This window comes from Platichthys flesus, chromosome 4, assembly GCF_949316205.1.
Source record: "Platichthys flesus chromosome 4, fPlaFle2.1, whole genome shotgun sequence".
In the NCBI taxonomy this organism is placed as follows: domain Eukaryota; kingdom Metazoa; phylum Chordata; class Actinopteri; order Pleuronectiformes; family Pleuronectidae; genus Platichthys; species Platichthys flesus.
The window spans coordinates 20,061,047-20,204,316 of record NC_084948.1 but is presented as its reverse complement, the minus strand read 5'-3'; the positions used below and the strand labels follow the sequence as shown (position 1 = coordinate 20,204,316).

General features: G+C 41.5%; 7 protein-coding genes, 2 non-coding genes and 1 pseudogene across 22 annotated transcripts in view; 7 read left to right on the top strand and 3 right to left on the bottom strand.

The window, feature by feature from the left end:
- The window catches only part of picalmb (phosphatidylinositol binding clathrin assembly protein b), a 17,154-nt gene extending 11,180 nt beyond the window's left edge, over positions 1-5,974 (bottom strand). For 3 of the 11 annotated variants that reach the window (XM_062385930.1, XM_062385933.1, XM_062385932.1), the window contains exons 1-7: positions 5,252-5,973; positions 1,435-1,577; positions 1,199-1,274; positions 981-1,083; positions 522-615; positions 280-391; positions 58-164 (exon numbers count right to left, since the gene is read on the bottom strand). In XM_062385930.1, the coding sequence (XP_062241914.1) occupies positions 58-164; positions 280-391; positions 522-615; positions 981-1,083; positions 1,199-1,274; positions 1,435-1,577; positions 5,252-5,381 (765 nt within the window). In that variant the 5' untranslated portion in view covers positions 5,382-5,973. Of the gene's footprint in view, positions 1-57; positions 165-279; positions 392-521; positions 616-980; positions 1,084-1,198; positions 1,275-1,434; positions 1,578-5,251 lie in introns of all 11 variants that reach the window. The other 8 variants (XM_062385931.1, XM_062385935.1, XM_062385934.1 and 5 more) reach the window with 6 other exon arrangements.
- Positions 5,975-13,316: 7,342 nt separating this feature from the next.
- Positions 13,317-26,267, top strand: LOC133952036 (zona pellucida-like domain-containing protein 1; annotated as a pseudogene).
- A 32,524-nt stretch (positions 26,268-58,791) lies between these two features.
- Positions 58,792-97,773, top strand: LOC133952390 (CD166 antigen homolog A-like). Of its 2 annotated transcripts, XM_062386806.1 has the most exons (16): positions 58,792-59,048; positions 84,775-84,881; positions 85,109-85,325; positions 85,479-85,543; positions 85,979-86,066; positions 86,729-86,899; positions 88,566-88,690; positions 88,826-88,958; positions 89,269-89,381; positions 89,478-89,604; positions 90,209-90,330; positions 93,182-93,314; positions 94,380-94,409; positions 94,883-94,994; positions 95,875-96,010; positions 96,122-97,773. In XM_062386806.1, the coding sequence occupies exons 1-15, from the start codon at positions 58,988-58,990 to the stop codon at positions 95,975-95,977; spliced, it is 1,707 nt and encodes a 568-aa protein (XP_062242790.1). In that variant the 5' UTR covers positions 58,792-58,987; the 3' UTR covers positions 95,978-96,010; positions 96,122-97,773. The 2 variants fall into 2 exon arrangements, with proteins under 2 accessions (XP_062242790.1, XP_062242791.1); XM_062386807.1 differs by lacking the exon at positions 94,380-94,409.
- Positions 97,774-105,462: 7,689 nt separating this feature from the next.
- On the top strand, positions 105,463-117,180 carry dyrk1ab (dual-specificity tyrosine-(Y)-phosphorylation regulated kinase 1A, b). Of its 2 annotated transcripts, none has more exons than XM_062385402.1 (11): positions 105,463-106,292; positions 109,758-109,954; positions 110,146-110,238; positions 110,377-110,565; positions 110,816-110,963; positions 111,056-111,342; positions 111,504-111,650; positions 111,980-112,120; positions 112,265-112,568; positions 112,923-113,047; positions 113,510-117,180. In XM_062385402.1, the coding sequence occupies exons 2-11, from the start codon at positions 109,835-109,837 to the stop codon at positions 114,095-114,097; spliced, it is 2,142 nt and encodes a 713-aa protein (XP_062241386.1). In that variant the 5' UTR covers positions 105,463-106,292; positions 109,758-109,834; the 3' UTR covers positions 114,098-117,180. The 2 variants fall into 2 exon arrangements, with proteins under 2 accessions (XP_062241386.1, XP_062241387.1); XM_062385403.1 differs by lacking the exon at positions 105,463-106,292 and adding an exon at positions 106,871-107,152.
- A 159-nt stretch (positions 117,181-117,339) lies between these two features.
- trnap-cgg (transfer RNA proline (anticodon CGG)) lies at positions 117,340-117,411 on the top strand. The gene has a single exon. It is a non-coding gene; the product is annotated as a tRNA-Pro (tRNA).
- Positions 117,412-117,651: 240 nt separating this feature from the next.
- On the bottom strand, positions 117,652-117,723 carry trnap-agg (transfer RNA proline (anticodon AGG)). The gene has a single exon. It is a non-coding gene; the product is annotated as a tRNA-Pro (tRNA).
- Positions 117,724-118,411: 688 nt separating this feature from the next.
- On the top strand, positions 118,412-123,028 carry thap12b (THAP domain containing 12b). The gene is made up of 5 exons (XM_062386407.1): positions 118,412-118,768; positions 119,725-119,845; positions 119,931-120,038; positions 120,128-120,164; positions 120,283-123,028. The coding sequence occupies exons 1-5, from the start codon at positions 118,680-118,682 to the stop codon at positions 122,319-122,321; spliced, it is 2,394 nt and encodes a 797-aa protein (XP_062242391.1). The 5' UTR covers positions 118,412-118,679; the 3' UTR covers positions 122,322-123,028.
- Positions 123,029-123,445: 417 nt separating this feature from the next.
- map6b (microtubule-associated protein 6b) lies at positions 123,446-130,984 on the top strand. Of its 2 annotated transcripts, XM_062386406.1 has the most exons (4): positions 123,446-124,631; positions 126,371-126,584; positions 127,573-127,621; positions 129,154-129,262. In XM_062386406.1, exons 1-3 carry the CDS (start codon positions 123,901-123,903, stop codon positions 127,615-127,617), a joined length of 990 nt encoding a protein of 329 aa, XP_062242390.1. In that variant the 5' UTR covers positions 123,446-123,900; the 3' UTR covers positions 127,618-127,621; positions 129,154-129,262. The 2 variants fall into 2 exon arrangements, with proteins under 2 accessions (XP_062242390.1, XP_062242389.1); XM_062386405.1 differs by lacking the exon at positions 127,573-127,621 and having other exon boundaries at positions 129,154-130,984.
- A 1,586-nt stretch (positions 130,985-132,570) lies between these two features.
- Positions 132,571-137,268, top strand: zgc:112083 (uncharacterized protein LOC550461 homolog). Its single transcript, XM_062386679.1, has 10 exons — positions 132,571-132,659; positions 133,477-133,634; positions 133,918-134,144; positions 134,237-134,348; positions 134,431-134,583; positions 134,671-134,745; positions 135,361-135,481; positions 135,872-136,010; positions 136,130-136,254; positions 136,444-137,268. The coding sequence occupies exons 2-10, from the start codon at positions 133,487-133,489 to the stop codon at positions 136,862-136,864; spliced, it is 1,521 nt and encodes a 506-aa protein (XP_062242663.1). The 5' UTR covers positions 132,571-132,659; positions 133,477-133,486; the 3' UTR covers positions 136,865-137,268.
- Positions 137,269-137,729: 461 nt separating this feature from the next.
- Positions 137,730-142,979, bottom strand: LOC133952035 (uncharacterized). Its single transcript, XM_062386311.1, has 7 exons — positions 142,756-142,979; positions 140,519-140,728; positions 139,889-140,026; positions 139,676-139,759; positions 139,468-139,536; positions 138,919-139,030; positions 137,730-138,517 (listed from the first exon to the last, which is right to left on the bottom strand). Exons 2-7 carry the CDS (start codon positions 140,567-140,569, stop codon positions 137,730-137,732), a joined length of 1,242 nt encoding a protein of 413 aa, XP_062242295.1. The 5' UTR covers positions 140,570-140,728; positions 142,756-142,979.
- Between the last annotated feature and the right edge of the window lie 291 nt (positions 142,980-143,270).

The following is a 143,270-nucleotide window of genomic DNA, read 5'->3' as shown; positions in this document are numbered from 1 at the left end:
AAAGAATGGAAAAGATGACAGGACAACCCAAAACCAGAAATATTAAGTGGAAATTACCTCTGCTACTTTGAGGAACTCTGATATCCGGGTCATTCGGGTGAGAAACTTCTTGTAAATGTCCAAACCTTCTTTACACTGAATCTTCTTCATGTCAAAATATTTCTCTGTTTGGAGACAAAGATTTTAATTAATTTAAAATGGACAGAGAAGAATATCAGGACAAAATTAACCAGAGGAGACAGAGACGGTTTAAATCACAGTGATCATTGAAGGTCTTACCAAGCAGGTTGATGATGCCTTCATTGTAAGCAGCAAAGAGCCGGATGGAGTCTTTAAAGAGGAGCATGAAGGCTGCATTGATGACTCCATTAGTCAGCTCGTTGGCGTTAACCTGAGGGAAATCAGTCAAGATATTTGTCTAAATGTTGACATGACAAAATAAAAAGCCTGTGTTTGTGAAATCAGATAATGAGATTGTTTGCAGCAGCCTCAGTAATATGGCCGCTTACCCTCAAACTCACATTGAAATCAAGGAGGGCATCCATCTGGTTCTGAATTATTGGGATAGTCTTGAGCAGCTTCTCTGTATTCATCATCCTCATAACACCGTCCACTCTGTGTGGACACATGGAGATTCAGAGGAGAGAGAGGCAAACAGTGCAGCTCTCAATGCAGGACAACAAACAGACTAACGCTGACTGTATCACTGCAGCTACAGATGTTTACAGAATAATCTATCATCGATTTCGTCAATCAAATGGTTTTTTTTTGTTTTGATTTTTCGATGGGAAAAACATGCTTTGTAATTTTCCACAACCCAATGTCACATGGCTTATTTCATGCGACCCGTATTCCAAAACCCAAAGATATTGCCATTACTCACAAATTATCATTAGTTTTAAGTTAAACGCATGTCACAACCTGCCTAGGTCACCAGCGAATTGCAAAATGTACGATAAATTGACGATAGAAGTCCTTACCCGCGTTTTACTTTTGTGAAGTCAAAGGCAACCTGTCTGTATGAAACAGCTTTCTCGTTCAGGTATCGACTGTACCTCCTGATAAATGTGGACATGTCATAGCCTGGCAAGAAAAATGCAGATGGAGCTTTTACGATTTGAAAGAACAATTTCTTTATAAAATGGTAAAATTAGAAATCAGCACTGAAAACCACAACAAACAGAATCAAAATTGTTACCTTGTAACCCACTTTTATCCAAAAAATTACTGAGGTTGAAAAGTGTATTCCTTGAAGCCAAGTACTGGACGAAACGCTGCATGAGGGAGACATTTGTTACTTAAAATAAGACCAATGCATTAATTATACTTGTTTTAAGGTCACATACTCTGCCGTTACATTATTCAACTTTTCTTGTCATGTCTGATTGTTTGTTATACGTCTAGCTGCTTGTGTCAGAGTGTCTGAAGCCTCACCTCGTTGCCATAGACCATGAGGTGGTGTGTGGTGATAAGTGACTTGAATACGACCACCCAGCTGGTGTTGGTGGTCCGCTCAAACAGCGAGTCGGCCAGCTGTGGAATGTTCACGTTCATCTCGTTGGTGCAGTGGATCAAGTCTGAAAGAAAGAGGGGCCAATACATGAAATCATGAGGTTGAAATAGTATCAAGAAAATCAATAAAGACAGTAGATTACTAATAAATCAAGTCATATTATGCTGCCTTGATCAAACATATAATAGACGTTGATGGGTTTTATCAAATCTGATCTTTATGTCACATATTTGTCTGTATAATTGGTTTGGACTGAGCTGGTGTCCCACTGACTAACAGAGCTTGCTGATACGTCTGATGAATCTTCTATTCATAACATTTTAAACTGTCAGAGAATTATTTTCATTATCAGACATGGATAACGTAACACACTGTGAATTCACAGTCACTCAGACAGGCTTCATGTTGAGCTGCTGAGCAGATAAACACCTGCCGCTGCTGCTGCTACTATTGTTCAGTTTTAAGAGAACAAACTGTCTCTGATATGAATCATGCTTAAGTGCACGGCAGCAGGTCACATACATGGAGTTGATTGTTTGTTATTCGCAGACTACTTCTCATTAGTGTGTTTTTCAAAGCAGTGTTCCATCAAAATAAAGCTGGAGATGCTGAATGGAATAGCCTGTTTCAACTACTTTTAAAAATTGATTCTCATACTTTGATGTAATGCAACACATGACGAAATCCATTCAATGGAAAACTTTAAACTTCACTAATTCGGAGCTGAAATCGTTCTGCAACTGTTTTGATAGCATAGTTATTGCTTAAGATATTTTTCAAGCACAAATGCCACAAATTTAAATATTCTGTAAAAAAAAACTGACATTTAGTCATTTCCATTTAAGTAGATAGGATATGGACCAAACTAAAGCCATCAAATACATTTTTGTATGTTCATGTTTTATATGAACCTTTAAAAAAGGGGTGAAAGTTCATACTTGACAGAAATCACTACTGCGCAGACTTCGCTTTCAAATGACGTCAAAAGCACAAAATGGTGGCACCTGTATCCGGGATAATTTAGCTTCATTTCCCTAAACAGGAGGAAGTGGAAACACGTCATCCATAAATATTTACAGTCAATACCTAAAAATGTTCAACGGTATTTGGAGCCCTGGCTCTGGAAGGCGTGATGGCAATCTTTTCTGTTTGCGATATTTTATCGTCTGAACAAGAAGTCAACAACATTTTCATCAAACTTATTAATTGAAATCAACATGAACTGATCCTGGCCATTGTAATCAGTAACATTCAACAAAACATCCTTGCAACAGCCAGACATGAGGTGCAGAGCAAGACGATGATGTCCACTCATGTTCTAGCAAACTTCCTCAGCTCATACGTTCATCCATGTGCTGGTCGGATGATGTTCGTCAAAGCGGTCGAGCACATCAGCCCCCTAATGACCCTGCCATTCACAGCAGTGATCAGACAGACGGGGTAATTGGGCGTCCCTTTCTGTCCTATATTTGACTTTTCAAAAGGCGGGGGGGCTCTAAGTAGGACAGGATAACCTTCCAGAGCAGCGGCAGCATGAGTGGCTGAACTTCCAAGGGAAGACAACGATGGAGGGAGGAGGACAAAAGCAGGGGGGAGGAGGAAGAGGAGGTATAAGCTGGGGTGGGGCAGGAGGGTTGTTAAATCATGTAACAGCCACAGTAAACATAAGATAGTGTTGACGAGGGACAAACCGTTGTCAGCATCTCAACTCTTGTGTGTGTTTATGACTCATGTGTGCACTTCTGTTTAACAACTCTATTTCCTCATGTGACTCAATGCAGGAAATCCTTGAGGTATATTTCTCAGTTAAGAATTTGCTCTGAAAATGTTATTTATTTTCTTTCTTTTGGTTGTTTTGTCACTGTGATTAATTAACACATACAAAAATAAATTTGGAGACAACATGGTGACATGTTGTAGTTTGATCATATTGTCATTCACGTTTCTGCTTGACCAATACAGTATTTTCTAGATGCGTTTTGTTTTAAATTAAATGTATGAGTTGGTTTTACTTCTCCATCATTGTGTTTTACACTTTCAACATGTTTATTTTAGTCTTAATACGTAAACTTAACTTATTTACTTAGTAATTAATAGTAAGTAATAATATTGTCGGCTCAATTTTCATAGTTCCTTCTTTTACTAAGAAGTTTCCCCATTTTAAAGTATTTTTAGATAACTTTATCGTGTAACTGCTTGTACTCAAACAGACGTACACTTGAGGACATTCTTTTCTACTGTTAACTGAAATAAAAAAGGTTTTTATAGAAAAATGTATATACATATTTCTCAAAGTGAGGCAACAAGATAATGAAAACAACATGAAAGAGCGTTGCAGTCCTGATTCTTTCTATGAAATGGAGGCACCTGACCTTTCCCTCTGCCTTCCTGTATTCACAGTATCGTCCTCTCTTTTATAAATACATACAAATACAGCAAGATAATACTACGGAACAATGTACAAATAACCACTCCTGTTGCGTCAGAATGGGTCGTGGAGAAAAAAACACTAAAAGATTCCAGCTAAACTTAGAAAGCAAACTTGCTGCCCCCGTCCTGCCCGTCACTCCAGCCAGGAAGCCTCCCTGATGCTGCAACATGAAACCAGAGGACCTGGCATGTGTCACTGTATGTGAGCTGGGAGGCCGAGACACCTCAGTCTCCAGGATGAGCCAACTGGGGGTGTCACTCTGCCGGAGTGGCTTCCACTCATCTCACCTCAGGGGAGCCACCGGAGGAGCACAACAGGTGCGGAGCCTGCAACTTCAACATCACCACAAGCAGCCCCCAAAAAAAGAATCACAGTGTTGGTTGTAATCCCTCACACGGACCATTAACAAAAGCCCGAGGGCAGAGTAAACCCCTCTTTTTCCTGGAACCGTTACTCGACTTGTGCAGATGATGCAGAACCTTCATAAAACCCGCTTTCATTACTGCCATCATGCATTTCCAAGTGCGGATCGATATGAAGAGAATCCACCACTGCATCTCTAAGTAGAGCCAGACACTGACTTTCTCTCAGTATGAGTGCATCAGATGGGGATTTAAGCCCTCGTGCTTACGTCAGTGTATGGATGGAGCTGTTTCATACCCTCATACCCATAATCCTCCCTCTTTGTGGCCCTTGATGTGTTCTCTGGAGCACCATGACCCCTCCAGGTGAAACAGCAGTAGGTATCACATAACCATCCCCACAGTGAGGGGCAGGGGAGCTGGGCTGAGGACAGACACTTGCCCCGGCTTGCAGGTGCACCACCAAGGTGGGGACTGGATTGAAAGCATCCCAGTAAATGTTGATGGATCAGGGCCTAGTGGTGTAAATGTCCTTATAAAATGTGTGTAGTCAAGCTGGAAGTCAGAGAGTGACTATGAAGGGGGGAAGACAGACAAGAGGGTGGACTGGACAAAACCAGACAGCCAGACAGGCTAGTTTGGCCCCAACTGGGGACAAAACCACACAAAATAACAACTATAACCATTAATAAAGAATGTACGGTGCGTTAAGCCTTCCTCAGTGCGTGTAGCTGTGTCAACAAGGCCTGTCCTGGATGTTAAAAACAATATAATCTCCCTGACATGAGCAGCCACTAGCATGTAGCCTGTCCTGAGGCTTTGCGGCCTAGTAGCTTCCACCGTCGCCATAACTCAGCCTGTTGTGTGTTTCAATGAAGGAGCAGCAGGAACCTGTCGTGATTTCCCCCCGGCGACCCCCTTGTTCCCCGCGTGGAGGATACTCACAGTCCAAATGCTTCTTTTTCGGCCCCATTATCTCGTGTGTGGTGGCCTTGCACACCGTTTTCGACACCGCGGATCCCGTTACACTGTGCTGGGCTGCGGTGATCCGGTCCGTAATGCTCTGTCCCGACATCTTCGCGTCGTCTCTCGCTCGGTGCCAACAAAAGACTTTTTAAAAATAAAAAAAACGTACAGCCGAGTCTCCCCCGCCTCGATCTTTTAAACGTGACCCTCGGAAGGGAATCAGAAAACGGGAAACCTCCTCCTACTCCTCCTCCTCCACAGCAGCAGCAGCAGCAGCAGCAGTAGTAGTAGCCTGGCCGGACCACCACCTTCTCCCCCCCGTTAGGAGCAGAACTAGCCTGCGTGTCTGTCAGCGGAGGAATAAGAGAACCGGAAACTAACAACAGTCACAAAAAAGCCTCGGTTTCTTTCCTCCTTCTGGCGCCGCTGTTTCCGCCGTGGTTCATTCAGATTTCGGGGCTGCAGCGGCCGCTCGGTCCACTCGCTGACTCATCCGACCCGGCCCCGCGTCTCGCTCTCATCCCGATGTGGCAACACCGGATCCCTGCGTCTCCCCTCCCCGCCTGCCGTCCTCCGCCGCTCCGCCAGTCGCTGCCGCCGCTGCACCTCCTCCGCCTCCAGCCGCCGCCAAAGCGCTATGGAAGATAGCAGAGCACCACGGAGCAGGGGAAATGGCGATCTACTCTGTTTAATTTCACACACAACAAACACAGCAGAGCCCGAGGCAGATGCACTTCCTGAAGCCGCTGCGGTGCAGGTGCTCTAGGGCTGACCGCATCTGGAGGGATTCTAACCTGCACCAATTACCCCTGTAACCACGGGAGGATGAAGACCAACAGGCCTGACACCCACACAAAGGAAAAGTCTCTGTGTCCCACTGTCAAACAACCAGAGGTGGTACAAGTACACACATTCTTTAGTAAAGTACTGATTCAAGGTCTTTACTTAAGTAAAAGTATAAAAGTACAGGTTATGAAATGTACTCAAAGTATAACAGTAAAAAAGTTTTCTTCCGGCTGTATCTGTGCTAAGCAAACTGAGACTCGGGTCACATTAATGTAGTTCAGAGACAATTTAACTTAAATTTTCAGTGTGTAAGATTTATGTGAAAAGGATCTATTGGCAGAAACGGAATATAAGTTTGGGGTATGGAGTATTCCTTATATATTTTTTTTTTCTGCTTCGTCTCGATATGTCTTTTAAAGGTCCAGTGTGTAGAATTTATTGCCATCTAGTGGTGAAGTTGCATTTTGCAGCTGAAGACTTCTCACCTCACCCTCCCCTTCCAAACATGATAGAGGACCTGTGGTAGCCTTCAGTTAATAATAATAATAATAATAGAGACCCAAGGACTATTTAAATGTGTCCATTGGGACAAAGGTGAAAAGAAAAGAAAGTACTTCACACAAAAAAGGATAGAAATAAACATCACTAATGGCAGGTGGAGCGTTAACTGAGGCCAAAGGCGGGGAGAGAGTTCCAGAGGTTGGGGGCTGCGACACAGAAGGCTCTGTCTTCAAAGGTTCACAGTTTGTTGTTGGGCATGGGGAGGTCAGTAAGATACGGTGGGGCTAGGGCGTGGAGGGATTTATAGGCGAAAAGGAGGAGTCTGTAGTGAATGCCTTCCTTGATCGGGAGGAGGTGGAGGTGAATGGGGGTCAGGGTGATGTGATGCCAGGGCTTAGTGTGTGGGTGAGAACCCTGCCGTCAGAGCTCTGCACATACTGGAGTCTGTTCAAAGGACCGAACTCCATGTCAGTAATCCAGGCGGTAGGTGATGGAGGCATGAATGAGGGTTTCTGCCACAGAATCAGAAGTGAAGTACATTTTTGAGATGGAAGAAGTCGGCTTTGGGGACGGAGTTTTTTGTGGGATTGGAAAGAGAGGGTGGAGCATCTATGTAGTGAAAAGAAGGGGGCACAGCACTGAGCCTTGAGTGCTTGGTTGTCATAAAAACTCAAAAGGTGTTCAGTTTGTCCAGATTGGGCTACTGTGAAAACATGGCCGCCTCCGTAAAGAGGACCCACTCCCGATGTAAATATAAAGTATTTAAATAGAAAGGGCCCATTCTAAAGTTAAAAACTATTTTTCACAATTTAGAAGAAACACATGAGAGAAAACATCACTAGGATTTAATTTTTATATTAAATCCCTTTCAGATCATTTCTTTCCCCTGAACCTTTAAGCTTTGTTATGTATGTTTAGCTTGATATGCACTGATAGATACAGAACAAAGAATCCTCTTTTCTGTTATTGTCCTTTGAGGTTCCAATCTGTCTTGATGTTATGAAGCCGGTCCTCGCTGAGTCCCATCAAATGCATTCAAACAAAAGAACTGCCTCTGTTTTGAAAATGTAATGAGTAGAAAGTACAGATATTTGTGTAAAACTGTAGGGAGTAAAAAAAAAACGTTTAAATCAGCAAAATATACTCAAGTAAGGTAAAGATATCGGAAAAATGTACTTAAGTACTATAACAAGATAAATTTACCTAATTACTTCCCACCTCTAGATACAAGGTTTTATAGATTTGTAAGGAGAAAATCACATATTTCCAAAACTTGATTTTGTGGAAGTTAAAACGCTTCTTGACTCTGACAACATTCACCTTTCATTCTGTGAGGATGAATGTCAATAATAAAACAACATTTTTATCTTTATAAAACTAGAAGGTTCTGTGGCGACTTCTCAAAGTCTGTTAAACTTAATCAATCTCAGTCATGGACAACGACCACAGGGGGGCAGCACAATGCCACGATTATCTCCAAACCTGAAGTCAACCACCACATTCATCTCAGGAGAATTTACCATCAGACCACATTATGATAATCTTTGTTATAAAGAAGCTGACATTTTTATTTTACTTCTCTGAACATCTTCTTCTAATCAGAAGTGGAATCTGAAGAATGACCCCAGATAGTTCCTCAGAGTTTTTCACATCAACATATATCAAAGGCTTTATCTCACTACTGATTCACCCCTAACTTCTTTCTCCCCCTCGGTATTACCTGGAACCTTTTTTGTCCGAATCTTTGGTTTTCAAGCAGCGACACATCAGATCTCAGGTCTGATTCTCAAGTCTTATAACATAAACAAAAAAAGTTATGTGATTTTTGAGTTTTTATCAGTGTACACTAAAAAAAATCTGCCTCATTCTGTATCTAATCTTGGATTTGTCAGTACAGTAAGAGGAATGAAAATAACTGAGTTCCGCTGAGTCACATCCTTGACAAGGTCACTGGATGGGAAGACAGTGCTCCTCTCATGCAGTTCTCTTAATGCAGGGCTGGGTTTCATACATAAACAATATGCGGGTCTGTTGTTTTCTCTTCCCACCTGGGAATATTCACAGGTTTTCAAACTCAACAACAGGCACAGGCACAGGTCTCTGCAGATATACAAACACAAAAACACAACTAGTTCATTTATTTTCAATTTCAGAATAAATCAACTTGAGATATTTTAATAACCTGCATGAGTAGTGCATTATAATAAAGTTCTCATATATTCTACTTTCTTTATTTTCAGGCTTATGCGCATCCTTTTTTAGGCTATATTACAAACATCATATGTGGCAAAAATTAAACATAATTAAGACATCATATCATATTTTTCCCCACATAGATTATCAATTTGCTCTGTGGTATAAAAAAAGAGGGTTCTGACTTTTGACAGCTTCACTCAGTGAGGATCAAATCGCAGCAGGAGCCTTTGAAGAGAGCTTCACTCTCCCGCCTGTGTTAAAACTGGAGCGTCGGATTACAGCTGCACTCTCACGGGTTTTGTGATGCAGCCCAGATTGTGTGATTGAGTTGTGTATTTGTTGAGTCTAGATGCTTCAGGTTGATCAGATAGAGGTGACCGTATCAGGTCAAATCCTGTGCCATTTTAAGTCACTGAGCACGACCACCAGCGGGAAACCTTCACAAAGCTCCGGAGAGAAGCACAGAGAGTTACTCATGGTGTTACAAGAACAAAGACGTGTTTTATTGCAACATAAAGACCCTTAAAGTGCATTTTCTATCATTTAATGCCAAATCAACACTTTGTCAAATAAAGGTTATTATAAATAAAATCAACAATGTATTTCCACTGTTATTTTGAAGAAAGTCATGTACTTAATTTCCCTTCTGGGATTAATAAAGTAATCTATCTATCTGACTGAAACACAAGCACATAGTGAACAACATGTTTAAATAAGTCATTTGCTTGGTGGGATTTGAAAAAAAAGCAGGATGGTGAACGGGTTCAGCATATGTATTCATTTCATGTGTAAATGGCCATCTGATCCTGTTTGTGCCGGGTGGAAGTTGTCTGCCTGTGAGAGCTTCATATTTGATTTCAGCTCTACCACATCAGCAGGGACATGTGAACGCAGAGTGGATCGCAAACACCTGCAGCCGGCTGTGTTTCTCAGGGCTCCACGGGGTCACCGGCTCCCTGCACGGCCTGGATCCGAGACTGACACGCGAGGCCAGCGGTCAGGATGAGTGTGAACGGTGTGAAGCACAGGAGATGAGTTAGAGGATGGCAACTGTGTCATGGTTGGGGAGGCATCAACAATCCAGCATATCATGTTCCTATGTGCTCAAACACAGATACCTTGTGTTGTCTGGATGTATAATATTAAGTTAAGCTCCAAATGTCAACACTGTAATAATGATGATTGCAAAGTTAACTTTTTCAGACAATCCTCCTCATTGCCACAAAGTAGGTCTGCACATTTAATGAAGGCAACAATTCAGTGATGACGATAAAGCATTGTCATTACACCAAATAAGAAAATATGGGTTACATGTTATATGGAAGTATGTATTCATTTAATTTGCCCAAAAGGTAAATTGCAAACAATGAAATGTGCGATATGTTTTCCTGCATGTCCTGGGTCAGTTAACACAGGTTAGTTTTAATCCACATGAGACCTCTGAGGAACAAACAGAAATCTAAATGTTCTTATCTGGGATTTGTGAGGAGTATAGTGCTGTGAAGAAAAACGTGTAAACACCAATCACAGAGTTGAAACATGATTAATTTCTTATCTAAACAATTTGATGAATCACAAACGTGTTGGAAACGTTCAGGTCATCTCGAGGCCTCTGAGTTATTTGAGTTTACATTCATTTGTTGTAGTGTTTTATGAAATCAGGTGAAAATCCATCACAAGAGTAATGTTGAGACCGATAACGATCTTCACTATCAATACATCAACAGTTATGTTCTTTAGTCATTTATTTATCAGTCTATAAACTGTTGATTTTAAAAGTGGTCACCATAAAATACAAGTATTTGCATTTGAGGGGCTGAAAAAAAAAAAACAATGTTAAGTGTGTGAAAGAAGCACAAACTGAAGATGACAGCTGCACAGGGCCGGACTGAGGAGGGACAGGGCTGGACTGACCATCTGGGTGGCCCCTGTGCCTCCTCCCCACCCCCCAACAACTCATACACATTTACTTAAAATCTACACTGACGTACACTGTATATACATGAAAACAGTTGAGCATTTTAAACTTTGCAAACAGCATCTGCTGCGGAATATCATGCGATACTGATGAAAGCGCCATAACAGCTAAATGGACCAAACACAAACCGTATTGACTGTAGGTATTCTGTGTTTCTGTTAAAGGAAGGACTACAAGAGAAAGAGAAAATTATTCCCCAAAAAACACAGACAGAGACTTTTTATTGATCGAAACTACCAGGAAAAATTAGACAGAAATTGGATTAGTTTACAGATATTTCTTCGGGCTGTGTTGCTCATAGTCATCTCATTATTTTCTAACAGCAGGTTTAGCTCGGAAAAACCCACCGTGCCTTCAACGATCATTTGTATTAACATTAGCAAATTCCATGAAAACATCAACAACAAACCACAAATTGATTTTACAGTGAAGTATTGCCTTTGCAGCTGAAGCCTGATCACTGTTAGTGTGATTCTCAGTCTACACTCGGATCAATGAGCCACACGTTGTAGCACTGAGCGATATGTTCCCTCATTGTGATGAATTGACAATTCCATATACTGCAAATATTAGAGCATCATATGTGTACTGAAGCATTAAAGAAAATTGTCTATTTACTCATGTATTTACACTAAAACCACAGTGTTCTTGTATCTTCTTCTTTAAGAAATAAAACTGATGGTGAGAGTTATCTGTTGTGATGATGGAGGAGACGCCTCCTGATGAGGAAGGTTGAATTCAGACACGAGAGACAGATGGTTTGCTGCTGAGGCACTTACAATGACAGAGCTGGATCTTTAAATGACAGAGAAAGAGCAGCACACAGTATTTATTCCATGCTGTTGATGTGGCACAAATATAACCTGTAATATATAGTTTGAATGGTTTCTTAAAGGGACATGTGTACATCCCCAAGGAAGCTTAGAAGTTATAGTACAGCTACTGTATGCTAACATGGACCTTGACCTCTTTAAATCATCTTACGTAATGCAAAGACAAGTCAGCAATGACATATATGGACCTAAACATGCCCAAAGTAAGATCAGGCTACAAATAGTTCTATTAAACAGACACTTTAGATTTCTCACCTATTTCTAAGATTTATTATAAAGATTTATATGGTTACTTTCTTTTAAACCAGTTTCACACCTCTGGTAATATTTCCTACTTTTCTATCTGTCAAGAAATCTGCTGAAAAGAACACAACCAACACTGCACTGAATGTTCCTCCATTATAATGAACATGGGCTCTGCAGTTTATTTTGACTCAGTTCTACATATGACACCCTACTATCTATCTATCTATCTATCTATCTATCTATCTATCTATCTATCTATCTATCTATCTATCTATCTATCTATCTATCTATCTATCTATCTATCTATCTATCTATCTATCTATCTATCTATCTATCTATCTATATCAATGACTGCAGGCAAATGTAAGAAATACAAATATAATCTTATTTAAACAGGAATGCTGTATTAGATTGTGTTATTTTTAGCAAGGTGTACCTAATACACTGACACCTCAGTGTATTGACACTGTATAAAAGATGTATCCATTAAAGCTCCAGCAGCAATCTTTAACCTTACACATTAGTTAAAGGTCAAGGAACTGTAGAAGCAGAATAAATTTTTATTCAGTCAGAAGAAAAACAGACCCAAGTCTCCCCGTTTACCTTCTGCAACACTGCACACTGTATCTGTATACACCAGTAAATACCTTTACTCTAAGTGTTGCCTTGTGCATCACAATTACCCACACACAGCCCTGCACCAGACCGTGAGTTGACTTTTATGTTCATGTGAATGTGGGCTGCAGCGGCAGCCGATGACAGCTTAATTCCCGAGCCGGGTCCCCCCCCTGCTGAGGCCCACCGTTTGTGCGAGCTGACAGACAGAGATCAGACTGAGGAAAGATGAGTGGGAACCCTCCGAGTGCGCTCAGGTTTCTGGGCAATATGAAAAGATTTGTCCGAGCCATTCAGATCTGTCAGAGTTTCCCATGTTCTGCACTGCAGTTGGGTTTTGTTTAAGTGTCTGGATAAAGAGACGCTCTATCTTTTTCATCTGTGCAAACACAACAGACTCACGACATCGACATTGTGTTTGGTTTGGGGCCTTTAATGCCACCAACTACAACGGCATGCCACATGTTGAGCCTTTCTCTCGACACAATCCGGGGGGATGAGGGGTTCCAAACAATTACCTCGGAAAAAAGAAGGAAGCAGGTGAGCGGGTGTGTGGGGGTAGAGCGAGGGGAGTGGGATGAAATGAGCTGGAAAGAGGGGGTGACCTCGGCTTAAAAGGAGTTGGGTAATAGAGGTTTTTCGGCCAACATGAGCAGCAGAGGTCAGAGGGAGCAGGATAAAAAGGATTAGGGGACCCGGTGAAAGAAGGTTGTGCTACTTTGATAGAGGTCAGAGTGCGAAAGGAGTCAAGGAAAAGGGGAGTTCTGTTTTTTAACATCTAGTTTCGAGTGTAGCCTATTTTCAACACATACCTGAGCCTGAGGAATGTGGCTAGTGCAATGTTGACCTTTTGAAGATGACGCCGGGCGAACCCCTCCAAGGCGCTGCGATGACACGAATGTGCTTTTTTTTCCTGCTGATGAGTAACGCTGCGTCAGTCTCCACGCAGTTTAACGGATACAACTGTGACGCAAGCCATCACAGCAGGTTTCCTGGTGAGAATAATGCAGATCGACTCAAACTGCTCTGTCCTTCTTTGATTTCCGACGGCAGATACTGAACACAAGATAATGATTCTGTCAGAGGTGGAATTTGCTCTGGCTTTTTCATTTGGCGAGTGTACCTTGAATTAATCGAATGTTTCTCCACACACTGTGCAGTTCTTTTACCTCCCATGTGTGATGTGCTGCATTCAACTAAGACCACAAAATGTGACACTGGCTGGTTCTACAAACATTAATATTCTAATGAATTAATATTGATATATGTATTTAATAATTTACCCTATCAAACTTATTCATATATACATATATATACCAATACATTTTAGATTGTGTATATTGAGTTCCTCTATTTTTGATAATTTTTATATCTCTTTTTGAATCACTACATTGGGGCTTTCATGTCTTTTGAAAAGCTTTTTTGTTTTTATATTTACTTTTTAATTGATCTTGTCGCCCGACGTTAAGTACAAGCATTTCTCAGTTTTACACAATACAAGACAGAAGCACATGAAATTAAAGCCTCTTTTTTTAAACATTACAACCCTAATCAAGGCAGGGTTAATTACAGCCTTGTTTTACTGAACTATATTATTTTTAGCTACATGTACCTGACTAAAAATAAAATCGTAAGCGTGCAGATACAGTATAATATCAATTTGACAGCTATTACAAATATAATGTTTGAGAATGACCTTGTTTTGTCAAATGCATCTTCTATTTGAATGTGCCTTACTCTGCCTCTTTGAACTCCTGATGATTGTTTTCTTATTTAGCTTTTTAAAGTGTTGATTGTCATATCACATTTGCAGAATCTTAATACTACAGATGTAAAGTCTTGTTTAAAAGGTGTCAGCCTGGGTCTGTATTTATCTAAAAACTTGAATTAAATACTTTTTACTGATCACAAACTTCAGAATAAATGATTCTTAATTATACCCTTAAGTATTTAACAATAGTCTTAGATCAAAGAGACTGATGCAGGTCTATTAAGTTAGTTTAGAGCAGATCACAGATGGCTGCAGCACAAATTAATAAAACAGATATTAGTTGTGTTAATCACTCTTTGTGCATCTTGACTGTGTGTGACTAAATGATAGTCTTTTTTTAATGATGAAAACCAGCTGGCAAAGTACTTAACTGCTCCAGTGTGAATTTCTTATGTTTCTACTTTAACTATTTTATAAGAGTATTACAGTTCAAGTGTGTAGTATTTAGAGGCGTCTATTGGTAGATATTAAACATCATTTTCAGAAATGTGGATTAATTGGGGTAAAATATTAAAAAAATACAAAACAAACATATTTTACCTACACACTTATATATTTCAGTAAACTTATTGTATTTTAAATAATGAACGATATGGTAGATGTAGATTGTTGTCTTTTGTCAGTTCTTTCTGCATCGATGTTGTCAGTTGGTCTTTAACGTGTTGCTCTGAGTCGCAGTGAGTTGCTCCGGTAACGTTGTCCACACTCGGTGAGCAGCTGAGTTTGATCAATATGAACCTTTCAATATGAGGGAGTTGATTCCTACCATCTGTTCAGACACTGTTTGATCCCTGAGATTCCAGCTAAGTATCAGTGTGGTGGTGAACGAGCTCTGGCTGCAGACGATTGAAAACTTCCTTCCTCCTTTTCTTCCTGAACCCTCTTCCTCTGTCGTCCTGCAGGAGAGCGGGACGTCAGCGTGTACTGCGGGGTCCAGACCATCACCTTGAAGATCAACTTCTGCCCGGTGCTTTTCTCCGGCTACACTGACGCCGACTTGGCCCTGAACGGTCACCATGGGGACATGCAGTGCCGTGGCTTCATCAACAACAACACCTTCCCCACGGCGGTCCTGTTCAGCATCAGCCTCAGCACTCTGGAGGCCTGCGGCAACAGCCTGGTGGTAAAGAATACACAAACACTAGGATGCATAGGCAACGTCATGATGCTGTTTACTGACCTGGGAGAAAGCAAAGTGTGTGGGTTGTCTCTCTCTGCAGGTCAGCACAGCCTACGGGCCCAATGCCTATGGGAACATGTCTCTGGTACAAATTGGTAACATCTCAGGCTATATCGACACCCCTGACCCGCCAGCTATAATCAGCTACCTGCCCGGCTTGCTGTATAAATTCAGCTGCAGCTATCCACTGGAGTACCTGGTCAACAACTCACAGCTGGCATCGTAAGTTGCAACCAAAAAATACCTTGATCCTCATGAGTGGATTAGATATTAATTTATTTATTTAAAGAAGAACTGTGTTATCCTAAACGGTGGCAATGATAATCCTTTTCAGTTTAAAAGCCTGAATGGGTTTGTGTCTCGTGAAATGTTGAGACTTTTTTCTTCTAATGCTTGAGATGCTAATATACTTCCTCTAAACTGTGGTCTTTCAGTCATGTAAAAAAATAAATATACTCTAACTTTGTGATTAAATCCCATCACACCATCTGCTATCAAAGTGCTATTTTTTTAAGTGCACCAGCCATCTCCAAAAAGATGAAAAATAGAATTATAATAACGGTGTGGAACTCTTCACAGCTCCTCTGCTGCTGTTTCTGTCAAGGACGGCAATGGTACCTTCGTGAGCACGTTGAGTATGATCCTGTATAATGTGAGTTCACAGCCACAAGAGCCTTTTTTTGTATACAATCAATACAATTTCTTCGGCAATTCATGAAGCTTTTAATTATAAGTATCAGAAATACTTTGGATGAATATTGAGTTCATGATCTCTGAATCATCATTTCAATAGATCCATCTTTATACAACTGGTGATGTCTGATTCTTATTGCGAATAACCCTCTCAAATAATGAACCTGTCAACTAAAGAAAAACTGATTTATGCTTGAAAGTATAGTTAAAGGTTTATTTTCTGTTATTATTAACAAATCCAATGAAAAACTCAAAACCAACAATGAACATGGGCTCAACCTCGATCCCACTCGCCATAAAAAACTCACAAGAGCACAAAATAAAAAAGGATGTGCTGCTAAAATACTTCCCAAACAAAAGTAGCATTCCCAATGTTTGATTAAACTTTGCAAAAAAAAATACTGTTTCCTGATAGCTATAAAAAATCTTTAGAACTGTTTTTGAAAGCAATTGTTTATTTTCATATTTGTTTCTATTTTTATTTATCATAAATGTAACCAGAATGGTCCAAGACAGCAATTGAGATGCAGGCATATAAATTACATCCCCATAATCTAATACTCACAAAATAGTAATTTGGACTCATCTTTTTTGGACTCAACAGTTAATGAAAAGCCTTTTTAATTGAAAATACAGACCTAACTTCTGAGTTTTGCTACTTTTAAAGACAATACCATGGAATAAATAATAGTGTCATCTGCAAAAAAGCTCATGTTTGCTGTTCTTAATCCTGAACTAAAACAATTTATTAAAAAATTGAGGAACGACTGTCTTTCTCAGATGAAGAGTTTTAACTGGCTATGGACACACATTGAGTTCTTCCAGTCAGATTGTTTGAAAATCAGTTCATCACAGTTTCAAATGTTTTTACCTATTTTAAATGTTTGTGTCCAGACTGTGAAATAATGAGTTTAGGAAAGTTTTGGACCTATGTATTGGTGGTTTCTGTCCTTTCACTGGTTTTGTAGATAATATCTTAAATAGAGTATCACAAGCTTTGTACTATACTCACTATGTGACTGTTTCCTTATTTGTTCCTAATCTCATGCTGTTTTGTTTTGTCCTCCACAGGATTCAACGTACAATCAACCTCTTTCTATTCCAATGGCTGGACTGGCTCTGAAAACCAGAGTATTTGCTGCTGTGAAAGCCACAAACTTAGACAAAAGGTTCCAGCTAATATCCGATCTTTCACTATTGGATATTCTCCTAATTTTAAAATGTCAGTAATCTTATGTAGCAGCAGATATCTTATCATGAACTACAACAACAACTTCAGTGAAGCACATATGATATTCATGTCAATCACAACATCTTTCCCATCCTCATTTTTCGAATGAAGCCACGAATTGGTGTTTTTTTTTTGCTTTGCCTACATTCATTATGCCATTATGTTATTATTCTAAGGGAAGGCGCCAGCCTGCAGCAGAGAAAGCCCGAGTTGTATTTTCCCATGTGCAGTTAGATCTCTATCCCTCATCCCATCTCACACTTTTGTCCTTGTGCAGGTGGAACATCTTGATGGACTACTGTTACACAACCCCCTCAGGGAATCCTAATGATGAACTCCGCTATGACCTTTTCTTTGGGTAATCTTGCTTTTTTCCCCGCTCAAGATGATGACTTAATGAACCACAAAAAGAGAGTCATTACCCATTCAGGTCCTCCAAATGGGTCATGCTCATGAATGCTACTTTTTTCTTCTCTAAGTGCTTAAGCATACATCGAATCCGTCATGTTCACAGTGTGCATGAAGCAGTGGATATCATCATGTATGTGCATATCTGTGTCCTCTTTGACGCAGCTGCTCCAAAGACCCACAGACGACGGTTTTCGAGAACGGGATGAGTCAGATGGGGCGATTTTCCTTCGAGGTTTTCCGTTTCGTTAAACACAGACACCAGAAGATGTCCACTGTGTTTTTGCACTGCGTCACCAAGCTTTGCCGGGCCGACGACTGTATCATGCTCATGCCAGTAAGTGTAAAAAAACAAGCGTCTCAGTTCGTGTGTCCCCTGACCTCAATGAGGACTGGAATCTGCTGATGTGATTGGCAGATTTGTGGGCGACGGCGGAGGCGGGATGCAGAGGAGAGTCATGATTCCCCACCATCAGCGTCTGGGAACGCAGTCATCACTGCTGGACCGATCATCACCAGGAGCGGTATAAAGAAAACAGTGTCTCTTAAAAGATTAGACTCGAAGGCCTTGGTTAGGAATGCAGAGGCACAAAATCTGACACATTAAAAATAGTCACACATTTCAACAGCCTCTTACTCAGGTACAGTACAATGGAAATTGCTTAAATCTATTCTAAGGATTAAACCAATTATTTGTAATATGCTAATAAGCAAGCTTTACAAATAGTATTTCAAGTCTTTATGTTAAGCTAAGCTAACTGGCAGATTGCTGCAGCTACAAATTTAACAGACAAATATGAAAGTGACATCTATCTTATCATTCAGCTCTCAGCAATAGAGCAGATATGCATTAGTATTTATATAAATCAGTGAATCCACAGTGAAGATTAAAGTATTTGTAAAAATGAAACTGATAAACACTTTGGAAATCATTTTTCAGATGAGACTCCTGTCAACAACTCCCAGCTCGGTAAGCTCCCTCATCCCATGTTACACAATGTAAAAAAAGGTTTTAAATGTCACCCGAGACTGAAGATAGCAGATACCGATGGAAATTGATGATTTACAGCAACATCACAAAGGTTCCTCCTTCTCTTTCTGAAAAAAAGAAAAAGAAAAAAAGAACGACAGGTCATCACGTCAGAAACGTCACCTTCATGCTTCTGCTTGTGTTCATCTTTCCACCCAGCAGCCTCTGGAGGCTCCTCCCAGCAGATGAACCCGGGGACCAGTGCTCTGATCTCAGGCGTGGTCATCCTGGGTGGGGTCAGCGTGGGCTTCCTCCTGCTGTCGCTTCGCCTCCTGCAGAAGTCCCGCCTCCCATCGACGTCAACCTCAGGTGTTTGGAACGCCAGCTTCAAATAAATATACTGTATATCCCATAATTGAGTTATACTTTCTAATACAGCAAATGGTTTACAGGGTGATTTTGTGGTATCAGATTCAAGGTCAGGTTCTTAAATATACTTCACACTAGTACTTATTTGTAAGTTAAGTTTAAGAAACATGACAATGTGGTCCAAAAGTCCCATTGAAAAAGTAGCACTAGGACCCTAGTGTGTACCAGTACGGTAAAACAGCTGAATACATACAGAATAGATACAAAATAAGTACCTTAAGTACATGAAATAGAAGATACACAAGACACACATGTGTGATAGTGCCCATAGTACACTCAATATCCCCAAAGGATAAAACATAAGGAGCCGCACATAGTTCAAATCATTTCAACTATAAAAGCAGGTGTGATGTCCACACATGATCAAGATCTAATACAACCAAATCAATTATTTGTACAGGGCTGTAAGAGAATGAGTTACAGTGCTGGGAAACAAATGTTGATGTTTGGCAAGACAATGGTTAACAATCTAAATGGATCATCGACAGAATTAGGTTGTTAAATTAATTATTACGTTTCTTAAGTAGTAAGTATTACCTATTTTTGATCCAACACACAGTAGAAACTATCTATATGTTTTTTGAAGTATTTGCATAAGAACAAGGTCTTTGGGCTGCAGTACAATGTGTAGCTGTTACCCTTTTACTACTTTTTGATTATTACCATACCAACGTTGTTTCTCCAATTAAAAGTCTTACTCTGTAGGAAACCCCACATTTACAGAAACACTTTATATCTTATTTCTGTCCAATGCCCGATAGTTAATTACCTTTCTTTTCCATACTTTTCTCCCACTGCCCTTACATCTTTAGGAACTAGTCAGTATTTAAACATACAACAAAATCACACTGTAAATCATTGACTGTATAATAAACTTGTACCCCTCTTTGTACTGACAGCATGTTGAGGCCACTGATTGAAACAAACCAATACGGATGTGTTGGCATGTGTGTGTTCCTCAATACATATTAATAAAATTTGTACTGTATTGTTTTAGGTCATTTGTATTTATTGCCTTTGATACCTCATCTAACAAACAAAAGATATATTTAGTTAGTATCTGAAGACATTTTATCTTATTCTATATTCACAGCTGTTATTATTGTAACACAACGCTGTAAACTGTCAAAATGTGTAGCTTGTATAACCCTTTATACTATTAAAATATGCAAATAAACATTCAGTGTTTTGAAATGAAGAAAATGGATGTATTGTTGCATGTTTCAATTCAGCTACTGCTGCAGTATCAGTATGTTTCGGATGTAAAATATGCATATTTATCTTGGCTCTTAGTGGCTTTTTTTAAAATGTTTACATATTCACCAACTTTCTTTACTTTATTCAGTCTATGCGAAGCTAAACTAATACCCTAGCTATATCCTTTATGTACTACACATATCTTAAATTGTCCCTTTAAACGTTCAATTTAAATAGGTATTGTAATAGGACTCGAGATTGGTCGAAAAATCATATGTTGATCGCCCCCTAGTAGCTGGCTGCAGTAAAGGTCAGCCAGGCAAATCTTTTGAATATCAGCTAAACAAAACCATCTCCTAACTTGCGGCAATTTAATGGCACGTGTTTGTTATGTGGGTAAAAACTTTCATGGCATTTCTTCAGTGATTTATCCGACTACGATCAGTGAAGTTCTTTTACAGCGTCACGGCCTTGCGAGTGTCCAATCTCCAGGGAAAGGAACAAAACAATGGGGCTCATTTGATGACCGCCAGAATTAATCTTTCAATTTTGCCTTTATTGATTTCCTTTTACGATGACCTATATAAACGTCTGCTGGGCGGCCGCTGCGTCTCACATGTCTGACTCTGCGGGTGTTTTTGTGACCCGCACGGCTCTGCTGCGTTCACTGCTCTTTATCACCCTAATCCCTCATTTCAACACCCATTTTGGGATGTATTCAAAGTCCACAATGACCGCAGATAACTGAAATGAGAGGAATAAATGCGATCGTATCTCTTTCTCTCCATTCACAATCTGTTGTAATTGATTAAACTCTCCTGCCACTATGGAAATGAGGCTGGGACTTCACTTTGGATGTTGACCCCAAAGAAGACGTAGACACACTGTGAGTAATATACATGCGGGTGTTTGTGTGTGGGCTAGAAGGCAGAAAGGCTTAGCATGTTTAAGTGTGCACGTCATGACAATAACAATTAATCCAGCATTTGTCTGCTTGGTTTACCAAAGATTGACAGAGACACCCATCCTCCAACTTGACCCTGAGCAGAGTTTTCAGTTCCCAGGTGGCTCATCTGACAAGATCGGATTTCCAAGGGTCACGCGATTGTTTTCTTTGAGTTAAACTTCCACATTAACCGAATAAAAAACAATTCTCCATCTCAAATACATGTGAGTTTGTACTTTCTACAACGTCTGACGTGGCTAGGACAAATATTCTAACGGAATTATTGTCAAAGGTACATAAAAACATGTTAAATGTCCTTAATGCTGTCAGTCTGACTAAATTGTAAGTTGATAACAAACTTGTCACTTAAAAAAGAAAAAAGAAAAAAACATATGTCATTTTTTTTGTGATAATGTTTAAATTAAAGGTCCTCCAATTTACATTAACATTAACACCTCACAAGACAACAGCTCCTTCTCTATCTATTATGGGTGAGGTCCCAGGTGACGACAAACCATACATATCCTCACTTTATTAAGTTTCATATTGAGAAAACAGGGGCTGTGTTTCAGACACAAAGTCACAAAGAAATGTAACTTTGAAGGCGACTGTGTTGGGTTTCATCATTTGCCTCCAGGAGAGGACCACGGCACCTCAGCCACAACAACTGAATTGTTCACGTGACAGCTGAGGCAGCCCAGGCAAAGTGGGATTGACCTTGTTCACACCCAATCCTAAAACAGTGCTGTGACTACACAAGGTCAGGTTCACCATATATACACCAGCCCACTGCTCTCTCATCCTCAACCAGCAAAGACACCGCGGAGGTAAGGTCCCAGCTAAGAAAACATCTGACTAAGATTCCTTGATTGACACTTCTGGATTTAGCAATCCAAAAGCTTTGTTTTTGTTTTTGTATCAATTACCTCAGTGGATTTACAGATGATTTCTTTCTAATTTTCTTTGGGGATTTCCTGTGTCTGACATCTGTTGTGTTTGCCTCAGCTTTTTACAGAGGGCAGAGTGGGGACATGGCTTTATTCAGCTTCCTTATCCTGACCTCCCTGTGTATTGTGGGCCGAGAGGCCCTTAGCTTATCCGACTGTGGAGTTTACGACAGGAGACCAGGTGAAGACCTTTGTTCTCACATTTTGGTTTTAGACACGAGGGGTAGTATGGATTTTTCAGATGTTGACCTTTAGGGAACCAATATGGATTTTAGTTCAAATATTTAATTAGCACACTCTTAAGATTATTATTACCAATAGTAAAAATATGTGAAATACTAGATGTTTGAACAGGGACGAGAAATTTTATAATTTGATTTTCTGATTTCATTAACTGTGCTGGTTAGGGTTAGGTGTGTATTTTTCTTAAAATTGTATATTCATTTTTACTTTACTCTTTTATTTTATAACGTATATATCTACACCGGATACAACGGGAGCTTACTGATCCTGAACCGCATCTGGGACAATGTGGCCTGCAAGGGGACGCTGGACACCTCGGTGGCTCCTCCTGTATCCTGAATTCAACCCTTGATGGTGGAGGTGATCATGGGGCTTGTTCGTCTTCAGCTAGAGAGAATTTAGGAAACCGAAAGCAAAGCTGTGTTTTGGGCCGAGCACGAGGAGGAGGCAAGAGAAGAGAGGGGAGAAATAAGAGGATTTTCAGACGAGATGAATCAGACTGCTCTTGACTTTATGTAACACAGATGGACGCAATCCTCTCTGTGGAGAGGGAGAAAGTTTAGAAAAGCTGTTCCACTTTCTTGATGTGATTTCATCACCACTGCATGCTGTGCTGAAAGACGATGGCCACCATTTATTTTTAACCATTTCTTAAATAATCAAGATCCTCCTGAATTATTCCTCAGACCACGAGCGCGCCAGGGACGGGAATCTTCTCCGACTTCTCCAACAACCAGACGGTGAATGTCAGCGGAGTGGTGCGATCCTTCGACCCAACCATCGGGACCATCACCTACAACGCGGAGCTCAAGTACTACTACTCGTGTGCTTATCCTCTGGAGTATCTCATCAACAACACCCAGGTGGACGTGTAAGTGTCCAATAATGGTGTGTGGGTAGAAAACATACATAAGCACCGCTCAGGTTTGGCTCGCGTGACAAGTGTGATCTCATTCTTACTTCTCCTCGCAGCTCTTCCTCCACCACGGCTCTGAAGGACAACAATGGGAGCTTCAGCAGTACTCTGAGCATGGCCTTGTACAAGGTTCCACCTTACACCACTTCTCACGCACTATACATTCCCCCACCTCAACACTTTTGTTTAATGAGTAACTGTAGAAGATTAATCTAATGAAACAGCTTTTATTATGTTTTTTCTTAAATATCATCCCATTTATAGAAACCTATCATCTCACAACCCCTCAAATTTCTCTCCCACGTTTAGAAACAACCAATATATACAGATATTGTATAATGAAAAGAATCCAGTTTTATATCGAACTATTAACAATTAAAATCCATTACAATTCCACCAAGAGCCAACACAGTAGTAAAATGATTCTCAAATGAAAATTATTCAGTTTCAATGACCTATTAATATAATATGCTATATATTAATAAATCAATCCAAGGGACATTTGTCTGCAAAACAAATACTTTTACTCTGATACACATATCAAAGTTAGAGTATTTTGTACTTTGAAGCACATGTCTATTAAACTCACTTGTTCAAACTGGCATACTCCTTATAACTGGACCCTGTGCACTTCACTTATTTTTATTTTTTATGTTGATGTTCTGTTTTAATGTTGTTTTTATCTTTAATGTTTTTATCTTTTATCCTGTACTGTTGTATTGTAAGGTGACCTTGGGTGACATGAAAGGCGCCTCCAAATAAAATATATTATTATTATTATTATTATTATTACTTTATTTCAAGGATTTTTAAACCAGCAATGTTTAACTTTTAAAGAGGTTTTTTGATTATCAAAATTTCAAAGTCACTTCTGCCACAACTACTCTAGAGAGAAAACTCAGGAGTTAAAAAGTTCTTTGTGGACTCACTCCTACAAAACAATTAACCCATTACCCCATATCACTTCAACTATAACTTACAATTTCCATTTTTTGTAAATTCTCTCCAAAATCTGAGCTGTTGTGTGATCACCTCTGTTCCTGCACTGCAGTCATTTATGAGCTACTCTTAACCAACATAGTATTTTAGTTGTTGTAAGGCTAAATATGAAAAGCACTTTCAATCTAATATCTTTACTTTATTCTTTCTCTAAATTCAAAGATGTAATTCTTAGCAGTTTGATAAATCCATGGGAGCTAACAGGTGATTGATACCTTCATACAAACATGTTTTCCATCTCCTCTAGTCTCCACCCACTGGACTGTGTTAGTAGACTGTACATCTGAGGATTCCACCTGTGACCTGGAGTCTCTGACTCAGTGCTGGGGACCTCATTGTGTCTCCACAGGTACTTCGTGCTTCTGGACCGGTGCTACGCCTCGGTGTCTCCGCTGCCCTCCAACGACACCTCCTTTAATCTGTTTGTCTCGTAAGTCACAAAAACACCTTAAAACATCAAGTCTGAGCTTTCTTCCTTTCGTTGTACATTTCTTCCAGTCCGTCAAGCCCTGACAATGAGTTCTGTCTCTCGGTCCAGCAGTCCAGCTTTAAATTTAAACCTTTCACACATACCTGCAGGTTTTCCTGTGGTCCGTGTAATGAGTAAACCACAGCTACCTCTAGATTCAAAGGTATCCCTACTCTGGATTTCAACTCCCTGCCCTTCTATCATCAATACAATGATTGTATGTATCCGTGTGATGTGCAAACGGGGCACTTGTGAGGTACACCTTTTATTAAAAGGTGCTCCGCAGATCAGCTGACCACCGCGCTGGAGAACGGCGATAGCCAAAAGGCCCGCTTCTACTTCCCGGCGTTCCGCTTCATCGAGCAGCAGAGCCAGACCATCTCCACCTACTATCTGCACTGCATCACCCGGCTCTGTGAGCGCAGCACCTGCAGCTCCTTCAAGGTACAGGAGGGCACCTCATGCATTTCAAGCAGAAGTGTCCAGTTCCAGCCAGATCCTCCTCAAAGTCTGTCGGTCCGCTCTGATCCACAGAGATGCAGCAGGAAGAGGAGGAGCGCGGAGACCACGGTCGTCCAGGACAGCATCACTGAGCCGTCCGTGCTCACAGTGGCTATAAGGGCCAAGACGGAGAGCTGTAAGTCCTCCATGTGTCCTTATCTCTGTGCAAATGAGGTCTTAAAAGAGTCAGACAACGGATCCACAGTCAGTAACAACAGTTCCCTTGAGATACTTCTCAGACATCATCAAGTGAACTCCCCAAGGCAGAGCGAGTCACATACAGAGAGGAAAACATCAGGTTGCCATGATCGGCAGTCTGAAATTGTGAACATGTAAATAGCCAAAACATGAGCACTTTAACACACAGATGGGGGAGTAATCATAGGAACTACTTCACGGGAAAGTTTATGAATAGAAAAATAGACTACTTTCAATCTGTTTTTAATCGTCTAAACTCAGCTTAGTGCAGTTTGTCTGCTCTCCTCGGCTTTTACTCTATTGCTCACTATAATTAATTTATTTCTCAAATATCTTTGGGAAATATAATATTTTGGAAAATATGAAATGAAAGGGTCCCTCAAAACGAAATGCTGACCTTTCTTTGTCTTCCTTTCTCCCCAAAGACGAGGGTAAGTATGGGATTTATGGAACTGATTGCCATGAGAACAGCCATTCACAAATGTTCTACTAATTAGATTCCTCCAGAAATGAAATCATTTCTTATCTGTAGTCATAACTTTAATATATTTTTATCCTGCTGGAATTAAGCATCCCGTAATGGCATCACTCTCATTTGTGCACAGCGCTCTCCGGTGCCCAGTCCGATGGCAAGGGCGCGTCTGTCGGCCTGGGAATTGCCGTGGCCGTCCTCATTGTGATAGGGGTGACGGCCATTTTCATGGTGGCATCTTTTTATCGAAAGTTTAAGCGGCTAAGCTAGCAGCCGCCCATAATGCTGATGAGAGGCTAAATGACATAATGAGTTTGACAGGGTGACATTCACAAGCTGGTGGAGTTGCATTAATGTATGTATGTAGGACTCTGGTGTACTGAATCAAACTATTGATTGGAGCACTTAATGTTTCTGTCCGACCTTTCACAGACTGCCACAAGTTATGGAAGGTGACGTCTGCATAATGCACCCATTACGATGATGAAAGAGAAGAAAAGAAAAGAAAAGACAGAAAATAAAAGAGAGAATACAAAACTCCTCATTGACGGCGAACTGTCAGCCTTCAGATTTGTTTTCAGTAATAATTTGAAAAAGAAGATAGTGCTTGGCGAGCCAGGGTCTGTCTTTACGGACAGTGATAAGAAACAGACACGAGAGAAGCATCATTCTTCTTGTCAAGCACATATTACCATATTTGACTTTTCCTCTAGCAGCTGCAGTCAAAAAGAATAAAATATATGGATGGCGAAAAATGTGAATCTTTACATTTCTGTCTCACATAATATTTGATTTATTGTCAGTATGTAAATATTCTTTGATTCACGTACTCAGACTTTTTTTTTCTTTGGACACACACATCCTAAATCTGTGTATGAATCTTGAACCTGAATGACACAGAAAGTGGATTTCACAATCCTACTTCCGATGTTTTGACGAGCAGCATAAATTTGTTTTTTTGTTGTCGGGCGAGCCAGAGTGGACGTGTTGCATGTTGCATGTAGAAAATTCATGTTTAATAGATTGAATAGAGACGTTACTCCGCATTCTGCTGCTCATACAGACTGCATGGCTGAATTAAAATGAGATCGTATCAAATGATCGATAACAACAGAATGAGAAGGTGCATTTAGTTATTTATTTGCAGATATTACTTGTTTGGATGATGTATTCAAGCCTGCAAAATATCAGGGGGGGATTTACCTAGTTGTTATGATTGTAATGATATATCATGTACTATGGCAACTGATCTGAGAAACGATGTCCATCTCCACAGACTCAATGATGTCTGCTGTGTATATTTGTGCCATTGGTTTTTGTCACGCATGCATTATTCCTATTAAAGCTTGGAGGTTACGAACAAGAGGTTGTGTCTTCTAACACTAGACACTCAAAACTCTAAACTGTGCATGCTTTGAGCGCCCATGTCACAGAGAGCGTTTCACAGTCCACATGAAACGATTCTGCAGACACAAGAAGATTTTCCTCATCTTCAGTTGAGTTCACAAGAAGTTAGTATATCTGACACACGAGCCCCCGTGTTGTGTTATGACTGGAGGAATGAAGATCGTACAAAAAGTGGAGCTATTCAATATGAATTGCAGTATTTCAAATTCATGTTTTCACGAGGCTCCTTCCCCTTTGAGCCTTGAAGCCAAAGGATAAAATAAAAATTTGTGCTGGGGTTTGTGGAGTCATGTTTTTGTAATGACCCTCCACTAGAGGGTGTCTAATCACCATTTCTTTATTTTCATATTTTCAGGGACTTTCACTAAAAGCACCTGCTGAGGGCCATTACTCAATTAATTTAATTAGTCCTGTAGATTGTTAAGCATCGAGAAATTACCATAAATACTGCCTGAGAATCAAGATATTCATTTCTAAATGTTGTGAATCAGTCAGGATTAAATGAATATTTTTGCTCTGACATCACCGCAAGCGTATTTCTCTTCAAACATCAGCTATATATCACCTCCGTGAAGGGATGGAAAGTTCACAAGTCGCCGCTACTTCTCATATTTATGTGGTCGCTGGACGATGAAAAGCCAGATGTCATCTCATGTACACCATAAAAAACAACGAGCAAAGCAATCAGCTGGCCAGACAAATGATCTAATCACGAGTTCCTGTTCTGTTAAGTAGGCCATGACAAACTCCATGACAAGACGACCCACTTTGAAACACAAGGGGGATAAATCAGCTGGGCTGGGAACTGGCGCTCCATTAGAACTGCAGTGACTGTATGTTCAGGATAAATCACCCTTTGTGAGTTGTCTGTAATTTAATTAAAAAACAGGGATAAACGCACGCTCTGTCGCTCTCTAATGCCATGGACATTAACCTTTGGAGCCAGCTGTGTTGCCCTCTAAAATGTTAATAGCTGTGGGGAAAACAGAGTCAAAAATTTGTATATTGCACTTGCTGCTCTTGACGATGCATATTTTATGGTATCTCATCACATTTAAATCAAGTCATGTCTCGAGACGTGTTTTCGTAAGCGGCATTTGTATTGCTGCCATCGGAACTGTGTTTATTTGAGACTATTTTCGGCAGAAGACATGAATTCTGTCTCTGAGGATGAAATTGCTCTTCCTCTTTATCAGCCTAACGTTTTGTTTTGTCCTCAGCTGAAAGAATAATTGCCCTGTCATTTCCATTCTAATTAATATGCATATGAGGCTGTCTTAAGGCTATACATAAGGTTGAGTAGACAGCAAAATCATGAAAAATTGATGGACCAGCTGTAATTCAGGGCGGGCATGTGGATAAGAAGACTCCTGGAATATGGACGGCTTTGAATTAACGGTGACAGTCCTGCTAACGAGCTGATGTGATGTTCCAGTGTGATACAAAGGCATACACGCTGGGGATGGGTTCAAGGCAGGCAAAAGTGAAAAACTTTATAAAGGTAAGACTCAATCTGCTGGACTGCTGAGCGGGCAAAGTCATGCAGGAGGGTCCAGCTGTTCCATTAACCTTTTGTAATGAATGTAGCTGGGAAGCTGTGCAAAGTGTAATGTCATAATCACGTCACATCAGAGCCAGATGAATGAGGGACCTATAAGGGCAGCTATTCTTTGTTACCTCCTTGCGCGTGTTTTACACATCCCAGGATTTGTGAATATTGGTTTCTTAGACGAGAAGATTGACGACACTTTCCTATCTGTAAGCTGGACACTAGAGCGTCTGTCTGGAAAGAAGTCTGGCTCTGTCTCAAGGTACCAATATACCTATCAAATCCCTTAAAGCTCACAAATTTATCTTGTGTGGTCATTCTTGAACAGTCCACAGCACACACAATCCTGTAAATACACGAAGTTTCTGAATTTTTTCATCAGCAAATTAGTCCATTCGTTACTCAAAGGGCAGATTTTGACATCTGTGTTGTACAAATCCAGCCAGACGAGCTGTCTCTCCTCCTTAAGTGACGTTTAGCCAAACTAAGCCAAGATAACCTAGCTAAATCCTCACTTTAGCTATCTTTGAGAAAACAAATATGTTGTTGTTGTTGTTGTTGTATTAAGGGGCTTCAGAGATACTGGTGGGTGGCCTCCCTTCAGCCAGGCTGTTTCCCCATGTCTACTACGTACGTTCAAATATACCAAGCTAAGCTAAATGCTAACTTAAGCTCATAAATATTAAATTTAGTTATTTGGCAGTTTCAGAGGTACTGGTTGTCAGAGTTGGGTGAAGAGTGAGTCAGGCGCTCCCCCCTTTTCCCTTTATGTGAGGTTAAGCTAAGATAGAGTAAACTAATTAAGCTAAATTCTAACTTTTACTTTCCTACAAGTTTTTTGTGGGGCTTGAGTAGAGAAGATTTTCTTACCTATGGGCAGACTAAGCCAAGTTTTCTCCCAGTCTCATTCCCGTTGGGCTTTTGGCTTTTACCTAGCTGTCTCCTATCTTCATGTTACGGACATATGAGCACTGTGTTGATCTTTTCATCATAAAAAGTCAGATTTTTCTAAAACCTCTGAGTTTGCACTCGGCAATAAGGAAACTGCAAGCTAAACTGAATGTTTTACATCAGCAACTTTTTGTTGTTCAACCAAGATTTTAAGGAAAACTGCATTGATCTAGCACAGAGTTGACAGGTTTGTACTGCGCGTGAAAGCTAGCTGTCTGAGAAATTACCCTATATGATGTCACTTGAGACAGCATCCATGACACGGACTGTAAATAAAAAGGTGTGGAAGACTACGTGTCTGGAATGTAAAAGATCCGTTGGTGTGCAGTTACAAAGAAGTGAGTTTAGCAGACCTCTGCTCGTCATGTCTGCTTGAGGCTAATGGCTCCAGGCTACATGAGTTACTAACCCACATAAATCTCCACTGGTGGCGGTGGAGGTGCAGATGGGGTCATTTGGCATCAGGTTGGGACAAGCACGACTAATTAATTGTATAAAAAAAAGGGAATTTAAGTTATTTGTTCGCAACATTTCTACACGGCACGAAAATAGCAAAAACCAGGATATGATTTCCCTGTTAAAAGTTGCTATATTAAAATGAAGTATACTGGTCACTTAAAGGGAAAGCAAGATTTTAAGTGTAAAGTTATAATATCACAAGAAAAAGTTGTAATATTACAGGAAATAAAGATGGGTGGGGTGGGGGGGATTCAAAGGCTGGTGGAGAATAGAGTCATAGGGTTGTAGGTTATATGTCACTTTAATGGAGAATATTAGAAGATCGGTCTGTCGCCTGGTTTAAATACAAAGCATTGAGCATCTTTTGCGGTTAAACTTGAGTGCAGGTCTCACAAATAACGAAAATCGTACATCTTTTGTCACATCAGCACTACATTACCTCAACCACCAGAAATGTGTTGTGCAAAAAACTGTATATCTTAAAGAAAGAACAACACAGAAGTGGATGAACTTGCCTTGAGGAAATGTTTGGTACTGTTGAACTTTAAAGATAAATTAAATAAATTAAATCACAACTTCATTCTCGTCCTAAATCGCAGCATTCTGGCAATTCCATCAAGGCCATGACAAGGTCTTTTTAGTCAGCAGCTGGTATTTATGTGTTACATATAGACGCAGCATGTGAATGAAGGCAGCATATGTCCAAAGTGTAGTATAAGCGCTGTGTGTGTGAAGGGGTTGCAGGGTTGGTCCAATTAGTCTGGAGAGTGGGAGTGGACAAGGGTGAATGTAGGACACCAGAACACACTGTTGAGCCTTCAGGGGCCGTTTCAGCAAACTGTGCTGGTGCCCACTTGACCGAGAATGTCTTACAAGGGAAGATTATTTCCACTCATTGATCACTGCAGAATCTAAGGCATACAGACAACTCAAAAGAAGGGAAGACAGTTTGAGCTGATCCTGAAAACAGTTTGATTGGCGTGTAGCTTGAAGCCAACTTGTGATGTGTGAGTACGAGAGCTTAATCCTGTGATAAGCATAGATTTTCTAAAATAAGTCAGTTGCTGTGGAGATTCGGAGTCAGGCATTTAACTCCAGAAAGAGAAAAAAAAACTGTTTTTAAATTTTGTGATAGAGAATAAAACTTGGAGCCAATCAGATCCGAGCGAGTTCACCTAAATGCTAACAATGTACTTAGTTTTGATGAAACATTTGAATGAGAGTGACAAAAGTTTGAATTATTATTATTAAAATAAGTACGGGGATTTTGAAATGTGAAATGTGACAAGCTCTTTGGCTCTAAATGAACGCAATCAGGAACTCTGACTGCCAAAGTGAGATGGAAATTGTTGTAACAGAAAAAAAAAAGTCATAATACAAAGCACAGTTTTTTTGTCTGAGCAATATATTCAAATTCACTTTTAATTTAAATATCTTCGAGGTCATCAAAAAACATTCTGTATGAGATTTTTTTTATGCTCGACCAAACTCTAATAGCCTCATGATCATCTTCTGTTTGGAAGTATTGGCTGTATAAATACTGAAAGGATGAGTCTCATGATGTTCTCCTGTTTTTCTTACTGCACCAATACAATGAAAAGACTATGTATTTTCTGTGTTGGTAAAAAATGATGTAGTTCATTATTCTCTGCTTTACTGCTTTATTTTCTCTAAAACCATTTGAAAAGCATATCGAGTCACACTGTTGTACTGGGTGACATTAATTGCCTGATTATGGGCGCTGCAGTTTGATTTAATTCAATTCCACATACACTGGTCCCATGCTTTAAATGATTTGTTGTCACAAATGAGTCATTTAACACTGGTGACGTCATTTGGTAGCCATATTCTGAGCAGTGATCATGGACTTGAGAGACCCTACCAAGGTCCTGCTGATGCTCCGCCCAACCAATCACAAGTCATCCTCAGCTGTCAATCATGATGTCACTTCCCAGAGACTCCCTTAAAAACCCATGACAGAAACCAACTCTGGAAAAAATCGATGAAATACAGATGCATAATGTCTCATTCCTCAATTACACGGTTTTGGCTTCACTTTTGGGGAACTGTCATGTCATCCATCTTTATATACCTTGATTTTTTTACTCCTCAAAATTGCCCAGGTGTCTTAGGATGTGATTTTGGCTTATAGATAGATAGATAGATAGATAGATAGATAGATAGATAGATAGATAGATAGATAGATAGATAGATAGATAGATAGATAGATAGATAGATAGATAGATAGATAGATAGATAGATAGATAGATAGATAGATAGATAGATAGATAGATAGATAAATAGATAGATTGATAGATAGATAGATAGACAGATATACCGACAGACAGACAGACAGACAGACAGACAGACAGACAGACAGACAGACAGACAGACAGACAGACAGACAGACAGATACTTACCGGTACATATCTAGCCCATATGGCACAATGTTCTCATTTAATATTCAGCATCACTTTAGATCAGTCTTGGCTCTCATCAATCCCCAGGGGAAACATCCGACTCTTTACTACAGAATGCTACTAAACGCTCGATTATGTTCGTGCAGTTAGTCGTAACATTTGTCAAGGCTGTTTTAAACTGGATAGGTAATGTGTGCAGCGTCTTCATTGAAAACAGTTGCCTGCTGCAGAAGTAAATTAGGCTATAAAACAAAAGCAGCCCAAATATGTTAAAATGCAGTGTGCAGGCTGAAGGCAGAGTTGAGTGATGATTCTCTAACTCACATTACACAGTCACTTGATCCGCTTAACTTTAAATAGTGTTATTTATGTCTTCGGCATCTGATTACACAACTCATTAGGTTAGACAGCAACTAGGTGCTTGTGTCAGGCATGCCGACTGAGGACAAACAAAGACTCACGATTTTTCTCTTTGTTCAAACTCAGAATTAAGAGAGCTAAAATGTGAAATCCCCCTAAAAGGGTTGAATAATCCTTTTCTGGGGGAGCGGCTCAAGCCTTTCTGCAAACATGCAGGTAAAGTCCCCTCAACGGTTTTAGCCAGGATTTGTAGATATTCAGTGAATCCTGAATAACACCTGAGTGAGTGCAAGAAAAGAAGAAGAGCAGGTCACGTATTTAGTGTCATCTGTGCTCAGCCACTTCGGCTTCTGAAAGCTTCTGAAGATTCACTCTGAAGGTTCAGTCTGGTTGAGTCTAAAACTGTTTAAGAGAGGAGCCATTATCCATTATTTTCTTCCTTTTAGAGCAACGCTACTTATTTGGGATCGTGCCGTCGTCTGAGTTTGGAGCTCTCATTGTCGTGTCCCGAATAAATAGCTTGAAAAGTGAAAAAGGCCAGCATCACCTTGTCCCACTTCGTCTTAACTTATTTGTCAAGCTGTCCATCATCCCTTCAGCAGGGGGTTACTTGTTAATGATTAATGCGGCACCTCTTAATGTGATGGATGAATCCCCTGCTGCATGATGGGACAGGGGGGTGAGTCACCCACCCCTCTCCTACCACTCACCACCAGTCTCCATATAAGGGAGACACACGCCTTGTGTCCATCGATGGAAGGAACAAAGACACATTCAATTTAAGCCCCATCAATAATGTACACACGGGGAAGCCTTTTGCTCAGGCAGCCATAAAAGCCTGGGCACTGTAGTGGTGGAGCGATGGTTTTCAGTATCTACAGATCTGTACACTGAGTCATGTACGCCATCATTGTTTTATTTAGTGTTGCATTGCCGAGTCATTGTGATGTTTGAGACTCCTCTTGAGTTGCTTTTGTGTCTCTGGAGGATGCGGACCATGCAGGTGCTGCATAGGGAATATGTCACTGGGAAGATAAGAAGAATGCCATCGTTTTTTTGATTTATAACCCATGTCATATATTTGCACGCGCCGTCTATAAAAAGGAAATATGGTTTCCTCAAGTCGACGCCACACTGAGGAAGGACTGTGAATAAAAATGTGACATTTTGAAGGTTCGTTTTTTTTATATATTTATATAAAACACTTAAAAGACACAGCGTGATAAGAGACAGGAGGAGACGGTAAAAGAAGCAAAGAAATGCAGCAATCACTAGGATATCTAATAAAGTAAATCCACAGAAAGGTTATCAAAATAAGTCTTAGACATGACAAACGAAGATATAATCTCTGATTTGGACTTTGCAGACTAAAGGATTGTGAAGGCATTTATACCAACAGGGCCAGAGAAGCCTCATGTGGGGATCTCAAGCTGTACACAATATCTAATGGGTAGAGTGAAGGTCAGGGTCATAACTCTGGGATTTGCTCAAAAGTGCTTTTAGAGTAATCAATATCTATCCTAAAATGGAAAGGGAGACGGCAACAATGGTGCACTTGTTGGGCATGATCCGTATCGTTTTTTGAAAGTTGCTGTGATATAAATGGGATGTAATAGAGGGAGCATTGTGGAAGTTTTTAGCAGAATCATAGCAGAGTATAAATCTTTGAACGTGCGAAGAGCGCTGCAGAGATTTCAACGAGGCTGCACTTACACACAGCAGTGCTTTGAGGTAAATAACACCAACATGCTGAGGTTCAGCCAACATACTGATTTCTTTGTTCACCATCGTAGTTTGGATACAAAAGAGAATCACAACAATTTTTGAGATAAATTTATTTACCTTCTTTTTGCTTCCCTATATGGAGGTGGATGGGTTTATGACCCATGCTGCAGTCAGCCTCGAGGGGGCGATCCAGTTGATTTTGTGTCATTTTTCAGGAGCTGTCATGTCCTCCATCTTTCTCTACAGTATATGGTCTGGAACAAAGTAGGGAAGCAATCGACTGACGGCAGGAGACGGCATAATGTGACTTGGGTCCAAGCTGTCTGGCATTTGAGACAATGGTACTCTTGTTTCCTACAACTTGTTTATATTAAACTCAATTACATTCAAACATTCAATTTTGAAGGTCATGGAGACAGTGAGGAGAGGTTTTCGTCTGTGTTTCCCTCACATGCAGTTGTATCCTTTCCATTACAGTTGAAGGTAAGATTATCTCTTTGAATCAAGTGGCCCCTGGGAAACATATTGCAGGAGAGGGGCTCCACGCAGAGCCCATTTTCATTAACCAACGGAGAAAGTGCAACTGCTTTAAAGCTGCAGTTCAACGTTTGAGGGAGAAACATATCAGGGAGGATTCACATGATCAGTGGAGTCAAAAGCCACAGTAGGGTTTAGAATGATGGAAAAAAAGTGTTTTTCTTAGAAAAGACAGCCATTGAGGGCTTTCAGTTTTAAAAGCCTGATCTTTCTATTCCTGAATGCAATCATCTGATTAGTAATTATCTTTTCAAGGACTGTGGGTGAAGCTCCCCCATGACTGAATGCTCTCTGGTGGTCGTACTGACCTGGATTCAAAACCAGATAATAGTCATCCTGCTGGCCGAAAGCAGCCGGACTTGTTCGCTCTTCGTTATTTCCCCACTGCCAACAAACAAAAAAAAAAACATGAAAGAAATTAAGAAAAATCCTTGGATGTTGTTGTTGCTGTCGCGAGTTGGAACCCAAACACCCGGTCACACCTGTTCACACAAAGGAATCCATCACTCACTCAGCCCTTGTTTTAACCGGACACCGACGTGACGCACACAGAGGGCAAGAGGACACAGAGCACTAACACAAACAACCGTATCCCCTCATACAATACAAGTGCCCTTCCACACCCCCGGCAGAGATGGGCAGGTTTTACCCCCAATCCATCTGTGGTCACTGGGGAGCCGATGGGGATCATGGTTCATAATTCATAGAAGGAGCCAGACATCCAGAGAGAGACAACCCCAGGCTGAAGGAGGGAGGGGGGGGGGGGGCTTGCCTGGATGAACCAACCCTTTTCATTATGCATTGGCTCTCTGACTGCGGGGTCTCTGAAAAAGCAGAAGCTGGATGCTCTGGGATTTTATTTCAGAGAGTCGTGAATGTGTGTTATTAGCGTAGTCGGATGTGCACACCCAGGAGTATATACAGAATGTACAATAATTGCGTAAATTCCTATCTGAAGTGGGCTCCACTCTGTGTTTGCATAGGTCAGTGATTAAGCGGGATGAGCTGGAGAGCTCTTGGGATGTAAAGCAGTGGCAAACACAACGGCACTAAAGGTTTAGACCAATCCCCCCGGTGAAGTCGAGCTCCCACTACTCACTACAGAGCCGCATTCCCGAGGTTAAGAGTGATGACAAATGCTAATGGGATGCCGGAGCCAGAATTAAATTACTCTATTTTCACTAAAGTCGTGTCTTAGGTGAAGTTATTATTGTTTTACATGGGACTGTTGTCTCTAACGTCCCATAAGATTGCAGCGTTTTATGCTGCGGAGGTGTAGTAAAAGACACGCTTCCTCTACAGTGGACCACAGAGCGGAATTAAATTGTAACGTATTTTCTTTCTTCACAGAGACAGTACACTTTAGGCAGTAGAATAGCAAGAGCGATAAACTCCAACCAGAAACTGACAGGTCACGACACAGAGCCGAGTATCTCTTTGGTTTTGGGGCGATGTTACTGCATCTAGAGTGTTGGGCCCGGGCTGTTTTCAGATTTGGTGATTTAATCACAACATCTTTTTCTCCTTCTGTCTCTGACTGTGCCAGCTATTGTTCTGTGTGCATCGTGTGCACAATGCCAAGTATGCTGGAACAGTATTAAGCTGTTTCTGGACATGAACTCCTTTGCTTTTCACATATGAGGAACGCAGCGGGACATTGGCGGCATCAACAGGAAAACCCGTGGCGCATTCAGGCAAGCAGTGGTGTCTGGGTCGAGCAGTAAATTCTGCTGTGGAAACACTATGTTTTTGTTTACAGCACAGAGACATTGTCTATATCCGCCTACTCGCTTGCTTTGAATTTTGCAGAGATGTTTCTGCTTTATTCTCACGTAGGGCTCACTCAAACAGTTTCTGGATATTTCAGGGGCTGGCAGGTAGGGAGCAAAGGTGTGGATCAACCGACTTGGACATAAATGCCCTCTCACATACAGCCCCTCCTCAAAGATTCGGGAAAAAACAGCTCTACTGAAATATGATGAAATAGTAATTATATAATAGTATTATAGCTTTAGGTCTCAGTAATTTAAGTCTTCATTGTGGTTATTTGAGTTGAGTCAATCATTTTATGGTACAAATGGCTGTAGGTTACGTTTATCATCCAACTCTCCGGTTCCCCTCAGCTCTTTGCACTCGTTTAGCGTCTTGTAGCTCATTATCTTGGTCTTGTCAATGACAGCTTTACTGTTTCCTTTAGAAAAACCTTTAAAATCGCCTGTAAAGCACCTGCCATCCAGCTACAGCTAGTTAGCGACTAACTGGGGAACGTAGTGAAGCATTTAGCAGCTAAAGAGACAGAACATTTTCCCCCAGGAGTAGGTAGAGACTAAAAACAGACCCTGAGGGAGAGTAAACATTTCTAACAACAAAAAGATCATAAGTCAGTGTTGTGTTTGCAGCGTATTGCACTCATCCCCTGAATGGCCCAAACAAATCAATTAAAACCCATTTACAGACCAACGCTGTCTCCGTTTCCTGCACGTGCAGACCTCGCAGTCTCCCGACCAGAAGACTTCCTCTCCAGATTCCACGGTGCTCGAGTGTCCCGAACCAAGACTGGGACAGCTACAGGGGCCCCACTCACTTTCCCCTTTGACCTCCGTGTGCGAGAGGTAGAGGCGATGCGTTCAATAACGCTCCGTCTATGCGTGACAACGATGAAGTCATGACCGGCAGAAATAATCACATTTCCATTATTCGGGATTGTTTGCCTGTCTGGCTATAACACCGAACGAAATTCCCCTCACACACATTCAAATGTTTGATTCCAGCTTTAGCGAGAGCAGAATGATGAATTACTTTGCACGCTCTTAATTTGTCTCCTCTGTCTTCATCAGCATTTTTTTTAAACCATCCTCTCATTTTTCTCCCTGATAGAGGGTGAAGGAGTGATTCCTCACTTTAAGGTGCGAACATGACTTTCCTTTTACCCATTCTTCCTCCTCCTGCAGCATCTGTCTCCCTGTCTTATTTCCTCTTACGTCTAGTTTCAACATAGTTTGAAACATTCAAAAAGAACCTATTCACACATTCCAATGATGATGCATCCTTTGTTTGACGTTTTCTTTCTCAATACACGGCTGAATGTGTATACACCAGCACGACTTCTACTCCTCCTTCAAACGACAGGTGTGCATTGTAATTATGCACAGATTCAAATGCATGTATACAGAATTAGAGAAATACGCTTGCCTTTGTTTGCTGTTTATTTTTCCTCGTTTCATCTCTCTTGTCCGTACAGTACGTGTCTTCTCCTTTGGGTGCACGTGCATTTCATTTATTGCACAAGTAAACACTGGCAGTGAGTTGAACATAACCTCTTTGAAGTCACTGTTGACTTCACTGAGGGAAATTATTGCAGGTTGCTTTGAGACTTTGTGTGCGCGAGCATGGGGCAGAGGATTTTGGTACATTTCTTCTGGTAAGTAGAATTTTCGAATGGCAGCAGTGGTTACATGAGCAGGAGCATATTCCTGAAACCTTTCTGGCTCCCGAGCATGAAAACTGCATAATGTGACTAAGTGCCTGTGCACTGCTAAAATACTTCCCCATAATGAATGCTTTGTCAGTGTATGATAACACTTTACATGGAAACAGTTTTACAAATAATACTCGCTGATGCACTGATTACAGCAGCACTGTACGTCCACAGTGTAATGCATCACAGCTCGCTGAAATTTCCATCTCTTGCTGCCATTAATCTGTTTCATTCATAAATAATCACTTCCTCCTTTTACCGCCACCATAATGCACGATGTGCAAACAGCACTTATCATAAAATCTATACACTGTTATGATGGCTGTAACGTAAACTACAGAGGAAGAGAGATACTCATATGGTGAGCACTGCAGGAAGTCGTAATTAAACACTATAGCAACTTTGATTTATTGAAATAAAATGTAGTCTATTTTTCATTTTAACTTATCGATATTTATATTGTAAGAACACAGTGTGTGAGAATCCTTTCTGTTTGCGGAAACCTGATTAAGTAACAAAAGCATTTGCATTTCATGAATCCTATTTCCTTATTCAGCTCCTGCTCATTCTGCTGTAAACCTCATAAACAATCTCCCTTTTGCATGTTTATACGAGGACTGTTTTAGATATTTAACTGCAGGCAATACCATGTGCTTCAATACCTCCTGTTCTTCACCCTTTCAGAAATGCTGCAACAGAGCAGAGAGTCCCTGTGGGAGTTTGTGAGGAGGGAACCCAAAACACAGCAGCGCCGGTGCACAGAGAGCTGCTCCCATGACACGTTTGTATTGGAGAAAAGGGGATTTATCCTGTTTTGGGGGGAGGCAAGATCTGAGATCTCAGCATCTGCTCTCCAGCTTGGTGCTGTGAGTGCTGGAGGCAAGGCACATCACCGCCGTTTGATTAAAGATTTATACCCTTTCAGACGTGTTTTCCCTCATTTTTTGCAAACCGAAATCCTGCGTCGGCTGAGAGCTGTTTAAGGTGAGGGAGTGGCTTCTGTCTCTGTTGTTTTGCTGCTTTTTTCAGCATCTGGGATCCCAAACAGGAGAGATTGTGGATTTTTTAATAAATATATTCACTTAAATATGCAGCAATAAAAGGATACAATGGGGGTTGTATTAGATTTCCATGTTCTCATATTGAAAGAGTGCAAAAATCATTACGTGTTTTAAAATTCTATTGATTTTCAGCTTTGGATTATCTCCAGTTATGCATGACTGGACTGGAGCTGAACTTCATTCGTTCTCTATTCCAAACAAATGTTGAAAACCCTCCATTCACCAGATTTACATTTGAATTGGGGATGGCTCGGCACTGTCTGTAAGGCACAGTCCACTATTGTGGCAGATGTACTTGTGGATTTTCCCCTGACAAATTAATTTAATAAACATAAACTTTTAGTCCAAACATGTTTGTGTGAAAAACATCCCAAAGCACAATATTGTATTCAGAGAGACGGCAGTGCATTTGAAAGCATGATGATGAGAGGGGAGTTATATGAGCCCCAACAGGCAAAACCCTCAAACATTAAAGATACATTTGAGGATGCAGTTTGAATTCGTGGCTCCATTTTGTTGTTTATTTGTCTGATTACCTCGGATAACAGACCACAGACAGTTCAGCTGATGGAACATCCATTATTCAGTGTAGCAGTGATACAGGTTAGTGAGACAACATGTCAAATGTTTTATTGTGTGTCCTTCACACTTCAAGAAAAGATACCTCTTCCTCACTGAAGAAGGATATTTAAAATTAAAGCCGGTAATTTCAAATGTGGAAGCAGTACAGGTGTCAAAGACTTAGAAAATCACAAAAGATGTAAACTAAGTACAGCCAGGGGGTGCTACACACTCACCACGCCAGCTGTGTCGAAAAAATAATAGTGTCAATGTTTACAACTTTAATCTGAGGAAGAATTGTAACCATGGAGTATAAAAAACACAGTCAATTATAGAGACCGAAATCATGTGTGTTCTCTGTTTTCCATGTCGAAAGTCAGCAAATAGCAGTTGTGTGAAATTGGTGTGTGAACTTCTTCCTTGGAGATGTGTCTGCTAACGCGAGTGTGTTCATAGAATGCTCGTACATGAAATAAAACATGTGTTTCCCAGCATCAACCTCTGTGGGGACCAATTCAGACAACATATGGGCAGGATGGCAGGAAGTCAAGGTTTAGTTACAATAACCTCTGGACTAATGCAACATGGAAAGAGATGGATTGACATTGACTAGTGATGAAATATTCATGTGAAGTTGAATTGGTATATTGGGAAATATTCTCTAAACATTTGATTTCTTTCCCTGCATTAACTAAAGCTGCTTTCAGACATGGACTCAGGACATTTCCTTGATAGTACTGATAGATTGTGATAACTTAACTGTCCGAGTCAGAGGCTCTGGACATTTCCCGAACTTTTCCTGCTGCAGATTCATGTGAAAGCTGATTAGATAAAATATCAGCACCCAATTTTCTGGACACCATCATATCTGACAACATCTATATGTGGGCCCAGTGCATTCTACTTAATGAGCACTGTGTTTTAAAAATGGGGGCCTGACTCTTCTCTTTTCCAATTAGAATGTACACAATGTACATAAATATAACGCATGAAACTAAGAGAATTCTGTGGGAAAAGTAGGGAGACATTTACAGAGGTAAAATAAAGGACACATATTGAGTTAAGAGAAAATATAAATTATAGCAAGTGACCTCCTAGAGAGCATTAAACATCGCAGTGTGATGATATATGAGAGGTGTAATTTTCGCTTTAAAGGATGCTGGTTCACATGCACCTGAATGGGCTGTTTCCCACCGAGGCTGTCAGTCTGCCTGTGCCCTGCAGCCTTGGACAACAGCACCGACTTTTAATTGGTCTCTGTCACAGAATCAAAATGCAAAGCCTTCTCTCAGCCCTTTAATTCTCCACTGGTTTGCCTGAGTAAAAGCTTTGGGAAGTTCCTCCTTTTTTTACAAGGTCATACGATGTAAATGAGAAAGGTGCAGGAGGAGTGTGTCACCCGAAGATGTTCAAATTAGCTGAAAAGCTGATTTAGCAAAATATTTCTTGGAACAATGTAAGGCATCATTATTTTTTTATTTGTTCATCAATATTTCCTCAAAGACCAATACGAGCAGCCATGAGAAAAAATTATAATGTGAGAAATTAAGATTTATGAGATGAAATATTAAGAGCAATTGTTTCAGAAGGCTTCAGGGTTACTTCAGGCTCCTGGCGCTCATTTTCTTACCAAATGTGTTGTTGCAGTCGACTAATCACAAGTGAGTGAGTGAGAGATGAATTTGGAAGCAGCGGCCGGTGATTCATTACCGAGGAAACTTGATGGACCCGCTCACAAGCACTTCATTGTTGCTCCGAGGCCTCTGGAAATAGAGGTCTCCTCTCTGAATTGGAGAGGGTACCGGCTGTCAGGATTCAGGGAAGGCTGGGGAGGCGACCTCTGACCCCAGTGTGTGGAATGTGCTCAGTGTCGGCAAGGACGACTTGGGGCTCAGCAGCTAAAACTTCCCTGGAAGCAGAGATACCATGGTGAGGGTCGTTTACAGGAGATAATACAACATGGCAATCAACAAAACTCTGTTTGGTTTTAACCTGTCTTATTCTGGTCGTTTTGGTCTTACCTTAACACAAAATGGAATTCAGCGCAGGAAGAAACATGAGCCCTGAGATGGTCACACAAATGTAAACCAACATCCGCTTTCACACAGATGAATAAAAATCCTTGTACGTGACAATGAAGGTGTACATACCTACACTTTGTGATACATTGGGAAATTACATGAATGTGGTTAATCGTGATCCTGAATGTAGCTCTGCAGAATGTGACAGATGTTTTCTGCAGGTAATTGGAACGATAAGTTCTGAAAGAGCCTCTGCAAATGTGTAGGATGGAAAAATGTACTTCTTCAGTGTTGAACCTGTAATAGAGTTTACCTGGCTCACATTTTCATATTTCAGGATGCCTCATGGTAGAACAGTTATTACAGTTGCAGCAGCTGCTTCTCGGCAGTGAAATTTTGTTTTAGCTTATTTCCTCGTTGTGGGCACAAAATGTTATCCTATCTTGACTTATCTTAATCTTATCTAATCTTTATCTGATCTTATCTTATCTTATCTTATCTTATCTTATCTTATCTTATCCTATCCTATCCTATCTTATTGTATCTTCTATCCAACATAGATATCATGTAGTAACCGGAGGGCTCCAATAGGGGGAGCCCTGAGCTGTTGACTTAAGGGACACCTTAATTCCTCCTTACCATAGTGAAACCACTGTCCCTGCGTGAAACACTTGGCTGAAGAAGAGTTTGAGTGTTTCTAATGTGTCCCCTCATAAGAGTGCTTCTTGTTTGAGAACATGTAAATTGAATGAGTAGAACAAGCTGTTTAACAGCCAATACAAGTATTATACTACTATAAGCTAGTTAACTTAAGCTAACACCTTGCCGCGCTATAAGCTAGCTTAAGCTAGAAAGAAGGAAGTTAGGTGTCCCTTTGGTATACATATATATATATATATATATATATATATATATATATATATAAATATATATATATATGTGCAAGCCTCCAGTCAGCAATGAGTTAGACATTTTGGCAAAGATGCTGTTTTGCCAAGACATAGAGTAGATCACTGTTAACACGGTCATCTCTGTCTGTTCCATAGACTCTATATAAAGATGGATGATGTGTCCACTTGTTCCCACCATCCTGAAAAAAAGCTCAAATATCCTGGATACGAACGTCTTGGGCATTGTGAGACAGAGGCATTAATGATCGGGGGATGGCGCCACAGCAGCGAGGTCCTGCTGATACATCTGCTTGACCAATTGTGAGTCGTCTCAGTCGTCAATCATGGCGTTTCCACCCGTTTTCTATAGTACACAACTAACAAGAAACAAAGTTAAGGGAAAACTGAACCCTCTGTGATAACAACTAACTGAAATGACAGAGACCATCTTTGAGAAAAAAAAAAAAATTGGTGTACTTTGACTCTTTATTTTTGTCCATGTCCCATTCACTAACATGGAGTAAGCAGGAGTAATGACCTACATTGAAGCCCTCCAGCAGCCGGCGATTAAGATGCTTTATCTGTTTGGGAGCTGTCATATCGACCATCTTTATAGTCCGTGGTCCATTATCCTGTTGTCCTCTGTTCAGACATGAGATCTCATCTAACTCTCAGCAGGGTAGTAAATATCCACACTGTATTTCACAAAATGTCAAACTGCATTTTTAATACTCAGAGATTCAGTCTTTCCCGTGCTGCATAGAGAGGCATTTCTGTCCACCTCTTTACAGTGTACAGTATCTAACACTACTCCCCCCCGTATTACAAATAAAGACCATGGCTTACCTTTGTTATTCTGGAGTATTTCTCACATAAGAGATTACAAAGAGCAGAGGCGCTTGCAGGTCTGGTCTAATCCGTTATGCTGTTCACGTATTAGACCAGATTAGCGGTTTGTTGTCGTGGTGGAAGTTGCCAAGGCGGCTGGAAGATGAATGAAATGTGACTTGTTTTTTGCCAGAGAGGGACACCGATATACAAAAGAAAAAGAAGGAGACTTAAAGAGGTTGTCCTATTAAAGACGGCGATAGGCAGTCCTTCTCATTATCAACCCATACAGGCACCCGACGTGAAAACAGGGTTGACGCTGGTGAGTAATTGCTTTACCCCTCACCTCTATCTCCCCTATGCATTGCAACAGTGTGCATTAAGAGTGACAATATCCCCATATTAGCCAAGTGAAAGAACATTTCAATATGACATGCACACACTTAAAAGAAAATATTGGTGTTGAAAATTGGACTGACTAATAGTCTTCTCTATCTTATAGTTTCAGATGAATTTTAATTAAACAACAATATAATCTACAACCACACTGGCGGCTCAGTGTGGCAGTGGACGTGAAATGGTGGTTTGCAATAAATGCTATTGTCACAATGATATTATTGTAATGCGAATATTATATTTACATTGTTCTCTGTTTCAGTTTAGCAATGTTTGCAGTTTTGTGCGGCAATATAGGTGAAGTGGTGCTTTATGCTTTATACTCTCATGAAGACAAAGCTAAGTTTCTTATAATATTTACAGTTCCTGGATGGCATATAAGCCTGTTCAAAGTTAGTAATTGGCGCTAAGCAGTGGCATCTCAAACATGATCCTCAAAAGAAAAGTTAAAGGATAATCAAATTCAGAAGAAACAAAAAGTTATTTCAAATCCATCCATAATTGTCGAGACACTTCTATCTGGGTTCACTGAGATTACCATCTCTTTGATCCACATTGCCGGGCTAAATAAGGATTAAACCCTTATGTTGGAAAGGTTGGGAACATTGAATGTTTGGTCTTTCTGCTCGAATAATTATTAATAAGAGTAGATCAGTAGACTAACAAATCAATTAATCAACATATTGTATTGTTTCAGCAACTAACATGTCAAAAGCCAGATGTCAGATTCCTTGAACGCACCAATAGACAATCTTTAGCTCCTGATGCAAACAAGTCTTTTGCTAAATCTGAGGCGGCAAGTTGTTCACAGTGATGGATTACCTGTCCGATGTAAGTTTCAAATCCCTGCAAGGCAGATTTTAATAGTGCAGTGAAATGAATGGAAAATAATGGCTGGCGAGATGATAGGAAATCAATCTGCAGTCTTTTGGTTTGCCCTGAAAAAGGCCAGTGAAGTAAAGTATACACAATTAGTACATAATGAAATGGAAGATGCAAACCTGCTATTATGATTGTCTGTGGTAATTTGATACGTGCAGTAGAAAGACTCATTCAGCCCTGGTAATATTAGCCCCAATGTTAAATACTTTGCGTTTGCAGGAGGTGTGGCAGGTTCACAGGAGGTGTAAGCAGCCCACTTACTATGAGAGCAGCACTGTGAGAGCGGCCCAGCCCAGGGACTGATAATCTCATTTTACTTTGCAAATGCATTTGCTTGCACTTAATTGCAATAGCAAACAGTCTCTGAGTGGATCAAAATACAAATTTGAGCGATTGCTCGGGCTGTTTTTGACCCTAAGTGAATGTTGGGGTTAATCTGGTAAAGAATTACTGCCACATAAATTCAATTATGAAAATGTGGTCATCACAGATATACCAGTGGTGTAAGTCGGGGACAAAGGAGCAGGTTTAGGGTTAACAGCTGCAAAGAGCAGTGCAGAGCTTTTGATGGATCTGAAGGATTTTTAATATAGTTTTGCTGGGTCTGTTTTCTCGGGCCCAGTTGTTTGGTATATGTTGCAGAAACTTCCTCTTCAGTGTATGATAAGCAGCACTTCCTTATTCAGCCTGACAGCCGCCCGACAAGCTGCCTCACTGAGACACTTGGGTTACTCTAAAAGTTTTTCCATTTCAGAAATGTAAGGCTTGTTTTTGCAGAATGTGCAAGTGCAGAATGTAAATGTTAATTTAAGGATGTTTCTGCTCCCTGGATATTACAGCAAATATATGCTTTTAATTTGTATTAAGGCTGCTCAAATCAATATTTCTTTTTTCATTAACTATCAAATGGAACATTTTATTTGATGTGTAAGGTATTACTCAAGTGACCAGCCTGCAGAGATGTATCACCTGTTACGTCCATTCCTGATTATTAAGGTTAAGTTGGCCTGAAATTCATCGTTTATTCTTCTGTTCTGTGTTTTTATTGTTTAGTCACCTCTCCTCTCGTTTCAGACTCCTCACTCCCTCCCTTGTGTGTGCTGCACCTGGTTGATTACCTGCTCCTCCCCGATTGTTTGCACCTGTTCCTCATCACCTAGTGTATTTAGTCTGTGTGTTCCTGTGTCGCTTTGCCAGTTCCTCTTTGTTTCCCCCCGTGTTCAAGCTTTCCAGCGATTCCAATGATTAGTAAGCGTCCCATGATTCCGACCCCGGACCGTGTAAGACTACGCTTCTGCTTCTTCCCTGTCTGTGCCTCTGCCTGTTCTATTGTCTTCCCGTGTACTGACCCTGGACTGGATCTTCACCGACCCCTGCTATTGCCTGACACTCATCGGAATCGTTTGTATATTATTGGACTGCCTTACCTGTGTGCTGAACCTGGACTGGGTCTCCCTCAACTTCTGTTACTGCCCGACCCTTATTGGATTTGTGTTGCTACTGGACTGCCACTCTGTGTACCATCCTCTTCCATTAAAAGTGATTTATTATCATCTCTGTCTCCGAGTCGACTATTTGATCCAACACCTCAGTACATTACATCACCTGCTTCTGTTGTCTCCTGTAGCATCTTAATACTTATGTTAACCAACTTTTGGATTAAGTCTCTTCAACTACGTTTCCAGCCACAGCAGTGAGAGGATTTCAGCAAAGAGGCTCTAAAACCTAGTCAGATAAGAGCGGCGTTCAAAGGAAACTGATTATTGGACTTTCATTGATAAGGCGGTCAGTAACACGACTCCAAAATAATTCTAATGTTGCTCGGTATCAGCTGGTTGTGTAAATCTTAGTTAAGTTAATTAAAAAGTCAAAGATGGTGTCTGTCATTTGACATGGTTCTTTAATCACACTGATGTTTGTTGAAGTGGCGTTTTTTTCCAGTATGTTTGTGATTTATTGGATTAAAAAAATCGAGGTTCGAGGATGGCAGAATCTGGGATATTTTTGCTTCATTTCTGCATAGTGGAGGAAGTGGAGCCACCTCGTCCATCTTTATACAGTCTGTGAGGTAAATAGGCAACTGTTTGCTGACATGTTTGCCATAACAACAATAAGACAGTTATTGCTGCTTAGAAATCTTTTAACATTCTTTAAAGGCAGAGATAGAGTGACTTTAACCACCTCTGCCAAGGAGGTTATGTTTTCATTAGTTTGTTAGTTATTCAGCAGGATTGCAGATTTAAACATACCTTACAGATTCAGATCACAATCCGGATTTCCAATGTGGTTACATAAGGGGAGTTTTGAGCCTTGGGGGTGTTATGCCATTTTAGTGTTCAGTATGTTGTTGAAACAATTAGATTTGCGCTTCATAGAACAGGAACTCAAACGCCCCGAATTCAGTTTAGAAGAGGAATGATGGGTAATTAAATAGAGGGTTAGGAAGTCCATTCTAGATGGTCATAGTAAATTCCAATTTCTTAAACTTGGTGTAAGTCATGTAGTTACTCAGCGTGTAAGGGTGAAAACATAACTTGAAACTCAAACACTGGTTAAATTAGATGTTTACACATTACAGCTTGGCATCACCACCCTCAAAGTATTTATAATAAACACCATCTGTTTCTGGAATTATCAAGTTCTGCTGCTTCTTGCTGTACTTTTTTTGATTGAAAAAAGCTTATTTAGAGCCAATCAACCTGAGTAATAAGACATTCAGAGATGTTTCACCAGAGCAGGTTTGGTTTGAATGGCACAGCCAACTAATCTCCATATGTAATGCACAAAACAATGGGGAAAATTAGCTACAAAGAGTAATTGTTTAGAATGAGGCATGGAGAAAGTAAGCACGGGAGAATGAAGGCAGCAGAGCAGGGATACGTCTGCTTCAGTAATGAACTACACTATGAAGGTCCCACGAGTTCACATGCAGAAGATTGGCCCAAAGTCATATAAAAGCACAGTCAGTGTTTAGCTAAAAAAATGTCCATGATTATTCAAAATAGTATAATTTAGAGCCTGGAGAACATCAGTCAAAACGACAATACAAGCAGTACTTGTCTACAATGTTCTTTACAATTAAAGGCCATAAACAGTTGATAGTTAACAGTTTTATCACACAAGACTTGTATTAAGCCCACAAAACCCCAATGCAGACATGTCAAACAAGTTAGCAGAGGCACCTCAGGGTAACTGTAATATAAACACGAACAACAGAGCAAACCTTGTAAACAGTAAACATGCATTCAAGGACAGATTTCTAGATATGTGCAGGGGGGGGGGTTGATTAGGTCCATTACATGGCCTCGGGCAGGTTTCGGGGTCATTTGCATTCTTTCAAGCAGCCCGAGAAGGAAACAATGCCACACACCATGCCCTCCTCTATAGGGAGCTGTGACTAGCCAGCTCTGCACCACTCGGCTGCCTCTCTGCAGCTGAGGGTGCATTGTCATGGACACGGCATGAGGGGAAGGGAAAACTGGTTCGAAAACAGAGCCGATTGTAATGGTAACATCTGTTTGTTTGGAGGTGTAGTGTAAATGCAGGTGTGGCTAATTACGCTATGTAATCTTATGTCACCGCCAAGGAGCATAAACTCTAAGGGTTTTTTGGGGATGCAGAGCCCCTGAGGGTGTGGCTCACCACCACCGCTCCTGCCCCAGATCAGTATTAAACCTTCAGGGCAGAGATGCTTCAATCCCTCCACATTCCAGAGTCAGGGGGCTTTAGTTGCCCCTCGTCTGCTGTGCAACCGCCGCTGTTTAAACAGTCTTAATCAGATCTCTGGCTGTTGAGGGCAGGGCTTTATCCACATTGTTGCGTTAAACAATGAGCGGCTTCGTGGCTGGGGTGTAGTGTGACACCTGTAAGGTGCTCCTGTCACACAATACAAACAAGGAAGCAAGCTAGCTTAATTTATGTGACCTTTTCTTAAAAACAGGAGCAACAAAGACCTCTCTAGTCAGAGGCCAAAGAAAGGACATGATGACAGACAATATTGTAAAAATGTGGAAGCATTAAACCCATAATTAACGCAAAGGTACCCTCTTATTATAGAGTTAAAGTAAATTACAGGATGGGCAGTTTATATTGTGAAACCATTAACTCCAAATGATCTCTCATTAACTTTAATTTGTTGCCTTTATTTTTGTTTCCGCAGGAAATGAAAGATACTGGGATTCAGCTCTGTCTGTGAAATGATGAGCAAGAAGTTTCAGAGTAGCATTTCAAACTGACTGATTTGAGCACTGCATGATGTGGAGTTTATTTAGGGACACACTTAAGACATCTTACAAACAAGCAGCAATCAGGAAAGTCTGTGGAGAAATCAACTAGTGTCTGTTAGTAGAAATACCTCAAGTAAAGGACAAAGACAAAGAGCAGCACCCCTGAGCCACGTCACGCAATCAATTCAATCTGCAAATAATTGCAAAAAATAATGACAATGCAAGCAGCATGTTTGTGTCCAACTGTCACCAAATTGGGACCTGCACAGGGAGCGTGAGCAGCAGTGCGTTCAGATGTCATCCTCTCACAATAAAAGACAATTCTCAGTTGGAGATGAGCATAAATTCAGACAACGTCAAGCAGCAACAAATAGGACACGCGAGATATTTTAACAAATAAGGTGGATAAGAAAAGGCTTTAAGAAATCAGCACTCTAGAGGTTGTAATGGCTTTGTCAGGGAACTATATAGTTAGACACATACATATTCAATTCGCTAATTGTCATCTGGAGTAGACCTTGATATAGGATTTGTATATTGTTCATAACAAATATGTTAGATTCCCAATTAAAATATGAGTAAAGGTTGAGCAGGACTGCAAAAACAAGCAAACATGCACTGAACTCCAGACATTTCCCTTAAATGTTCTGGAGGGGCTTCAACTGTCCCTGGCTCTGGACATTTGCTGGAACTCTCTCCTGCCAGGTCCCTTAGTTGAAAGTCCAGGATGAAGAAGAGGCTGCATACTCATAGAAGACCCTGACGAAGACTTGGAAAGACGAGGAGCTCTGAGAGCTTTTTGCGATACGGATACAACGCAGGTGTCGATGTGCTGTAAACAAAACGTGATTCCAGCAGCGGAAACAATGCATCATGTTCTGTCTCCTGCATCTTTTACTCAGATAGCACCCTTCACCTCAATGCTCCGGACTGGTTCCTGTTGTTGTGAATGTGTCTCATCCGAATACAGTCTCCTGTTACCCTCTTAATATGTGAATGGCAAACTCCGGAAAATTTCCCCAACCAATTTTCATTCACCCTGTAACTGTTGACAGTCCAGTGTCGGGTTACACCTCCAGAATGTTACATCACAGTTCATTCTCTAATAAGCTTGTTTTCAGCAGGTATTTGGTTTTAGTTTAAAGCTTCAATAAACCCTCCGCACACCAAGTGCCCAGCATCAAACAACAGATAGAGACAGTTAGCAGCTAGCTGTTGATGTGAGTGGATCGTTTAGCAGCTCCAGAGTCAGATATTTCCCTCAGGAGTTGGCGGAAAACAAAACAGAGCTAAAAGAAGAGTCAAGATTGGATTTGAGTTTATAGCATATTTCATTTATAGTCATGAGAAGTCGGCAAACACAACTCCAAGTGAATCCTAATGTTTTTCCATAAACTCACCTGTGGATGTCAACACAACCAGGCCCCTCAGGTGCTCAGTGATGTCATGAAACCTCGTGGGTCCAGTCACATGGGAGCCGCTAGGGCATTGTGTGGTTCCACTGTGAGAAACAGTCTGGCGTCTGTTCTGTTGTTTGGAATTCGTCAGGAGCTGTGAATGTTGTGCTGCTAAATATATGTCCCACAGTCACTAGAGTCAATATCACTATTCTCCAAATAAAATCCAAAAATTCCATCTGGTGAGATGTTCAACAAAGAGATGTTGAGCTCAGAAATGGACCGGTGAGGCCTCAGTGAAGGACAGGGAAAGTTCTCCTCCATTTGGATCAAATCCTAACTAATCTTCACACCCAGACTGCAAATGGCACCAGCTGATTCAGTTGTAAAAAAAAAATTAAAAGGTGTTCCTCTTTTATATTTGATTACTCTGTCGTCAGTTTGATATTCTTGACATGCCCTTTTCACTCCAATATACATCAGGAGATTGTATCTCACTTCTGCTGGTATCGTCACCTCCTGCTTTATAGATTAACTGGCAAACAGAACGTCAACCTGCTTTCACCACTGTGTTGTCAAAAAAAAAGAGAGAAAATAAAGAGCGAGAAAAAATCAGCAGCGAATGATAGCAGAGCGCAGACAAATTATTTCCGACAACTTCGCCTTTGAAATCCCTCTACGGCGGCGAGAGTTATAACTTTTTTAATTCTAATAGGAGCATTGCTATAACACGACTTATCTTTTGTTTAAGAGTTAATTTCACGGAACATTTGGGGCGTTGTGCGTCATTATGAGAAAGTGGCTGGAGACGAGTTCCCAAAATATGCTCTGGCATATTTAAGGAGAGATAACAAGAATCCGCCATGTGTGTTTACTCTGCGTTGTTGTGCAAAGCATCAGCCATGCAGCAGGCGGCATTTAAGTGCCTCCGATTCCACTGACAACGAGCCGCCATTATGGCACACCAACAAATAGTTTGAGGCTTAGGTGAGAAATAAACAATACTGACAGCTGACAGATGCCTGAGTTGTCGCAGACCGGCCTACATCTTCATGAATAATTTCTCAGCCTTTCATGTTGTCAATAAATTATGATTTTTTTGTATTCACAACCAGGTAGTTTGGGGGAAAAACAGACTGCAGCAACCAGTGGCCTGTAAGCTGCCAGACTGGGTGGAATATGTCACACATCAACAGCTGCATTCAGAGCACAGGCAGAGAGAGCGTGTGAACGTTTCACCTGTAATACATCTGAACTCCTTTTCCCTTTAGCCTTCGGTGAAATTGATTCTCACTCACAGAGAAGATCCACAGCAGGCTTGGTTAGGTTCTTATCTTTTTCCTCCTCAATCAATCCTAGGGTTACTTGATTGAATGCTGTCAGTTGATCTCTCTGTTTGGTCGGAAAGTATGGAGGCAAATCTGGTTTGTGACATGACAAATATATGTTATAAATGTTTGGCTGCTGTTAGACATGCAATGAAGTTCGGATATTTTAATGGAATAATCAGATAATACTAGTTGGCTTGTTAATGACATATCTGACATGAGACGGATGTGAAACAGAAATGATTAAAATATGTCAGGATGAAAAGGAGCACACGTGCACGGAGGAGACACTTGGATCGACAACGAGACTCGGGAGCTTTTGGTGATGAGGGCCAACGCCGGTGTCGATTTGCAGTAAACAAAATCACACTGCTCTGCACAACAGAATTCATGCATCATGTCCCGCCTCCTGCATGCTGTAGCCAGGCACCACCCCTCGATTTGATGTTGTGAAACGTTTCCTGTTGTGAATGTGTCTGATCTGGACAATCACCTGCTGCGTTCGTCAGAGGCGAAAGACGCACTTTGGAAAACGTGTGAACATGGACATTTTCCAGAGTTCGTGTGTGAGAAAAGGTGTAGAAGCATACAAGACAGGACATGTCGCACATGCTAGAAAATGGTTTTGTTCAATCCCTTGTACACATGAGCTGTGTGTAATTTTCTCCCATGTCTAACTGTTTGTTCTCTGTGTTTCGGAGAGCACCATTCTGCCAACACTGACTGCAGTCCCCTCTCAGTAGCATCTTTTCAAACAGGTCGTAGGCCCGAGGGAATCAGGTCCTTTCACCGGGCACAATAGTTTCACAGGGAATTTGTCTCGGTAATTTTGTGCAGACATGCAAGACAATACAGGATTAACCGACTCGAGGCAGCGTGAGTAAAAGCCTCACGCGTGATGACAAGACAAACTGAAAAGAGACTGGAGTGCAGTTAATACTCCAAACGATGGTGAAATGTGCATGAATAACAAGAGGACAAATTCAACAGGATGTCTATTGATGATTCATGGGATAAGTATTGTAATCTAGATGGCCCGAATGCAGTTGCTTCTAATCTGTGTTATTCAATAGATTTTTATGATTCTGCACACGACATTTTGTTTGAATTGCCTGGTTCTGTCACTTTAGTGTTCCTTCATGTTCATTATCAAATTCTCTATGTGTTCAAAAACACATTTTTTGCAAATTAGGGGAACATTAAGTGCGGCTAGCCACTTATTTTTTAATGATAGTATCTTCATGTAGTATCATAGCCCTCTTGTCACTGCCATGTATTGTTCTGGTCCCTCTATTCACACTGCCACTGTTCTGCTATTAATAGATTTGACAACAGAATAATAAGGAGCCATGAAAGACCGAGAAAAGATACAAGGAAGCCGATGACAGTCAGTGGCCTTGAAGCTTCCGTCAGTATAGCTGATGCAACACAAAGCCGAATGTATGCCTACACGCTTTCAACTGCATAGGACGCCAGACTACAACCTGACAAGAGGCAGCATGGAGGCTGAAAACAATTAAATCTGCTGTAATCAATAATTCTAATATTAACGACGTGAGTAGTGTATATTAACAGTGAGGTCGCTCAATGATAAATTCACAGAGAATCATCAGCCTCGCTGCAGTTCCCCTCACAGTTTCTCACTTTCCGTTGAGCTCACAGTTTTAATGTGTGATCATTTAGCAGCTAAAGAGCCAGATATTTCCCTTAAGAACCGTTGGAGGCCAAAGCAGAGCTTACAAGAGAGTGACTTACATTTGTAATGTTTCTCCGTACCTGTTGACTGTGTGATTAAGCAACAGTATGCTAAGACGTTTGCCGTGTTATGGATAATAATATGTTAGTTCTGCGTTTACAGCTTGTTGCACTTTACCTCCAAGTGCCCTATATATCAATTATTGCAAGTGAATCGATCCTGTGTAATAACTTGCATGAGAACTTATACATTTTTCCCATCTGGCTTGTGACGACTAATTGGACATTAGTCACTCGTACACAGCATCTGTCATTAGCTGTTGTACTGAACAGAACTGATCAAATACCATATGTGTCCCTTGCGTGCATGATTAATGTATTTTACACAGATGTGTTTTAAACATTCAGAAATAGAACGACCTGCCCATCATTTAGTCTACTCATTTGTTTCATATTTGCTTCAAAAGAGCAGTTGCTACTGACCAGCTCTGATACAAGCGAGGTATGGATGCCACAAGGAACTCAAACAAAGAGATCTATTTCAGCTTTTCTTTGTGTAAATGTGAGGATTAGTTTGGGAGGAGAAAGTTAGGCTGCACAGAGAACAATGAAATCAATAAAACACAGACTCCACACAGAAAGAGAGGTAACTCTGCATCGACTACCGGCGGCTCACACACTCAATCAGATTAACTAATGAAGCAATTATCGATCCAAAGTGGGGCTGCCGGCCGACACAGGACTGGCCATTAAGTGGATCTTTCCCTCCCCTGGCCAATGCCGAAAATGTCAGGGTCATCGTGTGCGCTGCTTGACACAGTTTACAGAAGCCCAATCTGTGGGAGACTCATCACTCGTCTGCCTTCCAGGAGCGGCTGTGAGGAGGCCGATATCTTCGCGGTATCGGGGGGAAATTAGATTTTTCACATAACCCGGTGAGGAGCCAAATTAACCTGGGCCATAGTTGATGCTCCAACCGGGATGAAGATGAAGGAATGCAAAAGAGAATTGACGACTGCAGGGCCACAAATGAGTAGTATCCCGTTAAGTCTGCAACCTTTGCTCTACTGTCAATTCCAGTTATCGTTGTTGTTCTGTGCTTTTTGACAGAGCTGAATTTGATTAATTTTATACTTGAAACACACCTATGATAATTAGTGTCGACCTACAGCGGGAGACAGTGTGAGGAACGGAAAAAAAGATTTCCTGTCAGCAGCGTCTCCGAGTGTCAAAAAGATGTACTTTCATTGCCTGAGTCCATAGCAACGGAAGGTTGTTTGTTTCCCTGCTCATAGCAGGCGCGGTGTCACCAGATGTCTCACAAGATGTCAAAATAGGGAATGCTCATTCTTTCATTAAATAAAAGACGGCAGGCGCTGGTACAGTTTCCCACTGTGACATGATATATTGTAATTTGTTATTCTGTGTGTAATCTCTTTCTCCAGTCATGGGGACTGACTGAAAATGCTCTCTTGTGAATACAAAATCAACCTGAGCTTCAGCTGCTTTCATTCCAGTGAAAAGCCAAAGCATATCATGTCGTCGAAGCACAACCAGCTCACAGGTTTATCACAGATTCTTTTGGTTATCTACATTTTGTGTTTTTATATGTTGTCTTTTCTTCTTTTCTATGCATGTTTTTTTTCAATATGTGATTTTTGACCCGCGGAAATCCCAATTCTGACTGAGGCTTGGTCATCAGGCGTTCTCATTCACTTTCACCCACACGGTAAAAAAGCAAATACTTATTTTTTTCTCTCTCTGCGCACTGAGGCGGGAAAAATATTGCTTTGCGGTTAACTTCTAATCAAATTGCATTAGGTTTTCACAGCCTGTGCCCTCACTCCATTTGCACACACCATCACAGACCAACATGAATTTCACACCCAGGGTGAGGAATACTTTCTTCTTTAGCCAAAAAGCTTGACACATACTGTGCACATATGCAGACACACACTTTTTTTGATCAGACAAGCATGAGCATGCAGTTACAGCTTGCAGTGGTAAATCATTTTATTTTCAGCAAGTGTGGTTTTAATGACCTTTTACATGCTCTGATGTTATTTTTATCAACTTCTGAAATGGACTCGCTGAAGTCGTCTCTGTTATACCGGTGTTAGAGCGTGGTACTAAAGAAACCCACCCCCACAATCTATTTTCCATTACACGAGAAACATGACTTGGAGCCACAACATACTTTGTCACTAAATCGGAAAACCCGAAAGTTAAAACAAGTAGAAGCCCTCTCAGTACCGAAGCACTCAAATTAATTCTAATTATTATCACAGTAATTACATAGATCATTATAATTGTGGTGTAGCTCTTCAATATGCTCTTTGAAATAAGTTAAACATAAGGATGCATGAGCAAGGAATTTAATAATAATTAAGTCAGAATTTTTTATAACTACCCTTGGACCCACATCCTATAGGTTGTTTCATCATGAATCTTCTGACTTCTGGCTGCGAGGCACAAAGTGATGCGATGCTCTGTCATTTTTCAGTTTGAAACAGGTCTGAGGTTGGGTATGATTGAAAGTTTACCTCAGTTTGCATGTTCCTGTCAGTGTATTTGAGAGGGCAAGATGGAGTCAGCAGAGGTGGAAAGTAACAAGTATTCAAGAACTGTGCTTAAGTACAATTTTGAGATTCTGGCAGACATCTAGTTTCACTTCATCTGAGATGGATATAATTCCTCCATGGAACGCCCTTCTCAATCCAAACCACTCAGGATATGAGAGCGGCCACTCCACTGTAACCGCTCTGTTATCTGTGACAGAAGCCCTATGGGCAGCTGGAGCTGCAGCTCAGGCCTCAGTTTTTGATCATAGCAGACGTATCGGCATCCTCTGATACAATGAACCACCTCAGCCTGCCATCTGTACTGTCCGATATGGCCATCTCAGGCAGGGGGCTTTCTTGGTTTGAATCTAATCTCACCGGATGCTACCGCAATGTTTCATGGCAAGGACAAACATCCCTATCCCATCCCTCACCCATGGGGGGCCCCAGGGCTGAGTGGTGGGGCCCCTTCTCATTGCAATATGAACTACTTCGTTGGGTCAAATTACCCGTTTGCATGGCATTTCCTTTGACTCCTGTTTGACTTACACCCAACCTGTAATTCTCCTTGCATGACCCGACAGTCTTGACAAGAATCTCTGCTGGTTCTTCAGATGTATCTTCCAAACTAGGTCAAAATAAACCTGAGTGTGGTGTTTGATGACCAACTATGAATCTCTGGCCACAGTTGGGCCACTTTGCACTATACATCTTAGGAAAAATCAGGCCTTACCTGACTGATTATGATGAGCTCTTGGTAAATGCCATAGTGATCTGGCCTTAACTAATGCATTGTCCTTCGTCTTGCACAGTGAAACCATCACAGTGGATCAGCCAAAAATGACATGCACACTGTCAACAAGTCAAAACTGCTCTTGTTTGTGGTTCCCCAGGCTCCCAAACAGCATAAGAGCAGGGCGGTCCTTCTCTATCTCCAAGAAACCATTGAAGATTTATCTCATCTGCGAGCATCTCTTCTCCTAACACCCTAACTTGACCAACTAGCACTAGCTGTAGACTTTGAAAACACTTCTTCACCTTATCTCCTACACATTTTCTTGCTGAACACTTCAAGGTCTCCTACTGCTTAAGCTTTAGTGTCCTTCAGTTGTAAGTCGTTTTCGGATAAAAGCATCTGCAGAATGTTTAAAAATAATTTAAATGTGTAGCACTGTTTACATCTCTGAATGGCTCCTATATAAAAAAGTTCCTTTCAGATGACTGATCGCTGTAATAAGCTCATAAAATGTCACTTTTCCCAAGTAAAAAGATAGGACAAATTGAAATTTCAAATCTTCAATACAATGAATTTGAAATAAACATTCAAAAATTTCATACAAATGTTTCTGTTTTGAAAGATTTGCATTACTCATGTATTATTGGTATTTTAACACAGTTAGGAGCTTTGTTATAGGTCAGTTGATTGACAGAATATTTATCTGCAACTGATTTCATGTTAGCAGCTTCCAGCTCCTCAAATTTAAGGTTCTGCTGCTGCTCCGATTATCTCCCTTGAATCTTAATTCTTTCATATTTTGTATTCAGAGGGAAAATATGTGATATTCTTTTATTTTCTGACATTTCATTTCAGATCACTGCCTTTCTCCTCACATGTGCTCTTCCACTTCCATAGCATTCGGCACTTGTTCCTGCTTGTTCCAGCCTTTTCTGAATGAAACAAGTATGATGGGTTTCCCCTGGCATGTGTGAGTGTGAGAAGTGTGTGCATGTGTGTGCATGTAGTGTGTGTCAGTTGGGGGGGTTTTGGGGTGTTGGTGGTGAGAGATGAGAGTGGGGGAGAGAAAGAGAGAGAGAGAGAGAGAGAGAGAGAGAACGGAGGGGAGTGTGTGGGGGGGCGAGTTGTGTGTGTGTGGGGGGGGAGTTGTGAGACGAGTTTAAAGAAAATGGGCGGGATGGGAGGGGGTGGGGGCTTCCTGTGTGTGTGTGTGTGTGTGTGTGCAGGAAGGGGGGGGGGGCGGAGCTGCAGACACCACCCCCCGCCCTCGCTCCATTCTGTGCCCCTCGCAATTACCTGTTTCACCAGAATTGACGCGAGCGCGAGTTGGAGCACATGCCACGTTGAGAGAAGACTGAACTGAACTGAACTGAATCTTTTTTTGTTTCCTGCACTCGCAAAGGACCGACTCCATTCCCAATCCAGCTCTCAAGAAGAAAGAGAGAGAAAGTCCAGCAGGTGACCAGCGAACCGTTCTGAAGACCAAACAGCAGCCGCCGAGGATCTGAGACACTCCGCGAGGATGCACTTGTTGTCCGCCAGCCGCGTGTGCGCGCTCCTCATCACCGCGCTGCTCCACCGAGGTAAGCCCCGTCCTCAGCCACCGGCCACCGGCCAGCGGTGCGCTCCTTGCTCCGTGCCCCCCGGCCGCTGGAGCCGCGGGCACCCGGGGGGAGGGGGGGGGGGGAGTCCCATCTGTCGCACGCAGGTGCCTCCATAAAAAAAACTTCGTGCCGGGTTATCGTCACCTCTCTGCGTGAGAAGTGGAGCCGGCTCATTGCTGTTTTTAACTTATAAGTTAGGTAGCTGAAATATATAGTTTCTTCTGTGGGTTTATTTAAAATGTGGGTTCTTATTTTGGCTGAATCACATGAATAGAAATAGAAGCGTCCCTCCCTTTCCACCCCCCCCCCCGCACAAAACCATTAGTTCACGTTGTCTTTCTCCTCTTATAAACGATATATTACGCGTTGCTCACTTTCCCTCCTTGTGTTAAATGATCAAAATCATCTACATTGAGCGTTAATTCCAAAAAAGAAATTCCTCCTAAAGAGAACAAAATGTTTCTTATGAGTCCACCAAGCCTCCAAAGGGTTTATTGTTCTATATAATGTGATAAATTCCTGCTCATACCTAAAAAAAAGTGACTTTTCTGTTTATAAACTGCTTTTATGAGACATCAGATTTGGTCCATTGTGCTACCCCCCCCCACACACACACACACTTCTTTTTCCCCCTCACAAGATGGGAGAGGCAGTGAGGCATCATCACCCAGTCCTCACATGCGCTCATGCCATGATGTCATCATGATGCCCCTCATTTTGTATGTGTGTCCCCCCCCCCACTGTTAACGCAGGCTGTGGAGCAGAATGATGCTGCTGTGCACATCCTGTCTGATTTATTGTAATTATGGGCTGCCTGTTGGGTGGGGAAAGCGCTCCTGACGGGCTCCCTCTTGTAATTACACATTGGATGGGAGTCATTTTTTTGATGTGGGCAGTTGTAACGGTTCGTAGAAGTGAACGCTTCCAAGTTCCAGCAAAGACCTGTGGTTCCCTGGCTATGATGTGCACAGCAACTTGGCCCTAAGTAGTGATTTAAAAATACACTTTGAAAAACAGACGGTGGCTGTCTGAAAAAGTTGAAACAAGAGCAAAGGAGGCTTTTTCCTTTTTTTGGGGGGGGGGGGCGGGGCGGGGGGTTCTTAATTCTGCTCTTTGTATTTGATGCAGACTAGACTGGAGCCTTTCTGTGGTTTTCCTTTTTGTCTGCTCCCCCTCAGGCCAACAGGTACCAGCGCCATGTGCTCACATCACTCAGCCAGGCCATTAAGCAAAGCTGCACCGGAGCTCAGAGCACTCCCTTGGATAGGAGAGGGGCGGAGAGGTTGCTCCCACTGTACTCCCTTCCACCATGTCACACTACAGTGGCGCCTGTTTTTGTAAATTAACACCGTGCAGCACCTCTCAGTCAGGCGCAGGTGGTTTATTTGCGAGGAAACGAATGGCCCTTTTAAGGTGCTTTTTTACGCCGCCGTGCTGCTGCAGTGGCGTGTACTTGAGAGCAGGGGAGAGGGCAGTGAGTTGGTGTTGAGGTTCAGAGTTTATGGTTGCCCTCACTGCTGTTTGTTTAGCAGACATGCTGCCTGAGGTAATGGTCGAAACGTGTGCTCACAACAGATGGTCAGACAAAGATTGACGAGAAGTGAACCGTGTGAGGTTGTTCTTGAGTTCCAAGAAATCACGAATATTCCTCGTTCTTTGCCAAATTTCCCCAATATGGAAAGAAAAAAAGAATTCTGGACTGAAGGCTTTTGATTGAGTTTTAGATTTGCAATAAAAGCTCCATCGATACTAGTAATAAAAACAGGCCTGTGTTTATTATATCTGAACAGATGAAAAAGCAACAGCCCCAGGGGCTCCAGTGTTAAAGGCTGAGCCGCGCGGCCACAACCAGAGAGAACAGAAAAACAGAGGCCTCAACTAGTCTTAGAACAAACAGTCTGGAAAAAAGATGCCTCTGTTTTTTTGTTCACTCCCTTGTCTCCACCCTTCCCCCACCACCACCACCACCACCCACACACCGCCCCCCTCCTGAACAGACTCACAGCGCTCGGTGTCACAGCTGGTATTACTTGTCAAGCAAGTGGGGCTCTCCCTTTTGCTAATGGGCTAATCTCCCGCATGGGTCACCCAATTTCACCTGGGAGAGATTCACCCTCCTCTCTATCATCTTAAACTAGGTTACGTCCAGACTTGCCTCATTAATGCTGTGCCGCTAATGCACAGGAACAAGAAGAAGCCGCTGTAATTGTATGTTGTGGTGATATTCAAGATTTTGTACAACTGGGTATTTGAGGGCTGGTGCGTGTCCAGTCTCGCTTGAAGCAGGTTTTTCCTCTTGATGTTTGAAGACTGCTGGTGGCTGTTACCTCTTTGAAGAGACATTTCTTTGTGACTTGCACAGTATTGTATCCCTTCATGCAAAATTCAGTTGCAGCCACGAGAAGTATGGCAACTCAACTGAAACATGGCTTTGAGTGAAAATGCTGCATCTGTACGTAACTTTGTGCCGTCGCTTTAACACTTTTCCTCAAAGTGTGTGTGTGCGTCCATCAAATTTTGAAAAACGTCTAGTTCGCAAATTGCCGAACGCGGTGGATTTTTTTGAGTACGAGGGTGGAAAACACGAGGAAAGAGGAGAAGCTGCAGTCTTTAAATAATTAAGTTCAACCTCAAAACATATGTTATCTGACTGACAAGGTCTGAAACTGACGAAAAGAACAAACCATGTCCTAATCCACATAGCTCCCCCTCGCCATTTACAACAGGAATGCCTGAAATGGCCTCAAAGGTGACAACTATGTGTGCCATCATCCTACTGGATGCTCAGCTCAAATTTGGCAGATCATAAAATCTCTGAAAAGGCTCCCTCGGTCCTTTGCGTGCAGCAAAACTATGAAGTGCTTTCTTCTCTAGTATTACACAGATTGTTTCCTTGTGTGTGTGAGAAACGACCTCGGCATTGGGCAGAAAGAGAGACAGATGCCATCACTCAACCAGGAATCACATAGCGAGAGGGATGTAAGAAAGAAGCAGATGTTGGGCAAGGAGGATTAAGTTTGCATGTGCTCGTTTATGTGCATTATCGGCTCCCAGGGCCTCGATTGGAATAACAAGTGAGCGGTAATGTGAGCAGACGGGCCGAGGTGCTGCTGATTGAACGGGAGAAAGGGGGACACTTTTGCCGGCTCCTTAGGCAGAGCGAACCCGCTCAGGGAGCCGAGGTTGTACTGTAAATGAAGGCAGCATTAGGGTGGGGCAGCCCAGTGTCACTTCCCATCAGGGGGTGCAGAATTCCTCCCAGTGCCCCTGGAAGCAGCAGCACTTTAAAGCCTAGATGTCAGCTTCAAGTTTAATTAACTACTAACATTATAAATATAGCTGTAAATTACAACTAGGTGGAAATAGAGAGATGGATTCTGTGGGTGATGTTAAGCGAGGATAAATAAATAACCTTGAGTGATGATGAAATTAAAACATGGCCATTACATAATCTGTTATGCAGCACAAAAACGAGAAAAGATAGCATGTAGTTCAAATCTAGCATTTGGGTGATTTCATAAAAGAGTCGATCAGTAACCTGCTTCCCGTCTTTACAGTTTCTAAAAAAGACAGCAGGCCAATGCATCAGCTTGTCCCCAGAGACATGATGCTTATAACATATGCATATTTATACCATATGGTATGGTGCCTGAAATACAGTAGACCTCAAATTAAATCTAGATTAATCAGTCGTCTGACAATATGCAAATAAGGAGCCAGAAGCACTCCATTAAACTGTAATTCTGATCAGTAACTGGGTTTAATATAGATATGCATTACTGGTTTCTTTCTTCTTTTGTCTGCCCTGCATCCATCTCACAGTGGGCTCACCATCCACCCACCCACTACCCCCACCCCTACATACTCTTCCGGTTTCTCTCCACCCCCGGCAGATCTCTGAACAGGTGGAGGAGTGTTGTTTTTTAGGGCCGTGCAGGGGGGCAGGTGTCTCTTTATGGCTCCTGTTTGTTAGTGCAGTTGTTGTAAGAAAAGCTGTGTGTTCCCATCATTCACATTCAGCTAAATGATCTTACCTTAACATTTGATTGAAACTTTTAAAAGAGGTTTGTTAGTTTGTAGAGCACCAAAGCAGTTTCTTCCAATGGACTCGCCAATGGACCGAACTCCTTCAATCTAAACTACCTTTAGATTGAATGCAGTGGGACAGCAGTGAAGAAATATGAGCCACCACAGGAACATGCTGAGTTTCCTCCATGTCGGTGGGAGCAATTCCTGTACTGCCGGCTCACTGAGTGGGGAGATGTATGAGTGGCTTCACCTTCAGAAAATGAAAAGGACCTGTATGGCAAAAGTAATCACTCTCCGGCAATGACTCAATGAAAAATGGTCTTTTGTTTAACTTTGACGGTTTTGCACACAGAATTATCAGTAACATGGCAGCAAGTGAATCTTAATTACACTTTGGTGATTTGCTTGTCCCAGTTTTGGACCAAGAGTGTGAGGTATATTCCGTTTTTATAATCTCTGCTAAAACTAACCCTTCAGCTGTCCATTTAGTTTTTGTTTAATTTGCCCTGCAGGTTGAATTCAGCACTTTAATGACGTCTGGTGCATGCTGTTCTGCAGTTTATTTAGACTGAGGTGCGACCATTTTAAAGCAGACGTAGGCTTTACACTGGGTTACCAAACATCTCCCTCGCCTGTTTCTCACTTTCCTCATTTTGCACAGAGGTTCCTCGCTCCGCTGTGCAAAATAATGGTTTATTTGTTATCCAAGGGGGAGGGACCAGAGTGCTATTGTTTCAGCCATAAAGAAAGGCTTAACAACAGGAGAGAGAGATGACTGTGCTATGCAGTTGTGCTCCTTTCTTTATGCAGGAATACCCCCATTGAAATGCATGAAGGTATCCTTGGTTTTGGTGAAAGACCAACGGCACTCTGAAATTGGGCAGCCCTTGTTTCAGGGACAAAAAAGTGAGGTTGTTTCTGTCTTTTGTCATTGACGCAGCCCCCGGCTTTCACTGCTCTCCTGCGGACTCCCGCCGACTACATTGTGAGGCCGGCGCCTTTTAAACAAATGAATGTATGATAGTGACTTCTTGCTCCTGCTCCTCTCTTTGTCATTAATATGGAACAGCACACGCCCCTTCGGAGGGGGCACGGAGGAGCTGCTGCCGGTCCCCTCACTTCACATGAGCAAACTGGAGTGTTGGTGGGGGGGGTTGTGTTTGGGGAGGGCCTCGCTCCTCCATATGAAAAGCCCGTGGCCACACCCATATTTAACAAGGCCCGGATCTTTGTTAGAATCCTCCATTAGAGACATTGCTCTGTTTTAATGAATTCTCCCCCGTTAACTGTGATGGTAATCATTTCTCCCCAGAGAATATTTAAGGAAAAGCGTGAAGGGGTTACATGTGTATGGAAATCCATTGGTGCTTATGTGCCCTTTGTGTTTGTTAGTTACATTTAACTAACTTCTTTTTCTCATTATAATGTATCTCAAGGACAAAGCAGTAACACTGTTCACACCGCTGACAGCCTAGTGTCTCCGCATGGGAGCAGCAGCACCAGCAGGGGCTCCATCTGACCCTTATAGAGGGTCAGCAGTGAACCTCTGATATTTATGCCTTCACTCCCATAAAGTCATTATTTCTGCGCATTTATGAGAGTCAAGTGGCGAGACAGGAGGTGGCTGTTGTATTAAACCTTTGTATTGACTTTGTCGGAGGCTCATGGTTGTCGGCCGGGGTTGACACAGCTTTTGTGCAAGAGGGTGAACATTCATATCCAGCCTCCGGCCACAACAACATGACACAGAGTTTTGTAGTTTCGTCTGAATCAGCCTCTGTTGCATCCGAATCTTTCGCAATACTGAGAAGATGCTCTATTCATTTGGCAATTTTTCACTCGCTGCTCTCTGTTATGTCTTGTGTTGGGAAATCAACAGAATGGTTCCTGTGTCTCCGTTTGACCTCATCTTTCACATTCTTGCCATTTTTTAAAGTTGTTTCCTTTGTGTTGTGCTCATGTCAGCCATCCGTCCTTCATGGGCTGCAGCAGCCGGTTGCAGTGCCTCGAGCTATCTTTGATTACATGCTGCTTTGGCTGAACTTGCACAAGACAGTAGTTCTCATTCAGGGAGACTCTCTTTTCACAGGGGATACCTAGAGTATATTTCTGATTGGAATTAAACGCCTGTCAGTCAGTTAGTGTCTAAATAAGAAACAGGATTGAAGTATCCATGGTGGTCCTCCTGCCTCTTAAGGTCATCTATGCTCTCGGGGCTACCCATTAACTTCTAGGTCTAAAACACACTCCTGGTAAAACTACGATAGATCTAATTTTTAAATAACAACAGGTAGTTATTTTCTTACCATGTGAGTTATATATTTTTAGTAAAAGTCTCCTTTACTTGATTTCAAACTGCTCTATGTATGGGATTCCCAATCAGGGGTTCATCTAAAGTTGCAAGTACGTGGAGAGACTGTGGAGCAGCCCAACTCATTTTAAAAAAAGGCCTAAATTATTATTTAACATCTTCACAGATGTGTGCTGAGGAGGAAAATAATTATTCACATCGTATAACAAATTGGTTTGATGCTGCTCTGGGTGACTTGATGAATTGAAATTATTAATATATTTATAAAGAACCAGTAAGTAAGGAGCTACAACAACAGGCGGATGACACAGCTCACACCTCCCACTAACCTGGGTCAGGCTTAACACCCCACTGTCATGTGATAAAGCTACTAATGGATAAATGGTAAGGCTGGGAGAGGAGGCAATAAATTATATCAATACAAAACATTTAATGTAAGCAGATATCGATTAACTAGCACAGTAAATGTCAAAATATCATTGTTTTTATGTATTGATACGTTTTGATTGTCCAGCCCTAATAAGTAGGTTAGGTGGAGGGAATTTGTATTTAATTCCTTGGTGAGGTAATAAACCATCAGACTGAGTGATCAATTCAATGATATCAAAGTATTGAATTAATGGATCAAGAAACAATTTACAGAGAATAGATTTGAACACAAACAGAGTCACTGAGCCAACACTTGGCCAAGTGGGACAATCCTCAACACCACTGCAGGTATCAAGGATCTGACAAAGGGCGAGGTGAGATGTGCCAGCTTTTAATGCACAGCTCAAGGGTTCACGTCATCCTTCGTTATCGTGCAGGCAGGACGTGGTCAGACTTTGTCAGAGAAGGGGCAAAATGCCATTCTCTCTCCTGAGTCTATAGACATTGGGCAGAACATCAAATAGTCACAGGGACATTTAGGCTCAAACTAACTAACGGGTCATTCCAACTGAACTTTGAGGATAGCTGTCAGGACAGGAGGATCTGTTACAATTCAGAAGAGGACAGTAGGATTCAATATTTTCCATCACAGTTTATATAATGAGAGAAGATATATACTTAAAACAATAAACATGTGATACAGCTAAAAGTAGAAAGTTAAAATTAATGAATAAAAGGTGATAGATAGACTGAAATATGTCGCTAAAAGCCAACACTTGAAATAGTTAATGAAATATTAGATTTAGGGTTTTTTCATCAACATATTAAAAGTGTGAATACTCTTTCTACTTTCACACACACACATTCTCCTCTCTAGTAACATAAATCAATATCCCTCACTCCACTTTGAAAGCCAAAGACACTTTCAAGCCCCCGGTCTTTGGACGGGTGCGATTTCCATCCTGGCCTGGGGGCATCTTCTTCCTAATGTGCAGCTTCATGGAAAAAAGTTTTTAAAAAACACATGATTTATTGAGAAGACATGCTATCCTCACTGCAGATTAAACTGTTACTCAAATCTGTCTAGTTGTGAGCTGAACTTCACCAGCAGCAGCTGCACTGTTTGCTCAGAATCCACCTCAGTACTTATTCAAAGAAGTCAAGCGGTTGCTGCTTGCATGGCGATTACCGCCGCTAGCAGCAATGTTCTGGCTAATGCATGACTTGTGGATGTGTTAGATGTCTCATGATAAGGCGCTCTGCCTGGCTGTTAAGTATTCCGCTGTCCCTCTGCCAGACTTCACGACGAGGGCGAAGAGATGCTTGTCTGGTAATTGGATGCAATACTTAATTTTCTAATGGGACGTCTTAGGTCAAGTAGCCCCGTGTTCCCGGGGAGAGTTTCTAGGCATTACACATCCCATAGATGCAATTTAAATAATGACTTTTGTTCTGACTTATCCTCTTAGTACAAATAGTATGCCTTTTTTTTTACTCTGGCTCCACTGCAGTGCGGTCGCATAAGGAAAATAGCAAACTCCCAGGCTGCCTGTCTACCTGATGCCCTTGTCACATCAAACCGTCTGGCCTATAGAGCGAGGACATTATTAAATGAACTTTGCGGTGTTTAATTTTGAGCTATGAAGATGCCATAACCCATTATGGTACCGTTCAGTCCCCCATTTACGCAAGTATTAGATACGGAGGAGATGACACATCATTTCCTCTTATAATGATTATGATTTCATTTGAATGTGCAGGGTCAAGCTGCAAAAAAATGTGACAGTGAAAAATGAGCAGTCATTTCCTCTAGTGAGTGTGAAGACGGGGACTTTAAGGGTAAAGCTACCTGGATGTTTTGACACTCTTTCTGAGGAAATCTCAGGATTACCTGACTCATTGTGGAGGGCTTGCCACAGCACGCTTATCTAAACACACCAACACACCAAACTAAGACAAGATCACAGTTTGCCACCATGAGGATATTTGTTCAGACTATAATGTCTCCCTGAGCGTTTTTTTCTAATAATTAGACAACTTTGTTACCTTTCCGCTCAGGGTGGCATTTCGTTTCATAACGTGCTTGGATGAACATATTTCCTATTGCTCTCAGGAATGTTTTGTGTTTTTCTCATCTCAGGTCATTATATCTATAAATATGCATGTTCTTCATATAAAAAAAGAAAAGTGGGAACACTGAGTGCAGGTGAGGAAATAGTTCTTTAGAGGTAATTCTTCCCTCCCTGGATCTGTTTGCAGTCAGTATGTTTGTGAAATTCTGCTGAGAGCTTTTAATGAACCATAAAACAAGACTACGTTTTTTTTACAGACTGAAACCTGAAATGAGCATATGGCAAACGGCATATTCAGATTGTACCCAGATTGAGCTGAGAAAGTCTGGACAGTGAAAAACCACAATGCAAAAGAAATGCAATTTCTTACAAATCAGAACCAAACCACATTGGAAGTGCTTTGAAACGTGACTCCACTTCTGACACATCTGATTCTCTGCAAATGCTTCTCAGTCCAGATGCTCTGGCTGTTTGGATTTCAAAGTGTCTTTTGATGCACTGACAACGAGACTCGTCACAAATCCAGGTTGACAGTAGCTACTTAAGCAGTCGTCATACAGATAGGTCGGTGATATCTTGGCACACAACTCCAATCTAATCACAGATCCCAGTGTGGACGGTCCTCAGCTCAGTTCTGAGAAACAAATCTGATAAAAGCCCTAAGGCTCTACTTTTACATATGGAAAGAGGTACGTCCTTTTCAGACAATGTAACCGTCACTGGCTGCCCACACATTTCTGTGTCCTTTAAGTTGGCATGGTTTTTATGTACCTCTTGATAACAGACTTCTTAAGAAAGATGCAGAATCAGGCATGTTGTAAAGTCTTGTCCTTGTGCCGAGGCAAAGTATTGTTAGCGTCTCTCCTCCAAAAGTTCTGCCATTTTTGAAATGTCTTCCTCGTGTCCTATGGTCACCTCTTTTTGAGCTATTTGCTACACTGCCCCCCTCAGTTTTGCAGGTACTGCTCCATCTTGTCCATTTTTAGACAAAATGCAGAAATACGGAATTAAATGCTAACATGTTGCTGTTATGTAGGTGCTCATGTTATTGAGTCTAACTTCAAAGTATAGAACTGTCAGTATAGGATACGAGCTTCCACCCACACCGCTTCCTGTTTCAGACCTTTCAACATAAGAGTATGCTGCAATATATTGAAAGTCATCGTGATAGCATCAAATCTTACATCATTCTGTAGTTGCAGGTTTTTTTCACTCTGGACCAAAGTAGTGGACCGACTTCCATCAGCATCTGTAGGCACACTGCGAACTTGGCCAAAACTTTATTCACATTGCATATTTGCAGGTACAATTTCCAATATATATATTTTTTACATTTTATTTTGGCAGCGGAGGTGCTACAAATCATCAGTGGTGTTTTGTTCTACTGCAATATATAGCTTTCACCCTCAGGCCCCTGTTTTTCCTTTTGTCTGACCCTGCAGTAGAAGCAGCTCGTCGCTCCAAAAGACTGCGAACACCACACTGACTCATTTTGCTCGAAGCGGGAAAGTATGTGCAGAACATTCCTATGGAGGCTTTTACTCATGAGCTCTTGAGGCCACGTTGTAGATATGGTGTAGATATCTTTCTCTGGTGGAGGAGGCGCTGGTGCATTTTTACTTATTGACAGGTTTCTGTGTGTGAAATGGGATGTTTTCTCAGCTGCTCACCGTCAGGTAGATCTGCAGGGCTTCTCCTACTCGTGTTATGAATGTACCACACATGACAAGAAGCAGGGAGGAGGGGGCGGGCAGGGTAAGGGATGTGCAGCACAGTGGTGGATGGTTAAAAGCACTTACCCTGATGTATGGCTTCTCCTCATGCCATGATTGAAGAAAGAAAAAAGGAATAGCCACTACTAATGAAATTATTGTGCCTTACAGGACGTGTGCATCCAAGATGACAGTGACATATGCCAAATTACATAAACCGAGAAGGGTTATCTCATCCTACAGAAACAAAAAGGCCCTAATAAAAGAGTCAGAATGGGTTTATCGTGGCAGTTTTATTTGCCATGTGTCTTTGAGAAAGGGGGGTGGGGATGGGGGGGGGGGGACACCATTAGTGACCTTGCTTTGGCAAAAGATAAAATGTCTTTTGTTTATGCTCACTTCACATTAGCAAATTCTTGCCATTTTATAGACCACACCGATTCATCATCCTGCAAAACCAGCCTGGCACCGTTCGGTGGAGTTCACACCAGTTTTCAGACAAATCGTGTTCCAAATCTGAAAGTTGTGTGAGGACTCAGCTGGTGTGACAGTGCATGTTAATGTCCAACCTTTCACAGCTCTCCATCAAAGCAGACTCTGGTCTGCGGGTATTATATGTAAAACCACACAGATTTGATGTTCAAGCAGGTAGTTAATCCTTTGTGTGTATTATCTGCATTCCTGGTATTCCTCCCGCCGCTCTCTGCTCTGCTCAGCCGGCCGAGGCTTTAGGACCCCCCCAGAGCCAGAACCTGAAGCAGGACACAATTCGAAACCGTCATGCCCTCCTAATACCAACCAGGCTGCTTGGCTTATTGGAATGGGAGGCACTGCCTGCTCTGTTTCTCAGTGAAGGGTTAGAAGGTCAGGTTTGTCATTATTAGTGCACAACAGCACACACATCTCTTTGCTCAACTAATGTGGAAGCATCAGCCGCGCTACTGCAATTACCAGAGATGAGAGCTTCACAAGCCGTCATATGCACAAAGGAAATATCTATGTTTTCTGTTGTTAACAGCCTAACAAGGCATGTATTATTGACACTGGAAGGTTCTGCTGTGCAATGAATTCAGACAATGATAAAACTAATTGCACATATTTCCATTTATCATGCCTCATGCAGCATCTAATGAAGCACTTTAAGATCGATAGGTGGATGCTTTCTTGTTTACCCACATAGCAAATGTGAAGGGCCCTGGGCTGATTCATCTCCCTCCTTCTCCACAGCTCTGGTCAGGGCTGGCTGTGTTGTGTGGGTCTGTTACCAGCTCTGCTGTGTGTGCGGACAAGGATCTGTTTACCTGGAACAGGGTGTGTTGTGACAGCAGGTTTGATTGGTATCCTCAGGCACCAACGGCAACTCTAATATGGTCAAACAGATAATATTATAGTAAACACACACTGCTCCCCCAGGACCAATGGGCCTCAAACGTTCAAAGGATTTCCTATAGAGGCTGTTTGGAGCGGGGGGCCGAGGCCGGGCGGAGCCGCTTTTACAGGAGACAGCTCCTGTGGTGCAAACAGTCAGTCAGACACTTAGACTCCCTGGTAGATAGACACGGAGGTACTGGAACAACAAGCTGGATGTAATTGAGTAAATAGTGGAATCTGTATCTGCCAGCTCGGTCAATATTTCAAAAAATGAATATTAATCAAATTCACCAAATGTCTACCAGTAGGAGGATGCTTTTAGTCTGATGGTGTTCTGGACCTTTCCACCTTGACCCTGCTGCAGGGCTCTCTCTGTTCTCATAAATATAAAACAATACACTCAGCGTAAGGGGGTTTGTCATGCGTCTTGGCTGCAACTAAGAATTATTTCCATCTCTAATTCAACTGTCATATTTCTGACAGAAAATGAGGGGGAGATGCCCATCACCTGTTCCCCAGAGCGTGCGCCTGCTTCATCTGGAAAAACAGACCAGAACCTTAAAGATATTCAATTTGCAATGATGTAAAACATAAAGAAAAAAACGTTTAGCAGACATTTCTTCTTGATAAATGAATTCACTAATCAATAGAGAGCTGACGCAATTAGCCAATTAATCGATCGGTGGAAAGTGAATCACTGACAGCTTTGGTAATCGATACAAGATTTCTGTATTTCTAAAGCAAAAATGTCAACCAGTCGATTTCAAGCTTCTCGTGGGGACTTGGTTCTATTCTCTCTTTTTTTATATCACCGACTTCTGGGCAGGCACACATCACCGTGTTCTCCGAGGAGTTGTGATGGCACTATTTCACTATTTCCTGACATTTCACAGACCAGATAAAAATAAGTCATTCGATGAGTCAGAAATGAAAAGAATCCTTAGATGCAGCCCTAATGTTGTGTAGGAGTGAGCAATGAGTGTTGGCTTGACTTCGACAAATGATTAGTTTCATTACAAAATAAAGTTTTAATTGAAAAAAGATCTTTTTAACAATGAAGCAAGTCATTATTGTTGTTAAGACAGTGTCAGTAGATCAAGGTAAAGTCTTTGAATCTTTTGCTTCCTCTGACTAACAGCCCAGAGATCTCCCATGTATAGTTGTATAAACCAGACAAACATTAATCTTAAGATGGAAGCAGTATCCTGTTTGACATTTTCAGTTAAAGTGAATTAGCTGTTAAAGTGGTTTATCATTTCCGGAGCCTGTCCAATTTATTGCTTGGCCCCCAAAAAATCTGACGTAATCAGCCTTCACTGACATATTGGTGTCGGCTTTCAAATTCATGGTTCAAGATACAATATGGAACAATTCTTTATTAAAATAAACAACCTGATCTATATTCAATATTTTGTTGAATTGTGCAAACACATTATCCAAAATTGTTTGAACAATGTTCAACCTCTGAGAAATCCCTAGTGACATTTCTTTTTGTCACCTTTTAATTTCGTCTCCACTTCTGGGTTAAGTGTCATATGACAAAGGCTAACTGTTAGCCAGTTAGCCAGTCAGCAGATTTTCCCTTCCACTGGTCTTACTATCACTTGTAATGGATCTCTATTATTCGTTGCCCGTTCCTGCTAAACCTGAATAAAACTTAACACATGATCTCATCCGTGTACGTGATTTCTGCCTGAGGTAGGTTTCCATATGCAAAAGGTGGTGAAGACAACAACTCCCAGGATCCCACGCTGCCTCACAACATCCTCAAAATAGATGTTTTGTTGTTGTATTGAGTGACACAGCTACAAAGTTTCATATTGTACTTTTAAATGTAAAATATCAAGAGTCAGTATTAATTCCCAATTTTCTGCCAATATACTGGTATTCGAAAATAGTTTATCCCCGATATCGGTATCACCATCATCTCCCAAAAAGCCCATATGGGTCCATCTTGATTATCATTATTATAGTGACTAATCACCTAATCAATACATGGTTGCAGTACCAGGCTGTCTCTCTTCCTGTTTCTGCTTCTTGGCAGATGTTAGCGCTGAGGACCTTTTAGGCTAATAATACCACTGACTACAAATGATGCTCAATCTATAATCCAGAGAGCAGACACTTACCCTAAAAGTCGGTGCTGCTCTAGTTGGCCGGGCTGCTCCAGGCGAGCGAGGCTGGCAGCTTTATGGCCTGTGTGCAAAAAAAAACCTGATACCTCCTGTCTGATGTGATAGCACTTGAAGAGACCCGGTGAAACGACGAGGTGCTTTGATGTCAGTGAGGTTGTTTTGAATGTGTCGGGAATATTTTAAAGCTGCCTATTAAGACATGGTGCTGAACAGGGAGGGGGGGGGTTGTGTGAAAACGCTTTAAGAACTAAGAACTTGAAGATTCTCGCTTTAAACACTTCAGTAATTCAAAGAGCACCGAATTAATTAGTAAGAAGCATTGCTCAGTGTTAGAGGCTCCATCTGGGGTATCACGCCATCTGTTGCTACTCTTTAACCCTTGCACTAATTTTCATTAGAGTGTAAACATTTATTTACTTCTCAGTTTGACTGCAGTTTCCCCTTTACATGTTAATTGGGAGTTTAGTTGTGATGTGCTGAGACCCCAAAGACTCAGACCATGAATTTGAGCTGCAGACGGTGTTTTCAGGACATGTTTTACCTCCTATGTTCTTTTCCATCAAACACCCGCGGCGTATATGATGGATTCTTCATGTATTCATGAAATAAAAAAAAAAAAAAACATCAAAGTCTGCCTTGCTACTTGTCCCTAAAACAACTGGCAAAGAAGCAACGGAGGAGAAACCATCTTTGTATTTAAGATTCAGCTCAACTTTAGCTCCCATGAATAACTCTTAGAAATGTTCGAGCAGCTGAAAGATTAGCAGCATTAATTTTAAAGCCCGCGCGATTAGAAACAAGAGTTGTTGCCGCACGCGGACGCTGGCTCATCACAAGGCTTGAGCGAGCAGGACAAATTCAATAAAGCTCGTAGGATGCTCCGGTTTAATCAAGTCTGAAGGCTCCTTGGCCTACGAGAGCGTTATCACATTTAAATGACTCTGAAAGAATTAAATGTAAATGAGTGGTTTCCAATCACATTAGCTGAATTAAGACTTAATTGGCCTCTGCACAAAAGCTGCATTTACATTTAACTCATAAGCAAGTTTAATGGGAATCCTTTCTTGGGTCCTCTTTGGTATTGAATTACGTCATCCTTTCATAGATCAGGTTAAATCAGGTTATATCTTGTTTATATATATTAAATGTATATAGATACAGATCCTCCCACCATTTCTGGGGGCTATTAAACGTAGAAAAGGTTTTGATTGACCTGTCTCTGCAAATGTTGACTTTGTTCGAGGGAGCTCTCAGTCAGAATGATGATGTATGATTATTTGCAAATCTCCACTCTAATTAACACAAGCTTTATCTGCGCAGCAGCGGGATTCAAGTAGGCAAAGCCCAGTTTTTCCATTTTAATAGCTGGAAATTATTTGATAATGCTCGCGGGCTGTGTCTATTTTTAGGGAAATTACTTTGAAGGGAGGGAGGGCGAGCGTTGATCCCTTCTGTGACGGGAGTTTTTTAATTTTTAATTCTTCCCTGAGACACGTTGTTATCGTGACATAGCGGCAAAAAAGATCCATCAGCGTCCAATCATGTCCGGTACTTAGAGGGAATATTAAAAATCAGTTCATTCATAACAAAGACACTTGAGTGAGGTAATGTCAGCTCTTCTGGCTGGAGACATTAGGCACAGCGTTGCATTAGGATGGGTTAATGGATAAGTGGGAAGTGGTGTGGCCGTGCTTTGTTAATGGCCTAATGCTGCCTTTAATGGCCCACCGTTAATGGAGGCTGTTGTTGGATGTTTAGTGTCGGGGCCGAGAGTTCTCCTATGATCTGACCCCAAGTCTACCCACAGGCATCTCGCAAACCACCGAGCCCCTTGGGTTGCCTGGCCTGCGCCCTTGAAATACATAATTCACTACATAATGGACATGATTTCTGAGTGCACTTATACGACCTGATCACTCCGGCAGGCTGCTGTCTTAAAAGCAGCGCGTCCCCTCACCCATGCAGCTCATCTGCTGACACAATTTATGACATTTTTTAAAGAGGGTTTTTACGGACGGCTTGTGTGGTTGAGTGTACCGAGGAGAACGTTTCAAAGACTAATGATTATGCCATAGGATCAATTTCTAGAAACCCTTATGGCAAGTCATTTAGAGTGATTATCACCCTTCTTGTAATGTGCCCTTATTCTTCCCATCTGTCTCACCCGGCAGAGACAAATGCAGCAGAATGAGTCTGGGATTCTGCTCGAGGTTTAACACTTCACTTCACAACTTTTATTTAATTCAACTTTTAATTGGAGAAGGATCTTTTTAAACAAGTGTAAAGTGGTGAGAGCTCAGCGGTTCAGCAGGTCGGGGTGTTGAACACAAAACAGCTTCAGAAAAACTGGCGTAGTCCTTCGTAGCTTAACGATGCAATTGCAAGGGCTGATTTAGTGAGCGCCCTCTGCTGGGTCGAGAGGCAAACTACTTTAGACGGTCTTATGTGTTTCTTCATTCAAACAGGTCATTACAGTTCGAATATGAACTTTTCTCCCCTTGTTTGAATAAATGATCGAATTTCAAATATAAAGTGGCAATTTTCCTTAGATATTCTGCATAGAAGTTTGTCTATTTTCCTTCATAATGGAGAAGCTGTGTTTCTAAGCCTTGTGGTAACATTTATTCAAACTCCCTTTTATCTCCAGTAACCGATAACCCCCCACAGATATTAGTTTTCAGTGCTTTGATGAAACTCAGCAGAACACTTTAAGCTAAATCAATGCTGGATTGTCTGCTTTGATTGCACTGTCAGCATCTTCAGAGCAAGACAGTCATTAAAAGCAACTTGAACATCATTTATTAAAAAGCATCCGTCAATGGTCGCCTTTCAAATCTTATATTGAAGTCCCTCGTTCATCAAAGGGAAAGATGTAAGAGTTCTTTGAATCCGTTGCGGTTTTTCTTGTATTCTGTAAGTCTTTATGTCACTTATTATCCGGCTTCAAAGCTCGAATGATAGTCAATTAATAATGATGCAGAAATTTGGATTGTTTGGTTCAGAGTGTTCCTGGGTGTGAGAGAAAAACACATCTAATGACGAAGGGGTTTTAGAAGTCGCAGCAGAGGCGGTCCGAGTTCTTCTTATTACCTTGTGCGATGGTTCAGTAATGGACAACATGACGTCATGTTGAGATATTTCCATTTCAGCCTCGGTGATGATTAATGGAAAGCTTTACTATCTGAAGCATCAGCGGGAAACATCCTTTATGCCAGTCCCTCGGGTTGTCCTCACCTAAACTTAAAGTTCTGCTCGAACAGAAGTGTTTTTTTTGCAGCTTATTTCGATTTATATGTTGCAAAATAAAATAAAGAAGCCTCTTCCAACTTTAACTGCAAACTTTGTTGTCATGACATTGGCCACGGTCAGAAAAATAAGTTTTGTAGACCTTTTAAGAGTTCCATCAAACATCACAACGTTGTGTATCTTTGTGCAGTCAGCCATTAATTACACAAGTGACTTTAAAACAACCAAAGGCAGAATAAGTATTTTCCTTCTTGAGCCCCCTCCCCTGTCTTTCTTTGTGCTCTCCTCTCAATCCCCGATGAGAGGCGGAAGCAGCAACCTGATCCCCTAGCAGCAGGTCTGCACAAGTTCTGAGGACTCCACAGAACGAGTCGGAAATCAGAGAAAATGGAGCCAGCATTTTCAGTCACAAGGCAACAATGGGGGCCCGACAGGTGGGACTGCAGGCAACGCATTAGCCCTGTTCCCGCCTGCTGTCGTCTCCGGGTGTCTGTTGACCACACACGATGCGGCAAATGAACATTGTTTTCCTCGCCTGAGGGGGAGAGAGCTATCTATATGTCTCTTTAGAAAAACACTGTTATTTATTTCACACTGGAAGCTGCATTTCACTTCTAGCGAGACGGGAGCGGGAGGCAGGCTGGGCTATTCATTGCTCAGGTACACTGAAGTGCAAAAGCTGCACGAATCGCACCGACGAGGGTTGTTGTGCAGACTCTCGCTCCTTTGTGCCTTTGCATTCTTATATTTTATCAAACCTCTTCCATACACATTAGACTTCTTGTCCTTAATGACAAGCAGGATTAACATGTGTTCCGTGATTGGCTGTTATGTTTGCCAGGCATGAATGCTATTGTGTGGCGTGGAAGCACAGTGGTCCATAAACGTGTCCCTGCTGCCGGGGTGAAGGAGGGCAGCCATTATGCGTAATAGACTCAAACTAATAATATTGTGTGTTGGATACTCTGCATAATTCTCTATTTGCTGTTATTCCTCCACCTTAGTGATGCACAGGCTTGTTATGCCCCAAGGTGACAAATATGCCTCTGCACAGTCCCGACTGTTAAAATGTGGGGACTTCTTATTTATTTTTTTCCTCTAGCTTTTTAAGGTTGTCATGTGTTTGACAAAAAAACAAGTAAATTATAGAGCTGGAATTAATTTTCAATTAGCGCATTAGTCAATCAGCAAAAGCAATGCAGCTGTTTTGATAATGGAATGGTACATAATTTAATATTCAAAGGGAAAGATTCCAGATTCCTTCATGTGAATGTGTGAATTTGCTTCTTTTTTTTTAACTGAAGTAATTACTCACAGATAAATATAATCAGTCAATAATTATAACTCCCTGTTTTAATCTGCACACATACTATGGATGTATCAATCATCAGGTTTGACTCAAAATCAACTTAATCACAAATATGTTTTCGCCATTTAATCAATTGTTTCGGCCTTAACGTAGGTCCTTAAAAGAATCTTGCGCTATTTCAACGAGTAACAATAACTTTTTATTAGTCTGGATGTCGGCAGTGGATGAATTCATTCAAAGCTTGATGTCAGAGTGATGTTTATTTGTTGAAGGAGAAATGTGAAAATAGAAAATGTGTCTGCTGTAGTTGAGACTAGTTCCTCATTTTAATAATGTTTCATTTCATGGCCGTGCGTAGGTTTAGTGCTGTATAATGTCAGATTATATCACAGGCTCTTTTTCATCTTTAAACTAATAAATGTTTTAGACTCTGGGACACGTTTCTCATGAAAGTCGGAGATAAGAATCCACAGAGAGTGAATCGCTTATTAAAAACAAAAAAAGAAAGACTAGACCGGATCAGTTCAGCTGGACTAGAGAAAGAGCCTGTGGGGATATATCTTCAGAAAATGAAACCTTTGTCCCAAGTCTTTCTCTTTATAAATGGACCATCTTTTCAGATTGATTCCCACTAAAAGACCCTCACTCCGACCTGAAGGTCAGAAAGACCCAGGGCAAAGTCTTTAGGGTGCTGGGTAACTTTCAGAGCCTGGAAACAGATGGTGTGACATAAAGCAAGGCTTGGAAAAAGACTCTGAATCTACACGTCACTCACTCTGCACACTTCATTTTATATAAAGTGGCCTTTGTCAATACCAACGTGCTTCAACAGGCTCATACTTTATACTCACATCTGAGAAATAGATTTGTATTGTCGACCGAGAACGTCATCTTATGCTTCAGAAAAAACATATGTCAATATTTTTCGGCCTTTCAGAAACAATAGTGTTCTGATAAGAAGAGCGTTGTGATCATTTATGCATTGTTACTCTTAAAAGTGGAACATAAAAGAAGATAGTATATCAAACCCACAACAACAACACGCTCTCCTCTCAGCAGCAACACTTTCTCTGATGGTTCATATTTATCAACATGTTTTTGCTGATTCTGTCCATGGTTCATTCTTTAGGCTGAAACATTTGAAGACTTGATGTGTTTTTAGTTTTTAACATGTTTTAATTAATCTTGATTTCTTTCCTCTATCGCTGGATTAATAAAACACTTCCACTGGTCCTGTCGCTATAAGAAGAGAAGGTCAGATAAACACTTAATTGTCCAGTTTCTCGAAGATAAGAGAACACCCACTATTTCAAAGCTAAATTCACCATTAAACAACATTCTATACTTGGGTCAATATGGTAACTGTTTGCTGCAACTATAACCAATTTAGGACAAGCAACTAAATTAGGGGACAAATGTCTGTAACTAATTTCATTGCAAAGAACCTAAAAACTCACAATCCTAATGTCAACTTCATAGATACTAGAAGAAACTGAGTCAACAAAGTCCTGAGGATCCATTGTTTACGCAACAAGCAAAACATCCTGATGATTGAATCAATAGCTGCTGACATATTTAATTCTGGACCAACTATGTAACCAACAGGAAGTCATGATCGTCCAAAGAGCCAGGCTGCTGAAGAAAGAAGCCTACACACAAAAGAAAAATGCTACCAGCACCATCCTTTTCACTGGGACGAACAGAACACAGCCCAGTTTGTGTTAGGGTCACTCAGTAATGGACGTTAGTATTTTCTGTAGCCGGCTCTCGATAGCCTGGCAAATAAATACGAGCCGATGCACACTTAGTTTTTTGCGATAAAGACTCTGACAGGCAATTACAGCCGGCAAGAAGAAAGTCTTTTACTTTCGGTTTGGAACGGCGCTTCCGCGGTTCAGCCTGCAGCACAAAGAGAAGCCGCGTGAAAGAGACGTCGTGCACGTGCGCTGTCAGTTATCCATCTGTGACATGACTGCACCTCTTCCATCGAGAGAGACAAATGGAGACGGTGAGGATGAGGCTGCGTATGACAAAAAAGAAAAATCCCTGCTCAGTGAGTTGAGATGGAACACCGTTTTAAATACACCCGTGTGCTCATCGTAGTCGCTAACAAACAGAGATGACAACCCAGCAGCCTGAGGAACTCGAATGTTACTAAAAAAAGCTACGAGGAAGCGTCGTGGACCCGAGTCTGAGAAATATCCTGAAACCTTCCCACTCCTCCCCACGTGACAGCGGCCCCTCTGTTCTGCTGGTCGTCGGCTAATGAGAGACCGAGCTTATTAAATCACTGATCTCTTCTCGTATCACATACTCGATGTGGCAAATCAAAATTCAGCACTTGTTTAATTATTAAAGCGAAGACGAGGACGAGGAGCAGAATGTCACGGGAGGTTAGGTTCTCTTTGATTTCCCGCTTCTTAGGCAAGCAGCGATCACTGAAAGAATCTCGCCTTTCCTCAAGCATTATTGATCTAGTTGAAATGGTTCTGGCTGCCCTCCCTTTACCGCGGGAGCGAGGCTATTTGCCATCAAGTCTTTGGTGGACATGCGCCATGGGATCTCCATTCACTGCACAATCCTCATTTTCAGCACTTAATAAGTTTGGGGCTCCGTTTTCTTTGGGACATTGCAGCTGAAAGGCGCTCGCACACACACACAAACACACACACACACACACACTCACACACACTGACACACACACAAATGGGAGGGCGGAAAGGGAGCAAACAGGGATAGAGAAGAATAGTGTGGGGAGGTAGCTGATTTCCCTGGTGAGCGTATATATCTGAGCTGTCGTCACCTGTCTCTTCTCGGGGAAGAGGCGCCTTAATCAGGAACATGAAAGTGTCTCCTGCGGTGCTGCCTCCTGTCTCTGTCACTCGCCCGTCTTTTACTCTATTTACCATCGCCAGGGTTTTAGCTAATTTCTTTTTGTGTCCAGATTGGTGACTCTAAAATAAATGCAGGAGAATTGACAAAAGAGCAGCCAGAGACTCTGATTTGAAGCAGCACACATGTGAATCTGCTGAGCCCCTGTTCCAACAGCTTAAAAACACAATGATATTGATATTTTTGACACATTATTTTGAAACTAATAACGTGTCAGAGGTCGAGAATAACACATCTGTTTGGCGTCTCAAATGTGGGGCAATGGTTTTTCTATTTAGACTTTGTCTTTGTTTAGTTTTAACAAGTTTTATAATCTCAGTTATCAAATTGACCCAAATCATCAGTCAGCTCGTTATCGAGTGTGACATTCTCTGCTGCTTCCAGACGATCACCGCTGACATAAATTTATTCCATTTTCCAGAGTAGACACTCAACACTGTGGGAATCAAAACAATAAGAAACTTTTAAATTAAAACTAAACGGGTTAAACTGGGGCCACTTCTCACCGTCCCTTCATCATATAGACAACTGCTATAGAGGAGATCGTCTTTATATGCTTTGTGTGTGATTGTGTGTGTGTGAGTGTGTGCTTGCATGCGTTTGTCAATGCCAAGTCACACTGCTGCTCACCTACTTTAGTTACGAAGGATTACCTTATCTCGGTGAGCAGCAGGAGCTTTGTCTTCTCCAACTCAACATGTGCGCTGGGTTCTCATTGTGTAACTGTGTAATCTGTGCAGATAAAACCTTTCCCCTAATACGGACTCTTTTAAAGTTTTCTGAGGGGCTGAACCCGGCTTTATTTGAATATTCAAAAAGCGTCTATTTGAATTTGAAATGTAAGGAGTCTATTATACAGGAGGAGCGATAACCTCTCCGACACTGCAGTGCTTGCGCTGTAACCTGAATATAACTGACTCTTGTTATTAAACAACTGCAGGCTTCAGCAGGCAAGGCTGTGTAGCTCCCTCTCTCTCTCCTCAGGAGTTGTATACGTCATGTGGACCTGGTTGCCAACGAAAGGCTGAAAAAAGGATGTTTACTCGACCATTAGAGTTTTTTGGCAGCAACACGCGCAGGTGCAGCACCCAATCAAGCTGGTGACAGATTATTTCTGGCACCCGAAATATCTGCTACAATGAAATGTAGGAGATTATTATCAAATTTGACACATGCAAAAGCATGTGGCCACGTCCTGCTCAGGGAGCTCATTAAGTGCCTCCTCTTAATGGATTCACAATGTCTCCATGCACTTTCCTTTTTTCCTCTGTCTGTCTGTGCACCAGAAACGTCTGGCTGGGGCCCATTCAAGCATGAGAGTCAGTTTCATTAGATTTACATTAGAAAGACAAAACAAGGCAGTGTGGGATGGCTGCATCAGCATACTGTGTCTGCACCGGCAGACTGCATTTCATGTGGATCTGGCAGATTTACGCCCATTTTAGCATGACTGTTAAAGGCAGAAGCAGATTCACAGTTTGGCAAATGTACCGCTCAGAGTCTTGGGGCGTTTTCAGATATAAAAGTTATGGACCAAGGTTCATGTCTGTTTTCACACCGGTTATTTTGGTTCAGACTAAACTGAAAATTCGGAAGGTTTACGCCAACAGACGCGTGGGAAACAAACTATTTCATGAATACAGCGAAGAAAATGGGCAAATACATGAAGTTGTTGACTGTTTATACTCAGATTTTAACTAAAGAAAAGAACCCACCGAGCCTTTAATCCTTTTAATTTACTCTACACTGCCAGATAAAGAGATTTCAGGTGTGACAAATCGTGGACAATGGGAGGCATCAATGCAGTAAATACTTTTAATCGCACTTCACTTGACAGGTGACAGAGCTTTCATCCGTGTGTTCGGTGATGAACTGCTAAAACTGTCAGCAGTGGAGATGTACTGAGGTTTGTTTTGTCCCGTGCTGTCACTATTAAATGTCGCTGAGCCTTATTTAAATGCAGGGACCGTAACTGTGTGGGTGAAGTGCTGTGGTAGCGCTGTGTGTTTCTCAAAACAGTTGTTATTGGGAGGGTTAAACTGATTTGATTCTCACTTAAGCAGCTCCTGTGTCACGGATGTAACAGAGCTGTAGGCAGTAATAATAGTCATCACCACAGATGCAGCTCACACATTTTTTTTCCAAAATCCTGCCTCTGTGCTTGTAATTCTCCAGGTTTTTACCGCATCCATCAATCCAGCTCATTTTATACGGCTGTCACATTGAATTAGGAAATCTGTTTAAGTACTACAAATACCTAAACAGTATTCGGTTCAGTAACAACAGCAACAGCCACCCTTTTTAAAATTCTTATAGATCTTTAGTAAGTAAGAAAGGACACTCAGAATGGATGCTCCAAAATGAAGGCTCTATATTTTATCTTATCTTATCTTATCTTATCTTATCTTATCTTATCTTTTAAGACAAAGCAAGATCTTTGGGTGTGAACTAACTGTTCTGGATTAACCAGGATACAAATGCTGCCATCGTGAAGCCAGAGTCTGAGCAGTAGCGATAAGAGGATTGAGCCACTGTATCGAGGACCTGCCGATGCATCTGCTCAACCAATCGCGAGTCAATCTCAGCTGTCAATCAGGATGTTTCACCCTGTTTTGAAAGCATCAAATAACTCAAAACCCAACTTACTTTAATGGTCCCATAGATAGAGATTGAGAATTGTGTCTTTTTCACTAATTTGCTGAGCGGCGGATGAGAAGATCGATATCGCTCTCATATCTGTTGTTGCAGCACAAAGATTGAAACTGGGTAAACAGCTCGCTCGGCTCCGGCCCAACCATATTAAATCACAACTAGAGACAAACAAGATAGAGAGTTTTAATTAGGAGCCTTAAGAGGAGCTAGCAGGCAAATTTGGACAGTGCCAGTTTTCATACATTTTATATTCTCATCTAATTCTCTGCAAGAGAAATAAGTGTATTTACCGTAATGCGAAACTGTTCCTTTTAAGTGACAGCATCAGCCACAGGGCATAGGAGTCACATCAGTAATAGCACCAACTTACAAAAAAAAGCTGTATTAAAACATAAAGCTGCCTGCCCTGTATAAAAACACTTTATTAAACTGTTCAGACTCTGTGTTGTCTCTGAGTCGACAGCTCGTAAAGATGAGTGACAAGCGACAGAGTGTAAACTTCAGTGTCGGGATCAGTCGGTAGCAAGCCGTGTTGACTCCAGGCAAAGTCTTTTTATGTGTTTGTGTCTTTAGTAAAAACACAAGACAAGTACATGACTACCTTATGAACTTGTTTAATTGTCTTGAAGTGGCAATGACGATAGACGACAGGAGGTCTTAACATGAGGGAAACTACACACAGTCAGAGCAGGAAGCAGATCTCAGTGCAGGCTGTGAGCTGTGCAAACACTCCTTCAGTTGTAAGTCTGTTCCAGTGCACACAATGGTAACCATAGTAAAAGTATTTACTTTCATTCAAAGTGGATTCAAATGAGCATCACGCACAAAACAAATGAATTAACAGCCCCATCTTTGCATGGCTCTGACGAAACCTTGAAAAGTCTGAAGACTGAAAGAGGAAAGCAAAAGTAAAATGTTCAAGTCTGAAAGCACACAGAATATCACAGCATCTCTATTGTGTTGTTCTTTTTCTGTAAATACACCAACAATGTTTGGTCGGCAATTCAGCGCACAGAAAACCGGCCGACCACTTCTTTGTCCTCGTCCACTTTGCTGAGCCGCTGATGTGCCGCTGTGGACTTTAGCTGTCAGATGTTCCACACGCCCACTCGTGCGTGCACCTCAGCCTGAACTCTGAGAGGCTGAAATGTGAATGTGAATACCAAAGAACTGAGCAGCACCTCATTTTCAGATAACCGTGGCGGTCCCTCTCCCCCCCCAGCCGCCCTCTGGCTCTCACCCCTCACAGCAGCCCATTGAGACACTTCTGCCGCCACCCTCCCCCCGTCCCCATCCCCCCTCAGAAGCACTTTGTCTCCATGGCGATGTTTTCAACTAAATTTAGGCCAGGAACGGCTGTTTTCTTTACCAATGGGGAGCTGTAAAATTAGCCGAACTCTATAGAATCTGCAGCTCGGGTGTTTTTAGGCGAGCACTAAGTGGTGCTGATAAACGTCGGTCAAATATGTGCAGATGGAGCTGGGGGGGGGGGGGGGGGGGGACTTTGAGGCATTCAGAATAATAACTGTTTCCAATTTTCAGTCACAAACTTCCATGCTGTGTCGGAGCTAAAATTTGTAATTGAAAAATGTGTGTCTTTTCTGCAGTCAGCGGTATGGAGACTGTTATCGGCCAGTTCGGGGAAACACTTGAAATCCCGTGCAACAATGGAGTCGTGGAAGCCGAGGACGTCTTCATCACTAAATGGAAATACGTGAGTCAAAGCAGAGGTCAATGGATTCAAAGTGGTGAAGTCTGCCTGACACCCACTTATCATGTCTGAACCACACCCAGTCTGAGTGCATGTGCTAGTGCATTAGAGCATGCATCTGTCCCTCCATATGACACTGGCCAGGGGGGAGTGGGGGGGGGGGGGTGGACCAGGAAGCCGAAGCCACGTGTGACAGACATGTAACAAATGCACTCTTCTCTGCTTCCCAGGACAAAGGGGAGAGACTTACCGGCGACCTGCTGGTCAAGCAGAAAGGCCAGAACACCTCAGTCATCGCCACTGACGACTACAAGGACCGTGTGGCCATGGCCGCAAACTCCAGCCTCTTGCTCTCTGAGGCCCGGCTCACCGACCAGGGCACCTTCACCTGCATGGTGGTGGTCGGTGCCAACATCCAAGAATACCCTGTGAACGTGGTGATCAACAGTGAGTGCAAGCCGATGCAAGCCCTGAAATACCTTCCTCTGTTTGTATCGCTTTTTAGTGAAGGTGCTGACTGACGAGTGCAGCGTGTCAGCGTTCACATCACTCACTATGCCATCCTGCTCATTGACACGATTTTTTTTGAATGTGTTTCAGAGATGCCAGCAGAACTGGAGATTTCGGACAAGGCTGAGGAACTGGAGATTGGCAAACTTACCAAGGTGGGGTTTTTAATGATAAACATTGCTTATACATACGTTATTTTAATCAGTAAAATCATCAAGGGAAATCCCTCACTTGAGCTAAGGTAACTGGAGGCGTAGCAGAGACCATGTTACTACAGTAATGAGTTCTTTGAAGTGACTCTCATGAATTAGTAAAGCGCGGAACCCCCCCCCACCCTACCCCCCCCACTGCAATTAAAATACCCACAGGATCTGAGCGGCTTTAGAAATGCTTTGGGCATTTCATGGTCTGTTGCGCAGAAAACTCGTTCGTCGACAAATAGCAGCGAGGCTCTAGAAAAGCTCATTTGCTCCGACGTGTGGTCATTTAATACGAGTTGTGGATTGGTGGTTGACTTTTCCTCAATATTTATGCTTCCTGTGCAGGTTATTGCATTTCTCCTCAATTTGCTATTTCCATTTATTCCACAGTTGGCAAAATGTGTCGCTCCCGATGCCAATCCAGCTGCAGACATTAAATGGTTAAAGAACAACAAACCCCTGGTGGCTGATGGGAAAGGTATGTACTTATCGACCTGTTGCATGTGCTTCAGTGCATCACAAAACAATTTGACATTTATACATATCAAATACACAAATGTTTGTATAACTCTGAGGCTACATCTTTACTAATGTGTTTGTGTAATAACTCCTGTCCATACACGTAGCATTGACGTGCACTGGGCATGAGCGTGCAGGTGTAAACAGGAAGCAGATTGTCTGCTCTGCAAATCTGTTTCCCAATAGGACCTAATAGTAAAAATTGGACTGGCGGGGAAAAGTCCCAGAAAATATTTGGAGCGACTGACTCAGACATTTGCGTTAATACATCCGGCCCCTCTGGGAAATTTCAGGAAAATGTCTGGACTTCAGTACATGTCTGAAAATTAAAGCTTAAAGTATTTACAACATTTTTGCCTACACCACTTGCAGTTTAGTCCTGATTGACAACCAGGTCACAACGTCAACATTTCAGAACATCTCGCCGTCGATACCACGAACACAGCCCTGCAGTTTTCAAACTAACTTCAAAGTTCTCTGTTTTAGATGAAAAGCAGCAATGGTGGTGTCTTAAAACATATTATCTGTGAATGTGGCCCGACTAGGATGAATTTAGCTGCAATCGTCCACAGTGTAACTACAGTAGTTTGGCCCTTACACCATTTTTTCTTTTCTGTCCAGGGATTTCCATCCAGGCGTCGGTGCTGGTCGACCCGCTTACTGGCCTCTCCACCACTTCCTCCGTGCTGGAGTTCTCGGCTGAAAAGGAAGACACGGACGCTGTGTTCACCTGCAGCACCGTGCACGTCACGGGTGAACTGGTGTCCTCTCCGGTGACCTTCACCATCACCTGTGAGTCTCAGAGCTCCATTAACAACACACACACTGACTGGACTGGCTCTCTGTTTGCAGATGAGCGGCAGCGCTGAGAAGCTTTGACTCAAGACAAGAGCCTAAGAGCTGATTTTTATTTTGAACTTGTTAGGAGGATGTTTCAAAAGACGTCTGTGCTTTTTACTGCACATTAGATCCAGCTGAGGTTTCGCACATCTTCTATTGAAGGATTTGTTTAAGGATTAGTTTGACATTTTGGGAGAAACATGAAGTCAGCAAAAGGACTAACTCCCAATAAAACCAGAGCTCGTCACTTTTAAAGTTTGGTTTTTGTGTGGATTCAAAAAAAACAGAACCGTTCTTCTTGTTTCCTAATTTCCAGTTTTTATGCAAAGCTCAGTGCCTCTTGCAGCAGCTCCATATTTAACAGACAGGAAGGAAATTGATATCGATCTTCTCGTCTAACTTTTACCAAGAAACTGACAGAAATAACCAAAAGCAACAAACTTGTGTCTCAAGATTGTCTATGACCTTGTGTATTTCGGTAGAGATCCAGTTGTGCAGTCTTGCAGTACGTAGTGTTTCTCTGAATATCTTCCAGTTTGGTAAAAAACTGGAAAAGCTTGAGAAAAGAAGTTTTTTTTCCACTGTTTTTTTTCCACAGCAAATCAATCTACACTTCCACACCCCTTTCATTTGTTTAAGAATAATTTATTCTTGATTTTATCTGCTCCTTTTTATTTCCCTGTGAGAATTCCAAACAATTTATTAACACTTTTTTTATTGCACTTGTTAATATGTGTCTCGCTGGGGTTTTCAGTCCTCAGCAGCTTCTGACCCACAACTTCCTAAACAAGAATCAAAAATATCTATCAATTGAAACCGAAGCCATGAGACGGGAACTTGTCATTTTCATTTTTTTACAACATGTTATTCTTGAGTTTCAAGTCAGACAACAGTAATGACACATTTTAATGCTGGCAGTGGAAAAAATGAGGTGTGGATTCTGTAACTCCGGTGGAATTCATGCTGAACGCAGCATTAAATATTAAAGTCACCTGCTCCATGTGGCCTTTAAAGTGAACTTATCATTTTCCTTCGGAGAAATCTCACGAGTTGGTCTCAGACAGAGCGGAAACACTGAGCTTTGAGATGATCCTCTGCTCGAGTGCCTCGGAATATGAGTCTGTTTCAACAGTTTCCTCAGCTGGAGTTGGAAGTTGGTGAAAACTAACCACGAAACACCAAGATAGAGCTTCTCAGTGAGGTGCAGTTGGTCTCTGTGGTTTCTGTAGTCAGCTTTAGGGGCCACACTTTTTACACCTGCCCGTCCTCATTTACACTCGAGTGTGGATGTTCAACCCAAAACCTTTGGGACCTGAAGAGGTTTGGACAACATTTTTTTTAACCCATGCCCAGAAAAACATTGGGCATGGTTCGGTTTTGGACACTAGAACCAGGCTTACCTGTCCCGTTTGGTTTGGTTAGTTTTCTCTCTGGCTCGGACACAAAACTGTGGCCTGAGCTGCACTCGGACATGAACTCCAGAGAGTGTTATTTTCCCGGAGTTTGCCTTTCACATATGAAGAACGCACCAGGAAACTGTCCATTTGCGTTCTCACATACAAGCCCAGGAATTAAGTGCATGTCTGAAAGCATCTTCTGTCTCTTGTTTCCTGCTCAGACTCCACAGAGAACATCGTCCTCAAGGTGATTGCTCAGGACCCTCTCGTGGAAGGAGACAATGTGACTCTGAAGTGTATTGCAGATGGTAACCCGGCTCCGACCAGCTTTAACTTCCACCTTAAGGTACTCATCAATATCTCATTGCAAAGAGAAATCCACTCTCCTCATGCCTCTGCAACATTGCATTTATAGATTAATGATGCTGCCTGTTTGGCATCCTTTACTAATCGCCAACTGTTTGATCGCTTGTCTTTGAAGGGAGAAACGGTCAAAGTGGAAGACGCTGACACTTACACCATCACCAACATCTCGCGTGACACCGCCGGTGAATACAAATGCTCCCTCGTGAACAACCCCTCCCTGGAAGCATCTGAGAACGTCACCGTCAACTGTAAGAAACTCAAATATAATTTTTTAAATCGCTGCAATTACGCCACCCGGCAGCAGCGATGTCAGTGTGATTTTCTGTCTGCTATCTTCACTGTGAAAGTGGGATGTGTTTCATGGAGAAAAGAAAAGTCCTAATATCTCTCTCTGCCAGCCCACCTGTCTTCCTGTGCTTCTCGGGTAAAAGATGTTGTGTCAGTCGTGCTGCCTCTAATAAGCTGCATCTGCGGGGCTGTGCTGTTCACAATAGGAATGTTTTGACCCTTATCAAGCCTGTGAACCATCTTTTCAACCAGCCTCTTCTCTCTTTTCAGACCTAAACATCAATTTAAGCCCCTCTGGGAATATCGTCCAGAGCGCTGAGGAGGCCTTAAATCTAACGCTCCAGATTGATGCATCAGGAAAATCAATGGTGTCCTGGACAAAGGTAAAAAAGCAGCTTTTGATACAACAAACATCGAGCCAATGGAGGGAAGTTTGTGCTTGTTATCTGCAGCGCTGATATCATTCTCTTTCCATCCAGGATAATGTTAAACTGAACAAAGAGCCCAAGTTTACCAAGCTGACCTACTCTGACTCAGGCCTCTATGAGTGCAAGGTGAAGATGGGACACCTGAGCCAAAAAGCTTCATTTGAGCTTCTTGTTAAAGGTAAGGATTGAAGTGCGGAAACTCTGGGATTATTTGCCAGGTTGCTTCGAGCTAGATGGGACCACTGACACCTCTCCCGTGTCCGTGCAGCAAATATAAAACTACAGCCAGCGGGGTCTGTCGTCTCATCCCAGCAAGAAACCAAAGAAGGACATATGCTAATCTATAAAGGAACTCTGTAGAGAACGTACCTCCACCAAGGTCAAACAGACCCTTTAAATTCAATGAAGCCGCAGCAAATTTCACACGCTTATAGATAACCCAATTTTATTTGAGATAGATATGAATTTTTCTATCGGAAAAACATAACAAATATTGAAAAACATCAAATCTGGCATGTTAAAGAAAATAGCTGATTTTGCCCCCTGATCCAGATCAGCACCACATCCTTTCACCAGGTTTCGTGGAAATCCATTCAGTTGTTTTATTTTGTAACAAGCTTACAACTAACTCACAAAGGGCTAAAAAACATAACCACCTTGGCGGAGGTAAACAGCTCTTTAGTCAACGACATGTCCCGCTGGTTCTAGCCGTGTCCATGAATGCAACCATGACGGATCACTTTCTCATTCAGATGTATCTGAAGAGTCACGTCCCGTTGCAGGTGCTCCGGTGATCAGAGAGTTGACCAAGAAGCGCGGCGAAGACGGCCAGTACGAGGTCCTGATCTGTGAAGCTGAAGGTGCCCCGAAGCCGGCCGTGTCCTGGAGCATCAACGGCACCTCGGTATGCACACTCACGCAGTTACAGCACGAGCCCTTGTTCCCGTCCTTCCAGTCATAATTGTTCGGATGTCTGAAGGTCGTATTCATCAATGTTAGATAACTGCACATACATTTATTCATCACGACCAAGAGAAGATTTTATTTTTAATGTACATTCCACCTCTTCTGCCGTCGGCACACAGAAAAGTCTCCTCATTCTTTTGGCTTGAAGAGACCTTGAGGGGAAACACAGATTATTAACAGTAACACACACAGCAGTGCTTTGATTGTTATGTAAATAATAAAACAAATCTGGCAGATGCTGTTTGATAACCAATGTGGATATTTACATCCTGGTTCTAGGCTTTGCTGGACCAAAATAATGAGTCACATGGGACGAGCCCTGAAAGAAGGGTGTGAAATGTGAAAGTGTTTATTTAAACCCCAAAACTTGCTTCTCCACGAAACTCGTCTGAGCGGTTTCTGTTCATGGACCTAATCAAACTATGAAAACTGAATTAAAGATATAATCTGTATATAATCTTAGACTTTACCAATGTTAGATATGTTGTTTACCTGCTTACTGTCCTTTTCCAAAATGTTTCCAAAAATTTTGAAAGACAGAGAAATACCAAATTTTATTCAAGGTAACTTTCATGGGGCAAATTATGGAAAAACACAATTACAAAAACAAACAAGCTAGCCAGTTAGCCAGCCAGAATTTGTATTCTCACTCTTCCACCAAGTCTCAAGAAGATAAATTGAGTAGTTAAAAGGCAAACAAACTGAAATGAAAACATAACCTCCCTGTCGCTGCAAACTACTCTGAAGGCAATTGATTCATTATTGTACTTATCTTGAAGGGCTATTACTTACTAAATATCTACTATGGATCAAATCGAAAACAGGGTTTTATCCAATCGAGATCTCAAGGGTTCAAACTTTAAAGCTGAAATCTGTTTCTTTTCACTCGTTGACAACCCACTACAGCTTCAGAAGGTTGTCGTGGTTGTAGACGCCTGCACTTAATTCGAACCAGCCTTTGCAAGACCTGGAAAATGCACCAGAATGTGAAGTTCCACGCAGCAGAGTAACTGCACCACAGAACTTATCGTCACTCACATCTCAGACGGTTGCAACAGCCATGACAAGCAGATTATTTACTTTTTTTAATCGCAGCTTAAGGAGACAGAGTTTCCCCCGATGTGCTTGTTAACAGTTGAATGTAATGATTTATTGATTTAAAAAGAAGATGCCAGCTTTAATAAGTGGCTACTCTTCAGGTCCACCTAGAAACACACTTAGGGTTGATTTAAAGTTTTCAGATGATCATATTGTTCATATTGTTTGACTTAGTTCTTTTTTCATTTTATAGTGTCATTCATTATCTGATTAGTCAATGCTGGTTGGAGTAGAAGAATGTGTGTTGTCATTCTCAGCTCGGAAGAAGAAGACTTTAAAACCACATCCTTCATTCAGCAAACATCTATCTTTAAACTTGATAGAAGTAATAATGTGACATTTATCATGATAATCAATATGGACAGGTATGAACATTTTAACCCACATATAATTTTGGGCGGTATAACTCAGCCCTATAGTAGCAACAGCATCTGAAGTACACAGAACATATTGTTGTGGATTTCTCTCTGCGGCAGGTGAATAGAAAACCAATTTTTGCTTCATTTGGAACATTGGAATCCACTTTGTTGTTTTATTGTGAGCAATTTGGGCGTCTGCTTCATCAAACGACGTCTTAAAATTCACTTATCGAGTGTGAGGACACCATGAACAGTTCCATTAACAACGACGACAAACCACCGGGATGATCATATAGTTGTTTAAATGTAATGGTATTGTTTCCCTCACAACCAACCTATGAATAACATCAGCAGAGATGTGGTGTGACTACACCGAGGCAGCCTGCTCAAGCCTGCTCCCCCTGGAGTTTGTGAGGAAGGGAAAAAAATAAAACAATTCCAGGTTTGCCCTGTATTGCAGAGTGACTGAATGCTCCCTGTCATGGGCACGGTGGTTTGCACTGTTAGTATTTTCCCCAGATAACACACATTTTCAAACTTATCTCCTCCAGACTTTTCTCTGTGATTTTGCCCCGGAGTAAGTTTCTTAATTCCGGCTGAGGTTCAGACTCTAACTATTTTTCACCAGACTGTCACAAGAGACAAAAAAATTGTCAGTTTCTTTTTTAAATGGACTTTTGCAGTGGTAGTGCACCTACCACTGCAAAAGTCCATTTAGTGGCTTTTGAGTGGCTCTGCGCTGATAGCAGAGCCACTCAGTGACACACTGTGAATTACACCGACGGGATGAAGATGAACATGAGGGCATGCGGGACCCTTGTAATTCTCTTCAGCCCTTTCAGTGTCTCGCCTTAAAATTACAGCTGAACCCTGTGTAACAATTAATCAATGAAAACCTGAAGCACTGACCTCTGTCACTCAAGGACATTACGTTTTGGAGAAAGCACATTTCTAACATCCCAGTCAAAGTAGATTTTTTTTTCCTACTACCTTTGTATCCTCGGAACCCTGCTCGCTGAGAGAATAATGTACGACTTGATTACAGGCTCAGTAATGGTTATTTACAAAATTGCCACTTCCCCCTTGTTGTATATGTGGAGGATGTGAAATGGGTGTTGGCAGTTTGTCTTTGTGTCTGGGGTTCTCCTCTGAGACTCAAGTGTCTATAACCCAGAGGCACACACGCTGAGTCTTTGTCAAGGATGAGCCCGAGTCATTCATCAGAGCAACATCGCCTCCTAGTGCCGTAAATTATCCTTAACCCCCCCCCCCCAATGCTGGATGTGTGAGAGCTAACACTTGTGTTTATTTTATTTGTCTCTCTCTGCGCAGCCCGAGGAGAGTCAATTCGTCAACGGAAAGATTACACACAAGATCACAGTTGTGCCCTCTGCAAATCTAACTGTGTCTTGCACTGTGATCAATGAGTTTGGCGCGGATACCAGGTCTATAAATGTGTCATCCTGTAAGTGTTTGCTCCTCTCGTCTCCCTCCGCTCTAAATTCCTCCTCAAGCCTTCCTACGTTTTCCTACTTTTCTCATTAATTCTCTATCTGCATGTCGATTATATTATTGAGCTGTTTTTGTGAAAACTCAAACGATTTAGCAGGTATGTACTTAGGTGTAAACCCACCTAATTTGGGATTTTGTGTTTTATCTGTGTACTTTTAGTTTTTTGTAGACTTAAAATTAATTCTTGTATTTAATCGAGAAAACTCGTTGTCCTTCGATGATCTCCACCTGATCGACAGACAGTTCAACACAGATACAAATTTGTGTTTATTTAATTATTACAAGAATACATTTAAAAAGACGATAAGAAAACTATCAGATACATGATGGCTAAATTAGAAGTAGTGATGTTCCGATATCGGTCCAGGGTGCACCTGTGTGTCACCTGGGTTTTGTTCCAGCAACCCTGGTTATAGGTAATGGATGGATGATCTGATACCATTTTTTTCGCTCCTGATACCAATTCTGATACTGCATCGCCCTATACCAAGTACCGATCTGATAGCTGTACATCTCACAATATAACTCCTGATGTTGTGTATGGAAGTGGCAGTACAGTGCATCTGCTGGTTTCAAAAAACTGACGCTGGTATCGGTACCGGGACATCTCTCATTTGAGGATTTAAACAGATTTCTGATTTGTATATATTGTTGGTGGTTTGCCTCCTCAGTCACTGTGAACGTCGGAACTCATCATCACTATGTCACTGTCGAAATGTCCCGTATGCATGCACCTAGCACTTAGTGCACTCTGTTGTTTTCATCATCCTCCCTTTTCTTGCTTACTCATTCCTGGGTGTTTGGGACACTCCTCGCTCAGTGTGTGGCTGTGTTTGTGTGTGTAAGTGTGGTTGTGGGTGCGTGTGTGTGTTAGGATGCTGGATTTAATCCTTTCCCTCTTTGAGGTACTTGCATGCAAACGTAGAATAGAAGTAGAGTAGTAATTTTCTTCCAGACATCAAGCCTGTTTTTGTTTTCTTTTGGTTTGACGTTAATTTGACTTTATATCTGATTTCAGTATTTGTGGAGGTGAGAATGGATAAACAAGGTAAGTCGTAGATGTCTTCTTGCTTGTAAGAAACGGTGGGAGGAGGGAGCGGCGGCTAAAGACCCCGGGGAATCAAATGTCCACTGAACGGAGGCTCTATAGCAAATATTTACCTTCAACATCACCTTGGACTGTGGTACTTGAAAACCCTAATGTTTGGACAGTGTGTTCCTGTTTATAAAACACTTGTATGATGAAGGAGGAGGAAGAGGAATGGAGTTACCAGCATCCTGACTAATTGCCAGCATTGTCCATAATCCCACTGGCTGATGAAATGAGTCATAACCTAAGAATAACATTTGTCATTAACATTTAACTCAGTGAGTCATGACCATGTACCATGCCGATGTTTCCATTCATCAGCGCATTTATGGCACAAAATGGCTTTTTTTGGGGGGAGGGCTTCACATGAACCCAGGCTGGAGTTTTCTTGCAGAGTCGTGTCTGATGTTTCTGCCTTGTCGTTGTTTCAGATCAATCGGAGGACAGCGACCAAACCAAGTTGGTGGTCGGAGTCGTCGTCGGTCTCCTCGTCGCCACCCTCATCATCGGCCTCGCATACTTGGTGTACCTGAAGAAATCCAAGTAAGAAGTCAACAGTGAACCTCAACGCAAACGTTAATTCTCTTAATATTGACGCTAATCTTTATCGTATTCATGTATTCACAAATACGCGTTTGTCATATGGCCCAATGCCAATCGTATTCACTCCAGACTCCCTTCGTTATATTAACAACATCCAATGTTTTCATAAAAAATTTGGCAATATTGCTAATTTCCCAGTTGTTTCCACTAATCAATAACACTTATACAGAAAAGGTTCATACTATATTTAATATCTTGTTAGTTTTGTTTAGAGGTGCTGAACAAATCAATCTGGATTTCTTGACTAGACTATTGTGCTAAATGTTATATTGTGTATTTTGACGATGGCTAAAAGGTGCATGTACATATTAGTAGTATAAATGAAAGTATAGTCAAGCACACAGTATGAGTCCATCGAGACTGGTGATATGTAACTGACCTACTTGTGCTCCCAATCCAGTTATGATATGTTAATGAAATAAACACTTACACAGAGTTGGTTTAAGTTAGATGTATGGTGTATACCCACTCATCAGAAAGTACCCATCAAGTACACAGCAGACTATACATTAGTATAGTACATGCACAGATAGCAATGCTCCAATACATGTCTGTTGTGTTTCATGTCATAATAACACTGACACGTTGCTAAGTGAGCGTTAGAAGGTGCTGCCAGGATGGTTTTATTGCCCACTTGCTAATCAACCTTACATTTTCCAAATCAAGGGAATTGGCTCTTGATTGATCATGAACACAGACTCTCACTTGCTTATATAAGTACACAGAAGCAATACCCGTGCTGGTGTGTTGTCGGCGCACAATTCACAGATGAGTGTCATAGGAAGCATTGTCATCCTGTTGTGTTTTCTCGTGTAAACAGGCAGGGCAGCTGGAAGACTGGCGAGAAGGAGGACGGTTCCTCTGAGGAGGAGAAGAAGCTGGAGGAGAAAGTGGAGGAGAACAGCCAGAAAGCTGAGGTGTAAAGAAAGAGCAAACATCCTGTGGGAATGTGAAAGGTAGAAAAAAACATCTCCATCCTCTTAGATAAATAGTACAACAAATTATAAAAAGTCATTATTGTTCTAATGAAATGGAAATTTACTTGAAATGTCTTCTTCTCTTTCCAGTGAGAACGTGGAACTTTTGCACATTTCACTTCACCTCTGTCTTTGTAAGGAAAAAATCGAAAAAAAAAACACACACATGTACATTGGGATGATGATGGTTTGGATTTGGTTTCAGGGAGAATTTTACTCAACAGCATATCCAAACACCCCCACCCCTCCATTCCCTTAAAAACAAAAAAAGAAAAGAAAAGAAAAAAGAAATGAATGGAAACTGTATGTGATTATACATAACTCGTCTGCACTACTGATACATGTGTAAACTCGTCTACTATTAGGATTCATGTTTGTTAGAAAGGAACCTTTGGGAAACTAAGAAAATTCAAATCTCTTTTGGTTTATTAGTCGATGCAAGTAAACTGACTTCTAGACCAGTTACCTTTTACTGTTGAGGACTCGTAGGCCGGCTTTACTCCACGTTTGACTCCCATTGGCCCTCGGAGACACAGCAGGGGGCCGAGGGGACCTCATCGCCACCGCTTCTTTTATTTTACGCCATCGAAGTCAAACGGCGTCTGCCTTCAAATAAATCTGCTCAATCATTTCCACCCAGGCGTTAATAAGGTCACGGAATTTGAGAGGAAACTCCAGAAAGGGCTAAGGGTATATTCTTATACTCGGCATTAGTAATAGATGGTAATCTGATTTACATGCAGGAAGTAGGTGATGTGAGTTCTTTGGTGTTTCATGATTTTCTTGTTATTTGATTGTGTGTACGTTCATGGAAAGTGACCACGAGAGAAAAAATGGCGCAATTCGTCATTCACGGCCGTCTCATTTTTTTTTTTTGTTCTTCAATCTATCGTTCATTCAACATATCCACTGTATTTACACGAGCAGGTAGATTATTGAGAGAATGTACGAGCTTCATTCAACCCACTGGCTTTAGTTCCGCTGCACAGATTCTCTTTTTTTATGTTGTTTTCACGTTTTCTCAAGAGAACGTCCTCGAGCCTGTAGTCCTGACCGGATATTTTAGTTTTATCCACCAAGGTTGTAAATTAATTCTTAATTTGTGCTCCTTCAGTGTTGAAAGTGTGCCTGTTCATTATTTAGCTAGGGCATCATTTTGTAATTCGAGGACACAGAGTGGACAGGATGTTCGTCTCAAGGTGGCCGTTATGGTATGTTTGCCTTCTTTTGAAAATCGACCTGTCGTTGCTTCAGTTTGTGACGTGCACTAGGGTTCATGTTTTCATGTTCAAATTTGTGTAGAATACGATGGAATACACGCAGCTGTACTAGTCACATGTTTTTGGTCTTTAAACAGCATTTACTCAATCGGAAAATGTACCAAGGCCAGGATATAATCGTGAAGTATGTGCTTTTAATTATCTTTTTGCTATTTATATTGAACTAAATTGAATATCCTGGTAGGCAAATTCAGTATTTGTCACATAACTCACATCTTGGATTGGAACCATTGATGAATTGCTTGCAGACTCTACAAGAAGGTGGCCCAGTGTCCGGTTTAACAATAGATTCAGATTCAGCATGTTATGATCTCCGACCTCGACGCTGCTGTTAGTTGCCTACCTTGTGTAAAACCATCAAATTGGAAGAATGACCAAAGAAAGTGAACGTTGCCATGCAAGTATTGTAAATATCTGATGTTTGTTTTTTGTACTTTTGTTTAAAATAAAATGTACATTTGGAAAAGGTACGTCCCCTGAATGGTCACTATGTTTTTTCACTTTTCATCTTTTCAAATGTAGAGCAGCGGAATGTTTTTCCACTTGTGTTAACGCAGAGAGAGAACGTCTGGAACGATGCTGCAGATTCACTGTGATCACATCAGTCATTTTGCAAAACAATGAATATTTTGGAAAATAGAGCAAAACAGAAGTATTTTTGTGAACATAAGAGGAATAGCATTTATGCTGAAAAACGTTTGCAATTCTGAAGGACAAAGAAAGTCGCTTCACTTTCTAAAACATAATAAACTCTATGAAGGTTTATTACTGTCTAACTTGGAGTTTGATGGAAATGCTTCAATATTAGTGAAAATGTAAGCTTTTCACAATATGATATCATATAATTAGATTAATTCTGATACTTGAAAATAACAGTGAAATAATGGCAATGGACTGTATGAAAAGAAATGTTTTCATCTCTGGAGAAAAACAGATTTGATCCAAGATTCCTGTAAGAACTGACCTGAGTTTACGTCAATGGCAGAATCTAAAAAGACGTAAACACTCATCAACACGTTCCTCTGTATTTAATCTAATTGTTTCCTAAACAAGAATGTAGAAACCTGACTATTTAATCACTTTGAGGCTACAGAGAAAGATGGGGTTCTGTTGTCGATGTGACCAGGAACATGCGTATGAAATAAGTATGGTATTCAGATACAATTCAATGGTTCTTAACCTTCTATTTTCTGCTATAATATCTTTTGATACTATGATGATACGAACTATGAGAGCAAAATTTACCTGAAACATTCTAAAACTCGATCAACATTCTTAAAGCACAAAACAAATAAAAACATAAATAATTTTGATACTTATACATTTTAGTATTTTTCTTTTTATTACAATGTGTTGCTACTTTTACTTCAGTAAAAGATCTGAGTACTTCTCTAACTTAAAATACCGAACGATCCCATGACAATATGTTTGGACTTGATCTTATACCTGGTGGGGGTGTTTGCAGAAGCTTGAACATTATGTCATTTTCTAGCACATGCCACAATATCCACTGAATAGCCCGGTGCATTCATGAGCCATGAATACCATCAAGGACATGGTACACGTGATCTATTTAAAGCGACTATAATACAACCTAATGTACATTTACCTTTTCACATATTTCGCAGATAGTATTTGTTTGAATAAGGAATACGTGACCTACAAGGTCACTTAAAGGGGGCACTAGTGCGGCCATTCCTTTGACCTTGTGGTGGTAATAGCTGGATTTGTATTTCCATCACAATCTCGAGATAAAAATGAAGACTACAACTGAAGACATGCGTGTGGGCCTGATGCCAACCAAGTAAGCTTCTGCTGCCATCCGGTGGCCGAAGAGTATTTTGAAACCAGGGAGGATCTTTATTCTGGGCACAGAGACTGAACTCGCACGTCACGAAGTTGGAACACACGAACTACACAATGGAATGTTATTTTAACTCTGAGGTTTTGTGGATATGTTTAATTAAACCCTTAAAACGTTATAGAGACTGAAACAATGCCCGGAAAACATTTATTATTAAATATATTTTCAAGACAACACCAGTTTCACAAAATAAATATTTAAGTTCTCATTAAAGTGAGTGAAATCCTGAATCTGTCACTTTGACGGCTGTTTAATACAATAATGATAAATAAATACAAATAAAAGGATTATGATATAGAAATAATATAAATACACGGAAGTGGTGGCTCAGGGGCTGGAGCAGGTCGTCCACTCAACAGGAGGTCAGTTACAAGATAAGAGCGTCACATCACCAATATGGTTGAAGAAAGACAGAGCCGGTCAATATCATAAAAGAGCCTAAAAGTGTCCACGTTCTCATTGTCCTGCTGAAAAAGAACATTTGTTGAGGAGATATCTTGTTAATTCACTTTTTTAGCACATAACTAAAGAGAAAGTATCCTAAAGTGAAGCATAAAGAACAGTTAAACTCAACTAGCCTTGCTTAACAGATTAAAGAAATAACCACCAAAGATTCTGACTGCGTGTATGGTCTTTTATTTGTCATGGTAGGCTTTTTTACATAAGATAAACATTTTATATATGGAGCATACTTTTTATATGCAGTCTATCGGTGCAGATGATGTGTCTTGTTGAAGTTAAAAGTCTTTAAAATGCACAAAAATAAAGGGGTTAGCTGGTAAGATCATTCTAATTAAAAGTTGCACATTTGACAACTTTAATTAAATTTTCTGTACTTTGATACTGCAAATCCTTCCTCCGTGATGGTTATAAATGGGTTTTCATGGGGATTAGTATTTTTTTTCAGCAGCTGTAAAATAACAAACAAAGCTAAAAACCTGTAACTACCACTAGCTGAGATCGTGTGAGGTCAGAAGAGAATCAGTAATATATTAGTGCCTTGCGATCGTGTATATTATGACTTGATGCTGTACAAATAAAATTTAATTGAATGGAGTTGAATTGTTTTGACCATGTTGCTGATGTGCAAGTCGCGGGTGAGGGACATCGACCTGTTAACAATCACATAGAAAAAGTTTATATATATCATAATCCAATACATAGATTAAAGTGATCAGCTGATATAACAGCTCAAATCCTGTAGAAGAGTTGAGAGGCTTCAATGTGAAATGGAATGAAACGCTTTAATGCCTTTGAAACATTTGTTGTAACATGTAAACTATTATTTTAGTCACATATTGATTAGAAGTTTCTACCACATAATAGTTTTTCTTTTTCTCCAGACTTGGAAAATTAGGTGTGGCAGGATGCTGGTCGTGCATTTATCCTGTTTCCCCGTTGCTTTGTGTGAATTAGGGTCACTGTGGTGAACGCAGGCTGCCGTTGTAAACCACACATCCTGCATCAGATAGAGTGTTTGGTTTGGTTGGTAAGTAAAAGCTATAATCGGCCAATTAGTAGCTGGAACAGATAACAACATCAAAGTGACCATGAGAGCATTAGTAGTATTGTGAAAATCTAACTTTTTAAACAAAAGTCTTGTGCTTCTCAGGGGATCTGGTGTCTTTGGTGCTGCTATTGTGAAATGTCAAATAGTGGAATATCTGTTTTTGTTAAAAGCTCAGGAGGTAATATATCAGCCCCAGATCATCGCTGTACGTTGAAATATTCCTTTTTGTCTTTGCTTAAAGTCAAATTACCGAAACATGGACGTTATTAACTACAAGTAAAGTAAACAATTACTGTCTATGAATTATGTGAAAAGGTAAGTGTACAGTAGATTGTATTGTAGTATCTTTAAATAGATCACGTGTACCATGTCCTTGATGGTATTCATTGTTCATGAATGCAGCAGTCATCGGGCTATTCAGTGAATATTATGGTTGTCATGTTCTACAAAATGACATAATGCTCAAGGTTCTGCAGAGACACCCCCACCAGGTATAAGATCATAGAGTCCAAAGATATTGGCATGGCATCATACGGTATTTTAAGTTGCAGAAGTACTCAAATCTTTTACTGAAGTGAAAGCAGCAACACATTGCAAATAAAAAAAATAAAAAAAAAAGTATAAGTATCATTAATATAGTAATGGAAACTGGCAAGGAAGACAATGTACCTGTAGAGTTCTTTCCCTATGTCCTGGTATAAGTTATGTCAACAGCATATCTGCCTGGTCTGGAAAATCATTATTTAGTGATGGCAGTGTTCAGCAACGTAAGAGTCTGAGGTTTGAATCCACTGATGAGCCAGAACTTTTATCCTCTGTTCCCCTCGTGTCTGAGAGTTTCCCCAAATAGTCAAAGGACAACAGGTGAAGTGACATGTCTACAAGTGTGCATGTGCTTGTGTTTGTCTGTCTGTTTGTGTATGTGTGTGTGTGTGTGTGTGTGTGTGTGTGTGTGTGTGTGTGTGTGTGTGTGGTTTCCAGACTGCAGTCGAGTCACCAAGCTTTCATCCAAATTCTGAAGTGCATCACAATCACAACAGAATAAACTCTTGTTAGGAGAATAGATGGGGGTATGGACGGACACATCTATCTAGATGTTGAAGGCATTAGCCAGTTAACTGAAGCAGAAATAGATTCTTGTGACTCACATTAAGCCAAAAGAGAAGAGGCCTATGCATCACCTTTGACCCAGAACTAACTTAATAATCTCAGAACTAAAGCTGAAGTATGGTCATATACATTGCAGATGCTATTTCCAGAAGGCCCAAAAACTGAAATTTGTCAAATTTCCCAATCTGTTTCAGAAATATTTTACAAGGGTGTATATTCTGTTATTTTATTGTGCTGGTATGGAAATTCCAATCACTCACATGAACAAATATGGAGACATTTTTTAAACCTGAGGAGAAATCTTGGGGGAGTAACAGACTGACCGGTACCATGTGAGAAGACTGTCTGAGAAGTTCAGACGTGATCCATGATACAACCCACTCACTTTCAACCCAGCTCCAGTTACTCCCTTCTGTTCAAAAACGTAAAAACACCAATAATAGAATCAACGTCTTTGTATGGTAATACCTCGTGTAAATACAACATGGTAGTTATAGGACGGTTGCAGTAATACATGGACCAGGTTATATTGATAAACAGAGGTACACTGTCTCTTTATCTTTATTATAGTTATTGGTATAAAGTTATTTATATGCACTGTTATAGGTGATTTTTTATATTTTAAAGCCTGGCTTTTTAACAATATATGACCGTGATTAATTTAGTTGATTCATGATTCTATTGTGTTAGTGTTTTACTCCCTTTCATATATTTAATTTCTTAATCAATTTTGTGCATTTTTTTTTTTCATAATGCATTCTATCTATTTTGTAGGTTTGTTTTAAAAATATCTGATTTTTTTTCACATATTGTTTTACTGTTGAAATTTGTTCTCTCAGGTTCATGTTCTGAACTCTCTGAATAGCACGAATTTGTAGAAAGATACAAATAAAAAAACTTTGATGAAGTTTGATCGACTGAAGTGACTTTCCAAAAAAAATAAAGTGTTTGTTGCAAGTATCCGTCCTTATGATATAAAAAAAGATGAGCTGTTCTAATTGAAACAACTATTCACATAGTTTTCATGTGCTCAACTGGGACGGATGTTCATGGAGCAGAGCCACTCGACTCAAAGCCAGGTTGATTTTGTTTCCTTTTGGAGCAACAATGTCCTTCAATTCATTGACCAAGAATTTGGGAGGTCTCCTAAAGTGGGCGTATCGTGAGATATATTTGTTCTGCTCCCATCAATAGATCAGTGGAAACATTTGTGCAAAGCATTGAAACAAGACCAGAAGGCTTGTCAATGACTCTCTTCATCAGCTACTGAATGGTCTTCTGCTGACTTTCAAGACTGTGCCAGATGGGACCACAAAAGCTGCAATTATCAATGCTGACCATGGTTCCATGGTAAATTTAGTTAGCATGAACACTAATAATCCTCCAGTATTGGGTTGAGCTTTTTAACTCAATCCTCCTCATAGAGACAGATAAAGTGAACAATGAAGCAAGAAACATAATTTAATTAGGAAATAAATGGAGGATGGACAACTCTTTGTATAAATATCACACTTTGTTTGGCAGCTTCAGATCTGAAAACAAAGTTAACATTTAATCAAAGCACATTAATCAGCTCTTTGTCTGTTCCTTGTCCAAGTCTGAAATCAACAGGCGTGTAACTGCACCATTTACAGAAACTGATCATGTTGTCCTCAGCTCTTTGGAAGCAGAGACAACCATGAATGTGTTTTAAACCTAAAAAAAGTCTGTTGCATTGAAGAGCAAAGGGAATATACATTTTTAATTGATATTTATATATTTTAATGCCAATGCTTTTAGTGTTACACTAGAGGATGGCTTTTTAAACAACAAATCTCCTTCCGTGGAGTTTTCTTATGAGCAAATCTGCTAAATTGATAGTTTCAGCTGAGTCTCCTGTGAATGGAGTATATGAATGTCATTGCTGTTTGAGATGGAATAAGAAGGTGTTTTAAGAAACCAACAAAGTGCTTGTTGGCTGAAATTTTTGCACTGACACATTGTTTTTGTTGTTTGTAGCCAACTGGTTTAATTTGTTACCTTCAGCCTGGGTTACAAAACTAGAACTAACAACTTATTTAAACTTGTTTGTTTAAATTAGCAGTAAGTCTGTAATGTTTGTCCTTCTTCTCACACGTCACTACAGTATTTATTGTATGACAACGTGATCATTGGTTCAGTTTTTCCTAAATTTTCCACTTAATGATACCAAACATTTGTCCTGTGGGCTTAATACGACTCAGTTCACCAAGGCTTCAGATGTCTTGCTCCAAGTCAGTTATCTGTGTTCACAAGTCAGACAAGTATAACAAGTGTGATGAGATGTATGAATGAGACTTGTCTGACCTGTGAGACGACCTGTGCCCTTAGTCACTAATTGTTTGATTTTGTTTTATCTTAAACCGTTTTATAAGCAAGGAAATAATGGAAACTTGTTGTTGAACTAATCTTAATCAAATTTTCTCTTATACTCATCCAGCATCTGAGCACACTTGTTATATTCTTACAATATAGAAAACAAGAAAATAACACAGTTCCTGAAGTTCTCACAAATGTGACGCACTTGTAGGTTAGTTTGTTTTCACCTTCGCTCACAGCTCAAAGGGGAGAGCGTGGCCTAGGGGATAGAGCGGGTGCTCTGCATCAAGAAGGTTGCCGGTTCGAATCCCACTCTATCCCATCTGCATGCCTAAGTGTCCTTGGCAAGATACTGAACCCCTAGATGGCCCCTCATAAAATGATGAGTGTTCTAAAAATGTAAGTCGCTTTGGATAAAAGCGTCTGCTAAATGACATGTAATGTAATGTAATGTAAAGCTCATCATCTTAAACCAGTTAGTTGGGTTTTAGCTCTGGAGACTGTGCATCTCTCTACCATCAATTGAAGCCACGGCCCAGTTCTTTTCTTTCCCTGCTCTGGGAAATTATTTCATGAACCCTAATAGCAATATCAACACACAGTTCTACTCATAGTTTTATCTTGATCATGCACGAAGGTGTAGTAATATAGTTTTATTCAATATTACCTTTGCAAGGACAAAAGTTTTGTAAGAAATCAACAAAAGTTTAGGCCTGTGATTTGTTCACATTCAGTTCCAAGGCTTTATCTTTCTACAAATTGTTGAAGGTAAATTAATTGACCTGTTTTATATAAAATCTACATTTGATTTTCAATGTGATTCATGTTTTTTATTATTATTATTTAATAGCCATTTATTTATGCAGTGAGTTGGGAAAGGTTAATGCTCAGAATATGCACCTTCCAATTTGTATAAAACAACTTACGACAACAATAAAACCTATCAATCTATAATATATATCTATCTATCCATCTATCCATTCATCCATTCATCTATCCATCTATCCATCTATCTATTTATCGCTTAAAATATGAGATACTTTATTAGATTATCTTTCTACCCCCCCTGACAGCACTGTGGGAAACAGCAGAGAAACACACAGATCTCTTCTTCCCAGTCAGATCTGTGTGTTTGTCTCAAAGTCTGAGAGCTGAAGGCTGTGAGTGTGTTTCAGAGCTCAGCTGAGCGGAGGTGAGGAGCAGCGCGTGGAGCTGGAGTCGCGTGTTGTCCTGCAACTCGGACCAGGGAGATTTTATTCGTCATTGGTACATCCGGGCACTTCGGCTTTTTTTTTGATTGACAGTTGCCATGGCAACAAGCTAGAGCATCGCCATTTTGTCAGGAGGGTTTTTTTCCCCCAGCTCAGTCTTTTCAAATGTTCTCCCTTCCCGCCGGAATAACGCTGTCAGTGGATGTATATTTGACGTTTTTGGGTGTCGAGATGCGTCCAGTGGATCGGATGAGGAAGACCGAGAGGCCGACGTTTTAAACTAGCTGAAATAATTAGGCGGCGCCGCACTAACTCAGTTGTCCGTGTCTCTGGTCCACCGGGCCGGTTCACTGCGCAGGTTTGGACCGCGCGCCATTTTGTGAAAATTGACACAAAATTCCTAACCAAAATTATCAGAGGACACGGCTTCTGTTTCGCGTTGGAAATACTCGGCGCCCGACCGCGTTGTCGTGTTTATCGAAGCGGCCGACGCTAGATTCGCAACGACGACGTTAAATCGCAATTTGGCATAACGTTTATTTAGCGGTGGCTAGAATCGTTAGCTTCGGGCTAGCCAGAGAGGCTACAGCTAGCCCGGGCAGGTAGCTAATGTTAGCTGCGTTCATTTTATCAACTAGCTAGCCAGTTCGCTAGGGTTAGCTAGTAAGATATGCGTGCTAGTTAACGTTAGCATGGTGCTAGTCAACAGCTGATGGTAATGTTAGTCAAAGTTGCTTCGATCGCCGATGTTGTTCACCGGAGCTTGCAACATGAAACGCGTATTAAATCTGGCTGGTGAATTATTTTAGAGTTTGCCGGCCAGAGGACGGGCATTGGATTTAACGTTAACATTACTCGCTAACCGTGCAGGGAGGGGAGAAGCTCAAGCTGGATAAGTTTCCTCATCATACAGGTTATTGGACTTTAAATGAAGATCGTGCCATCAGAGGTGAGCATCTGTAAACTGTTTTATTTGACATTTGTCTGCCCATCGTCTCACAGCCCTTTCGCAGATTCACACTATATGTAACGCGAACGGTAACCCATGATGGACGCGACAGTGAAGTTGAGAATGGTAGCTTATGGTATGGCGGCTAGCTAACATTCTGTGGCGGCGCCGACTCCACTGAAGCCAGCGGTAACATTTGCTTCCAGTCAGTAGGTCAACGGACTAATTTTGATGTTATACGGGAGCTGATTTCCAGCTGGCGGTGGACTACAGGGTACAGCGGATTGTGTGGGCTTTGGCGGAGAGTCATGCTGGCACGGCGTTAACGTTACAGCTAACGTTAACTCCGCGATATTAGTCACTGTCATTGTACGATTGAGGCAAATGTTGCGTGTTAGCTAACTGCCCCGTTGGAGTTACTGTCAGTACAACGTCTCATTGTATTAACATCATAGGTGTAGTTTGGGTTTTAGATTTATACAGTACGGAAGCTCACCTAGCTAACCTGGCTAATGCCTGGTAGCTAATTCGGCTAACCTGGCTAATGGTTAACGTTGACTTGTTGACGAACCAGCTGAATGGGCCCCGCAACCCGCTGGCTGAACACAGCGTCACTAGCTAGCGTTAACGGTGGATTGGTGAGATATGTGCTCGCTTGTCCCGCAGTTTTTCATGGTAACGTTAACGACGACAACGCTAGCTAGTTAACGTTAGTCTGCTAACGGTAACGCGAGCCTGGATGCGATTGTCATTTATACGAGGGATTGGGAGCAAACGCCACCGATATGTAGCAGGAGAGGACGCAGATTAATACTGAATATGGTTTCTAAATTCCAACCATGACGATATCTATCCCATCTGTAAGTACAGAGCTGCCCAGGCTCCGTCGTTATAGAAGACCGTTAGGCTTTTAATTGTTTTGGACCGGTTACATTTGATTCAGCCTCGGCATGGATCTAATCATTTGGGCGTGAGAAGATGACACAGGCTCGTTACAGAGATTTTTAGCCATCACCTATGATATGAAATGGCTACTAATAGCAAGCTAGCTGTCGTTATATTTACACCTAAATGGGCCCGCTGATGCCATGATGAGTCGAGCCAGGAAAGGAACTGTTCATGTATCAGTACTGAAAATGAAGACTAATCAAACGTTTTAGGGGAGAGTACAAAGCTACAAGTGCACTTGTAAAATGGCTTTGTGCTTAAATAAAGCCTTAATTTTTCCCATCAGGGTTAGTGATTCTTAAGATGTCACATTTTTGCTACAGTCATCTTAGGTTTTGTGTTAGTAAAATGGGCTCAAAGCTAACTTTTTTAGTTCTTTGTCAATTTGCATAATCTGGTACAATATTTTCAGTTGGGCAAGTTGGACTACCACATTTCCAAAAGTATATTTCAGCTCTTAAAGTTTATTGTTATATTAAATTCATTGGACATTCTGAGAGGAGATCCAGTGCTATTAAGGCCACAATATTTCAAAACATGTAATACATTGTCTGTGCCTCTCTTTCTGAACTATCTATCTTATCAGTTTCACAATAGATCTTTTGTGTTTTGATAATTTAATTTTCTGGGAATTTACTGCTTCTAATCAGTGATCCACAATCACCTTTTTCATTTAAACATTATTAAAAAAAAAAAACAAGAGTTCATACAATTACCAAAGTGCACTCTTAAAAGTTTAGGGGTGTCCCCTGCTCTTTAGGGATCCTCTGTCCCTTCTTCTCAAAATAAGTTTAGCCACCATGAAGTTAAAACCCACCAAAGATGCACATTGATAATGATCTGTTTTTATTCTTAGTAGTGGGTTATGGTTTGCTGCTGGACTCTCCTCCCAGGATGATATGAAATTTTACAGGAGACGATGTCTCCAGGTTGGCAGCTATATATTAAGCCTTAACCCTATTGGGGGGAAAGCAGGGCTCTTAATAACTTCTTCTCATGCTCTTATTTTGCTGTAGTGAATTAGGCAGCTAAACTCACACATCTTTCTCATCCCAAGGAGAGTAAAAGTCAAAGAATGTTAAATTAATACTATTTATATTAACTATTAAATATTTCCATTAATTCAGTTGAACTTTCTTATTTGATGACAGAGGTCAGTGATTCAAATTGGTTTGACATCATTCGCAGATCTAAGCTGAACAAGCATTAAAATAGACACACTAGTCATCATGCCAAATCTGTCTGTTCATTTCAGTGCTTTGGATTTAATGTGTATAAAATACGATTAAATAAGATTTACCTTATTTAACTGAAGTAGTTTTACTTTGAGATAATGGCTGAGTCTATTTTTACAACATTGGATTTTATAAAAAAAATTAGTATATAAATTGTATTTATTTATAACAAATTATAAATATATATATATATATACACACATGTGTTATATAATATAATGAAACGGTTAAGGTTCTTAAAATACAGCCCTTGCTTGTGCTCTATCACCTTACAGTTTCTCTTCTTTCTGTCAGTGGATGTGTATTTTCTCCTTTTCCAAAGCTGGGTCAGCTTTCTAACGCTCTCGGATGGAGTGCAGGTTTTGGGCTGTGCAGCTATTTTGCTGTCAGGCTCTTGTGTTGAAAGCACCGTCTAAGTGTGCCAAAGTTCAATTTTATTTCTTGTTTATTTCTTGTTTTCTCATTGGAAAATGGGAGCAGCTCTGCCCTGGCAACAAAAGTAGGCTATTTGCATACTGCGTTGTGATTGGTCTGTGCATTGATGGGCTTGCCAAATCACGCTGTATCTCTGTGGTGATAGGCTATGCTAATTAGGTGCTGTTGCTGGGATTCTGAATAGTGGTTACTGTGTAGCACTGGTGAATTGTGTTGTCTGGTGAGAGATGCTGATAGCTGAACATGCTATTTAATAATTTTTTGATTCCTTCTGGCTTAAAATGAAGGATGATTCACTGTACAGTGTGGAGATGCTTCATTTTCACCCCTTTTCACTGTTAAAGCTGCTGTTTTGCTCCTTTTTCTTCACAAAGGTTGATATATTACTGCTATATTTTATTTTGTGCTTGTCCTTTGATGCATTTTTATGACTTAACAGATTTAACAAAAGACACTATGCATTAACCTGATATTTCTCTTTACAATGAATTGATCCTTGTTCTTCATTTTAACATATTTTGTGATGTCGGTTTTAAAGCCTTAGTTTGATCATTTCCACATAAATGTAAATATTACAAATGCATCATTTTCACTTTGCATATCATTCTCTGTCCAACATGAAATTGTTTGTGCTAAAAATTCTCACTGGTTAGAGTAGATAAAAATATCATATACAATTTGTACAATAAGTTACCTATCTTTTCCTGCTTTATTTTGAGGCCTTTATTGTGGAGGAAATACATTAGTTTTAGATTAGGAGTATTACATATTTTCCTCCTTTGTCTGTTGTGTTATATATATACTGTTGAGTTAAGGATACAATTCACAGAAGTGTCATTTCTTCCAGGAGGAGAGACTTCAGCATGCAAACCTTCGTCCGTCCGGCTTGCGCCCTCTTTTTCTTTACACACTGCTGGTCTTCAGATGGCTGCTCCAATGCCCCATACGCACCAGCAGTACAGTGACCGCCACCAGCCAAGCACTGACCAATCTGTTGCGGTCTTACCGTACAGCGACCAGACACCACAGCTCACTGCCAATCAGGTACACTTACCGTACCCTGCTCCAGCTCTTTGAATTCTTTCAGTTTTAATGTGACAGAATAGGAATGAAAATAATTGTGCTAGTATATTTAATTATGTCATAGAAGATTTATCCAAATCCTATTACTACTAAAAGGACTGTGCTTATTGTTTGTTTATAAAATGTTGTGCATCTCCCTTTTGATACTTCAGAGGCACATGCCCCAGTGCTTTCGTGACCCAACTTCAGCTCCCCTGAGGAAGCTCTCCATTGACCTTATCAAAACATACAAACACATCAATGAGGTTGGTTTATTATCATTGTGTACTTCTATCCATATCCTCTTTTCTTTTTATTGTAAGAAATAAAGTAACTGAAACTTTGTAAATGAAAACCAATATGAATTCATGTGTGATCATATATATTGTTTTGTTTATTTAAAGGTGTATTATGCAAAAAAGAAGCGGCGGCACCAAACGGGTCAGGGTGAAGATTCCAGTCACAAAAAAGAGAGGAAAGTCTTTAATGATGGCTATGACGATGATAACTATGACTACATCGTCAAGAATGGGGAGAAGTGGATGGACCGTTATGAGATTGATTCCTTGATAGGAAAAGGATCGTTTGGACAGGTACTTAATTCAAAATTACACACATGCACAACTTTGTTTGATTACATGTGACCGAGGAAGTTGTCTTTAATTTGGAGGAACACATGATGGTTTATTTTTGTCTGAATCAATAACTGAAATATTCAATGCGTCCTACTGAAAATTTTTCATTTGCACTTAAAAGCAGAAGTGTTAATATCTATAGTTGAAAGCAGTTTGAATCTAATTTTTGGGAAACATTAAAAATTACTGTTTTCTTTGAATCTTTTAGGTTGTGAAAGCATATGACCGGGCAGAGCAGGAATGGGTTGCCATTAAGATCATCAAGAACAAGAAAGCTTTTCTCAATCAAGCCCAGATTGAAGTGCGCCTGCTAGAGCTCATGAACAAACATGATACTGAGATGAAATACTACATCGGTAATCCAATTTGATTTGATAAGAAATATTTACGAAATTGAAAGGCTTTTCCTGTATCTCACTAACATGTGTACAATTTGATTTTTCTGCAGTTCACCTAAAGCGTCACTTCATGTTTCGGAACCACCTCTGCCTCGTGTTTGAGATGCTTTCATATAACCTGTATGACCTGCTCCGAAATACCAACTTCCGTGGCGTCTCACTCAACCTCACCCGGAAGTTTGCCCAGCAGCTATGCACGGCGCTGCTCTTCCTGGCCACGCCTGAGCTCAGCATCATCCACTGTGACCTGAAGCCTGAGAACATCCTCCTCTGCAACCCCAAGCGGAGTGCCATCAAAATAGTGGACTTTGGCAGCTCATGCCAACTGGGACAAAGGGTAAGTTGCTGCTGTTTTCCTCATCAACAACTAAAGTGCAAAATGTCCCATTGATGTGTGTAGATGTTGCCTGTACAGATCAGGTATGTTTAACAGGCAATTCAGAGTTTTTAAGCAAATGATGAGACTGAGTTTCTGTGCCTTCTTTTTTTTTTTTTTAGATATACCAATATATCCAGAGTCGCTTCTACCGTTCCCCAGAGGTGCTGCTGGGAATGCCCTATGACCTGGCCATTGACATGTGGTCCTTGGGTTGCATCTTGGTAGAGATGCACACTGGAGAGCCTCTCTTCAGCGGAGCCAATGAGGTGAAAGGAACTGAAATGTTACAAAACAAATTGTTTGTACTTTGTCACTCTTTTAATTGCAACTGCGGCTTTTAAATAAGATCATGTACACCTCCAAATTTGAGAAGTGAAGTTAAAAACATATCACATCGAGTTGTTGACCCATGTAGCTACTTGTCTTAAGCTAAATGTTTTTTAAATTATCATAGAACATTTAGGGTGTTTCATTTCATGTACCGGGTTTAAAATTAAGTCAGGCCCTCTTATCTCAAGTTATAGGTTTACAATGTATATTTTGCAGTTCTGCCTGATACGAACCTGTAGATGTAACTTGATAACATTTTCCACAGGTGGACCAGATGAACAAAATAGTCGAGGTTCTTGGTATCCCACCTAATCACATAATGGACCTAGCCCCAAAAGCCAGGAAGTTCTTTGAGAAGCTTTCAGATGGTACATGGAGTGTAAAGAAGACCAAAGATGGCAAAAGGGTGAGTTCAGTTTTTTGTTTAACTTGGCCTTTAAACAAAATTTGTGCTTTTTAATTTTCGTTAAAACCAAGGTAGATTGTGACATGACATGGAGTAGTCTCAGATGAGTAAATCTCCTAATCTCTGTGCACTTTGCCTTAACAGTATAAGCCTCCAGCCTCGCGGAAGCTCCACTCCATCCTTGGTGTGGAGACAGGGGGTCCAGGTGGCCGGAGGGCAGGGGAGTCTGGCCATGCTGTTGCTGACTACTTGAAGTTCAAGGACCTGATCCTCCGGATGTTGGACTATGACCCCAAGAGCCGCATCCAGCCCTACTATGCCCTGCAGCACAGCTTCTTCAAGAAGACTGCGGATGAGGGGACCAATACAAGCAGCAGCGTGTCTACAAGTCCCGCATTAGAGCAGTCCCAGTCTTCAGGAACCACCTCCAGCACCTCCTCTAGTTCAGGTAACTCCCATCTAAAACATTGGGCACCTGTTCCCTTGTCCTTAAATGTAGTTTTGATCTGTCATTTTTTGTGGTCTAGGATAAGATGGGACATATATCATATAACATCAGTATGATTCTCTTCAGTGAGGGATGTTGACTCTTGTGGAACTTGGTATCAATGCTGTGAACTGAAGCAAATGATGAGCCAGAAAGAGAAACTTTCAGATGATTAAAATCTATTTCATTGTGAAACTTTGAGTGATAAAATGTGTTGTATGTTTTGATAAACATGAGCGAATCTTATTTCAGCATTAGATACATTTAATATGATGTTGTTAAGGCTGCACTTTTGACACCTTGTTTAACCCTTAGGAGGATCATCTGGGACAAGTACCAGTGGCAGAGCAAGATCAGACCCTACCCATCACCACTTGCACAGTGGAGGACACTTCGGCACGGCCCTGCCGGCCATCGATGGTGACAGCCTCTGCCCACAGGTCAGTGAGTTCGATGGAGGGATCTGAATGGGATCTGATACTGAGTTGACAATGGATATTTGTAGTTTTATGAGAAGATGTACCTTTTATTGAACCTCCATAGAGGAAATTTGCAAACAACACAGCAGCACAAGAAAGATTTACTCATTATTTAAGATTGTATTTTTTCTTCAGAGCAAATCTAAAAGGCAAATGAATGTGTGCTTTAAAATGTTTGGTTGACTGTTGAAGCAGATTTTTATACAAGACAGGATTAAAATTCTAAAACTGCAGTCTTGAAATGAAATGATATGAAGGGTGTGATTGTCTGTCAGTTGACAAACATGTCAACTTATTTCATTGTACTGAAATTAAGTCTATTTCAATGTTATTTGGTAACAGTTGACCATTACTGCCTCAAGGCTGGAAAAACTATGCAGCCGTATTCTACAACTGACTTTGTTATGTGCTTGACATTGACAGGCAAGACAGCCTTACCCACCCCCGCTGGTGTGGGGAGGTGGCATTGGACCAGAGTCGGTCACTGGCGAGACACACCCAGTCCAGGAAACCACCTTCCATGTCCCCCCTCAGCACCCTAAGGCCCTGCATCCCCACTCACATGCTCATCACCACCACGGGCCGATGATGGCTACGCGGCCACGCCCTCGCCACTACACCTCCCCGACACACAGCTCCTCAACACAGGACTCCATGGAAGTGGTTCATGGCCATCTGTCCATGACCTCCCTGTCTTCCTCTGCCTCCTCTTCCTCTACATCGTCCTCTTCCACTGGGAACCATGGCAACCAGGCCTACCAGCTCCGCCATTTGCCCACCGGAGCCCTTGACTTTGGTCAGAATGGTGGGCTGAGTATGGGGCTAGGTGCCTTCTCGAACCCACGGCAGGAGACTGGCATGGCAGCGCACCCTGCATTCTCCATGGGCACGAACACAGGGCCTGCCCACTACCTAGCGGAAGGCCACCTGGGCATGAGGCAGGGCATGGACCGGGAGGAGTCTCCAATGACTGGAGTGTGTGTGCAGCAGAGTTCTATGGCCAGCTCGTGACTGCACTGACATTTGGCTGTGTGTTCCCCCTGTGCGTCATTTTTAAGGTGGTGTTTTTTACTACAAGGTGTGTTGAGAACAAAAGCTGCTCACGTCAGAAGGGAGATATCACTGAACCGCTACTACAGAGAAAAATCTTTGTTAAAAAGTATATATGTAATTTTCATCAGTTTTTCTTTTGCAATCATTAGGCACAAAATAATACTGCGGAATAACCATAGTGAGATTGAGACATCCATCTTACCATTTCACCAGTTTCATGTAACCACCAAGTAATCACCATATGGTATTATGTGGCAAAATCTTCTAAGGAGCATTTCAGAGCGAAGTTTGAAGCTGTTTTGCAGGTAGCTGTTGGTGATGAAATGCTTGGCGTCCTTTTTCGATTCAAAATGTGGACTGCCTGTCATTACTGTTCCACTGGTTCTTAATTATTTTGCCCTTTTAAGTGAAAATTTCACGTAAAAGCTGCTTGTAAATCCTGTAGCTTGACAATGAGGGGAAGTGTTTGCGGTGATATTTCTTGTTGTTGGTCGGTATTGTGTAACTCTGTCGAAGGGAAGCATACGGCAGTGGAGTGGAATCCCTATAGCGTGTGCTGGCCGGTCGGAGAGGAGAAACCCGCAGGTGGATACCGACACCGACCGGGTCAAAGGAGAGGGAAGCACCACCCCTCAGGCCTAGAGGCCCCGTAGTCCTGCGAGCTGCGACCGGGCCCGGCACAGACGAGAGCAGCGATGGGCACAGGAGACGAAAGGATCCAGCCCAGGGAGAGGAAGACAGTCAGCGGCTGGTTCTAGATAACCCTTTGGCCTTATGACTCATGGACTTGGAGTGCGATGGAGCTGGACATTATCATTTGAATTAAGATGGCTTTTCTCTATTTTTCTCTCTAGACAGCCCTTAATTCTTTAAGGAAATTAAAACAACTTAGAAAAGGTAAATAAGAATGGTAATTTGAGGCCTTTCTTGACAAAGATTACTTCTTCAGCAGGGCCCCACATAACAGGGTCTTATTGTACACAACAACCTCCTAAACATTACTTCCTTGAGAATCTTATTCACTGGTTAAGGATTTTGCAGTGGAAAGAACTATCTATTCCAGAGTCTACCCTTTTATGTTTTGTTATTTTCCCCTTTTGCATGTAGTTCCTCATCAGAACCACCTGCACAAGTCTCTCCATCCAAAACATGGAAACTGAAGAAAAAAACGAGTTAAGTGACTGCCTTTTTTCTCCTCAAATTATGCTGTGAATTTTACAAGAATTTATTTTCCCTTTGGATATGTTTTTATACCAAAGCAGTTGTTTTATAGCATATAGGTGTCTGTAACCAATAATGTAGCAGTTCACCACTTTGACGCAAAGTTTATCAAGATCTTATTTTAACGTCAATACAAACAGCTGCAATATTTTACTTTAGCAAAACTGGAGACCGTTGTTGAGACCGTTGGCTATTGTGTATTCTGGCCAGATTTGTTTGCAACGTTTTACCAAAACTGTTTCCATATTAATTGGTAGATTATTTTGGGAGTCTTTTAAAACTTGGTATGTTAGAGAATTTGGTAGTTACTCTGCAGGCTCCGGAGTAGCAAGATAGAAGCTGATGGTTTAAAAAAAAAAAAGGAGACTAATGCGTTCTATTTCTGTGTCGTCGTTTTTCTTTTGCCCCATCATACTATTTCAAAGGGTTTTGCTGCCTTTCATACATCATTTGGTCAACTTGGCTAGTTTCTGTCATGAAGCAAGACTTAATGTCATTGTCTTGGCAGCGTTAAGATAATTGTGGCAAATCAGTTTGTGTTGAATGGCATTGTTCTGATTTGGTAGGGCAGATCCCCATGATTGTTGTCCTATTCAAAGGGAAAAGGTGTCCATCAGCCCACAATCACATGCTTTGCCTAGGCAGACATGCATGTCCTCAAAACATTGGTCAATATCCAGATTTTTTTCTTTTATATCAGGGAGTTTGAAGTGCTTTCTTTCTTCTGTTGCTCATTTTATCAGCTTTGAAAATTGGATAGAAAAAAACCTGCCCACAGCCACCATTCAAATTAAGGGCAGGCCACAGGTATTGCTGTTGTCATTTTAAAGGGGAAACCATCATAAGAAATCCTGCTTGGTATTTCCACACAAAAATGTAAAGCTACCTATATTGAGATTGGGGTTTTATCTGGATGTCAAGGTTAATTGCAAATTTGCAATCATTTTTCATACCCCGCAGAATTTGAGACATTTAGAAATCGCCAGTGGTTTTATGACTGGCACTCATACTGGTACTAAACATTCCAAAAATAAAGACTGAAAAATAAAAAAAAATTGACTGCAGTGACTCGTAAGTGTGCGCCTATTTCAGATCATGCTGATTGACCTCTTATTTAGAGCAGTTGTCATGAAATGCAGCCCCTTTTTAATAGTTGAAATAGAATTTATGTATATATTTATATTTTTTTAATAAAGGAAGTATAGAACTCACTACCTTGCTCCTGCTGGTATGTTGATTATGTTTGTCAATTTGGTGACCATTCAGTGGGCAGGAACTCCTGTTTTCTTAGTGGCAAAACCTTGCCTTTTGGCAAAGGTACTTGACTACATCAGGACAACACTATGAGGTAGGGTTTGAATCAAACAGGGAAAGCTAGATCTTCAAACCTTAATAATTTTCACAGGGTATATTGTAAGTGCATGTACATCACAAACCTTACTTTTTGGTTATATGAGAAGCACATGGTTGAAAAAAGGTTCCATCTTTCATAAGCCTGTTCAGTTTGTGGGTTACACACAAACACGTATACTTGTTGACATATCTGAACACCCAACAGAAGTTGAAATCCTCTTATTTAATTTGGATTTATCCTTTTTTTTGTTTGTTTTTTTTTTCTTTCTTTATTTTTGATTCCACATTTTTTCACTTTTTTTGTACATGCAACATGCACTATAGAATTGAACAGCATGGGGGAAAGGATAAGTCCATGTATCCACAGATTGTAAGATCTAGTCAAGACTTTGCTGTGTTTATGACAATGCCCTTTGTATTATATTAAGACAGTCTTATGTATGATATATAAAAAGAAGTTAATTGAATTGCTCTGCGTGTCTTTATTTTTCTGTTATGAATCCAATATAAACCCTAACCAGCTAAATATATCCGTTTTAAAAGATGGAGATTTGAAACTGTGAGCGGTTAGTATACATTCCATAGTGTAGATTGATAATCGTTATTACTATGTGGTGGGTCGTCTAGGCTCGTTGGTCTAGGGGTATGATTCTCGCTTCGGGTGCGAGAGGTCCCGGGTTCAAATCCCGGACGAGCCCTCTTTATTTTACCTCAACTGACAGCATCGTTCTTTTTTTTTAATGTGCACGTAAAATGCATCAATGGGACAAACAAAGAAAACGTGTATCGTCATTTTGAGGGGGATTGGACGTTCACAGTGTTTCCTGTTACAAATCCTGTGATTCTCTGAAGCTCAGATCAGACGTGACACCAGACTTTCGTTCACAGCTCCACTTACACAAAACAGCGATTTTGCAGTGGATTCCTTCAAAATGTGAGGGCTCGTCCGGGATTTGAACCCGGGACCTCTCGCACCCTAAGCGAGAATCATACCCCTAGACCAACGAGCCGTGCTACCAAAGGGAAAATACCCTCATTTTGTATTACGGGTAAAAAAAACGTTAAAACAGTAGCCGTTTCCCTGAGTCACAGTTAGCTTCTTTTTCATAATGGAAACACACGTGATATTATTTAGCTGCCGACTCTTCTTTCTTTGCACTGATATAAAAGTGCGTTAAAACATCTCAATGATTTAAAAACCCCACTTTCATATTTGTAGCATTTTGACATGTGCTCAAAGTGAGTAAAGAGAAGCGGTCACATGTTCCTCCATACTTCACAAGCCGAATAAAGAAGTTTACAAACCTGACGCTGTGTTTCAAACTGAGTTTCTCTTTGATAGTCTACAGCAGATTCGACAAAGTTGTATTAGATCGTGAGCGGATGTGTCTGAGTTAAGCGGGAGGACCTGGTGGATAAATCCCCAACGATTACTTATGGCTTCATCTTTATTGTCGTGTTAACTTTAGACCAGATAAAAAAAGTTTGTGTTCATCTTCTACATTTATATAAATCCAGCGACGTTCAAACGTAATGACACTGTTAGCTAGCTAGCTCCTGTAATGCAGTTATTTATCCTGTGGGTGGCAGCAGCGCGCCTACGAACAGCCGCCTCCCCTATGTGTTTTGAGGGTGAAGAAGAAAATCATGTAAAAGTAGTATGGACTAACCAATCGCTGCGCCTCCTGCTTCTGGCTCTTCCAATCACATGCCCTCGATGGCGGGACCTCATCCTTCACAACGATCAACTCCTAAATTCAACGGTGGTGTTGTGAGTCGTGGATCCGGTGATCACAGTGTTGTTTATGGAAACTAATCGAGCTCAGGTGCAGTGAGTGAAAGTTGCGTGTCTGTGTTCTGAGGAAAATCCACAGGAGTCCACGCGTGTTCGTAAACGAAGCTTCCAGAGTCCGCAGATGACAGTACTCAGCTAACTCGGCTAAGCTAACCACCTAGCCCAAGCATCATGCCCAATTTTTGCGCGGCCCCGAACTGTACACGGAAGAGCACTCAGTCGGACTTGGCTTTTTTTCGGTTTCCACGGGATCCAGAGAGGTAAAGTTCATCATCTCGTCTAGTTATCCTGGTTCCTCTTGTTTCTGCTTGGCCCTCTGTGTCGTTATTCTTCTATTGTTTGTTTCTTGTTTTTAATCTTCACGTTTGTTTCCTACAGCACCTTGTAACTTTTATTTTGAAAAGGTTCTTTATAAATCAAATGACTTATTCCTAGTATTCACTGACCTATGTATGTTTTCTTGTTCAGATTCTGCTAAACCTCCCAGCACCTAATGTAAAGTAATGGAGAGGCTCCAACTTTTGATTCATTATTCTGTAATATACAGGATACAGAGTTCAAGGTGGCCATTGTGATTATACAATCATAATTTATATAATGATTCAAATCACTCCCCAAAATAAAAAATGCTCAGTTTGTAATGATCTGTGACAGCGCCGAATCTTTTTAATTGGGATGTTTTAAAAAGCAAATGTTAAACACCAGTTAATCCTGTTGAAGGAAATTATAATTTTTTACTGCTATTTAAATATTTGTGCAAATTAATGTTTTATCTTGGGTGTTCATGTTGCATATCAAGGCTCAGCTTTTAAACCCTGTCAGAGTATTTAAGTGCTGCTTCAGAAGTTACGCATTACTTTGTGTGGCCTACAACATGAACACTGATGTTACATCTTGATAATGGATTCAGAAAGTGTGTTCTGCACTTTACACTGCAGTTATGTAAGATTAAAACCAAGTCTGTCAAGTTTGATACAAAGCAAGAAAGACATTTTTACGACAAGCGTTTAGTTCACTCAATGCTTTCACAGTCACTCTGATCAATCAAAAAGCTTGGTTTGCAAGTTGTAATTTTGAACTATGTTTGTCATTTGTCCAGTATGAACGTATTCAAGACAAATTCATAAGAAACTCATTTAGACTCAACAACTTTCTCGATACATTAAGGTTTTTCTCAAATGTCACGTGAACCTGAGTCTCTCTTTTCCTTTTGCAGATGTCGAATCTGGGTAGAGAACTGCCGCAGGGCAGATCTCGAGGCGAAAACGTCGGACCAGCTGAACAAGCACTACAGATTATGCGCCAAACACTTTGATCCAGCCATGGTTTGCAAAACTGTGAGTATCTGACTCGATCCGTAACCAATCAGCTTGGCAGCAGTTGTCCCCAAACAGTGACTAATGGGAGGTTATTGTTTTTCAGAGCCCCTATAGGACGGTACTGAAGGATACAGCCATCCCAACCATATTCGATCTGACGAGCCATCTCAAAAACCCTCACTCCAGACATCGCAAGCGGATTAAAGAGCTTGTGAGAACAATATTTACTAAGTTCACCTGTCGTGTTTGTTTTAAACTGTTGTCTTTTTTTTGTGAGTTGACTTACATTTTGAATTCCAGACTGAAGAAGACATAAGAAAGATTAAAGAAAGGAGACGTAAGTAAAGAGGAAATGTTGCTTTGATCCCTGTTGTAAAATAATTGTGTGCTAATTTTAATGTGGTTTCTATTTACTTAAAATGATCACTGCAGCATTCTTGTGTTTCTTCATCCAGTGGCGTCCTCCACTGAGCAGCTAGTGTCCAAAAAAGATGCAGTTGAGGACAGCACAAGCACCAACGAGGAAGAACCTCAGCTGTCCACAGAGGAGAAGGAGTTCCGGGAATACCTGAGGTCCATGTTTGAGGTCGTGGTCATGTTGGCAAAACAGAACATCCCGTTAGTGGCGGACCAGGCGACCGAACCCGAGAGCAAGTCCAGCAACCTGCAGGCCCTTCTAGATTACCGCATGAATGCCGGAGATGAAGCTTTGAAGAAGCGGTTCGAGGCGACGGCTGTGAACACAGACTACCTCTCGGCGACCCAGCAGAGTCAGCTGCTGGATGTGTGTGAGAACACGGTGAGAGAGGAGATGATAATGGAGGTGAGAGAGAGTCGCTTCTTCTCCCTGGTGACGGGCGACCTCGTAGAGTTCTCCAACGAGAGGCACATTCCTCTGTTTCTACGCTTCGTGAATCAGCAGAACGTTCTTCGGGAGGAGTTTGTAGACTTTGTGCTTTTCGATGGGGACGAGGCCTCGCTGGTGGAGCGGCTGGAGGCCCAGCTGACCGAGCGGTGGGGGCTCAGCATGGAGGACTGCCGTGGTCAGGCCCACAAGGCCACTGGGAGTTCCACCACCAAGATGAAAGCTGTGGCGGTGTTGCTGATGGAGAAGTATCCCCTGCTTCTGAGCTTGCCGTGCTCCCACATGGCTCTGAACATCCACCTGGCCAGCAGCCTGCCTTTTCCAAATGTGCAGGTGGTCATGGAGACTCTGAGGAGGGTTGATGCTTTCTTCAGACGGCCGCTCACTCAGGAGGAGCTCGAGATCGCTGTCTCCTCTCACTACCAGAAAAACGAGGACAAGGTCACCGCAGTGAAACAGGCTTGTGGCTCAGGCTGGACGCAGCAACACAGTGCTTTTGACATATTCCTGGATCTGCTGCCGCCCCTGCTGCTGTGCATGGACAACATCCGGGACAATGAAGATGGGAAGTTCGCTTGCAGCGTCACAACTGATGCGTATTCTATCACCGAAATTCTGTTCGACTTTGAGATCATCGTCACCATCGTCATCCTGAAGAATGTTCTCACGTTCACCAGAGCTTTTGGGAGGAATCTCCAAGGGGAAACACTGGATGTGTTCTTTGCTGCCAACAGTCTAACCGCCGTGCTGCATTCACTGAACGAGGTCAATGACAACATTGATGTCTACCATGAGTTCTGGTATGAGGAGGCCGTGAGCCTGGCCAATGTCATGGAGGTTCCCGTGAAGGTCCCGAGGCTGTTCCTCCGGAAACAGCGCGTAGCCGACATGGACGAAATCCAAACAGAGTCGTATTTTAAGGAGTACGTGACCGTCCCTGTTATCCGTGGCATCATGCAGGAAGTGGAGGACATGTTCTCTGACACCAACCTCAAAGCTCTCAAGTCCCTGTCACTGGTCCCTGCTGTCATGGGCCAGATGAAGTTCAACACCACAGAGGAGAACTACGCAGATGTTTACCGCAACGACCTCCCCAACCCGGACACGCTACCGGCCGAGCTGCACTGCTGGAGGATCAAGTGGAAGCACCGGGGCAAAGAGGTGCGCCTGCCCAGCACCATCCACGAGACCCTGCAGCTTCCGGACGTCAAGTTCTTTCCCAACGTGAACTCCTTCCTCAAGGTGCTCTCCACCTTACCCGTCCTGAAGCTGGAAGAAAACAAAAGCGACACGGCGAGCGAGCGGCTGCAGGCGTATCTGGACAGCATGCCCGCCAAGCAGTGGAACAAAAGTCTGGCAATGCTCAACATCAACACGCACGTCAAACACGACCTGGACGTCATGGTAGACAAATACTGCAGACTCTATTCAGAGGATGACCCGGAAGCTGAGGAAGCGGCATCTGAGGATGCGCCGGCTGAGGAAGCGGCGACTGTGGAGGCGATGGCTGAGGATGCACCGGCTGAGGAAGCTCCGGGTGAGGAAGCTCCGGCTGAGGAAGCTCCGGGTGCTAAGGAGGCGGCAGCTGAAGAAGGGGCGACTGAGGCCGATTCTGTGATGGAATCATAATGACCTTAGAAAATCTATATCTGGGACAGAAATGAATGGGACTGATTTTGGCCGTCAGTTGTAAAGATGTGGTGCTGTGATCAATCGTGTGTTTGGCTGCATTAACACGTGAATATTTGTTTGGATTTAACGTTAAATGTTTGAAAATCGGAGGTGTCCATGAAATCCGTTGCTCTGATTGTATGTGGTGAAAACATTAGTGTGTTGAGAAGCATCTTAGCCTCATCTTGTAAATAATCAAATTTGTTAGGAGGGAAACATTAAAATATTTTCTACAAGACACCAAACATGATCTGTAAATATGACATTTTTGCATCTGTGCTGGGCTGACCTCAGCCGCCTCTCTAATAATACTGTGATCGTCGTGAATAATATTTTGTAGCTCTTTCACACTCGGCCTTTCTTTATTGTGTGTTTTTAAATCAAACCACCTGATGATCACAAGCAGCCCTGTTGATCTACAGGACAGTGCTTCTCTTCTTCCAGTGACTGTGAGGCAGGAGGAGCTCAAGAGGGAGCAGTTCCACCGCTCTCAGCTGAATGGGCTCCAGCCGGAAGCCATTTTTATTTTCTTGTAAGCATAGTGTGACATATCTCTGTTCGTTATGTAGCCCAGTATGTTGAGATGTATTCTCACGGAAACCGCTGATATTTTGTAAAGTTAAACAATTCTCTGGTGGTGTATTAAAAAATTGTGACCCACGTTTGATGCAGTTTCACGTTTTAAATGTTTGTGGTGATGTTTGTTTTTTCTGCCTCTTGAAATATGCACAGACAGGCCTAATTTAGTTAAGTTTAATAAAATAAATAAAAAACAGAACAACATTTAAACACATTTTAGTCCGATTTGTGCCAAAATGTTCCTTCTCATTTTATTTTCTCATAATTTGGTTAATCTCTTGTTTTTCTCCCAGGTGCATGCAAACTTTTATTTTATTTATCTCTAAACAACCACATTGCAAACACAAATTTAAACTATCTCTACGAACATTTGATTCTTGCACGGTGATACATGCACACGAGGAGGTTTATGTCATTTCTGTTGCTTTTGTGCTGCATTATCGGCCATTTCCTCCTCATGGAGCATCACGAGGCCTCGGCCACATCCTCTGTACCAGGCTGAGCTGACATCGTGTGACATGGCAGGGGTTAAACCGTGTCTCCGCCCTCTCGGCCGGCTGACGGTGACGAGCTCAGGTGACAGTTCACCGTGCATACTCAGTGCGGAGCCCGGGCATCACACGAATGTGGGTGGGGTCGCCTCGATGCGCAACCAGACGGCAATGTGCGCTCCACGGCAAAGCGCAAAGTGCGTCTAAACTTGAGCAAAGAGCCAGCAGCCTGCAGGAGGAGAGACGAGGGGGCTCAAGTGGGCAACAGATTCAGATTCACTCACTTCAGCAGAGAATTACATAAAGAGCTGAGAGGAGGATAAAACCCTGACTGGACAGAAAACTGAGAGGCCACAGGGTGACACGTGCACAAGTCTCCCCAAGACGTGAGTAGGACGTTTATTCATCCTTAGATTTAGAGGTTGTTTTTTTTCGGTCTGTGCGTCTTTCTCCAGTTAGCCTCCATCATGGCATGGCCGTGCATTACGCGTGCCTGCTGCATCAACCGCTTCTGGACGGAGCTGGACAAAGGGGACATCTCGGTGCCTCTGGTTTTCAGCAAATACTCGGATGTGCAGCATATGCCCCATCACCCGCAGCCGAAGCAGAGGGCGGGCGCCATCGCCATAGAAACGCAGTCTCATCCCGGCGAGCAGGAGGCTGGGAAGGCGCCGCCCGCTGCCGGTGCCGCAGCGGGCAAAGATGGCTCTTCTGCGTCCGTCATGCACCAAGACTTCAAGGCGTGGAGAGTGCGCCCCGAGCCCAGCTGCAAGCCCCGGAACGAGTACCACCCCTCCGCGACCCCCTTCAACAACGTGACCCAGTACCAGAAGGATTACAAACCGTGGCCTATACCGAAGAAGCACGACCACCCCTGGATCCCCAAACCCAGCCCCACCGCTGCAGCCGCCGCCGCCGCCACGGAGCGCAGCGCGGGGAGCGCAAAGCCGGAGCCTGCCGCCGAGGCCGAGAGCGGCGTGGAGAAGAGCGAGATCGAGGAGAAGCTGCAGGAGAAGGAGTCAAAGGACGCGGCGATGAGGAGCGCGAGGAGGGAGAAGTCGGCCGAGAGGAAACCTGCGGAGAAGTCCGAGGCAGAGGTGTCTGCGGAGGTGAGCGCGGAGCAGAGGAAAGGCCGCGCAGCTGCAGACGCTCTCAACAGGCAGATCAAGGAGGTGATGTCCACCTCCAGCAGCTACAGGTGAGTGACGCTGAGACCCATGGTTTTGGGTGTCATTCGAGCTAAGTTATTGAATTAATAACTTAGCTCGAATCAGTTCTGGATCTATCATCAAGTGTCCCCAGTTACACAACATCTCTGAAAACATTCCACCAGCAGCAGCAGGCGCCACTGGTCAGACAGCATCCACACACACACACACACACACCATCAGGATGCTAGGTGTTGCACGGCCTCGTGTTACGACCCCACATTGATTTACAAAGCAAAGCGATATCCCCACAGATAAACGTTTCACTATTGATTTTGGTCTTCAGCTTTTTCCCCTCCATGAAGTCCCTGTGGCCCTGAAGGCCCTGAATGGGATCTAACATGGTTTCTCTGCACAGGCTTCCTCCAAATTCAATTAAGGATGCAGGATGCACGCAAGTCAAGAGGAAGAGCTGCTGCCTCATCCTGCTCCACTTTAAAATTAACATGTGCTGTTGCCTTAATTTTCATTGTCAAATAGAAACTTTTCCTGATGAAATTTAATTAAGAAATATGATTGAAGATGACTTTATTTGTCTTGTATTGACAAGTGCAACAAAGCAATAAAACAGAACGTAATCTGGTTACATAAATATTGAAATGTTTTAATAAACAGAAGCATTTGTACAGAGGATGGACACAGACACCGACGTAAAGAATACGAAACTTAGCAGACGACTTAAAAGTCGTGAGGCCACACAACCTTTATCTCTGAACTAGAATGACTCATTGAAAATTTCACTCCAGGGAGACAGCCTCTGTTTGCAGGAAATAATGAGTCTTACAAAACACAATTCAGCATAGCATAATTTATAAAACACACAAAAATGTATAGTTACTTCACCAAATAGCTATAGGTAGGATTTGACTGAAGACGAGCACTGAATCAACTCTTAATTGATCTTAATGCTAGAATGTGTAATTAAACAAGTCTGGACTCCAGCTTTTATTGACTCTACCAGTCCCAGAGGACGTTTTAAAAATAAAGAAAAGAAAAAGAGGTGGTGCCACGTCAGAGCTTCCAGAGCTTAGGTAGTAAATCCAAACCTCAAATTGTAAATCAATAGGCGAGTATGATCCTGCCGTTTTCAGTGTTTCACTGGCGGCAGAGAAGATGAGACATTGTAAATCCCGCAACCATAAGGAAGTGATTCATATTCACCACGTGTCTGAATGGAACAGGGCATGTTAAAAACTGCAGCTCACGGTTAGTTTATATTTCTTTACGTATTCAACGTTTGGCCAAATTCCCCATTGTGGAATTAATAAAGGATTATCTTACTTATCTTATCTTATCTTAATGTGGGCACATGCTAATTTGGCGCCTGTCCAGGCCGGACCCCGCCTCTCGCCCAATGTCAGCTGAAAGGATAAGTGGTAGATGACAGATTGACAGGCCAATATGTCAATCACAATCCATACAGAGCAAAACGCCTTCATATTGATTGACGCACCCGTTTTAAACTCGCTATTTTGTTAGCATGAATAATTTAACATAATTGGCAATAGTCAATTGTCATATATGTTGTATAATGTCGTATAATATGCTCTACATCTCTGATTACATTTCAATGAGGCATAATGAAGAACTGAGAATTTGAGAATTTGATGCTTTTTCCTTCAGTAAACTTCGTCCCGCTGGGTTTTGTGCTCTTATTTTTTAGATTAATGAAAGTATGTTGCAGCCCATAAACCTTTACGTTTGCTCTTTGTTCTTCAATTGATGCCAGGACTGAGTTCAAGGCCTACAAGGATGTGAAACCAGTGAAGGCCATCAAAGCTGCTTCTCAGTACAAGCCCCCCGTGGTGGAGACCAGTCGGGAGACCAGTTACAGTGCCACGTACAAGGGGGAGCAGGTGAAGGCTCAGCCCACTGACAACAAGCTGCTGGAGCGCAGGAGGATACGCAGCCTGTACAACGAGCCCAGCAAGGAGCCGGCCAAGGTGAGGGCATGTGGCCACACAGCTCCCAGGCTGTTCCGGCAGCTCTGGGAAACACTGCTGCCTTTTACATTCAGAGTTATGTCTCCTTTAAGTGCTGACACACAGTAAGTGCCTCCCTAATAGTCATGTCTAAAACTTTATTAGCCCTGCTATATCCCAGGTTTAGTATTTTGTGATTAACACGCTGTCCGTGGGGTTTTACTCTGCTTCATGCTTTAGATTTTATTTCACACTCCTTCAGAGTCAAGCCCCAGATTAATCATCGGACCTATTAAACGCCAACTAAAATCACTTAATGTCAATTTCGAAAATTATTTAAAAAAGTTCTCAGCCTGTGTAAGTTTTAACTAAACAAACAATAAATAGGTCATTCTGCAGCTTGTTCTTACTAATACTGAAAATGTTTTACCCATCAGTTTTAATGTTACATATCCAACATTAAGTAGGTCTTTATTTTAAAATCTGTTTTTTCTATTTCCTAATTATTTCTTGAAACTTTCCTGAAAATAATTGTGTAGTTTGGTTTTAATTGCAGAGGAAATAGACAGAAAGTTGTGATATTGCTATATTAGTTAGTTTGACAAGTTCTATCAAAGAAATTACTTAAATATTATTACTCATTTATTTATCAATGGAATTGAATTATTCATTATTTTGCATTTATGCTGAATAATATTTTTGTGTGTTATAACATGACACTTTTTTGCATGGGTAGCTGACATCCTGTCAACTGATTAAAAGCCTCAATATTAAAATATATAAGAGTGTGAACGGGTTATTCTCCTTGTTCCCTGTAATTAGAACCAAATCATATTTTTCTTCCCAGGAATCATCTCAGATTATCTGATGTTAAATTTCAAGTCACAGAACCCGTATATATCATATACTACCATAGATATGTCTCTACGTGCATGTTCATGGTTCAGACTTTAAATCATGTGTCAGTAGCAGTGTGTTCATATGGCCACTCCCTCTCTCACTCTCGTAGGACTTCTCAGAGACTCAGAGCAGCTCTGTTGTAAACCTGCTGTAGTCAGGTGTGTTTTCTGTTTCTTCTAGAAGGCATGGAGGCCGACCTCAAACTGATCAGACACACACACACACACACAACACCCCCCCCCCCCACACACACACACACACGCACACACGCACCAGTATGAGTTATTAGCCACATCGTCACTGATTGCCCACCTCGCAGCCTGCACCACCCACTATTCTTTGTGGAGCTCAGTAGTTCAACTGACTAAAGGTTTATGCAAGAGGGTGGATGGATAAAATGAAAACATGTAACAGCGAAGAAGAACCTAACAAGTCAAAAATCACTACACGTCCATTAATTTCCATTTAAACACATCTGTGTGGATCAGGGCTCTTTTTCAGTGGCTGTGTTTGGTGCAGATTACATCAGGCAAAGTAGAATTGTGTTCAGCAGTTTTTCAAAATCTGCACCCAGCTGGTTCACCATGAATTCATCTGCTTACAGGTGGGTGGAGGGGCAGTTGTATGTGTGGTGCAGTTTATTTTTGATTCCGGGCATTGGCAACACTCGTTTGCAGATGATGTTGTCCTCTTTGCTTTTAATGTCAGATTTCTGTAGCTGCAGTTTCCAGAAACTATGTTGGTCCCTACGCACCTACTTCTTTGCACCACCAGTAACTCAGTCGCTGAAATAGAACCCTTCATTTATTCTGTAAGAAGCGATTTTGTGCTTTTTTTTTCATCTCTTACGATTTAGAACATTTTAAGGTTTATTTACTCAGCAAAAGTTGAGCATGTATGCAACTCATTTGCTGCACATCAGCTCATGTATACATCAACAGATCATTTGGGAGCTTCTTCAGAAGTATTTTTTACTGTTGTGGAAACTCTTTCTTGCTTATAGTCCCATTCATCTCTGCACACACACATTTTTCTCATCACTAGTGATTCTCCAGTTGCAAACCTGCCTGTCAAACCAATGGGATTTGCTGTCACTATCATCGGTCAACTGTTAGCAAAATATGAATGTATTATATAACAGGTATAAGACTAACAACATATACTAATATTAATACGCTGGAAAACTGCACGAGCCACTGTTCTATAAAAGGAAAAGCACAAATACACCTTTTGTGCTGTGTTTTTAAATTTCTTTTATCTCCATCGCACTAACCACATAATGCAAATATCACCTGTACCATGCGGTGTCATTTGCCTGAAGGTATGTATTGCATGCTAAAATAGGACTTGGACATAGAGGCAATTAAACATTTAAAGGAATAGTTGGACATTTAAAAAAATGTGCATATTTGCTTTCTTGGTAAGAAGCTCAACGTCAAATCGATTATTGAATATAAAGCTTGAAAGACTTTTCAGCTGTGGTCACAAGAAGGTTAACAAGGCCCCATGTTGAAACTGAGCTAAGCCTATCAGCTGCTGGGTTTAGCTCGATATGAGAGGAGTATCGATCTCCTCGTCCAGCACTCACCAGGAAAGCAAATAAGTTTGTTTTGCAGAAATGTCGAAAGACCGATGAATTGTTTTGGAGACGGAGCTTAATCTCAGCCCTGCACCTCTCTGCTCTTTCCAGGCCGACAAACCAGCGTCTCGCACCAAACCAAAAAAGACACCGACAACGACAACAGAGAAGATGGTGAAAAAGGCCAAGGAGAAGCAGATTGCTGGTTCCCAGTCCGCCAAGAAGAAACCGTCCGTGGGCGCCGCCGAACCCAAACCGGAGGGCGTGGTCACAAAGAAGAGCAAAGAGATCAGCAACAGACTGGCTGAAGCGAAGCAGTAAAGAGTAACATGTCACCATCTCGATGTGCTTCAACAGAAGGTCGCCTGACGCGTCTCGGCCAATCTCTTCCCTTTGGTTTTTACCCTCTGACCTGTTGTTTCTGCTGTCCTGTCACTTATCGTTCAACTTTGAATGGGCACTGACGTCGAGCTTTTAGAATAATGCAAATGATTTCACTGTAATGTGTGCGTGCGTGCGTGTCTGCGCGTGCGTGTGTGTTGGTGCACAGAACCGCTTTATATTAATTGAGCACATGATTTGCACATTGTTTATATGAGTTGTGTTTGACATCTTTAAGAAGAGCCATGTGTACACATGTCATATGTGTATAAAAGGGCATTTTTACCTTTGTCTGAATGGATGATAAATTGAGATCCTTATTAAAAATGATTGTAGAAAATGTCGAGGGGAAGATTTCTCTCCGAGGCGGAATCCGATGAGAGGTTTCGTTAAAAATGCAAAAAGCTGTTTTTTACGGTTGCGTTCCCAGTTACAGTGCCTCCGCTGTACGGTCCTGGTTTTCATTTCATTGTTCTGGGTGATATCTGGTTTCCTCAGTTTGGTTGCTAAGAAACCAAATGGCCTGTAATATAATTGCTAGAGCCTGCATGCAAGAGCCCCGTTTTTTGGTTGAGTAGCAACACTTTTAGCAGACGATACTGTACGTCACAGTCACATCCCAGCTTGTAAATTGAGCCATCGAAGATAAATGTGTAGGGGCAAGACCTGTTCAGATATAATGCATGAGTAGTAATAGACTGATCACATCAAGGAGTGCATACAGTAGGTAACATCATAGTCTCGTGGCTATTGAAGCTATAAAGTAAACACACCAGCGATATGGCTTCGCCCACAAACATATTTCCTGCAAATTAAATGGAGATCCACTCCTTTAATCTAATATGAATACTGCAGTTTCCACAGTGACTCAGTATTTCCTGGCTTTGTACTCCATCTTCTCCTCTGAGCTGCGACGCTGTTATTGTGTTAACTAGGAGAAAAACAAGAAGATGCTCATGGGCTTAAAAAGAACCTGTTGTATTTACTTGATAAGATCTCTCCAGGTGTTGAAGGACAAGGAACGGGCCAGGACTTGACGTTCACATCCTCAAACTGCTGCTGTCTGAAAAATGCGCAAAAATCCCATCTGTCCATTGTGAGCGTGACAATGACGTGTTTTTACTGACATGTCATCACACCCCGTCCCTCTGTTCTCTGCAAACACAAGTCAGTCGACTGAGGCCAACATGGCTGCAGTGTGCCAGGGCCCAGTCACACCACTACAGCCACCGTGAGCCTGCTTCCAGTTTTAGCTTCAGTGAGTGAATACGAGTGTGTGTGTATGTGTGCGTGTGCAAGCGAGACTTTTCGGTGTATGACCTCTACAGCCTGCTGCCTGCTAGCATCAAGTGTGACCCCCACCACAAGAAGTGCTGCTGTGCACTCCAACACCCTGGTGCTATATCTCTCATCGTATGCTGTCCGGCTCGGACTGCGCGTGGCGTCAGGCCCGAGTGAAATGACGATGTGACGATGTCATGCTGCTGCAGACATGTTGTGATGTTGTGCTCGTATTCTCAGCTTGTTCTGAATGAACTCCAAATAAAATGACGATACAGAATCCCGCCTCTTGACTTCTTGCCTCCCTCGTCTTCGTCATGGAATAACAGCATTCTACCTTCATCATCTCACAAAATGACTGTGGCGAATTGCAGAAATGTTAAAAATGTGAGAATGCTATGATATGATATTTGAATTAATTCAATTTTTTGTTTGATGCAACATGCTTTGAATGCTGCAGGAGTAGGGAGTAATTTACTTATCTTACCTTAAAACAACTTTATATTCTTCTTTATCTTTTTCTAATTATAAATATATCAAGGCTTGAAAACTAATAGCAAAGTAATGGTAGTTTTCTGTTTGCAGAGGTTAAATCATAAATTGTAAGCTGATACATAGCTTACAATGTAGTATTGTGATTAAATGGGATTTACTTACGATTTATAAGTGTTATTTGTTATTAAGCAATCAAACATTTTATTTGTCTCCTTATTGGACCTTTTGTCTTTAGAGTGCAAAATCATGCTCCTGTGATGTTTTAATTAATTATAAAAAAGATAGAAGGTATAGGTATTTTTTTAATAAAAAGACATAACAAACGGTTGAGAGGTGTCTAAAATAGTTTTCCAGCACTGAGTTCTCTTCCTACTTCTCCCCAAGACCAGTTTGGTGTCTAAATTCCATGACAAAGGAAGATGGGTGTGTCCTGCAGATGTTGTAATCCTCAAAACCGTTGTCAGGGTGCATTTTCTAAAGTCATCAGTGTTTTGTTCTGTACATTTTTAACAGTTCAGACATCAGTCAGGAGACGAAGAATGTCCTCATATTTAATCTAAATTCGAAGAAATGAAAAATCATTTAATTGTTTCTCATTTCATCCACTGGCTTTGGGAAGCTGGTGGTCATTTTCCTGTGAATCAGTCATCCTGACATAAACGTGCATGAATAATTCAGTTGTTATGGGCCCTTATGTTTCCAGAGCAGCATGAAATATTAAATATAAGAGATCAGCGATGGCACTGGAGCTGCCCGAGCTCTGTCCCTCCTCCTCAAGGCTCGTCTGGCTGGTTTCCGTCTCATCCATATGGCTCATTATGTTACTTAGAAATCAGCTTTCATACAGTCGTCTCGATTTGTAGCAAATATACTGCAATAGATTATTTTGATGTTTAACACATGTTTGAAACCAAGATAAGATAAGATAAGATAAGATAAGGTAGGGCAATGTAAGGTAGGATTACATATGACATCAACAGTGGGGAGGTGTGTTGTGTTAAGCAGCTAAGGTCAAATCTAAACTAGAAACTAAAAACAGAAGCACCAGTAAAAGTAATACTATACATGGGAAATATGAAAAGTAAAAGCAATATATACAATAGAAAGAATGTATACAGTATGAACTGGATTGTACATATACTTTACTTTATTAATACGTATTGCACATCCAAATAAAGTTTAACAATTAATGAGAAATTAAAAAAAAAGATAAACTTACTACAGTCTCCATTATAACTATTTTTATTATTATGAATAATAATATTATTTAGTTCATGGCTCCGGTGCAGTAGGGGGCAGTGTCGTTTTTTTGCTCTTGGCGGTTTTTTTTTCACAACAGGGGAAGAGGAAAAAACAACTTCCGGTTTGGCGGCTAGGAGGAAATAAACAAACGAGTGGCTGCTGAAGAAGAACAAGAAGAAGAAGAAGAAGAGTCACAGACACAGAGCCGCTGCTCCTTCGTAAGAAACATTAACTCCACACGTCACATGTGTCGCAGTCAGTGACTTTACATGTTGTTCATCAAAACCTCATCAAAGTTTGTCATAGGGCATTAGTAGAAAGTGTGTGTTGCGATTACCCTGTAAACTGGAATCAGCGTTAGCTTCTCTGTTAGCATAACTATTCACTTTGTTAATACACACACGATTAGCTGGAGCTAGCTTGTGGTTTCGGAAGAAAGAGTCCTTTTTAAATGTTTTCCATGTAAATTAAACTTTCCTTCAGAGAACCTACGCTCATAGTTGATTGGAGGATTTATCTTGATGTATCTTTTAGAGAAAGGACGAGCCACAATAATAAATACAGGTCAAATATCTGTAGATGCACAGTGTGTGTTGTCATATTACAAATGCAAAACATCAGAAGTGTGTTGGTCCTTGTTAAGAATCTAATATCCAGTTGTCGTGTGAAAACCTGACAGCTGATGGGACAGGTGGTTTTAAGGGAAAGTTCAGGGAGGAACCTGCTGGGAAGAGACAGAACTCTGGGTGAAGAGGCTGATGAGTTGGTGGCTTAAATGGCCTTTGAATCTCAGGTGGCTCTAACCTAATAAACATTATTGATAGTTGGTGATTCTGTCAGAGTTTGACATCTTCCCCAACCTGTTCTTGCAGTGACTTTATAAAAGATCAAGAAAAGAGTTATCCGTCAACATGAAATCTCCTCAACCGTAGTCCATACTTGTTCTTTTTGTGTTGGCATCAAGAGTCACTTTATCGGCTGCAATGTTGTCAACGTGTTGTGTTTGCTTTCCCTGTCCGGTTCGCTGGTGATCAGGTCCGCCGTGATGACAACCAAGAGGCTGGACCCCTTTGAGGTGACGTGTGAATGGGCGTCCTGCAACTTCAGGGGCTGCACCATGGAGGAGCTGAGTGACCACATGTCGTTGCACATGAAGGATTTCCTGGGAGACAGCGACGCCCTGGAGGAGCTCGGTGAGTGAGGAGGGAATGGATTTGCACATGATAAACACACACATGAGGGAAACCACAGTGCACACGACAAGCCTGCATATATGTCATTTGAAATCACGATCCAGATCAAGTATTGAATTTAGCCAGGTAACAATAAATGTATATTTTATTTGAGTCACACTAATCTACACAAAACATGTTGTTTGACTATTGTTACTCTCTGTATCACTACAAGATGTCAAGTCCCATGTGTATTAAACAGTCTTGTCTTCAGTGGAGTCATTTCTCCATTATTTCTGTTTAGATGAGTACGCCTGTCTCTGGAAAGGATGTGAATTTCTCTCGATGGGTAGTCCCACGGAGCTGGAGGTCCACGCTTACTTTCACAACTACCACGGGAAGCTTAAGTTCGTGGGCTCCCAGCTGCTCCAGTCCCGTCCCGACCTGCCCAGCTGCAACCAGGGTTTACACAGCAACAACCTGGTTCCTGAAGGATCGGAAGGATATGTCTGCCAGTGGGAGAACTGTGATGTGGGTATTTGTGGTTTAACTTAGTCACTGATCAACAAGTGAGTTTTGTCACCATTATAATCATAGATTTTCCATTTTTCTTCTTGGCACAGTGTTCATTCAACAACCCTGAGTGGTTCTACCGACATGTGGACAATCACATCCAAAGTGCAGAGTTGCAGTCGTTCTCACAACAACAGCAGGCTCTCTTCTGCCACTGGGCAGGTAGGACTGAGCAAGCAGAGGTCAAACAGATGTCTATCGGCTCCGGCGTTTGTGTGACGTGCGTTTCTTCTCTCTGCGACAGGCTGCGACGCTTTCTTCAAGATCCGGTACCGATTGCGGGAACACATGCGGAGCCACACTCAGGAGAGACTTGTCGCTTGTCCCACGTGCGGCAGCATGTTCTCCAGCAACACCAAGCTGTTCGACCACCTCCACCGGCAGGCCGAGCCAATGGGTGAGAGACACGTGTGGATCTGTCAAACTTTCCCAGGATGCAGATGTTCGGAAAGTTTAATGCTTGTTCTTGTTCTTATTCACACAGATTCACTTGTTTGTGAACATTGCGGCAAAGCTTTTTCCAGCGAGAGACTTTTGAGGGATCACGTTCGTCAGCATGGTAACAACTCTCTACACAATATTATTATATAGTTGTTACATTGCAGCTCCTAGGTTTTGGTCGACCCTGATTACTTAGGATATTTAAAATGTTCTATATCGTTCATGTGTTTTAACTCTAGTGTTTTGTCATAGAAACATAAGCTGTACAATTTTAAGTCTTGATCAGATTGTTCCTCTGGAAGTTTTACAAAGATGTACAAATTTAAACATTGAAGGAGGTTGTTTTTCATAATTACTTCCTTAACTTGAAACAACATTTCACAAAACAATCTAACCTCAAGGTTCATTCAGTAGCTGTTATGAGACTTTCGATCATGAGTCTCATACAGAATTATACATGCGACTTTAAATCAACATTGATTTGCAGGATTTTAGTGTGACAGTATTTGATTTAATCCAAATGTTTAATTTCAGCTCATATTGTTATGTTATGTTGTTACTCTAAAAGACTGACCTGTTGTTCAAATGATAGATGAAGAATTTTTTGTTAAGTAGCTCTTTAAATATAATTTTACAATGAATCATTAATCATCCAAGTTGTTAATCAACCATTATTATGTTACAGATCAAATTAACACCTTTGTTGTTTTCTGTTTGTTTCTTCTACTCCCAGTGAACCAGGTCAAGTGTCCCTTCTGTGACATGACCTGCACCACCTTGGCAGCTCTGAAGATCCACATCCGCTTCCGTCACTGTGACGAGCGGCCGTTCCCCTGTGACTTCTGCGACAAAAGGTAGAACTTTGAAAACGCAGATTAGACATTCTGTTTGGTGAAAATCAGGCTTTGGGAATAACAGCCTCCTCTATATTGTGTTGTCTTGTAAGATAATATAAAAGTAGTTATGTCAAGATTGAGCTAATTCAACAAAGCAACCTTTACCACTGTAAATACTGGTTATCTCTCATTACCTATTTTAAGTGAGTGCATTTAATTTTATTAAGCAATTAATTCAATTTTTTTTTTTGATTTTCATTTAAAGGTCTCTGGAATATTTCAACCTTATTTACAGAAAAAAAAATATAAAAACTTGAAATAGTACATTAGAGCTGTAGTCAGTTTTGAACCTGTTGGACTCGCAAGCATAAAACAATGTTTTTCCTTTTTTCTTCCTTTTTTAAACAGATTCAAGAACCAACAAGATCTCCAGAAGCACACCGAGGTTCACAACGAGGGGACGGTGTACCGCTGCACGGTCGAGGGTTGTGATTATTCTTGTCACACGTTTCAAACCATGGCTTACCACTTGAAGAGAGCGCACGAGGTCTGTCAGCACCAACATGAAACACCCAGTAAAGCTCAGTATTGTACAATGTTAAGTCCCACGTGTCATTAACTAAGATGACACTCTGTTACTGACATGATGATTGTTTGAACCAACAGGTCGGGGGGATGTCCAAGTACAAGTGTCACATTTGTGATAAGGTCTTCTCGTGGTGTTACACTCTCACACTTCACCTCCGTAAAAAGCACGAGCTGAAATGGCCGTCTGGGCATTCACGCTTTAGGTGAGACACAACGGCTGGAGCTTATTATGCACAGTGCCTTAAGATAATGTATGTTAGGATCTGGTGTTAATTAAACTCCTCCTTGGTTATTTTCCTTCAATGACCTGAATATAAACTGCCAACCACAAAGCTTGAATTCTAGTTTGTGTAGTTTTTGTCCGATCTCTCGACATTATGTTTCCTCCACAGATACAGGAAGGATGTAGACGGCTTCTTAAAACTAAACATGGTGCGATTTGAGACTGTGGAGGTGACGAAGGAGATAATGAAGAACATGGCCAAAAAACCTCAGGGCCTCCGGAAAAATCTTCGGACGAGGATCCGGACCAAGAGGGCCGCGGTGATGCCAGAGAGCGACCGCAGCTCGCCGGCAGGATCCTCCTCGCCCTCCTCCAGCTCCTCGTCCTCGTACTCGTCAGAGGAGGACACCTCGGCTCAGCCCAGCCCCAGAGGCAGCGAGTCCCCCCTCTACTGTGTGATGAGTACCATCCCTCACATTGAGGACGAGCCCGGAGGATTCTCTCAGGAGGACTGTGATGCCGGCGGGACGTCCGGAGCTGTCAAGGCCTTGACCGAGGTCGCCAGGGGCCTCGGCATGGACGTGGTGTGATCGCCCCACTTTGGATGGTGTGAAATCACACCGCGTTTTTATAGATTTGGCTGTGAAGCTATCAGCCATCACTGGAACTGATATGTGTGTGATGTGACGTTGAGATGTTTCTTCTCACCGCAGGTTTTTAGTGGATCACAGTTTCACTGTAGCAGCTCTTATTAACTCTACTGCCTCACTAGGCTTTGTGACGTCTTGTGTGTTAAACAAGCCGACAGAGTTATCATGAATGAGTAAACAGCACTGCTAAGCTTCTTCTGTGACCTGTTACCACAGCAGGCTCCGTTTGCTGTGACATTTTCCCTGATGTTGAACATAAGTATTTCAGAGGATCTTATTTTTTGTAGCCTTTTAATGTTGCATAATTTTATTGATATAAATTTTAAATACAATTTTGACACAAATGCAACATTTACGTGTGTTTTTTTGTTTTACTCCTGTAGCCCTGTATTTGGATGAGGTAGATTTACACAACAACAACAAAAAAATTCTTCCTCCCAAATATGAGCATTGATTCCACCTGGCCATTCTGTGTTTCACTGAATATATGAAGACCTTTTCTTTATAACTTTATATATAAATATAACTTGAAAAATGTAAAAACACATTAATCTGAATATATTTGATCATTTAACCAATTTAGCAAGGAAACAAATTGTGTCACAATAACCAAGAAGCTCCCGAAATGAATCTAAAGAACTTATTTCAAGACCAGTGAGCTTTATTAGGAACCGGGATCGGCTACTTAAAGCTGCTGAAAGAGTGTCAAGTATTATTTAAAGCTTCCAGTGACCAGGGAATTCAGCAGACACACTGTATACAGACGAGTGGTTGTTATGGGAGGAGCTGCTCTCCTCCTTCCTCCTCAGAGGGCCCCTGCAGACTCGGCGCCCCATGTGCCAGAGAGCCAGAGCGAGGGCACGGCCGTCTGTGGAGGCGGAGGCGACGGTTTTGGTGACGGGTCCCATCCTCTGACGTACGCAGCCTCCTGCCTCCTCAGAACCAGAGGCACAAACAGAGATGGAGCAAAGAAACCGGGTAAATGTTCCTTGTGCCTCTGAGCCACGACAGGTATCCCGGAGTGAAGGGCCTTTCTGCCGGTCATGTCCCAGCTTGGCTCCCATGGTGCCGTTGGGCAGGGATGCATTGGTACCCCTGGATAAGGGGCGAGACCTTTGGGCGAGCTGGAAACATTAAATCTGCTGCTCTCAGGGTACAACACAGACAAGTCACTGAAGTTTATGTGTTGCACAGGTGCAGCGATGGAGGACGGGTGTGTGTGAGTTACACTGAACGCAGACTGATTGCTGTGCCACGTCTTAGGATAAGGAAACTGGTTGTCCACAATATCCTGCTTCGGCCTTTTCCCTTTAGTGAAGCCTCGGCCCTCGAGCCGCCTCTTCCTGTCATGTGAGCCGCGCCTGCCGCCAAGTTCAGGGGTCGCCGCTCGATCCCAAGATTCGTCTCCAGGCGGTGAATCCTTTGTGGTGTCAGATTGTTGGCTCCTGTGTTTGTCGTCATCGAGCTTCTCTTTCCACTGCAGGTGCACGAGCTGCTCCAGCTTCTCTCTCTTGGACGCCGGTGAAGATGTGGAGATTCTTGTGTCACACGTGTCACCAGTATTTCTGTCCGCTGACTGTTCACATGTATAGGCTGAAAAAGACAGAAACAGATCAGATTTAATAAAAACCATCTTGTTAATGAGACGTTTTCTGCTCATTTTAATATTCATGGTTTTTGTTTGAGTTATTATTTTACAAGGTTTAATTCTGAAAACACATTTTCTCTTTCCTCACCCTGGATATTGATGCTACTTGGCGTTGTTAGGGCTCATTATGCAAATGTTTGTTATTATGATGTCACAAGGGGCTGTGTCATGTCCCCTCCTTCCACCTTGTTTCATGCTAATCTGTCCAATAATATTTTTGTTTAATTATGCAAACTAACAAACAAACCAACAATCAAATGGACGGGAATAGAAACAACTTTCTTGGATGTAATGTGTTGATTCCCCTGATTTTCTTGCATTTCTTGCATCACAGACTTTGACCCACCTGAGTTTGTTTGTGTGTGGGAGAGCTGCTGCTCTGACTCTGGTGGACTGTCGGCAGACGCACTCTCAGGGCTCGGCTCTCGATGGAGACCGTTGAGCTTTTGCTGCATTTTCTGTTAAATAATGCATTTTAATCACATATATATTTTTAACTAGATGTGGAATTACATACAAATCTCAACCAACTCACATTGAAAATAGATCTTAACTAAAAAATGTTAGAAAATAATGGCAAAAAAGTTTTCTACAAATATAAACTGAATGTTATATGTGTAGCTCAGTAAAGCTGAGTTTGGAAATGTTGTCTATTGACTGAAAAAAACATACAGCACCAAAAATTGAAGAAATACTTTTTGTGGCCCTAATATTCTTTTTTTGACTGGAAACCTTTTATTTGGCAAATAATTGAAAGAACGGTTTAAAATAAAAACGAACTTTAAATATATTTTCAAAATTGCCCTTTTTAAATTTCAGACACACGTAAAAGGGACTCAGTCCTTTCTGAGTGAACTAGTTCATGTCACACAGCTCAATGCATTTCAATTATTACCTGGAGTTGTTTGTGGTAATAAATCTTCCATGCGATACAAACATGCAGCGAACCCCATCTCCCTCGTTTCTGCAAAACATCCAGAAACAGATTTTAGTTTCATCAGTCAGACTTGAGCTTTAAAGCAGAAGTAAGATACAAGTTTGTCTTTATCCTTCTCTGTTTTAATGTCTGTGTCTTGTTTGAGTTTGGTGCCTCGTGGACTCACTGTCCTGCAGGACGTCTGTGTTGCCGTGTGAAAGGCGGCGGCTGGAGCGAGAGGAGGCATCATGGTCCCTCTGCTGTGATTCAACTGGAGCAAGAGATGTAAGATGATGACTTGACTTTATTCTCATGGTGGTGATATAAAAATCTCTAAAATGATGGCGTACAATGAGAAATATCCTTCAATGTGTTTCTGTTCTCAATGAAAATCACTTACATGTCTGTGCTGCACAGCTGGAACATGTGGGATGGTGGGGGGCTGGTGCAGGATGGGGGGGAAGGCGCAGAGCTGATGAGTGTGTTGATGCATGTGTTGATGGTGATGAACCAGGCTGTGAGTGCACGGAGCAGACTGCTGGGAGAAAAGCAGGTGTGCTGCTCAGACCATGATACAGAGGAGTATAAAAAATATGCAGAATTATCTATTAGCAGTTCCTCTTTGCAGCGTATCCATCAGTTTGCTGACACCTCTCACTGGATCACTGTGACACTGAAGAAAACTTTAAAATGGGAAGATTCTCAGGCAGGTTCAGGAGTCATGAGGATAAACGTCATTCTTTCTGTGACCAAGTGATGATGTCAGAAAGTGTCAATTGTGCTGTCTTTAAAAACTTGTGCATCTTGCTTGTGTGTCTTGATGAGTCTGAGTTATGGCTCTGAGGATGAGTGACATGTCAAAGGCCCAATCACATGACCAGACCTCCTGCAACTTTCTGTCACATTACAGATTGAAAGACTCTGCTTTATAGGAGACTCAAATTTTTTAAAGGATGTTGCAACTTTAACAAAACAGCAGAAACAGTCATCAGATGCTGAAATCAACACGAGAGTGTGTGGTCGTTCATACCCGACTGTGGAATGTGTTCTGAGCTGGGATCAGTGGGTTTGCTCCTGCCATCAATGGGACCGACCGAAGTCCTGCTGGAGTCCAAACACTCGGCCTAGAAGTCGTAACATGAAGTCTTCTTTGTTCAAGAGAAAGTTACGGGAGCGGCCATCGATCGCAGGGACGTTCAAATTGTCCGTCACGTCCTCTTCCTCCAGATTAGGGGTCGACCTTCAGGACACAAGCAGCGTGAATCAGGGAACATGCACAGGATTGTAAGAACAGCCCTGATTCATCGATATAGATTAGCATCTTATACATTGTGCAACATAATGTATGATTAAACCTTTCAGGCCGTTTGCCTTGCAAAATCGCATTCAAATTGAAATGACAGTATCTTGTTAGATTGCATTACAGCCAGTAATCCCATTAGAGGCATTCAGTGTGCCAATCCTTTTAATTAACTTAAGATCCATCCGTTCCAAGGACACATGATTAGTAATGCTGTTAGTGAATGGGGAGCTCTGAGATGTGCAGGGTAATCTGCATTGGATGTACAACTAGACACAGAGGAAGAGACACATGGTTTATTATGATCGTTTGTGTGTCGTGTGTGTCGTGTATTTTGGTTTTGTTGGAGCAATAAAACCGCATTTAGGAAAAGAATCAAAGATTCACCTGAAAACTAAAAATATTAAATGAAAGTTCTGATCTGCACAAATTAAAAAGTTGAACATTAAATTTCTCTTTTGCAGATTTGTGAGCATTAGAGAAGAACAAACCTCCAACCAATTCAACACTGGTTTTATTGTCATTTCATTTTTACAACAAAAACGTTTCAAACTCTTTCTAGTTTTAACTTTTGAAATGTTAGGAGTCACTGTTTTTCTTTGTTTTTATACATCTGTCAATTAGATGTTGAAATTTAAATATTAAGACATTGTAAGACCTCAACTCTCAACTCTTTTTGGAAGAAGAATTTGGAAGAAGCATTCTGTTTTATTAATTGAGGGATAATCTGCAACTGAAAGAGCAAAGAAAAGTAAGCAGTTGTTGCAGCTTTTATAAATGTTCTCGTATTTTTGCCAGCAAAATGTTATTTCTATTAATAAAACCTTACTTTGAAAAAAATGATCAAATATGGTGATGCTTAATGTTGAATCTGCGCGTTTGACAATTCAATATTTTGGCTTCTCCCGCTTGATATTTTCTTATAAGACTATCGTATCAGATCACAAATTATATTTCTTTTTCCTTTTCACTGAAATGAGAGAATAGAGTTGACATCAATCGTTTCTCTCTCTCTCCATCCTGGTGTTTGTGTCAATGCCCCTTTAACCTCTTGGCTGCAGGACTCTGATCCCTCCCTTCTCATACAGACGAGATTAGCTGGAGGTTACACATCCTATATACGTTCTCTGAATTTCCTCCATGTCAGCGTGCTGCAGAAATCTCTTAATCTCATAAAGGATCTGTTTGTTAGGGAGCACAAACAGTGATTGAGCCTTCATCTGTGTCTCAGGGCAAGAGAGAGAGACCGAAGAGAGAGAGAGAGCGGTGGTGTGATGCTCAGCAACAAAACATCTACAACATCCACACAGCTATTATCCAAAAGAAACCTCTGCTCTGTTTTTCTATTACAATAAAAAAAAGTTAAATACAGTTTATATTTTTATTTTTATTTTTTTAATTCTATTTGTGAAGCAACGTTGTTTTAAGAGGTGCTTAATAAGTAGATATATGATTGTAATTATTTTACATTTCAGTTTTTTTATTCTAATGTATTTTAATTCTTCAATATCTTTGGGTTTTAGACAGTTGATAAGACAGAATGAAACTTTTACAGACGTCACCTTAAGATCTGGAAACTTGTGATCAAAACTTCCCACTGTTATCTAAAACTTTATAGACCAAACATTATTTGATAATGAAAATATGTGTTACTTAAAAACAATAATGTGTCAGCAGTTGATTGTGTGTTACAATTCAATAGATACTATGCTCATCAAATCTTGAATTGTCGAATGTTCTTCTGGTTTGATAGACAATGGAAATCAATATTTAGCTTTTTGAATTTCTGTTTCAAAGTTACACCCAGTCAGGAGCCTCATGAGCAAAATAAGATCCTCATCGTGGGAAACTTTAAAAGAAACTTTGCTCATTTACCTGTTGCAGTAAAATTCAAGATGAAAGTTTCGAGAGATCTTTTTAAATCCTGTATTTAAGTGAGAGAATAAATTCTTATATATATTTCTTACCTGTTTTGGGTTTATTCTCCAGTGAATCCATCTCAGCTCATCAGACACTCCTCACACGTCCGTCCTCCTCCCGTCTGACCATCAGTGTTCATTCTCTCTGGTGAACAGAGGAGTGGATCCTGTTCGTCCTGCTCAGCCTGAAAAGGGACTTCAGTTGCGCAGGGACCACCCGTCTGCCGTCCCCTGGTCAATTAGTCAGTGTTACTTACCAACGCCCGGAAAGACCATTAACTACTCCTAACTCCTAATGGCTTAAACAAATCCCATCAGTCGCCCTAAACCCTCCTGATTGAGTTTATAGAGGGAGTGTTTACAGTGGGTGGCAGCAGGGGGGGGGGGGGGGGGGTCCAGAGACACACACTGAAAATCTGATGAGCAAATGAATAAATAATAACTATCATGTCCGTGTGAAATGTACATTTACATATGTGACATCTGAGGCAAAAACCTCTGCTGATGAATCCAAACTATATCTACGATTAATTTAGTTTTTTGTTCATTGGTTTATTCGTATT

Bases quoted from the DNA above. Each gene is read 5' to 3' on its own strand.
- thap12b (XM_062386407.1), top strand. From the start codon at position 118,680: ATGCCCAATTTTTGCGCGGCCCCGAACTGTACACGGAAGAGCACTCAG. The intron at 118,769-119,724 runs GTAAAGTTCATC...TTCCTTTTGCAG, and splicing joins TTTCCACGGGATCCAGAGAG to ATGTCGAATCTGGGTAGAGA. The intron at 120,039-120,127 runs GTGAGAACAATA...TTTGAATTCCAG, and splicing joins GCAAGCGGATTAAAGAGCTT to ACTGAAGAAGACATAAGAAA.
- zgc:112083 (XM_062386679.1), top strand. From the start codon at position 133,487: ATGACAACCAAGAGGCTGGACCCCTTTGAGGTGACGTGTGAATGGGCG. The intron at 133,635-133,917 runs GTGAGTGAGGAG...ATTTCTGTTTAG, and splicing joins CGACGCCCTGGAGGAGCTCG to ATGAGTACGCCTGTCTCTGG. The intron at 135,482-135,871 runs GTAGAACTTTGA...TTTTTTAAACAG, and splicing joins TGTGACTTCTGCGACAAAAG to ATTCAAGAACCAACAAGATC.
- map6b (XM_062386405.1), top strand. From the start codon at position 123,901: ATGGCATGGCCGTGCATTACGCGTGCCTGCTGCATCAACCGCTTCTGG. The intron at 124,632-126,370 runs GTGAGTGACGCT...AATTGATGCCAG, and splicing joins TCCACCTCCAGCAGCTACAG to GACTGAGTTCAAGGCCTACA. The intron at 126,585-129,153 runs GTGAGGGCATGT...TGCTCTTTCCAG, and splicing joins CCAGCAAGGAGCCGGCCAAG to GCCGACAAACCAGCGTCTCG.
- LOC133952035 (XM_062386311.1), bottom strand. From the start codon at position 140,569: ATGGCAGGAGCAAACCCACTGATCCCAGCTCAGAACACATTCCACAGT. The intron at 140,027-140,518 runs GTATGAACGACC...CTTTTCTCCCAG, and splicing joins AGAACACATTCCACAGTCGG to CAGTCTGCTCCGTGCACTCA. The intron at 139,760-139,888 runs GTAAGTGATTTT...CTCTTGCTCCAG, and splicing joins CAGCTGTGCAGCACAGACAT to TTGAATCACAGCAGAGGGAC.
- LOC133952390 (XM_062386806.1), top strand. From the start codon at position 58,988: ATGCACTTGTTGTCCGCCAGCCGCGTGTGCGCGCTCCTCATCACCGCG. The intron at 59,049-84,774 runs GTAAGCCCCGTC...TCTTTTCTGCAG, and splicing joins CACCGCGCTGCTCCACCGAG to TCAGCGGTATGGAGACTGTT. The intron at 86,900-88,565 runs GTGAGTCTCAGA...TTTCCTGCTCAG, and splicing joins GGTGACCTTCACCATCACCT to ACTCCACAGAGAACATCGTC.
- dyrk1ab (XM_062385402.1), top strand. From the start codon at position 109,835: ATGGCTGCTCCAATGCCCCATACGCACCAGCAGTACAGTGACCGCCAC. The intron at 110,964-111,055 runs GTAATCCAATTT...ATTTTTCTGCAG, and splicing joins TGAGATGAAATACTACATCG to TTCACCTAAAGCGTCACTTC. The intron at 112,121-112,264 runs GTGAGTTCAGTT...TTGCCTTAACAG, and splicing joins AGACCAAAGATGGCAAAAGG to TATAAGCCTCCAGCCTCGCG.